Source organism: Acipenser ruthenus, chromosome 33, assembly GCF_902713425.1.
Source record: "Acipenser ruthenus chromosome 33, fAciRut3.2 maternal haplotype, whole genome shotgun sequence".
Classification (NCBI taxonomy): Eukaryota; Metazoa; Chordata; class Actinopteri; order Acipenseriformes; family Acipenseridae; genus Acipenser; species Acipenser ruthenus.
This window is the reverse complement of record NC_081221.1, coordinates 12,868,565-13,012,743: the sequence shown is the minus strand read 5'-3', so window position 1 is coordinate 13,012,743 and position 144,179 is coordinate 12,868,565. Positions and strand designations below refer to the sequence as shown.

The 144,179-nt window shown below is 39.7% G+C and overlaps 3 protein-coding genes, 2 long non-coding RNA genes and 2 gene segments (V, D, J or C); 3 read left to right on the top strand and 4 right to left on the bottom strand.

The window, feature by feature from the left end:
- Positions 1-2,155: 2,155 nt before the first annotated feature.
- Positions 2,156-47,892, top strand: LOC117433421 (uncharacterized). 3 transcript variants are annotated; one of them is made up of 5 exons: positions 2,156-2,768; positions 11,410-11,751; positions 20,641-20,714; positions 23,619-23,960; positions 47,080-47,892. That transcript is itself a non-coding variant. In a coding variant (5 exon segments), coding segments are annotated over 5 exon segments (927 nt in total).
- Positions 29,301-35,456, top strand: LOC131704978 (probable non-functional immunoglobulin lambda variable 1-50). The segment is given in 3 exon segments: positions 29,301-29,584; positions 33,161-33,502; positions 34,768-35,456. Coding segments are annotated over 3 exon segments (585 nt in total).
- Positions 47,893-59,905: 12,013 nt separating the features above from the next.
- Positions 59,906-112,758, bottom strand: LOC117433428 (hepatitis A virus cellular receptor 1-like). 3 transcript variants are annotated; one of them, XM_059006789.1, is made up of 5 exons: positions 112,620-112,758; positions 106,500-106,841; positions 61,564-61,800; positions 61,238-61,281; positions 59,906-60,274 (listed from the first exon to the last, which is right to left on the bottom strand). In XM_059006789.1, exons 1-5 carry the CDS (start codon positions 112,684-112,686, stop codon positions 60,155-60,157), a joined length of 810 nt encoding a protein of 269 aa, XP_058862772.1. In that variant the 5' UTR covers positions 112,687-112,758; the 3' UTR covers positions 59,906-60,154. The 3 variants fall into 3 exon arrangements, with proteins under 3 accessions (XP_058862772.1, XP_058862771.1, XP_058862773.1); XM_059006788.1 differs by lacking the exons at positions 106,500-106,841; positions 112,620-112,758 and adding exons at positions 63,456-63,797; positions 65,585-65,726; XM_059006790.1 differs by lacking the exons at positions 59,906-60,274; positions 61,238-61,281; positions 61,564-61,800 and adding an exon at positions 104,269-105,051.
- On the bottom strand, positions 66,226-67,313 carry LOC117964765 (uncharacterized). The gene is made up of 3 exons (XR_009310100.1): positions 67,292-67,313; positions 67,003-67,104; positions 66,226-66,751 (listed from the first exon to the last, which is right to left on the bottom strand). It is a non-coding gene; the product is annotated as an uncharacterized LOC117964765 (long non-coding RNA).
- On the bottom strand, positions 68,556-69,710 carry LOC131704985 (uncharacterized). The gene is made up of 3 exons (XR_009310104.1): positions 69,656-69,710; positions 69,143-69,238; positions 68,556-68,803 (listed from the first exon to the last, which is right to left on the bottom strand). It is a non-coding gene; the product is annotated as an uncharacterized LOC131704985 (long non-coding RNA).
- Positions 73,244-99,683, top strand: LOC117433429 (probable serine/threonine-protein kinase drkB). Of its 2 annotated transcripts, none has more exons than XM_059006800.1 (4): positions 73,244-73,575; positions 96,845-97,099; positions 97,382-97,425; positions 98,382-99,683. In XM_059006800.1, the coding sequence occupies exons 1-4, from the start codon at positions 73,512-73,514 to the stop codon at positions 98,499-98,501; spliced, it is 483 nt and encodes a 160-aa protein (XP_058862783.1). In that variant the 5' UTR covers positions 73,244-73,511; the 3' UTR covers positions 98,502-99,683. The 2 variants fall into 2 exon arrangements, 1 of the variants encoding a protein (XP_058862783.1); XR_009310095.1 differs by lacking the exon at positions 73,244-73,575 and adding an exon at positions 95,519-95,583.
- LOC117433432 (CD276 antigen homolog) lies at positions 76,290-86,433 on the bottom strand. Its single transcript, XM_059006792.1, has 5 exons — positions 86,301-86,433; positions 80,643-80,981; positions 78,443-78,607; positions 78,112-78,155; positions 76,290-77,149 (listed from the first exon to the last, which is right to left on the bottom strand). Exons 1-5 carry the CDS (start codon positions 86,365-86,367, stop codon positions 77,030-77,032), a joined length of 735 nt encoding a protein of 244 aa, XP_058862775.1. The 5' UTR covers positions 86,368-86,433; the 3' UTR covers positions 76,290-77,029.
- Positions 112,759-144,179: the final 31,421 nt, after the last annotated feature.

The window sequence follows — 144,179 nt, the reverse complement described above, 5'->3', positions numbered from 1 at the left end:
CTCAAGCAGGGGGTCACAATATATATGGAAGATTTTCAATTTGGAGCTCTCCTTACTCCCGGTATAATTAAGGGGGGTGCAGTCAAAAACAATAGCCCTTGAGAGGGGGCGCCACATTATATATACAGACGTGCTCAAATTTGTTGGTACCCCTCCACAAAAAACGAAGAATGCACAATTTTCTCTGAAATAACTTGAAACTGACAAAAGTAATTGGCATCCACCATTGTTTATTCCATATTTAATAGAAATCAGACTTTGCTTTTGATTTTTTATTCAACATAATATTGTAAATAATAAAACAAATGAAAATGGCATGGACAAAAATGATGGGACCGCTAACCTAATATTTTGTTGCACAACCTTTAGAGGCAATCACTGCAATCAAACGTTTTCTGTAGCTCTCAATGAGACTTCTGCACCTGTTAACAGGTAGTTTGGCCCACTCTTCCTGAGCAAACTGCTCCAGCTGTCTCAGGTTTGATGGGTGCCTTCTCCAGACTGCAAGTTTCAGCTCTTTCCATAGATGTTCGATAGGATTCAGATCAGGACTCATAGAAGGCCACTTCAGAATAGTCCAATGTTTTGTTCTTATCCATTCTTGGGTGCTTTTAGCTGTGTGTTTTGGGTCATTATCCTGTTGGAGGACCCATGACCTGCGACTGAGACAGAGCTTTCTGACACTGGGCAGTACGTTTCGCTCCAGAATGTCTTGATAGTCTTGAGATTTCATTGTGCCCTGCACAGATTCAAGGCACCCTGTGCCAGGCGCAGCAAAGCAGCCTCAAAACATAACCGAGCCTCCTCCATGTTTCACTGTAGGTATGGTGTTCTTTTCTTTGAAAGCTTCATTTTTTCGTCTGTGAACATAGAGCTGATGTGACTTGCCAAAAAGCTCCAGTTTTGACTCATCTGTCCAAAGGACATTCTCCCAGAAGGATTGTGGCTTGTCAATATGCATTTTAGCAAATTCCAGTCTGTCAAAAGTGGAGTCCTCCTGGGTCTTCTTCCATGGAGCCCACTTTCGCTCAAAAAGCGACGGATGGTGCGATCAGAAACTGACGTACCTTCACCTTGGAGTTCAGCTTGTATCTCTTTGGCAGTTATCCTTGGTTCTTTTTCTACCATTCGCACTATCCTTCTGTTCAATCTGGGGTCGATTTTCCTCTTGCGGCCGCGCCCAGAGAGGTTGGCTACAGTTCCATGGACCTTAAACTTCTTAATAATATTTGCAACTGTTGTCACAGGAACATCAAGCTGCTTGGAGATGGTCTTGTAGCCTTTACCTTTACCATGCTTGTCTATTATTTTCTTTCTGATCTCCTCAGACAACTCTCTCCTTTGCTTTCTCTGGTCCATGTTCAGTGTGGTGCACACAATGATACCAAACAGCACAGTGACTACTTTTCTCCATTTAAATAGGCTGAATGACTGATTACAAGATTGGAGACATGTGTGATACTAATTAAAGAAACTAATAAGTTTGAAATATCACTATAATCCAATTATTTATTATCTTTTCAAAGGGGTACCAACAACTGTGTCCAGGCCATTTTAGAATATCTTTGTAGAATAAGCAATAATTCATCTCTTTTCACAGCTTCTTTGGTTTATTCTATGACATACCAAAGGCATGCAAGTATACATGATAAAATAGCTTTTAATTTCATCACTTTTCAGGAGGAATGAAGCATTATTTCAATGAGCTGTACGGGTACCAACAAATTTGAGCACGTCTGTATATACACATATGCGTTTTTATATTATGTCAGGTTCTCAATTAAACAAATAGAATCACTGTGTTAGATACATGTTTTTTTTTCAATGTAATTTTTGCATCGTTATATTGGAAAAAAAGAAAATGTTTGGCGATGTTGAAATGTCGTTTAGTTTCTGTAGTGTTGCGTGACACAAGTCCAGTGGCAGTAATACTATCAGCAGTTGCCTCAATCAATTGCTGGGGGCCATAAAGGAAAGGAAATGAAGAAAACAAACTAAAATGCCTCCGATTGCACCATTTATTCCGGTCCGGTTTTGAAAAAATGGGAAGTTGGCAAACCGTGTGTGCGTCCTCCCTTTCCCATAGCAGCTCCTTCTGCATACACGCACAAGAGTATAAAGAGGGAAATGCACATGCATTATTATTATTATTATTATTATTATTATTATTATTATTATTATTATTATTATTATTGGTAAGCAAGTCTGAGAGGTTTTGTTACTCCAGTGTTTTTGTTTGAGTTATGAGTGGCACATGTTCTTACACTGACAACAAATAAAACAGAGACCAGGTGAAAAGTGCTGTTCAATATAAATGACAAGAAGGTCAGTCCATGGATGCTTAGAACCGACTGAAAGATAAAAGCTAAATCATGAGAGTCTGGAGAGCCGTGGGAGTCTTTTCGAACTGCGATTGCTACATGAAGGAAATGTTGCTGTGATTAACCCAATATACATTTGCAGGGAAGCAGAAGGAACCAAAGCCAAAAGCATAAGAGAGACAACCAACTGTTGAAAAAGGCAGTTAGCTACAGCAGTGACTGGAAACCTGCTGTCCAGGTGTGTAAAAATACACACAGATCATTCTGGTAAAACTAACAGTACAGGAAATATTCATTTAGAGCTGAGAGCATCAAACACAAATAGAGTTTAACCCGAGTGCTGGACTTCGTGCTGAAACTGAGAGAGAGAGGAGAGGAGAATGGCTCTGAGCACTGAGCAAGCTCTGGCACTGCTACTGATCTTAAACAGCGCTCACCTCACAGCAGGTAAGTGATTCTCTCAGAGCAGTGCTTCACAACCGCTACTAAAGTAGGGGGCACATTGCTGTTGAGAGATTTCCCTACAGAGCACTAACAGCTTTGGACAAACACAAATACTGTTATATTACAAACTATACAGGGAGCAGCATTTTACACTAACATGTTGTTTGTAACACGATTATGTATCAAACAGTACATCTAACTGTGTAAAATATGTGAAATGTCAGGGAAGACTCCACAATATTTTAAACTGCAACAAACTCTTCTCTTAGGTGAAATGGATTTGTAATTGCAAAAGGCAGCATTTAATTACATTTTAGCATTGAAAGAACAGCTGAGTCAGGTACAGTAATGAAGGCACTAGCCAAAATGCCTGTCTACTTGACTTAGTCTCTTGTAAGTTTTAACTTCTACTATAATGTACAGCTTGCAAACTAACAATTCTAATGCAGCAATCAGAGATATTTATAACAGTATGTAGATTGTATTCTTTGTCATGTCATGTTCCTTATGGGTACAAATAATTTTGGAGCAGACGTTTCAGAAATAGATACTTATGGTTTGAAATATGAGAGCAATGTGATACTGGCAGCAAAAGACAAAATCTGCCTGTTTATTCATGTTGTTCTTTCTTCATGAAGACATTTCTAAGATGTTTTGTACAGAGCCTTCAGTTATTATGCAGGGTCCATCTAGATGGTCTCATAAGGATTTTTGTCCCCAGTATAAAAGGTTCATATGTAGCAACATATTAGCAGGAAGGGGTTTGTATTAAGATTTAAAGCACACTAGCCAAACTGGGCTTATTGTTCCAATACTGAAAACAACACTAGAAATGTTTCCACGGCAATGTCATATTTCTTCATTTTAAGTCAGTTTTAGCAATATCCTGCAACCGATGAGCCAGCAAATATTGCAGAAGTAACAGTAACAGGCGGCTCCCAGGACTGCATTCTTTCCCATGTGGGTGGCATGCATTGCATTGATCACTCAATAACTATTGCAAGTGAACTGTGACGGCTTTGTAACCCAGATATAGAGATGCAGCTCTGACTACGCCACTTATTGTTTAAAGAAAATAAGGAATTCTATTTCATTGTTCTAGATTATTCTAACGTTATTAATGACTGAGAACAAGACACTAATCGATCAATTAACAGTATATCCAAACATTTTAATAAATCAATTATATAACAAGGTTAATCAATTTGATTAATAACTTAATTTAATTAATATTGAAACATACTGACAGCTTCAAATTAGTCACACAAACATGTTAAATCATAGGCATTAATTGAATTTTTGAATGAATGTTATCAAGTACAGAAGTTAGTATGAAAATGTTTCTATAAAAACACACGTCTGCTTCTCAAAACAGCCCATAGTACAAATGTATTCAATACAACTCATAAGCAAAAACGTATGGATCATAAACAGCATGTATTCATCAATATGACTATTAATGCAAAAAGTCCCCACAGTTATTCAGCATATCCATATTGAACATTGGTATAGGGACCTAATTTGATTTCATTTTCTATAAACTGAAATTCAAAAAACAAATGATGCTTTATGAAGCGCTTTGGGATGCCTTGACATGAAAGGCGCTATACAACATAAATGTGATTTATTATTATTATTATTATTATTATTATTATTAATAATAATAATAATAATAATAATAATAATAATAATAATAATAATAATAATAATAATAATAATAATAATAATAATAAGACCTTTCTTTGTAAATAATGTAAAATAATAATGCACATTTGTCGATTACGTTTCATCTGTTTTCAATGGACAGTATAGCCACTGCAGACAGTGTCTCCTGTGACATTGTTGACCACAGGTAATTCTTTATCAAAGACAGTTTAATGAAGGATCGTTCAGCACTAGCAACTTAGGATTACCTTACTTTTAATTACCACATTAATACATTGGTATTAAAATTAGGACCTAACACAGTCTTTCTCTTCAGGAACAAGAAGGCTTTCTCTCAGTCTAGTAGGTGAAAGTTAGTGACTGCCACTATTCCTCCTGCTTTGATGATGGTGATTATATTGACAGTTTGCTTGTAAACGGTCTCTGCATAAACTTGATGTGTTGTACAATTCATGCTGCAGATGTGCTCTAGACTGCCCCCTCCTGACACATCATTGTCATGTGTGTATAAAACTAGGCTGGCTCTCACTTGCAAATCAGAGGCTTTTTCAGTTGGTCCTGTTTTATATTGAAGGTGTTTAAAGGCTTGGTCCTGTCTTACCTGAGTGCTTTGGTAAAAGGACTAGCATTGGTTACAGTCTATGCTCTCAGGATTCTGTTCACTTGGCTGTTCCAAGGTTCCTACACGCTTGGGAGAATTATCATTTGCTTATCAACTCCCGAAGACATGGAATTCTTTCTATCATAGTTTGAAGGTGGAATTTGATCATTTGTCTTTCTCTGGCTATAAATATGGTATTTGGGAACTGCTTAGAACCTCTTGTCAGAGACATGTCCTACTTAATCTGTTCTAAGATCTCTGTGTGCTTGTGGCAGTGTGGAAGCCCTGCCGGTGTAATGTGTGTGTGTGTGTGTGTGTGTGTGTGTGTGTGTGTGTGTGTGTGTGTGTGTGTGTGTGTGCGTGCGTGCGTGCCTGCGTTGTGTGTGTGTGTGTGTGTGTGTGTGTGTGTGTGTGTGTGTGTGTGCATGTGTGTGTGTGTGTGTGGATGTAGAAGTCAGATGGGAGGCATATCCAGATCAGGTTAAATCTGTTCTATTAATCGCCTCAAAGACCCCCTCAGCACCCATCCCTGCGCAGTGGAGCGGCCGAGTGAAGCTGTCTGATGAAGTCTCCTCTGGAAACGCCTCTCTGCTAATCTCTGAGCTCAGACTGGAGGACACTCTGGATTACTTGTGTACAGTGCAGATCAATGGGATATGTGTCACTTACAGGAGTGTTAAACTGACCGTTCAAGGTAAATATAATAAACATGTTCTCTGGTTGGTGAGTACTTGTGTTAAAATTAAGAATATGTGCTGAACTGCTGAAACCACTCAAGGTCCTGTGTGTGACTACATGAACACCCTGCCTTGTTTTCAGCACACACAGACAATGGGGTTTGTTTAAGGGTCATTTTCCTGCTGGTCAGTTACGTTACAGCTCTCTTGTTTGTTTTTTTTTCTTGCTGAACAAAATAATAAATAATAATAATAAATTCAGATGCCTGAAAAAAAACAGCTGTATTGTATCTTTAATTTGAAACCATTTCTATGCATTTTTTTTTAAAATAGGGAATCCCTAAATCGCGGTAAACATAATGAATAACTTGGTTTTGCACATTAAGCTCTTGTCACATTGAGCAGTTCACATTACCAGGTTATTTTTAGGGCTTGACGTTATCATGTTAATGAAAACCACAACTTGTTTTAGGATAGTATTGGGAAGTGTTAAGCCTGATATTGGTGAAGTTTGTAAGCATTTGTTTTCCATTTTCGCACATTAAACCACAGTAAGCGTTTTAGGATGTCCCCATAAACATACACATGCATGGCTGGTTTCACAGACCCGGATTAGTACTAGTCCTGGACACCCAATGTTAATTTAGGGAAGGTAAACCGAGATTAGTGCTAATCTGGGTCTGTGAAACCAGCCAATAAAGTATAAATACAAACATGATGAAATCAAATATATACAGTGCCTTGCGAAAGTATTCGGCCCCCTTGAACTTTGCAACCTTTTGCCACATTTCAGGCTTCAAACATAAAGATATGAAACTGTAATTTTTTGTGAAGAATCAACAACAAGTGGGACACAATCATGAAGTGGAACGAAATTTATTGGATATTTCAAACTTTTTTAACAAATAAAAAACTGAAAAATTGGGCGTGCAAAATTATTCAGCCCCCTTAAGTTAATACTTTGTAGCGCCACCTTTTGCTGCGATTACAGCTGTAAGTCGCTTGGGGTATGTCTCTATCAGTTTTGCACATCGAGAGACTGAATTTTTGCCCATTCCTCCTTGCAAAACAGCTCGAGCTCAATGAGGTTGGATGGAGAGCATTTGTGAACAGCAGTTTTCAGTTCTTTCCACAGATTCTCGATTGGATTCAGGTCTGGACTTTGACTTGGCCATTCTAACACCTGGATATGTTTATTTGTGAACCATTCCATTGTAGATTTTGCTTTATGTTTTGGATCATTGTCTTGTTGGAAGACAAATCTCCGTCCCAGTCTCAGGTCTTTTGCAGACTCCATCAGGTTTTCTTCCAGAATGGTCCTGTATTTGGCTCCATCCATCTTCCCATCAATTTTAACCATCTTCCCTGTCCCTGCTGAAGAAAAGCAGGCCCAAACCATGATGCTGCCACCACCATGTTTGACAGTGGGGATGGTGTGTTCAAGGTGATGAGCTGTGTTGCTTTTACGCCAAACATAACGTTTTGCATTGTTGCCAAAAAGTTCGATTTTGGTTTCATCTGACCAGAGCACCTTCTTCCACATGTTTGGTGTGTCTCCCAGGTGGCTTGTGGCAAACTGTAAACGACACTTTTTATGGATATCTTTAAGAAATGGCTTTCTTCTTGCCACTCTTCCATAAAGGCCAGATTTGTGCAGTATACGACTGATTGTTGTCCTATGGACAGAGTCTCCCACCTCAGCTGTAGATCTCTGCAGTTCATCCAGAGTGATCATGGGCCTCTTGGCTGCATCTCTGATCAGTCTTCTCCTTGTATGAGCTGAAAGTTTAGAGGGACGGCCAGGTCTTGGTAGATTTGCAGTGGTCTGATACTCCTTCCATTTCAATATTATCGCTTGCACAGTGCTCCTTGGGATGTTTAAAGCTTGGGAAATCTTTTTGTATCCAAATCCGGCTTTAAACTTCTCCACAACAGTATCTCGGACCTGCCTGGTGTGTTCCTTGTTCTTCATGATGCTCTCTGCGCTTTAAACGGACCTCTGAGACTATCACAGTGCAGGTGCATTTATACGGAGACTTGATTACACACAGGTGGATTCTATTTATCATCATTAGTCATTTAGGTCAACATTGGATCATTCAGAGATCCTCACTGAACTTCTGGAGAGAGTTTGCTGCACTGAAAGTAAAGGGGCTGAATAATTTTGCACGCCCAATTTTTCAGTTTTTTATTTGTTAAAAAAGTTTGAAATATCCAATAAATTTCGTTCCACTTCATGATTGTGTCCCACTTGTTGTTGATTCTTCACAAAAAATTACAGTTTCATATCTTTATGTTTGAAGAATGAAATGTGGCAAAAGGTCGCAAAGTTCAAGGGGGCCGAATACTTTCGCAAGGCACTGTATATATATATATATATATATATATATATATATATATATATACTGTACCTGTTAAGCGGCCCTCCTTTAACGAAACTTTGGGGACCCTGTTCATTAAAAATTAAATATTAAATATTAAAATGATATTCAACAATAGATGCATTTCTCTGTTACAGGAACCTGTCTAATATCTTTATTTATATAGATTTCCTATTACACTTCAAGAATTGTCCTCTACAGTCTCTACCAGTATGTATTACAATGTGTTTTACATGACCGGATACTTTTGTTTTTAATCAATATTTTTCTCAAACCTCCTCTGATGTTTTCAGTTGCTAAAAAACCGAATGAGTCGGTAATGAAGGCACTAGCCGAAACGCCAGTCTACTTGACTTGTAAGTCTCTTGTAAATTTTAACTTCTATAATTGTAAACATTTATAACAGTATGTAGATTGTATTCTTTGTCATGTCACGTTCCTTATGGGTACAAATCATTTTAGAGCAGACGTTTCAGAAATAGATACTTATGGTTTGAAATATGAGAGCAATGTGATACTGGCAGCAAAAGACAAAAACTGTCTATTTATTCATGTTGTTCTTTCTCCAAGAAGACATTTCTAAGATGTTTTGTACAGAGCCTTCAGTTATTATGCAGGGTCCATCTAGATAGTCTCATAAGGATTTTTGTCCCAAGTATAAAAGGTTCATATTTAGCAACATATTAGCAGGAAGGGGTTTGTATTAAGATTTAAAGCACACTAGCCAAACTGGGCTTATTGTTCCAATACTGAAAACAACACTAGAAATGTATCCACAGCAATGTCATATTTCTTCATTTTAAGTCAGTTTTAGCAATATCCTGCAACGGATGAGCCAGCAAATATTGCAGAAGCAACAGTAACAGGCGGCTCCCAGGACTGCATTCTTTCCCATGTGGGTGGCATGCATTGCATTGATCACTCAATAACTATTGCAAGTGAACTGTGACGGCTTTGTAACCCAGATATAGAGATGCAGCTCCGACTACGCCACATATTGTTTAAAGAAAATAAGGAATTCTATTTCTTTGTTCTAGATTATTCTAACGTTATTAATGACTGTGAACAAGACACTAATCGATAAATTAACAGTATATCCAAACATTTTAATAAATCAATTATATAACAAGGTTAATCAATTTGATTAATAACTTAATTTAATTAATATTGAAACATACTGACAGCTTCAAATTAGTCACACAAACATGTTAAATCATAGGCATTAATTGAATTTTTGAATGAATGTTATCAAGTACAGAAGTTAGTATGAAAATGTTTCTATAAAAACACACGTCTGCTTCTCAAAACAGCCCATAGTACAAATGTATTCAATACAACTCATAAGCGAAAACGTATGGATCATAAACAGCATGTATTCATGAATGCGGTAACTATTAATGCAATAAGTCCCCACAGTTATTCAGCATATCCATACTGAACATTGGTATAGGTACCTAATTTGATTTCATTTTCTATAAACTGAAATTCAAAAAACAAATGATGCTTTATGAAACGCTTTGGGATGCCTTCGCATGAAAGGTGCTATCCAACATAAATGTGATTTATTATTATTATTATTATTATTATTATTATTATTATTATTATTATTATTATTATTATTATTATTATTATTAATAATAATAATAATAATAATAATAATAATAATAAGACCTTTCTTTGTAAATAATGTAAAATAATAATGCACATTTGTCGATTACGTTTCATCTGTTTTCAATGGACAGTATAGCCACTGCAGACAGTCTCTCCTGTGACATTGTTGACCACAGGTAATTCTTTATCAAAGACAGTTTAATGAAGGATCGTTCAGCACTAGCAACTTAGGATTACCTTACTTTTAATTACCACATTAATACATTGGTATTAAAATTAGGACCTAACACAGTCTTTCTCTTCAGGAACAAGAAGGCTTTCTCTCAGTCTAGTAGGTGAAAGTTAGTGACTGCCACTATTCCTCCTGCTTTGATGATGGTGATTATATTGACAGTTTGCTTGTAAACAGTCTCTGCATAAACTTGACGTGTTGTACAATTCATGCTGCAGATGTGCTCTAGACTGCCCCCTCCTGACACATCATTGTCATGTGTGTATAAAACTAGGCTGGCTCTCACTTGCAAATCAGAGGCTTTTTCATTGGTCCTGTTTTATATTGAAGGTGTTTAAAGGCTTGGTCCCGTCTTACCTGAGTGCTTTGGTAAAAGGACTAGCATTGGTTACAGTCTACGCTCTCAGGATTCTGTTCACTTGGCTGTTCCAAGTGTTCCTTCACGTTTGGGAGAATTATCATTTGCTTATCAACTCCTGAAGACATGGAATTCTTTCTATCATCGTTTGAAGGTGGAATTTGATCATTTGTCTTTCTGTGGATATAAATATGGTATTTGGGAACTGCTTAGAACCTCTTGCCAATGCTTTACCTCCAGTCCACATTAGAAAACAGACATGTCCTACTTACTCTGTTCTAAGATCTCTGTGTGCTTGTGGCAGAGTGGAAGCCCTGCCGGTGTAATGTGTGTGTGTGCGTGCGTGTGTGCGTGCGTGCGTGCGTGCGTTGTGTGTGTGTGTGTGTGTGTGTGTGTGTGTGTGCCTGTGTGTGTGTGTGTGTGTGTTGTGTGTGTGTGTGTGTGTGTGGTGGGGGGGTGGGGGGGGGGGGGTATATTGGGTTGGGGTGGGTGGTTAAATTCCTCCCTGCACAATGCATGTGAGAATGTGGCTGTAGCCTTAATTGAATGATTGATGGTTAATTAGGCTCCAGCCACATGTTATATAGGAGAGGAGAAATCCTTTGTCTGGTGGAGGGAGTTGGTGAGTTAAGACTGTGTTGGGTGTTTTCTGGCTATATTGATCAGTGAAGGTGAATGCCCAGCCTGACAGACCTGTTTTGTTTGAACTGTTTTTTTTTTGTGGTTTTTGTTAATAAATGCGCCACAGTGCTTAAATCACAGCTTCCTGTGTCCGAGTCTCTCTTCCTGCCGGTAACGAGTCCTGACAGTGATGCTGCCCTGTCACAATGCTGCTGACTGAGTCTGAACCACATGCTTTTATTGTGTTGCTTGTGTTGTATTTGTCCTTTATTGTTTTCCAGGACCCGCTTGTAAATGAGGCCTCGGTCTCAATGGGTAAATCTCCTGGTTAAATAAACAAACAAACACAAAATAATTAGCAGCAGAAACTTTTCATCGATAGCGTTGTCTTTGAAAGATCTGGAACGTCAAAAATACGAGGAAACAACCGAAATATCATCAACAGAAGAATGTAGGTGTTTATTCCATTGAGTTTATTGTCTCTTCTCTCTCTTATAGCAGATTGCTCTGCACAAGACCCTGTTCCTGCCTCTGGCTCAGCTGGGGGGAGAGCAGTGCTGCCCTGTTCTTACACCCCCACCCCTGGGCTGGATGTAGAAGTCAGATGGGAGGCATATCCAGATCAGGTTAAATCTGTTCTATTAATCGCCTCAAAGACCCCCTCAGCACCCATCCCTGCGCAGTGGAGCGGCCGAGTGAAGCTGTCTGATGAAGTCTCCTCTGGAAACGCCTCTCTGCTAATCTCTGAGCTCAGACTGGAGGACACTCTGGATTACTTGTGTACAGTGTGGATCAATGGGATATGTGTCACTTACAGGAGTGTTAAACTGACCGTTCAAGGTAAATATAATAAACATGTTCTCTGGTTGGTGAGTACTTGTGTTAAAATTAAGAATATGTGCTGAACTGCTGAATCCACTCAAGGTCCTGTGTGTGACTACATGAACACCCTGCCTTGTTTTCAGCACACACAGACAATGGGGTTTGTTTAAGGGTCATTTTCCTGCTGGTCAGTTACGTTACAGCTCTCTTGTTTGTTTTTTTTCTTGCTGAACAAAATAATAAATAATAATAATAAATTCAGATGCCTGAAAAAAAAACAGCTGTATTGTATCTTTAATTTGAAACCATTTCTATGCATTTTTTTAAAAAATAAGGAATCCCGATAGATGTCACTAAATCGCGGTAAACATAATGAATAACTTGGTTTTGCACATTAAGCGCTTTTCACATTGAGCAGTTCACATTACCAGGTTATTTTTAGGGCTTGACGTTATCATGTTAATGAAAACCACGACTTGTTTTAGGATAGTATTGGGAAGTGTTAAGCCTGATATTGGTGAAGTTTGTAAGCATTTGTTTTCCATTTCCGCACATTAAGCCACAGTAAGCGTTTTAGGATGTCCCCATAAACATACACATGCATGGCTGGTTTCACAGACCCGGATTAGTACTAGTCCTGGACACCCAATGTTAATTTAGGGAAGGTAAACCGAGATTAGTGCTAATCTGGGTCTGTGAAACCAGCCAATAATTTACAAATACAAACATGATGAAATCAAATATATATATATATATACAGTACTGTGCAAAAGTTTTAGGCAGGTGTGAAAAAATGCAGTAAAGTAAGAATGCTTTCAAAAATAGACATGTTAATAGATTATATTTATCAATTAACTAAATGCAAAGTGAGTGAACAGAAGAAAAATCTAAATCAAATCCATATTTGGTGTGACCACCCTTTGCCTTCAAAACAGCATCAATTCTTCTAGGTACACTTGCACAAAGTCAGGGATTTTGTAGGCATATAGTCAGGTGTATGATTAAACAATTATACCAAACAGGTGCTAATGATCATCAATTCAATATGTAGGTTGAAACACAATCATTAACTGAAACAGAAACAGCTGTGTAGGAGGAATAAAACTGGGTGAGGAACAGCCAAACTCAGCTAACAAGGTGAGGTTGCTGAAGACAGTTTACTGTCAAAAGTCATACACCATGGCAAGACTGAGCACAGCAACAAGACACAAGGTAGTTATACTGCATCAGCAAGGTCTCTCCCAGGCAGAAATTTCAAGGCAGACAGGGGTTTCCAGATGTGCTGTCCAAGCTCTTTTGAAGAAGCACAAAGAAACGGGCAACGTTGAGGACCGTAGACGCAGTGGTCGGCCAAGGAAACTTACTGCAGCAGATGAAAGACACATCATGCTTACTTCCCTTCGCAATCGGAAGATGTCCAGCAGTGCCATCAGCTCAGAATTGGCAGAAAACAGTGGGACCCTGGTACACCCATCTACTGTCCGGAGAAGTCTGGTCAGAAGTGGCCTTCATGGAAGACTTGTGGCCAAAAAGCCATACCTCCGACGTGGAAACAAGGCCAAGCGACTCAACTATGCACGAAAACACAGGAACTGAGGTGCAGAAAAATGGCAGCAGGTGCTCTGGACTGATGAGTCAAAATATGATTCGCCGAAGGGCTGGAGAGCGGTACACGAATGAGTGTCTGCAGGCAACAGTGAAGCATGGTGGAGGTTCCTTGCAAGTTTGGGGCTGCATTTCTGCAAATGGAGTTGGGGATTTGGTCAGAATTAATGGTCTCCTCAATGCTGAGAAGTACAGGCAGATACTTATCCATCATGCAATACCATCAGGGAGGCATCTGATTGGCCCCAAATTTATTCTGCAGCATGACAACGACCCCAAACATACAGCGAAAGTCATTAAGAACTATCTTCAGCGTAAAGAAGAACAAGGAGTCCTGGAAGTGATGGTATGGCCCCCACAGAGCCCTGATCTCAACATCATCGAGTCTGTCTGGGATTACATGAAGAGAGAGAAGCAACTGAAGCTGCCTAAATCCACAGAAGAACTGTGGTTAGTTCTCCAAGATGTTTGGGCCAACCTACCTGCCGAGTTCCTTCAAAAACTGTGTGCAAGTGTACCTAGAAGAATTGATGCTGTTTTGAAGGCAAAGGGTGGTCACACCAAATATTGATTTGATGTAGATTTTTCTTCTGTTCACTCACTTTGCACTTTGTTAATTGATAAATATAAACTATTAACATGTCTATTTTTGAAAGCATTCTTACTTTACAGCATTTTTTCACACCTGCCTAAAACTTTTGCACAGTACTGTGTATATATATATATATATATATATATATACACACACACACATTCATACTGTACCTGTTAAGCGGCCCTCCTTTAACAAAACTCTGGGGACCGTGCTCTAAAGAATGGGGCTTTAGAATCCTGAAACTCGCTTTTAAACAGCGACATACATTTCAAACAGCTTAAAACACATTTAAATACACACAATGTCTAGAACAGCATTAGTACCCTTTGCAGCGGCCATTACCTGTAGATAACTGACTTTGGGTCTGATTCACAGAATGTTTTTGTTGGCGTTGGTACCATTTCTGTCTTAATATCAGTGCTGATACCCTTCAGCAAATGATGTAACCCACACAGCTCAGTGTGTGTGCTTGAATTAGTGACGCAGTAATAATGTGGTGTAGTTTTCAAGACGCTTCTCATTGTTTTGGTGTCCTGTCCGGCCAGGTTTGTCCTGGTCCGGTTTCACCCACTCCCTGTTTTAATATACAGGTACAGTAGTACGACTGAAAAGGTATTAATTGTCATGTGAAATTGTAATCACTTTAACTAAATCAGGGGTTGTTTCTCTGTGCCTCATCATGTACTATGGTTAGCCACCAATCATACACAGCATCTAATAATACATTTCACATGACTGCTGCTTGAAAGTTACAGAAATACAACTTGAAAGAAAACCATTTTTTTACAAGTCACTCATGTAATAAACTTCTATTGGAACATGAATGTTAAAATGTGCTCCCTTGTTGAGCCATTTTTAGTTAAAGCAAAGGCATTTTAATACAAGCTACATTATCCTGATGTGCCTACAGCCAGCTGTGCTGGAGGGAGCGTGTGGCAATTTATTAGGAGATAATAAGGTAAGAGTCTCACTATCATGATATAAAAGGTGGTATTAACAGCAAGTAACAATTCATGAGAGCACGGAAAAAAGTGCCATAAGGACGTTGGTGAATTACAGCGGGAGCAAGGAGTGAAGTTTGAGGAGTGATAATAACACACCTCCAGTCTACACTCCAGTTTTACCACTGGGACGTGAATTGGGCCCTTTGTCTTTGGCGGTGGTCAATTGTGTAGAAGGTACTGGCTGCTGTGTCAGATATTAAGGCATCATTTGTATGTAAATTGAATTGTGTTTACAGGACCTCCAAAGAGAGTTTCAGCTACTTCAAAAACAACGACCACAACACCAACAACTAGACCATCAGCAACCCAGACAACCAGCCCGTGCCCAACCCAGCAGGGGAATGCAGCAGCACAGAGGAGATCGTACTGCATGAAACCGCTTTGATAACTGGATTATAATTGGATTGCATGTACCTGTATTTAGTGAGTGTTGTGAGTTAAGTGGAAGTTCAATTATTCCTGTGTGTTGCTGCTGCTGGTTCCCTATGCCAGTATAGTCCATTGTGAAAGAGTATTGCTGTTACTGTAACCCGCTGCATCCTGCCTGTGCCTGCATCTCTTCATTTCTATATCATTTTAATAAGAGCGTTTTAGCATTTTGATATATTTCAGGTTCTATTCATCACTGATTGCTGTTGCTTTATTTGTTAATAAAGTAGTTGGTGCTGTTTACTATAGATCATTGTTACATACAGTTCTAAATTCTTTTTAGGAATATTATGTATAAAATGCATTAGAGTAAAAGCTTCTAGTTGGTCTTGCAAATTAAAAACAATTAGTTACTAAATGTTAATTGCACATTGAAATGTGTTATTGCTTTTCCTTTTTTGCTTATGAATAATAAAATATTTAGCTGTGTCCTGTGTCTTGGCATTTCTCTGTACAATCCTCAGCCTCATTAGAGAGCCTGTGTGCTACAGAAGGTATGAATTTCCTTCTTTTAGGCTTCCAGCACCTACATAATGTGGGGTGTCAGACTATATTCCTGTTCACGGTGGAGCTGTTCTGTGGCCTCTCTGTCTAAGGAGGCCCTACAGGGCTGATAAGTTCACATTGTGAAGAAATTTAGACAGTACTGTTGTCTTTTTCCTGTGGTTACAGTCCCTATTGCATATCTATTGACAGTTTATTAACATGGAACTGGACTTCAACTAAAAGCACTGCTGCCCCCTAGTGGATATTATCAAGAGCAATACAGCAGTATAATCGGACACAGTTTGCTGTTAATGAAGTTTCACAACATTCGACTCGGATTAAACATCAGAGCTGAAGAAGCAGCAATATGTATATTGGAATTCCCTTAAGTTTATATAGAGGGCAATTGCTAGGTACTTATATTAACAGATAAAGGAAATATTTTAAAATTGAATGTGTGTTGCAGTTAATTTCTTAATATTGCGGGATCATTCTGAGGAAAGTGAAAAACCCTATAGGATACGCCATAATAGTTTATTATTTTACTTTGACACAGTTGCAATGGATCATGTATATATAGGCGACTACATGTAAGGTAAACTCATTTTATTCTCATACATGCAAGCAGTCGCTCGGTTGTCATGGCAGCGCACTCACTCACTCACTTTCCGGCAGGGAAAAGTGAGTGTTCTATAAGTCACATGACACGCCACAAGTCACATGACACACACCCTTTCCTCTTGGTAACAACTAGTAGAGCACTCAACCATGTTAGACTCAAATACATCTGTATATAAGCTTTATTCATGTATATATATATATATATATATATATATATATATATATATATATATATATATATATATATATATATATATTTGTCATGGTGTATCCAACTATTTCCTCTGCTCCATGATTGCTCCAACAGACTCTTCCCGACTCTGCGCAGCTATCTCCGCACGCTGTCTGAGTGCAACCCTTTGGGTTACAAATAGACTTGTAATGATGAGTATATATTGTGTTTGGAGTTCTGTTTTCAGCCTCCCCAGATCACACTGCCCCCTGGTGTTTGTGTGCGGTGTTGCAGTTATTTTTGATTTGGTTTTGAGCACATTATGATTTGTTGGCACTTGGTTTATTAATTCCTGTCTGGTTGTATTTTGGTTATTTGTATTGAGACACTTATTTTGTATTTGTTTCTTTTTGAGCTCTTTCCTCTCCAGGTGCTGCTGGCATATGGGAGAGGCTGTCCTGACTTCATTGTGCTTCATCAGCCCATTCTTGTTTTCTTTAGATTTGAACCCACTGTAGCATATAATAACTGCTGGTGGCAAAGAAGATACCTGCATTAAAAAGCATGCATTTCTTTTTCATTCTCTTGTCTGCATGGTTGTATTTAAATAAACGACACCTTGCCTATGTGAGGTAAGGTTTAAACCATATGCACATTTTTTTCCTTTATTCTTTATTTGGTTGCAAGGGACTCAAGCAGGGGGTCACAATATATATGGAAGATTTTCAATTTGGAGCTCTCCTTACTCCCGGTATAATTAAGGGGGGTGCAGTCAAAAACAATAGCCCTTGAGAGGGGGCGCCACATTATATATACAGACGTGCTCAAATTTGTTGGTACCCCTCCACAAAAAACGAAGAATGCACAATTTTCTCTGAAATAACTTGAAACTGACAAAAGTAATTGGCATCCACCATTGCTTATTCCATATTTAATAGAAATCAGACTTTGCTTTTGATTTTTTATTCAACATAATATTGTAAATAATAAAACAAATGAAAATGGCATGGACAAAAATGATGGGACCGCTAACCTAATATTTTGTTGCACAACCTTTAGAGGCAATCACTGCAATCAAACGTTTTCTGTAGCTCTCAATGAGACTTCTGCACCTGTTAACAGGTAGTTTGGCCCACTCTTCCTGAGCAAACTGCTCCAGCTGTCTCAGGTTTGATGGGTGCCTTCTCCAGACTGCAAGTTTCAGCTCTTTCCATAGATGTTCGATAGGATTCAGATCAGGACTCATAGAAGGCCACTTCAGAATAGTCCAATGTTTTGTTCTTATCCATTCTTGGGTGCTTTTAGCTGTGTGTTTTGGGTCATTATCCTGTTGGAGGACCCATGACCTGCGACTGAGACAGAGCTTTCTGACACTGGGCAGTACGTTTCGCTCCAGAATGTCTTGATAGTCTTGAGATTTCATTGTGCCCTGCACAGATTCAAGGCACCCTGTGCCAGGCGCAGCAAAGCAGCCTCAAAACATAACCGAGCCTCCTCCATGTTTCACTGTAGGTATGGTGTTCTTTTCTTTGAAAGCTTCATTTTTTCGTCTGTGAACATAGAGCTGATGTGACTTGCCAAAAAGCTCCAGTTTTGACTCATCTGTCCAAAGGACATTCTCCCAGAAGGATTGTGGCTTGTCAATATGCATTTTAGCAAATTCCAGTCTGTCAAAAGTGGAGTCCTCCTGGGTCTTCTTCCATGGAGCCCACTTTCGCTCAAAAAGCGACGGATGGTGCGATCAGAAACTGACGTACCTTCACCTTGGAGTTCAGCTTGTATCTCTTTGGCAGTTATCCTTGGTTCTTTTTCTACCATTCGCACTATCCTTCTGTTCAATCTGGGGTCGATTTTCCTCTTGCGGCCGCGCCCAGAGAGGTTGGCTACAGTTCCATGGACCTTAAACTTCTTAATAATATTTGCAACTGTTGTCACAGGAACATCAAGCTGCTTGGAGATGGTCTTGTAGCCTTTACCTTTACCATGCTTGTCTATTATTTTCTTTCTGATCTCCTCAGACAACTCTCTCCTTTGCTTTCTCTGGTCCATGTTCAGTGTGGTGCACACAATGATACCAAACAGCACAGTGACTACTTTTCTCCATTTAAATAGGCTGAATGACTGATTACAAGATTGGAGACATGTGTGATACTAATTAAAGAAACTAATTAGTTTGAAATATCACTATAATCCAATTATTTATTATCTTTTCAAAGGGGTACCAACAACTGTGCCCAGGCCATTTTAGAATATCTTTGTAGAATAAGCAATAATTCATCTCTTTTCACAGCTTCTTTGGTTTATTCTATGACATACCAAAGGCATGCAAGTATACATGATAAAATAGCTTTTAATTTCATCACTTTTCAGGAGGAATGAAGCATTATTTCAATGAGCTGTACGGGTACCAACAAATTTGAGCATGTCTGTATATACACTTATGCGTTTTTATATTATGTCAGGTTCTCAATTAAACAAATAGAATCACTGTGTTAGATACATGTTTTTTTTTCAATGTTATTTTTGCATCGTTATATTGGAAAAAAAGAAAATGTTTGACGATGTTGAAATGTCGTTTAGTTTCTGTAGTGTTGCGTGACACAAGTCCAGTGGCAGTAGTACTATCAGCAGTTGCCTCAATCAATTGCTGGGGGCCATAAAGGAAAGGAAATGAAGAAAACAAACTAAAATGCCTCAGATTGCACCATTTATTCCGGTCCGGTTTTGAAAAAATGGGAAGTTGGCAAACCGTGTGTGCGTCCTCCCTTTCCCATAGCAGCTCCTTCTGCATACACGCACAAGAGTATAAAGAGGGAAATGCACATGCATTATTATTATTATTATTATTATTATTATTATTATTATTATTATTATTGGTAAGCAAGTCTGAGAGGTTTTGTTACTCCAGTGTTTTTGTTTGAGTTATGAGTGGCACATGTTCTTACACTGACAACAAATAAAACAGAGACCAGGTGAAAAGTGCTGTTCAATATAAATGACAAGAAGGTCAGTCCATGGATGCTTAGAACTGACTGAAAGATAAAAGCTAAATCATGAGAGTCTGGAGAGCCGTGGGAGTCTTTTAGAACTGCGATTGCTACATGAAGGAAATGTTGCTGTGATTAACCCAATATACATTTGCAGGGAAGCAGAAGGAACCAAAGCCAAAAGCATAAGAGAGACAACCAACTGTTGAAAAAGGCAGTTAGCTACAGCAGTGACTGGAAACCTGCTGTCCAGGTGTGTAAAAATACACACAGATCATTCTGATAAAACTAACAGTACAGGAAATATTCATTTAGAGCTGAGAGCATCAAACACAAATAGAGTTTAACCAAGTGCTGGACTTTGTGCTGAAACTGAGAGAGAGAGGAGAGGAGAATGGCTCTGAGCACTGAGCAAGCTCTGGCACTGCTACTGATCTTAAACAGCACTCACCTCACAGCAGGTAAGTGATTCTCTCAGAGCAGTGCTTCACAACCTCTACTAAAGTAGGGGGCACATTGCTGTTTAGGGATTTCCCTACAGAGCACTAACAGCTTTGGACAAACACAAACACTGTTATATTACAAACTATACAGGGAGCAGCATTTTACACTAACATGTTGTTTGTAAGACGATTATGTATCTAACAGTACATCTAACAGTGTAAAATATGTGAAATGTCAGGGAAGACTCCACAATATTTTAAACTGCAACAAACTCTTCTCTTAGGTGAAATGGATTTGTAATTGCAAAAGGCAGCATTTAATTACATGTTAGCATTGGCCCTGACGCTGCCACATGTAGCATTAAATATTAAATTGATATTCAACAATAGATGCATTTCTCTGTTACAGGAACCTGTGTGTTATCTTTATTTATATAGATTTCCTATTACACTTCAATAATTGTCCTCGCCAGTCTCTACCAGTATGTATTACAATGTGTTTTTCATGACTGCATACTTTTGTTTTTAATCAATATTTTTCTCAAACCTCCTCTGATGTTTTCAGTTGCTAAAAAACCGAATGAGTCGGTAATGAAGGCACTAGCCGAAACGCCTGTCTACTTGACTTGTAAGTCTCTTGTAAGTTTTAACTTCTATAATTGTAAACATTTATAACAGTATGTAGATTGTATTCATTGTCATGTCATGTTCCTTATGGGTACAAATCATTTTGGAGCAGATGTTTCAGAAATAGATACTTCAGGTTTGAAATATGAGAGCAATGTGATACTGGCAGCAAAAGACAAAATCTGTCTGTTTATTCATGTTGTTCTTTCTCCATGAAGACATTTCTAAGATGTTTTGTACAGAGCCTTCAGTTATTATGCAGGGTCCATCTAGATAGTCTCATAAGGATTTTTGTCCCCAGTATAAAAGGTTCATATATAGCAACATATTAGCAGGAAGGGGTTTGTATTAAGATTTAAAGCACACTAGCCAAACTGGGCTTATTGTTCCAATACTGAAAACAACACTAGAAATGTATCCACGGCAATGTCATATTTCTTCATTTTAAGTCAGTTTTAGTAATATCCTGCAACCGATGAGCCAGCAAATATTGCAGAAGTAACAGTAACAGGCGGCTCCCAGGACTGCATTCTTTCCCATGTGGGTGGCATGCATTGCATTGATCACTCAATAACTATTGCAAGTGAACTGTGACAGCTTTGTAACCCAGATATAGAGATGCAGCTCCGACTACGCCACTTATTGTTTAAAGAAAATAAGGAATTATATTTCATTGTTCTAGATTATTCTAACGTTATTAATGACTGTGAACAAGACAGTAATCGATCAATTAACAGTATATCCAAATATTTTAATAAATCAATTATATAACAAGGTTAATTAATTTGATTAATAACTTGATTTAGTTAATATTGAAACATACTGACAGCTTCAAATTAGTCACACAAACATGTTAAATCATAGGCATTAATTGGATTTTTGAATGTTATCAAGTAAAGAAGTTAGTATGAAAATGTTTCCATAAAAACACACGTCTGCTTCTCAAAACAGCCCATAGTACAAATGTATTCAATACAACTCATAAGCGAAAACGTACGGATCATAAACAGCATGTATTCATCAATATGACTATTAATGCAAAAAGTCCCCACAGTTATTCAGCATATCCATATTGAACATGGGTATAGGTACCTAATTTGATTTCATGTTTTATGAACTGAAATTCATTTTTTTATAAACTAAATATAATAATAATAATAATAATAATAATAATAATAATAATAATAATAATAATAATAATAATAATAATAATAACAAGACCTTTTAGAGAAGCACACAGGAAGTGGTTAGGGATGTGATGTGGGTAACACTACTATACATGTATATGCTGATGATCCTCTTTTGTATGCGTCAGGACACTCTGCACAGGCAGTACAGAGGGAGCTGCAGGCTGCATTTAATATTGTACAGCAGAGACTTTTTCAACATAGATTAGTACTCAGTGTATCTAAGACTAAAACAATGCTGTTTGCTCTAACAGGAGGAAGGTCTGACTTGGGTTATTGCTACATTACATGGAGAATTACTAGAGAAAGATTCCTTTTAGAAATATCTGGGAATATGGATTGATGAGCACCTTATTTTTAATGACCACATTAATACATTGGTATTAAAATTAGGACCTAACACAGTCTTTCTCTTCAGGAACAAGAAGGCTTTCTCTCAGTCTAGTAGGTGAAAGTTAGTGACTGCCACTATTCCTCCTGTTTTGATGATGGTGATTATATTGACAGTTTGCTTGTAAACAGTCTCTGCATAAACTTGATGTGTTGTACAATTCATGCTGCAGATGTGCTCTAGACTGCCCCCTCCTGACACATCATTGTCATGTGTGTATAAAACTAGGCTGGCTCTCACTTGCAAATCGGAGGCTTTTTCATTGGTCCTGTTTTATATTGAAGGTGTTTAAAGGCTTGGTACCGGCTTACCTGAGTGCTTTGGTAAAAGGACTAGCATTGGTTACAATCTACGCTCTCAGGATTCTGTTCACTTGGCTGTTCCAACTGTTCCTACACGCTTGGGAGATTTATGATTTGCTTATCAACTCCCGAAGACATGGAATTCTTTCTATCATCGTTTGAAGGTGGAATTTGATCATTTGTCTTTCTCCGGCTATAAATATGGTATTTGGGAACTGCTTAGAACCTCTTGCCAATGCTTTACCTCCAGTCCACATTAGAAAACAGACATGTCCTACTTACTCTGTTCTAAGAGCTCTGTGTGCTTGTGGCAGAGTGGAAGCCCTGCCGGTGTAATGTGTGTGCGTGTGTGTGTGTGTGTGCGTGTGTGTGTGTGTGTGTTGTGTGTGTGTTTGTGTGTGGTGGTGGGGGGGGGGGTGTATATTGGGTTGGGGTTAAATTCCTCCCTGCACAATGCATGTGAGAATGTGGCTGGAGCCTTAATTGAATGATTGATGGTTGATTAGGCTCCAGCCACATGTTATATAGGAGAGGAGAAATCCTTTGTCTGGTGGAGGGAGTTGGTGAGTTAAGACTGTGTTGGGTGCTTTCTGGCTATATTGATCAGTGAAGGTGAATGCCCAGCCTGACAGTCCTGTTTTGTTTGAACTGTTTGTTTTGTGGTTTTTGTTAATAAATGCGCCACAGTGCTTTAATCAGCAGTCTCTCTTCCTGCCGGTAACGAGTCCTGACAATGCTGCTGACTGAGTCTGAACCACATGTTTTTATTGTGTTGCTTGTGTTGTATTTGTCTTTTATTGTTTTCCAGGACCCCCTTGTAAATGAGGCCTCGGTCTCAATGGGTAAATCTCCTGGTTAAATAAACAAACAAACACAAAATAATTGGGAACCAGGAAGCAGCAGAAACTTTTCATTGATAGCGTTGTCTTTGAAAGATCTGCAACGTCAAAAATACGAGGAAACAACCGAAATATCATCAACAGAAGAATGTAGGTGTTTATTCCATTGAGTTTATTGTCTCTTCTCTCTCTTATAGCTGATTGCCCTGAACCAGACCATGTTGATGTCTCTGGCTCAGCTGGGGGAAGAGCAGTGATGCCCTGTTCTTACACCCCCACCCCTGGGCAGGATGTAGAAGTCACATGGTATGCATATCCAGATCAGGGAGAAGCTGTTCTATTAATCAACTCAAAGACCCCCTCAGCACCCATCCCTGCACAGTGGAGCGGCCGAGTGAAGCTGTCTGATGAAGTCTCCTCTGGAAACGCCTCTCTGCTAATCTCTGAGCTCAGACTGGAGGACACTCGGGATTACACGTGTGACGTGTGGATCAATGGGATATGTGTCACTCACAGGGCTGTTAAACTGACAGTTCAAGGTAAATATAATAAACATGTTCTGGTTGGTGAGTACTTGTGTTAAAATTAAGAATATGTGCTGAACTGGACCTCCAAAGAGAGATTCAACTACTTCAACAACAACAACGACCACAACCCCGACAACTAGACCATCAGCAACCCAGAAAACCAGCCCATGCCCAACCCAGCAGGGGAATGCAGCAGCACAGAGGAGATCGTACTGCATGAAACCGCTTTGATAACTGGATTCTAATTGGATTGCATGTACCTGTATTTAGTGAGTGTTGTGAGTTAAGCGGAAGTTCAATTATTCCTGTGTGTTGCTGCTGCTGGTTCCCTATGCTAGTATAGTCCATTGTGAAAGAGTATTGCTGTTACTGTAACCCGCTGCATCCTGCCTGTGCCTGCATCTCTCCATTTCTATATCATTTTAATAAGAGCGTTTTAGCATTTTGATATATTTCAGGTTCTATTCATCACTGATAGCTATTAGTTTATTTTTTGTATAAGTTAGTTGTTGCTGTTTACTATAGATAATTGTTAATAACAGTTTTATATTAGTGATGTGAAGACAGTTTAGTAATTTGTATTGATTTCTTAATTTTTTATTACTGATCGACAGCAAAGTACATTTGTTAATTTTATGCTTAGTATAAATTAGATTCCTGATTACTATTAAATGTTAGTTGCACAGTACAATATCTTATTGCTTTTCCTTTTTTGCTTATGAATAATAAAATATGTAGCTGTGTCCTGTCTCTCTTGGCATTTTTCAATTTTTTACATGACAACCATAACTTCAAAATACTGGTAGACAAACGTTTCAGACTCAGGGCGCGAGGGGTTATATAGACTTAATACTGGCTTTTCAAGTTCCACTGAACAGACCTGAATTAAAAGCACTGCTGCCCCCTAGTGGATATTATCAAGAGCAATACAGCAGTATAATCTGACACAGTTTGCTGTTAATGAAGTTTCACAACATTCGACTCGGATTAAACATCAGAGCTGAAGAAGCAGCAATATGTATATTGGAATTCCCTTAAGTTTATATAGAGGGCAATTGCTAGGTAGTTACATTAACAGATAAAGGAAATATTTCAAAATTGTATCTGTGTTGCAGTTATTTACTTAATATTGCGGTATCATTCTGAGGAAAGTGATGAGTTTATGCATTGAAGCGCTGTAGAGTGTGTCAGTAGATACTCGTGGAGCCACAGATGTGCCCATAGCCTGCATGTGGGGCACAGCCCCTTTAAATAACTCCGAGGAGAAGGCATTGTGAATGATTCCCGCTGTCTCATACTGGAGATGTCCTGGATGGCTTTTGGTTATGAGATGCAGCAAACGTCTAAACCACAAAGCAAAAGAGACGGGCTCATCTGCATTCGTGGTTTCGAGCGTTTAACCTCATCTCTCATCTCACCGGCAGGAGACAGAATCCATCCCGGGAGCGGATCACACAACACTGCCCGTTACAGCAGCAGTGTGAAGGGTTTACAGCCCCAGCGCTGGGAGGATGGCTGGCACCGAGGAGCTCGTTCTGTGGGACCTGTCTAGGGTCCTAGTGCCGACTAGAGCTAATTATTACATAGAGAGGTTTAGAAAAACATTTTACACAACACGTGTATTTTTATGTTATTTGATCGTTTTTCTTAATTTATGTGTATAAGGGAGGATGTGTGGTAGGGGTGCATGGAAATAAAATATCTTAGTATCCCTTAAATATCACTAAAGGTCTATGCACACCGGACGCGAACGACGCGAGCGAGCAAATAAAAAATAATGAAAGCTATTGATTTAAATGGAGCGATGCACACCGCAGCCGTAGCGAGCGGCGCGAACGAAGCGAGCGAATTTAGAAATCAATGTGTTTTATTTCTATTCGCGACACGAGCTATTGGCGTCGCAATGCACCAATCAGAAATCAGATCAAAGGGAGCGGCTGTCAGACTGTCACTGTCTCGCTCACGCAGAGATTACCACAGAAATAAAAAAATGACATCAATGAGAATGTAATTATTAAAGTGGAAAAATATAATGCTCTTTATGATGCCAGTGTCAGTGGTTATAAAGACAATAAAAAGAAGGACGCCATATGAGAAGAAATAGCAGAACATTTGAAAATTCATGGCATGTCTATCTCTCTTTATTTCACCTCAATTTCAAAGTGACGGGGAGCGCCACACACTGGTTTCATATTTCTGTAAAATTACGCTTCCTTTTAATAATATTGACCAATAATAATAATAATCACATTCACACAATAACGGAGAAGATTTTATTAAAACTGAAAATCAATAAAAGTAGGCCTATATTATATTAAACTAATGTCTTCAGTATTTCCAAATAAATATATGCAGATGTATTCTTTTTGAATACTTTACATGTTAATCCAGATCACATATAAACACACTTACGGAAAAAACACATGTGATTCACATGGGAAACACATGTTATCACATGTGAAAATAATTATTCACATGTGTTCATATGTGACCACATTGAAATATCATTGATGATCACATGTGAATATACAATTCACATTTAAGCACGTGAATATTTGCTGATCACATGTGATTATACCATTTTACATCTGATATGTGATAAACTCTTACAGCAAATTCAACTTGTTTAATCAAATAAAAACATGTTAAGTTAAAAATTATAATAATGGATACAATAAAGAATAAAACTAAGAATACAGGTATAAATTAAAATAAGCCTAGTATTATTACAATGAGTTTACAGAACACCACGTGTTTTCGCTCTAGCCTGATCAGACCTCGAGACCCAATTTCAATAGGATACGTTCTTTGTAGTTCTAACGGTTAAAACAGTTCAAATGTCTGCAATAGAAAATAAACACCACCGGTATGTTCTCATATTCTGGGTCAAATCAAAGGAAATTAGTATCAGTGAAGAGAGATTTGTACAGGACAGAAATCTCCTCTCTGATCCTGAGAGAATTGGACTTGATTCATGGATTAAAAAAAAAAAAAGGAACCAAAAGATGAATGGAAATCGAACCCGGCCTGAGTCCGTCAGTGGTAAGTACGTTTTAACTATAAATTGTATAGATTAATAAATTAGACAGACGCATTAAGTTTGTGAATACAGGGTTTTTATAAACAAATATTATGAATAACAATTTGTGACAACAAACTCGCACTGACTCCCTCTCTTCCTTGACTTTATATTACTCCGCCAAACCCCAGGATCAACCAACCCCATTTTCTGGACGGTAACGCCTCCGAGCTCCACCCTCGACCAACCCACTTGCTGGCAGCACAAGTAGCCATCGATATATAAACACTAGATAGGACATTACGTCAGTTTGATGTGTAAATTGAGACGCTAGTTTGTGCAATGTTCTGAAGCAACTTCACAGCTACAAACACATACAGTGCTTTCGTATTTATCTATTTCTCCCCCCATATTATGTATTTTTAAAAACTTTGTTTTTAAATTTATATTTTTTTTAATAAAAAAGCACATACACTTAAAGTGCTACTATCGTTTACATATTAGTGGTTGTATGTATAATATGATGTATACACGTCTACTATCTATTATTTTCTTCCTATTGCTTCTATATAGGTCCAGTGTTAACGTATTCAGATCTCTTCAATAAAATTGTTTAATGTTTAATTTATTTTTTCTTATTACCTGCTCACAACTACTTTTTCTTATTACCTACTTAACGTGAATTCCATAAAAAAGTTACAAAATTATTTCTAAGCTAATCGATAAGACCCTTCTTATTCATTTGTCATTTTCATCCCTACAGATAACCTCAGATGCATTAAAAAAAAGAAAAGGAGTGGTTAGATGCACAAATAGATGACATTGAATATGACAGTCTGAGTGGCAAGGGGCAGAGAGCCCTAAAGCAGCCAGTAAGGTATTCACCTGAGCAGACTTCTGAAGAATCTTGCTCTGATGAGGAGATAGTGGCACAAAAAAGACCCAGGATCTGCAGTGTTCCTAAACCTAATAAGGTAGTGTTCTGGCATGCAATCACAATAAATACACATTATATTAAGTGACAAAATATATTTATAACAACCCAAAAAACTCCATACCTAAAAATATAAGCAGACCACCGATTATAGTTACAAAGATAAAACCCCATGCAATTTAACCAGGCTTTACGTTCAATACAGAAACACCTACTAATATTAAACAAAGATATGACGGAGGACATCTTGAAGTAAAACTTCCCAGTAGTGTTGCCCTGTGTCCCTGATTTCCTGGATCGTCCCGGTTTGGAGGAAGGTGTCGTGGGAATTCAATATGACTTCCCAGGACACTAAACGCCAGCACCATAAACTGAGCACAGGTTAGATACATCAGGATACAATATTACTGCAACACACACACAATATGAACTGGTTGTCATGTCAACACCAGAATAATAATAGAACCCAGATTCGAATCACCTGCTCAAGAGTGTTTCCTGCAGTGGCTCTTATAGCCAAGAGGGACAAAAAACAAAAGGTCCAAACTGACTGCCGTTTAATGACACGCCTTTCTGTCATCAAGGCAATTCAGTGTCACGCTTCCTGTTCTACATCCATACCAGTTATGTACAAAACAAATCCTATACTGTGCAGTCTCCTCTTCTAACTTGTTCTTCCTCATTTTATTTATAGCTGATATTACACACAAATACTGCTACATTGTGAAAGAGAAATAAAACAAACTGTCAGTATTACACAACTGGTACCAAACTGAACACGGAGTCCTTGAATGGGGCCTGCAGGTTAATGATTTGTTTTGTAATATTAACAGTTCAACAAAAAATAGAGCAAATTGTATTGTGTTGTAAAGCCCCTGATGCATGAGGCCAGTGTGTTTGTGGTGAGCACTGTGCTGTTACCCTGAAAGCTCCCGTGGTCAGTTTGCAGTTTCCCCATGCGTGCGTCCTCCCTTTCACATAGCTTGCAATAGCAGCTCCTTCTGCATACACTCACAAGAGTATAAAGGGTGAAATGCACATGCATTATTATTATTATTATTATTATTATTATTATTATTATTATTATTATTATTATTATTATTATTATTGGTAAGCAAGTCTGAGAGGTTTTGTTACTCCAGTGTTTTTGTTTGAGTTATGAGTGGCACATGTTCTTACACTGACAACAAATAAAACAGAGACCAGGTGAAAAGTGCTGTTCAATATAAATGACAAGAAGGTCAGTCCATGGATGCTTAGAACTAACTGAAAGATAAAAGCTAAATCATGAGAGTCTGGAGAGCTGTGGGAGTCTTTTAGAACTGTGATTGCTACATGAAGGAAATGTTGCTGTTATTAACCCAATATACATTTGCAGGGAAGCAGAAGGAACCAAAACCAAAAGCATAAGTGAGACAACCAACTGTTGAAAAAGGCAGTTAGCTACAGCAGTGACTGGAAACCTGCTGTCCGGGTGTGTAAAAATACACACAGATCATTCTGGTCAAACTAACAGTACAGGAAATATTCATTTAGAGCTGAGAGCATCAAACACAAATAGAGTTTAACCCGAGTGCTGGACTTTGTGCTGAAACTGAGAGAGAGAGGAGAGGAGAATGGCTCTGAGCACTGAGCAAGCTCTGGCACTGCTACTGATCTTAAACAGCGCTCACCTCACAGCAGGTAAGTGATTCTCTCAGAGCAGTGCTTCACAACCTCTGCTAAAGTAGGGGGCACATTGCTGTTTAGGGATTTCCCTACACAGCACTAACAGCTTTGGACAAACATAAACACTGTTATATTACAAACTACACAGGGAGCAGCATTTTACACTAACATGTTGTTTGTAAGACGATTATGTATCTAACAGTACATCTAACAGTGTAAAATATGTGAAATGTCAGGGAAGACTCCACAATATTTAAAACTTCAATAAACTCTTCTCTCAGGTGAAATGGATTTGTAATTGCAAAAGGCAGCATTTAATTACATTTTAGCATTGAAAGAACAGCTGAGTCAGGTACAGTAATGAAGGCACTAGCCAAAACATGTTACTGTTTATTGTTCAGTAAAAACATGTTTAAATCGCAGCGTGTTTGTTCTGCTATTTACGATATTAAATACACCACAGCAAGCGCGTTGTCATATATTTTAGATATTTTCATTGGTACAATCTGAGAGCTAAATTTAGTGAATGGCGTTTGTTCTTCTGCCATCGAGTAATCTGCAGTACATTTCAATTTGAATTCCCTTCATTTTTTTCTCAGCAGTACACTTCCTAATTACAGTTCCAAGTATTTCTGTGCGTTCTGCTTTCACATTTCTTAAAATGGTCCGTTTCAGAAATAAACTTTGTTTTCCCTGCAGCAGCTGACCCTGCTTTAGTACAAACCTCCCGCGGCATTACTGTTTATCATTATGGTGACGTCACCGTGCCTGCTTCATTGCTAAAGAGATATTATCAGCTCATCATCCAACTGGGGAATCTGCTGCGCAGTTAAATCATGCTTAAACTCCTGACGCGAAACAATGTAACCAAATCTATTATATCTGGGATAGCTGCGGCTGCTAAAGAAGAAGCAACAGAAGATCTGTTCGTGTATCTATAAAACTTTATTCAGGCACTCTACGATTTGACTGGCGAAAGATAACGTTGGTTCACAAAGAAAATAAACACTTTTTTTAATGTATACTGTGTTCAATTGTAGTTTCGGTTATGGAGGATATTTTATGATCTTTTGAAGCTGCGTGTTTCTGATTTGGCGTTGTTCTTTTTATAATGGGAGGGGGGGCACAATATTTCATTATGAAAATGGGGGGGGGGGGGGGGGGGGACCAATCTTCATAGCATACACTATGAAAATGAGTCTGGGGGGACCACTTTCCAAGGGGGGGCCATTTTTCGCGTGACATTTGTCTTTCGTGCAATATTTGGACACACAGAGATACTCTTCCAAACTCTCCAGTCTCTGGATCTCAGGAAATCGTTTGAACGACTCGACAGTCCCCTACATGCACTGAAGCAACTCGGGGAAGATGCCAAGTTTGAGGGATTTTATGAAGAAACTGTACAGCTCCGAGGCCATGGAGAGGAACGCAAACGAGAAAGACTCCGCCGTGGCTGGGATGATTATGAACAAGGGTTCAGCTGCTTTAATGAGGACACCGACCCAAACACTTTGGAGAGACCCCCGCGCCTGCGTGTTGAAGTCCTGGATGGAATCATTTGTCAGCTATCAGAGAGGTTTGCTGACATGAAAAAGCTCCACTTCAGGATTGTAGATCTTGGACTCTCTAAGCAGCGGCTCTCAAACCATGAGGCGTGACAAGGGAGGAGCGAGCTGTGTGTCCTTTATTGATGATTTGAAGACAATTACAAATTACTATATATTTTAAATGTATTATATTTAAAAATAACTCAAATAAAATAACGCAAAAAACGTTGGTTTAACGTGCTAATGTTCCTTTGCAACTGTGACACGTCACACGTACGTTGGGTGTCCCCCCCCAGTAAACTTGTAAACAGTCTGAGCAGCGCGCTTACAGAGAGAAAATATATAAAGGAAACAGGAAAAGAAGGGAAGTTATAATAAATAAAGATGACAGAAAAATAAAGTAAAACAAAGACAGACAAAGGACTACAGATAGAGGGCGCTAATCATCTACAATAATAGATGGAATGCGCCCTATAGATTAACCAGAAGAAGAAGAAGCAGCTTACAGAGAGAAACAGCTTTAATGAGAAACGGATCGTTTTGTGACAAACGGAGAAAAACGAACAACACAAACCGAAGAGAGGACAGCAGCAGAGGATCCAGCAAAACACAGAAGCAGAAAATATGAGGACGCATTGTTATGTTCACTAATGTTTCAATAATGAAATCTATTTGTTATTAATGAACAGCTAGCTTGTGCTAGTCCTTTATTGACATGCTTTCTTAAGTTATTTTTCGAAACTTCCTGTATCCTGGAAAACTACCTCATAACTTACTATCAAATCTAGTAGTGACACCTTGTGGTCATGATATGTAACTGCACATCATCCTGGCAAACCACAGCATGCAGCCCTGCAAGCTACACCAGCATCTGGAAACACAACAACCCTGCCTTAGCATCTAAACCCGTCATGATTTTACACAGGAAGCGCTATGAGTTTATTTCTTTATTTATTTATCGCATTTGTATAGCGCTTTTTACACAAAAGTAACGTAAAGCACTGTACAGAACATAGCAGAAAAAAATACAAACCACAATACATTTGAATAGCATGTCACACATACAACTGCCACAAGCAGACCATTTAAATAACAGAGTTAAACAACAGTATACACCTAATAATACAGAAGCAGAAATTGTGAAGTTACATTAAAACCAACTAAGATAAGAAAGTTAACAGGACCAAAAAAAAAACAAAATAAGATTTTAGCTGCTTCCATTGGTTCTGTTTTTGAATGAATACTTCTGAAACTCATACTGCTCTATATTGATCAAATCCCTTCTACTCTTTTATTCATTGTTTTGCAACATATAGGATTTTCGGTTTGTTATATTGTTTCAGTAAACTGGGGAGGCGCAGGTATTTTTTTCATAGCTCAGGGCAAAGCTCAGGGCAAAGTTTGAGAAGCACTGCTCTGAAGACTAATTTTTTTTTATCATAATCGTTCCCTTGTATTTTTTATAATAGGCACAGTAGTGTCTGATTTATTATTTATTATTATTACACGGTGTTGGTATTATCGTCTGCTTTCACGATTGCATATTCACTTATTAGCGCTTTGCTTTGTTGCTGTATCGTATAGTAAACAAACACAAGTGTTTATGTAAATGGCAGCATTTGTATTGAATAGCATCGTTTCAAATGTAAAAACAGGAGTGAAACAGTCGGACCCGCTGCTAATATTTTATGCCTCCCCAATTTCTGGGTCCCCCAGCCGCTCCCGCTGCCCTGTCACAATGCTGCTGACTGAGTCTGAACCACATGTTTTTATTGTGTTGCTTGTGTTGTATTTGTCCTTTATTGTTTTCCAGGACCCCCTTGTAAATGAGGCCTCGGTCTCAATGGGTAAATCTCCTGGTTAAATAAACAAACAAACACAAAATAATTGGAACCAGGAAGCAGCAGAAACTTTTCATCGATAGCGTTGTCTTTGAAAGATCTGCAACGTCAAAAATACGAGGAAACAACCGAAATATCATCAACAGAAGAATGTAGGTGTTTATTCCATTGAGTTTATTGTCTCTTCTCTCTCATTACTGTAGCTTGCCCTGCACCAGACCATGTTGATGTCTCTGGCTCAGCTGGGGGGAGAGCAGTGCTGCCCTGTTCTTACACCCCCACCCCTGGGCAGGATGTAGCAGTCAGATGGTATGCATATCCAGATCAGGGAGGACCTGTTTTATTAATCGAGTCAAAGAGACGATCCTCAGCACCCATCCCTGCGCAGTGGAGCGGCCGAGTGAAGCTGCCTGATGAAGTCTCCTCTGGAAACGGCTCTCTGCTAATCTCTGAGCTCAGACTGGAGGACACTGGGGATTACACGTGTGACATGTGGATCAATGGGATATGTGTCACTCACAGGAATGTTAACCTGACAGTTCAAGGTAAATATAATAAACATGTTCTCTGGTTGGTGAGTACTTGTGTTAAAATTAAGAATATGTGCTGAACTGCTGAAACCACTCAAGGTCCTGTGTGTGACTACATGAACACCCTGCCTTGTTTTCAGCACACACACACAATGGGGTTTGTTTAAGGGTCATTTTCCTGCTGGTCAGTTACGTTACAGCTCTCTTGTTTTGTTTTTTTCTTGCTGAACAAAATGTTCTTCTGCTCCACTGGCATTTGGACCTCTGCTAGGCAGATTTCAGCTGCAGTCCTTACTGACAACTTACTGACTGCTTGGGTTTAGATTTTTGATTTCTTTTGATTGGTTGTTTTGTGTAATGTATTCCCTGTGGATTAACACACAGGGGTTTCTGGTAGAATCATAACATGCTGTATAATTTCAAATAACATCCACACATTCATAACAAAAGCAAACTAGAATACAGAACCTGAGAAGGGCTGCCAACACCAAACCCTTGTGTTTACCATTGAAGCTGTGTGTTCAAAGTCCCTTCATTATCCCATATTGTAAAGCTCACAGATCTTCTCAGTCAATCACTTTCTAAGCACAGCGAGTTCAGTCATTATCCCAGATGTAAATTAAGCTAATGGGACTTTTAAAAGCTAAACGTCTAAAGTGACTGGAGCTTTAGAATCCTGAAACTCGCTTTTTAAACAGCGACATACATTTCAAACAGCTTAAAACACATTTAAATACACACAATGTCTAGAACAGCATTAGTACCCTTTGCAGCGGCCATTACCTGTAGATAACTGACTTTGGGTCCGATTCACAGAATGTTTTTGTTGGCGTTGGTACCATTTCTGTCTTAATATAAGTGCTGATACCCTTCAGCAAATGATGTAACCCACACAGCTCAGTGTGTGTGCTTGAATTAGTGATGCAGTAATAATGTGGTGTAGTTTTCAAGACGCTTCTCATTGTTTTAGTGTCCTGTCTGTAAGAGGTAAGAGTCACACTATCATGGTATAAAGGGTGGTATTAACGCTAAGTAATTATTCATGAGAGCTGATCAAACGACACAGAAAAAACACCATTAGGACGTCTGTGGATTACAGCGGGAGCAAGGAGTGAAGTTTGAGGAGTGATAATAACACACCTCCAGTCTTCACTCCAGTTTTACCACTGGGACGTGAATTGGGCCCTTTGTCTTTGGCGGTGGTCAATTGTGTAGAAGGTACTGGCTGCTGTGTCAGATATTAAGGCATAATTTGTATGTCAATTGAATTGTGCTTACAGGACCTCCAAAGAGAGATTCAACTACCTCAAGAACAACGACGAGCACAACCCCGACAACTAGACCATCAGCCACCCCGACAACTAGACCATCAGCAACCCAGAAAACCAGCCCATGCTCAACCCAGCAGGGGAATGCAGCAGCACAGAGGAGATCGTTCTGCATGAAACCGCTTTGATAACTGGATTGTAATTGGATTGCATGTACCTGTATTTAGTGAGTGTTGTGAGTTAAGCGGAAGTTCAATTATTCCTGTGTGTTGCTGCTGCTGGTTCCCTATGCCAGTATGGTCCATTGTGAAAGAGTATTGCTGTTACTGTAACCCGCTGCATCCTGCCTGTGCCTGCATCTCTTCATTTCTATATCATTTTAATAAGAGCGTTTTAGCATTTTGATATATTTCAGGTTCTATTCATCCCTGATAGCTATTAGTTTATTTTTTGTATAACTTAGTTGGTGCTGTTTACTATAGATAATTGTTAATAACAGTTTTATATTAGTGATGAGAAGACAGTTTAGTAATTTGTATTAATTTCTTAATTTTTTTTTATTACTGATTGAAAAGTACATTTGTTAATTTTTTGCTTAGTATAACTTAGTTATTCCTGATTACTATTAAATGTTAGTTGCACAGTACAATATCTTATTGCTTTTCCTTTTTTGCTTATAAATAATAAAATATTTAGCTGTGTCCTGTGTCTTGGCATTTTTCTCTACAATCCTCAGCCTCGTTAGAGAGCCTGTGTGCTACAGAAGGTATGAAATTCCTTTTTTTAAGATTCTATTGCACTTGTTAGCATAGCCAGATTTGAAGAATATTTGGCATCATAATGTCTAATTAGCATACAAACAAACCCCTGTTTCAAAGATACAATATCTAATAAAGTTCTGTCACATGGTCCCTAGTGGGCTTCCCCCAGCAACGTTAAATAAAGGAGTAAAAAGGCTTCTGAACATTGCACACTGAATCCTCCCAATTGTCCTCTGAATGGACTGCAGCCCAGAATGGATGTTTTGTGTCTCCATCATTGCTGCAGTTGTAGTAGCCATATACTGTGTGCCATTAGCCCATTGCCAATTCGGTGTGTCACGAAACAGTCCAGCACAGGCAGGAGCAGGGCAATATTTTACATGACATCCATAACTTCAAAATACTGGTAGACAAACGTTTCAGACTCAGGGCCCGAGGGGTAAGATAGACTTAATACTGGCTCTTCCAGTTCCTCTGAACAGACCTGAATAAAAGGCACTGCTGCCCCCTCGTGGATATTATCAAGAGCAATACAGCAGTATAATCGGACACAGTTTGCTGTTAATGAAGTTTCACAACATCCGACTCGGATTAAACATCAGAGCTGAAGAAGCAGCAATATGTATATTGGAATTCCCTTAAGTTTATATAGAGAGCAATGGCTAGATAGTTATATTAACAGATAAAGGAAATATTTAAAAATTGTATGAGTGTTTTCTTAATATTGCGGGATCATTCTGAGGAAAGTGATGAGTTTATGCATTGAAGCGCTGTAGAGTGTGTCAGTAGATACTCGTGGGGCCACAGATGTGCCCATAGCCTGTATGTGGGGCACAGCCCCTTTAAATAACTCCGAGGAGAAGGCATTGTGAATGATTCCCGCTGTCTCATACTGGAGATGTACTGGATGGCTTTTGGTTATGAGATGCAGCAAACGTCTAAACCACAAAGCAAAAGAGACGGGCTCATCTGCATTCGTGGTTTCGAGCGTTTAACCTCATCTCTCATCTCACCGGCAGGAGACAGAATCCATCCCGGGAGCGGATCACACAACACTGCCCGTTACAGCAGCAGTGTGAAGGGTTTACAGCCCCAGCGCTGGGAGGATGGCTGGCACCGAGGAGCTCGTTCTGTGGGACCTGTCTAGGGTCCTAGTGCCGACTAGAGCTAATTATTACATAGAGAGGTTTAGAAAAACATTTTACTCAACACGTGTATTTTTATGTTATTTGATCGTGTAGGATCATTTGTGCCAAAATAAAAAAAAATAAATAAATACATAAATAAGTAAAAAATGAAATATATTTAATAATGTATCTATCTATTTATTTATTTATTTCTTTATTTATTTCGTTTTTTATTTCGTTTTTTTATTTCTTTATTTATTTCGTCTTTTATTTATTTATTTATTTATTTCGTTTTTCAATTCTTTATTTATTTCGTCTTTTCATTTTGGCACAATCTTTTCGAGCCCCCGTCAGTCATGCTCGATGGTCGGGACAGTAAGTGACTCGCTGATCTCCTCTCGTTCCCTGGTAGTATCGCGGAGCAGTGATGGGCAGGTCGATTCCTTTTAGTGTCTCCATTCATTTGATTCAGTTCAGTTTGGTGAATCGATTCATTTCGTTCATTTGATTCACTGATTCAATGACACAAAACCAGTCAGTGTAGACCGCATTAAGATTGTTTACGTAGGTTTATTTGAACCGGAAAGAACGAGTCGTTCATGAACTGCACATCACAAAAGCGAGGGAGAATCTATATTTGGTTGACTGGGTTCATAAACATTAAATATAGTTTGACAAAAAAAAGATATCTATTTACAATCCTAGAGATAACATAACAGTTTGAACCCTTAGCATTGTTTAGCCATCAGTATCAATCTAATTTAATTTAATCTTTTTTTAAAAAAAAAATAGTCATTTGCATTTCTTATGTGTTTTTTTCTATACATTTGGAGTCACTCATTGTTTTTTTACAACAAAAAGAGAGGCTCGAGCGAGTGGTATTTGTGGAACTAATCCGTGGTATTTATTCAGCACAGAGCAAAACGCTGTTTGACCGGAGGGTCGTGGGTTCAATCCCAGGTGGGGGACACTGCTGCTGTACCCTTGAGCAAGGTACTTTACCTAGATTGCTCCAGTAAAAACCCAACTGTATAAATGGGTAATTGTATGTAAAAATAATGTGATATCTTGTAACAATTGTAAGTCGCCCTGGATAAGGGCGTCAGCTAAGAAATAAATAATAATAATAATAATATCCAGTAAACCTTTAGGGATTAGTCATGTGATCAATCACACGTTGAAGCACACCCATAACCGCAACATGTACATTTTATATAAACAAAGTTTAAACGTGTATATATTTAGTATTTTTTGTGTTTAACACAGTAAAATAACATTTAGAAAATGTATATTTAATGTGCGTGTAAAATATAATAGACGTTTAAGAACGTCATCCGTTACAATGTGCAATATCCTCCTACAAGGTCGTGGTATCGTAGCTGATACTACGTGTCACCTTGTGGACTGAATCGCCGTCATTATTAAATTATAAAATATTTAACCATAGTTGTAAATCGTCATGTAATCTTTGTAATCACAATATGTAATCACAAGTTATATAATTAAGCCTTGGGTACAATAACGTTACAATACCAGTAGATGTTTGTATTTATTTATTTTGGAAATGAGGTGTATATCTCTATTATTTTTATTATTATTATTATTATTATTATTATTATTATTATTATTATTATTATTATTAAGTTTTTTGGCTGAGTTTACTCAAGATGACTTAGAAATATTAATCATAATTTGTGCAACTACAACTAGTAGTGATTCATTTTATTATTTATTTGTTTGGCAGACTTACGCACATAGTAAACCAAGAAGAACTGTACAAAAAATAATAATTCTGGTGCACAAACTTGTAATGTGAGTTTCTGACAGCGTGAAGCAGCTCTCTAGAAAGCACACACCGTCTGGATCAGAGATACATAGCTGTGGTCTGGAGGATGTAACTGACGTCATTTTGGCTCACACAGAGTTCTTATCATGCACTAAGTAAGCGGGAATTTGGATCCAACATGGCACATACGGTCTTCAGTTTCATAACACTCAACGAGTTGAGAGACAACCCGGTTTCCTTGTTACAACGAACAAATCAGCCAGACTCGAGAGGTAAGGAATCACTTCATGAGTTTTGATAGGCTGGTAACTCGAGTCCTGTGCGCCACGCAGCCTGTTCATGGTGTGAATCGAAAGAACCGATTCAATGGGGGCTCTGATCCGATTCCCATCGTTCACCTGAGTGAGTCCTTCAAAAAGAAGGATTCATTCACGAACTGCACATCACTAGTGCGGAGAGGACTCCCTGAGTAAAAATATCTTGGGACGTCCAGATTTTCCCGTCCCAGTTTGGCCTAACGCTGCGGACTCTTCTGCTATACTGTCGTCACAGGTACTGCGTAGAATTTGATGGCGAATTATCTGCAAGTTAGTTCTGGCACCTTCATCAATATTTTCATCAGTACATGCCAATATCTGCCCTATTCTTTCCAACAGCCAATCTACTCGACACAAAATAAAGTCGTCATTTACCGACCCACATTCAACTTGAATTAAAAGCTCCCTAATCTTTTCCAGGATAAGACTCCTATAAGTCATGTTGCACACATTTGTAACGTATGGAATATTCACAGCATTGAAACTGCAGCCCTGACTGCACACCTCTCCGCACTACTACACCAGGCAGAGTTAGGAGAGCACCGAGTCACTTACTGACCCGCCCATCGAGCATGATTGACGGGAGCTCGAAAAGATTGTGCCAAAATGAAAAGACGAAATAAATACAGAAATAAAAAACGAAATAAATACGTAAATAAATAACGAAATAAATAAATAAATAGATAAATTATTAAATATATTTCACTTTTTACTTATTTATGTATTTATTTCGTTATGTATTTATTTATTAATTTTGGCACAAATTATCCTCCATAGATGTGTGGTAGGGGCGCAGCGAAATAAAATATTTTAGTATCCCTTAAATATCACTAAAGGTCTATGCACACCGGACGCGAACGACGCGAGCGAGCAAATACAAAATAATGAAAGCTATTGATTTAAATGGAGCGATGCACAGCGCAGCCGTAGCGAGCGGCGCGAACGAAGCGAGCGAATTTAGAAATCAATGTGTTTTATTTCTATTCGCGACACGAGCTATTGGCGTCGCAATGCACCAATCAGAAATCAGATCAAAGGGAGCGGCTGTCAGACTGTCACTGTCTCGCTCACGCAGAGATTACCACAGAAATAAAAAAATGACATCAATGAGAATGTAATTATTAAAGACGAAAAATATAATGCTCTTTATGATGCCAGTGTCAGTGGTTATAAAGACAATAAAAAGAAGGACGCCATATGAGAAGAAATAGCAGAACATTTGAAAATTCATGGATGTCTATCTCTCTTTATTTCACCTCAATTTCAGTCAAAGTGACGGGGAGCGCCACACACTGGTTTCGTATTTCTGTAAAATTACGCGTCTTTTTAATAATATTGACCAATAATAATAATAATAATAATAATAATAATAATAATAATAATAATAATAATAATAATAATAATAATCACTTTCACACAATAACTGAGAAGATTTTATTAAAACTGAAAATCAATAAAAGTATATTATATTAAACTAATGTCTTCAGTATTTCCAAATAAATATATGTAGATTTTAGGGTTCCACCTGTCCTGGTTTGACCGGGACAGTCCGGGAATTGGCCTCTGTGTTCGGGTGGCAGGAATTAACAAACCCGGACGCCCTGATGTCCGGTTTGAAGTGAAACGCATAAGAGACACCAGCCTGCCTTTAATATTTTCTTTGACGTGCCGCAGAAAGGGACATTTTGGAGTGGAATTGATTTTGGCTTTATTGGTGGTTTGGATTGGCTCGCCAATAATCCTTCCACCAATCAGAAGGCGGCACACAGTGTGCGATCCCGCCCTCGCACAGACTCGTGGTTTGCAGCACAGGTTAAAGAAGCGCTGGCCATGGGGAAGAATGTTTCGGATGTCAAAGTGAATATGAGAATGGCAGCGAGTGATACTGGAATGACAATGTGCTTCAAAAAATTAAAAGCAGACCGGACATTTCCATCCATGGATTTAGGAAATCTGGAATCATGATGCGATCAGAAACTCTGAGGCAGTGTAACTGCGCTGCTACTATGGTGCAGAACCTGCAGACTGTTCTTTTTTAGGTCAAGCAGTTTTGTGTTTTTTTTTTTTGTTTCTTATAGTGAAGTTAATTAAACAGTTCAGCAAATCTGTTCTTTTTGTGATACATACAAAGTAGACGACAACGTTAGCAGTTGAATGGTCTCGTTACAGACTCGATTACATTTGTAAAGTACACAGTACCAATTTCCCCCCAATCTATTTAACATGAATATATAAAACAGCTGCGCGCACCCAAGAATAAAATAAAATCTAACAAATGAAACCGAGGATTCCTTGCTGCAGGAGCGGGACAGCTATCAAATAAACCACACAACGTTAACAGTAAACTAACAGGCTCCCTGACCGGGGAACCCCAACACGCTGCACCCCGTGTTGGAAATGATCCCCTCCCGGTCAGACACAGGCTTACTGGTGTGCGACACGAAGTTATAAAGTCTCTCCACGGTGCACGGTGCAGCTCGGACTCTCCTTTTCAAGCCCGGCTCTATTTCACAATATTCCTCTGCATTTATAAAGGCACTAGATGATTGGCAGGGCGGGGAGATCAAGCAGCGAGCCGCTGGCAAGCAGAGCCGTGGAACGGGAGACGCGGTTGCTAAGCAACAGGGGGGCGGTGGGTGGGTGCATTGGGCAGACAGTCCTTCAGCCAATCGGAGTTTCGCTCGTATACTTCCATAGAGGAAACAGAGAAAGTAGTTTAGGGGGGTCCAGTGAAGCAAATACATCAAACCACACTCGTGATGAAAAATAATAATAAAGAGCTGAAGAAGAAAACACACATTTATATAAATAAAAATCAACACACTCAATACCCATTTATCAAATAATATGAGAAACACAATGGAGGCTGTGTGGTCCAGTGGTTAAAGAAAAGGGGTTTGTAACCAGGAGATCCCCGGTTCAAATCCCATCACAGCCACTGACTCATTGTGTGTGACCTTGAGCAAGTCACTTCACCTCCTTGTGCTCCATCTTTCAGGTGAGATGTTGTTGTAAGTGACTCTGCAGCTGATGCATAGTTCACACACCCTAGTCTCTGTAAGCCTTGGATAAAGGCGTCTGCTAAAAAAAAAAAAAAATCCACACGTGAATTATAATATTATTAATAATAATACACTAACTATAACTTAATAACTAACAAAACGACTAAAACACACACACACAGTATTTGAGGTGCAAGTGCTTATTTGGTGCTGCGGACGGTAAGAATGTATCCGAATTTTTTTATTAAACTCTATTAAATAAGTACGATTTTTAATATATGCAGGACTCTGATAAAAATCACGTTTTCAGAACGTTCTCTCGACGTTGTGTAAAACACAACCAAACCAGAACCTTGCAGCATCGTTGTGTGTTGGTTGAGATCCATCACGTACAGAACGTTCCCCTTTCACGCAGCTAGAACGTTCCTAGAACATTACGCCTGAACAGAAACGTTCTAAGAACGTTGTAGCGACGTTGTGTTCGTCACAACCGAACGGGAACCTTCCAGGAACGCTAGGAACACGTTTTGTGTTAGCGGGGCTATTGTTTTGAGCCGCGGCTGCTCCAGCGCAGTACCTCTTGAGAAGCTGCGCGGCTGTGCAGACTTTTAAACCCGTGGATGCGTGACCTGGTGACGTCTTTTCCGGTTGAGTTCACGCAGACGATGGATTTGGACAAGTTTCCCGCAGAAATCCACGTGTTCATTACCTCGCACCCCAGAATGGCTTGGTGCCCGTGCTAATATAATATCTGTGTCTCTGACTGCACCTTCATTGAATGCTATTAGAATATCATGTATAATATCTTTCCTGACTCCAGTCCCTGTCTCAATAGCATTCAGTGAACTCAGAGCACCAGTAAACAGGACTGCGCTGGCTGCTTTTATTAACATCACTTTATGTATCGCACCTACCTGCTGGCCATGCTGCTTCCGGCTGAACACTGATGACGATGCAAGCGTGACGACACGGCTATGCGTCGAATCTGCGCCGCGGTGTTCTGTGGGAACTGTAGTTTGTTTAATATTTTTGCAGATGTAGTAAAACACATTCCTTTTAGAAAAACGTGAACAAATATAATAATGTGAACCATCCAACCCCAGCTGCTCCACCCCTTTCTTAAGCTGAAGGAACACGAAAACACTTTTTCAGGACCAGTGGTTTGAAACCTGGTTCCAGGAGACCGGGAGGCCTAGTTTGAGGTTGCTGTATCAAACCCCAAGCCTCCCCTGGTGTGCCCTGCAGTGGCCTGAAACCAACTTCCATGGCAGGAAGTGGCTTCGTGTTCCCTCCGCTTTACTCGCGATTCTGTCAGATTTCTGCGGCACCGCGGCGATGGTTAATGTTGCTGATACCAGCAGCAGGACAAGAGCACTGGCGGCTCTGCGACAGCAGGTGGTGCTGTTTCCCTAGATTCCACAGGCACCAGTAAAGGCTGCCTGAGTCACAGGTCCCGAAAACACCCATAGGGTTGTATTGTGATCTCTTAAACTAATGGAGAGGATACTGTTACATTAGTAACTATATTATTCCCACTGCTCTGGTGTGTTCTCCGAGTCAGGGTGATTTATAATAAATCCCTTTTCAATGTCACTCAATGCTGTGAATACACCGTGAAACAATATCCTAGTTTTATGGTTGTTGGTATTAAACCTGCCACCATTTAGATAATTTAGTTCATTACAATCTTAAGCGCAGCGCAGAAACCAGGACCAGAGGACACAGCTTCATTAAGTGCAGTGACTCAGGACAGAGGGTAGCTGACACTTCTTTACACAGAGAGTGGTGAGGGTGTGAAATGAGTTACCAAGTGTTACAAAGGGTTACCTAACCATGTTGCTGATGCTGAATCACTGGGATCCTTGAAGAAACAACTTGACAACGCTTTGAGATCAATCAGCTACTAGGATGGCTGAATGGTGTCCTCTCTTTCATACACTAGTACAGTCTTTCATGTGCTCTTTAATGGTGAAAGATAACAGCGTTCAGGAGACGGATGCAGAGATACAGAGAGTTGAAGCGGAGCTCCTCTAGAGGGCGCAGTGTGGTTTACAGAGCACAGCACTCCTAACCGGGGGAATGGGGTCAACCCCAGCTCTGCGCCACAGCACACGACAAATCAAATGCAGTCAAAACCACACGGAACACCAGCCACGCTTATCAAAGCTGCTGTAAGGGACTGCTGGGAAGGATGGTCTGCATCCTGAATCGGCTGCTAACCAAGGCTTTGCAATGATTCTCAGATCTCATGAGCTCTAGGAACTGCTCCACCTACTTCCTCTGCTGAAGACAGCGCTAGAGATCCAAAGTTGTTCCTGCTTCCTGGAACGCGGTGATGTCATGTGTTGGAATTCTTACTCCAGTGTTCCAACTGCAATCACTGTGCAGATCTGTTATTATTATTATTATTATTATTATTATTATTATTATTATTATTATTATTATTAATAATAATAATAATAATAATAATAATAATAATAATAATAATAATAATAATAATTAGTCATTTAGCAGACGCTTTTGTCCAAAGCGACTTACACAGACTAGGGGGGTGAACTCTGCATCACAACTGCTGCTGCAGAGTCCCTTCCAATAGGACCTTGCTGGTTTTGCGTCTCATCCGAAGGACGGAGCACAAGCAGGTTAAGTGACTTGCTCAGGGGCGCACACAGTGAGTCAGTGGCTGAGGCAAGATTTACTGTGGGAAACTCTTACAACAGGATATCCGAAATGTAAAACAAAAATATATAATAAAACAAAAGATTCTCAGCACAGAAAAGCGGACGAGGCATATTAATAAAGCCAGTAAGAAGCACGAGGGATGATTCTAAATCAACAGTTAATATTCCTTATAAACACAAGCACCCTTATCACTGGGCAACGCTGTGCTGTGGGGTACAGTTCACTAGAGGATGATGCATGGGTTTGGCCTACACAAAGTGTTACACAAATATTAATACCCCATCATAGCATAACAAGAGCATTGTTTTTATCAATGGCATGCATGTTTCTGAAATCCAGCCCTTGAAATCATGTGGATCTAAATCTCACTATCATCCAGTTGCTGAGTTCCTACCAAATGATAGCACATCCAGGAATAGCGTAAGGACCAGCAGTGGTGAAAATCCAGATGGAAAACAGCAAAGAACAACTTGCAATTGATTTTATATTTCATATGTTATTGTTATATTTCATACATTATTTTTTGGGCGATACAATTCTGCTTAATCTTTTTTCCCCCCATATGCTCTCCCTTTGTAACAGTGTTCACAATCAGATTGCTCTGTGCTGCTCTGAACAAAACAGACACTTCTGGATAGACTTCCTGTGTCAGAAACAGCAACGGAAAGCTTTATCACATGACGTGTGTCCTAAACGTTTAAAGCAGATGACGTGAGGCTTAAGCTGACCACACTGTGGCTGAGGCGTACTGCAGAGTGTGTGAAGCTTGAGATAAAGAACTTGTTTCACACCTTGTATGGAGTTAGAGCAGAGACAGCTAATATAATATCTCATGTTAATCACACTCCCTTCACCTCTTAATGCTTAACAGCACACAAGAAAAGCTTCATGGATTACCAACGCACCAATTTATTGTGTGTGTGTAGTTTGTTTTAAATACTAATAATTGACACGGTCAGCACTCAGATGTACGAAAGTATAGTACTGTACCAACAAAACCAACTACAGTACATCTAAATGAAAACCTACGTATTTAAAAACACAGTCCTGTCAGCGTTTGTATTTTTGACTTTGTATCTTTTTTTGTGTTCTCTGAAAAACATCCAGTAATTCTCAAAAACAAAGAAGGAAGTCTTTAAATACAGAGCTGAGATAATCAACACAAATAGAGTTTAACCCGAGTGCTGGACTTTGTGCTGAAACTGAGAGAGAGAGGAGAGGAGAATGGCTCTGAGCACTGAGCAAGCTCTGGCACTGCTACTGATCTTAAACAGCACTCACCTCACAGCAGGTAAGTGATTCTCTCAGAACAGTGCCACTTTGCTGTTTAGTGACTTTCCCACCAAACAGCTTTGGACCAAAAACACATTTTTATACCACAAGCTATACAGGGGCTGGTTCTTTACAATGTATATGTTCCTGCTCATATATACAGTGGTCTGGTTAATTCGGATCAGAATACCACCACTGTTTACATTATTGATGTAGGGCTCTTTTGTATTAAGGTTCTGAAGAATGAAGGAGTTACTCCATTGAGTTTATTGTCTCTTATAGCAGATTGCCCTCCACTATACCGTGTTGCTGTCTCTGGCTCAGCTGGGGGGAGAGCAGTGCTGCCCTGTTCTTACACCCCCACCCCTGGGCAGCATGTAGAAGTCAGATGGTATGCATATTCAGATCAGGAGGATCACATTCTATTAATCGACTCAAACACACCTTCAGTATTCATCCCTGCGCAGTGGAGCGGCCGAGTGAAGCTGTCTGATGAAGTCTCCTCTGGAAACGCCTCTCTGCTAATCTCTGAGCTCAGACTGGAGGACACTCGGGATTACATGTGTATAGTGGGGCTCAATGTGGAATGTGTCACTTTCATGGAGATTAAACTGACAGTTCAAGGTAAATATAATAAACATGTTCTGATTTTTTTGTGTTAAAATTAAGAATATGTGCTGAACTGCTGAAACCACTCAAAGTCCTGTGTGTGACTACATGAACACCCTGCCTTGTTTTCAGCACACACAGACAATGGGGTTTGTTTCATTTTCCTGCTGGTCAGTTACGTTACAGCTCTTTTGTTTAGTTTTTTTCTTGCTGAACAAAATGTTCTTCTGCTCCACTGGCATTTGGACCTCTACTAGGCAGATTTCAGCTGCAGTCCTTACTGACAACTTACTGACTGCTTGGGTTTAGATTGTTGATGTCTTTAGAATCAGAACATGCCGTCTCATTTAAAGTAACAGCCACACATTGCTGACAATAGCATAAAAGAAAGAGAGAGACGCTGACAAGAGGTGTTTCCCATTCATCTCCGAGCTTCACTGTGGCTAACCAGGGCTTTTACAATGCGTGATCACAGATATGTCTCATTCCTCATGCTTGCCTGTGGTTTACCATGTGCTTCACTGTGCTTTACTCTGCCTCCCACACTATGCTTTTCTCATGGTATACCACAGTAACCTTTCACAAGGGCTCCCCTGCAGCTTGTGTTTACCATGGAAGCTGTGTGTTCAATTCCCTCAATGTTATAAATATCCCATCATATATACACCTCACAAATCGTCTCAGCCAATGAGTTTAGTAGCATGGTCATTATCCCGCTATGTCTGGCATTAATGCTTCATTTCTATGTAAATTCAATTGTGCTTTCAGGACCTCCAAAGAGAGATTCAACTACTGCAACAACCCAGGAAACCAGCCCATGCCCAACCCAGCAGGGGAATGCAGCAGCACAGAGGAGATCGTACTGCATGAAACCGCTTTGATAACTGGATTCTAATCGGATTGCATGTACCTGTATTTAGTGAGTGTTGTGAGTTAAGCGGAAGTTCAATTATTCCTGTGTGTTGCTGCTGCTGGTTCCCTATGCCAGTATAGTCCATTGTGAAAGAGTATTGCTGTTACTGTAACCCGCTGCATCCTGCCTGTGCCGACATCTCTTCATTTCTATATCATTTTAATAAGAGCGTTTTAGCATTTTGATATATTTCAGGTTCTATTCATCCCTGATTGCTGTTGCTTTATTTGTTAATAAAGTCGTTGTTGCTGTTTACTATAGATCATTGTTAATAACATGTTTTATATTAGTGATGTGAAGGCAGTTTAGTAATTTGTCTCTGTTTCCATGCCAGTTAGGATCCCTTAGTGTGCATTCAGGTGAAAGACTCCACTCTTATCTCATCATCACAAGTTTGTTCTTTGTAGAAGAGGGTTCCGATTCCTCACTTAATGTCCATTTACTGATATTTATCCATCTAATCTGTGCCCATTCACTGCAATAAGAGATCGCTTCTAATTTGTATTTCTCAACCTGTTTCTGGGAAGCACATAATTGAATACCCATCAAAGACTGGATCTTGCTAATTAAAGAAAAAACAATTACTAAATGCAAACTGAACAGTGATATTTTTTATTGTTTTCCTGTATTGCTTTTGTAAAATAAAATCTAGACATTTTTATTCTTCACTCCTGTTGGGTCTTTTTTTTTATTTTATTTATTTTCTTAGTGAGATTTCACTGTGTAGATTGTGAGATTTTACTGTGTAGTGTATGAGATTTCACTGTGTAGATTGTGAGATTTCACTGTGTAGAGTGTGAGATTTCACTGTGTAGAGTGTGAGATTTCACTGTGTAGAGTGTGAGATTTCACTGTGTAGTGTATGTGATTTCACTGTGTAGAGTGTGAGATTTGCTTCATGTGGTTCAGATGCTTGCTGTGGTCGCTGGTTCACACCCAGCCTCCTTCCTGTTACACATGTTATATACAGAAGCCATGTCATGCTTTGACCAGCATGACTTGAGCAAAGCTATTCAAAGAGAGCATTGCCCAATTGAGGAAGCAGCAGCAAAGCATGTAGCAGCACAGCTTGCAGAAGTCAAACTATCCTTTGTACTAAATGCAGGACAGGCCTTTTACAGGTTCAAATACTAGAAGCACAGAGCTTCTAAAAGATGAAGTGTGGCTCTGGGGCACCAACATCAAAGAACACAAGGAATGTAGTGAATAGAGCTCAAGAAAGACTAGAGGTGAACTGTACTGCTTCTACACATGGCATGCTAATGCAGGACACCACAGAGATAGGGACACCAGATTTACCATCTCCTTTTGGAGCGTTCTAAAATGATGTCATGCTAATGGCCTGTTGCCATGGCATCTTCACAGAGCTGAAGTGTAACTATGGAAACCATGGCATTCTATTATTACCATGTGATGCAGGTTTAAACTGACCACACTGTGGTTGAGGCCTACTGCAGAATGTGTGAAGCTTGAGAAAAACAACTAGTTTAAGAAGCAGAGCCCCTAAACAAGGAGTGACGCAGGGAAATGGGTTTCCACACCTTGTATGGAGGTACAGCAGAGACAGCTAACACAAACTTTAATCAATTACCAGACTAGATTTGCAAAGTGCTGCATTGAGCATTCTCTGTCCCAAACAGCATCATGAATGAGGATAAACAGGCAGTAATTGGGCCAGTTTACAACGAGATAGCGTGCTGCGCTTTGTCAAAATGTGCAACGCAAGTATTTTTAAAGCATGGCACTGGTTTATAACAAACTGGAAAATGTTGCTCCACTAAGTCTCATTTTATTGTAATAAAGTGTGTAACGTTACGGTCGTCGTTTTCACTGAAGCGTTTGTTTTTAAAAGTGGGTAAAGGCTTTAACGCTAAGCGAATTGTTCTGCTGCCAGCTTCCGATGTCCCAGTTAGGTTACATTTGAAAAATGTCAGTTCCATACTGTAACTACTGCTACATTAAACAAATAGAGGAACAACGCCATTATTTAAAATGGTTTCAGAGCAGCAGCCAGGGACATTAGACTGACGCCTTGAAGAGACTCTGAGCGCGTTCATAAACTCAACGATGAGTAGCAACACTTCCAAAAATCATTCCTAATTTCAATGATGAGGGCTAGTGACGTGTTCCATTGGCTCAGCGCTGACTCAACAAACTCCCCGACTCTAAGGGCTGTGTCTGTGTGCGTCTTACTCTGCTTCTGATGTGTTGTTGTGTCAATCATGGCAGAGATCCTCTGTTTATCTGACAAAACAGTGTTTATGTAAAATAAAAAATAAAAAAACAGCGCTTTGCTAAAACCACCCGAAAATAGACAACCCGTGTACCATCATTCTCTCCCTCAGAACGGAATGAAAAGCCGCCCAATAGGCAGCTCTGCTCACCGCCGCTTCCCCGCCTCCTGCCTCCTCTATGTATAGAATGCCTGCGTCAAATGCTTAACTGGGCGGGGACTCATTTGCATGTTAGCTTCAGATTAAGCTGCAAACCAGTCTGGGTGGGCAACTGCCCCCCCTCCCCCTGCCCCATAGCAAATGACGCTCCTGGTTTGTTTATTGTTAAAAAGGGTTCATATTGTATTTGCTGATGGCATGGTTACTAAAATACAGAAAAAAACATAATTCTCAAATTTAAAAAAAGTAGTAATTGCTAAGTTTGTGAAAGGTACTTATTGTGACGACCTTCCAAACTGCGACAGAATAACAATGTGCTCTCCTTCTAGGAAAATAGTCACTTCTATAACCTGACTATGAGCATGGACGTTTATGATGCGACCACAGCTATAAGTTATAATATCACAGATCTATAATGGACGCACCATCTTTATTATCAGCAGGAAATGATTTGTAGTTTTTTTTCTACACCCATTTTGACCACAGAGAGCCACAGAGAGCTGGGGTGGATGTGAAATACTGCTACTGATCTTAAACAGCGCTCACCTCACAGCAGGTAAGTGATTCTCTCAGAGCAGTGCTTCACAACCTCTACTAAAGTAGGGGGCACATTGCTGTTTAGGGATTTCCCTACAGAGCACTAACAGCTTTGGACAAACACAAACACTGTTATATTACAAACTATACAGGGAGCTTGTAAACAGTCTGAGCAGCGCGCTTACAGAGAGAAAATATATAAAGGAAACAGGAAAAGAAGGGAAGTTATAATAAATAAAGATGACAGAAAAATAAAGGAAAACAAAGACAGACAAAGGACTACAGATAGAGGGCGCTAATCATCTACAATAATAGATGGAATGCGCCCTATAGATTAACCAGAAGAAGAAGCAGCAGTTTACAGAGAGAAACAGCTTGAATGAGAAACGGATCGTTTTGTGACAAAGGGAGAAAAACGAACAACACAAACCGAAGAGAGGACAGCAGCGGAGGATCCAGCAAAACACAGAAGCAGAAAATATGAGGAAGCACTGTTATGTTCACTAATGTTTCAATAATGAAATCTATTTGTTATTAATGAACAGCTAGCTTGTGCTAGTCCTTTATTGACATGCTTTCTAAAGTTATTTTTCGAAACTTCCTGTATGATGGAAAACTACCTCATAACTTACTATCAAATCTAGTAGTGACACCTTGTGGTCATGATATGTAACTGCACATCATTACAAGCATATTTAAAACTGGGCTTTACATGGAGCGGGTCCAGCGATGCACCGAGGAATCAAATGTGCGCGAAATCCTGGCAAACCACAGCATGCAGCCCTGCAAGCTACACCAGCATCTCGAAACACGACAACCCTGCCTTAGCATCTAAACCCGTCATGATTTTACACAGGAAGCGCTATGAGTTTATTTCTTTATTTATTTATCGCATTTATATAGCGCTTTTTATACAAAAGTATCGTAAAGCACTGTACAGAACATAGCAGAAAAAAATACAAACCACAATACATTTGAATAGCATGTCACACATACAACTGCCACAAGCAGACCATTTAAATAACAGAGTTAAACAACAGTATACACCTAATAACACAGAAGCAGAAACTGTGAAGTTACATTAAAACCAACTAAGATAAGAAAGTTAACAGGACCAAAAAAACAAAATAAGATTTTAGCTGCTTCCATTTGTTCTGTTTTTGAATGAATACTTCTGAAACTCATACTGCTCTATATTGATCAAATCCCTGCTACTCTTTTATTCATTTTTTGCAACATATAGGATTTTCAGTTATATTGTTTTAGTAAACTGGGGAGGCGCAGATATTTTTTTCATAGCTCAGGGAGGCTCACTATGGCAAAGTTTGAGAAGCACTGCTCTGAAGACTTCTCAAAAGAAAAGGGGTTCCCTGTTGATGAGACAAAGATGCTGTTTCACACAAAGGTTGAAGAATGAACTGCACGCTATGTACGAGGATGCAGCTTTCCATAAACCACAGGAGCGCTATTGCAATTCATCACGGAGAACGACCTTTCACAAACCGCACCACAAGTGTGGAAGCTGCTGAAGTTCATGCCAACCATTCCAGTGACTAGCGTGGCAGCAGAACCTTCATTTTCATGCTTGAAGAGAATGAAAACCTACCTGCGGAATACAATGGGGCAAAACACACTGTCTGCATTGAACTGTATGTCAATGGAATCAACCTGACTTCCGGAGCTCAAGAGCAAAGGCTGTTTCCATGGCAGCGTGATTGACAGTTTAGCGAGGATGAAAGATGGACGAATGGGATTGTTATGAAAGTAATCGAGATAAGGAAACGCTGTTGTTGTTATTGTTCAGTTACCAGCAATAATATTGTGATACTGACACACAGTTAAACTGCATTTCATGTTGTTTCTAATTCTTTATTAATATTTGGGTTTACATACACACAGGGAAAGGCACAGGGGCTGCAGTCATTGCTTCTATTTAGTATATTCCTCTCTGTGGAAACAATTGCTGCACTAAATGTAAACATTTCGGGTATTCTGGGGGGATCAAACATACATGTGTGTAAAGTGCTTTATTTCAAATGTGCAACACTTGGGTTTCCGTCATAATTTAAAGTCTGATAATGCCGCGGCGTTATTGAAGTAAGCTTGTTGGTTGACACTGAATTAGACTGATGTTTTTTTTTTTTATCATAATCGTTCCCTTGGATTTTTTATAATAGGCACAGTAGTGTCTGATTTATTATTTATTATTATTACACGGTGTTGGTATTATCGTCTGCTTTCACGATTGCATATTCACTTATTAGCGCTTTGCTTTGTTGCTGTATCGTATAGTAAACAAACACAAGTGTTTATGTAAATGGCAGCATTTGTATTGAATAGCATCGTTTCAAATGTAAAAACAGGAGTGAAACAGTCGGACCCGCTGCTAATATTTTATGCCTCCCCAATTTCTGGGTCCCCCAGCCGCTCCCGCTGCCCTGTCACAATGCTGCTGACTGAGTCTGAACCACATGTTTTTATTGGGTTGCTTGTGTTGTATTTGTCCTTTATTGTTTTCCAGGACCCCCTTGTAAATGAGGCCTCGGTCTCAATGGGTAAATCTCCTGGTTAAATAAACAAACAAACACAAAATAATTGGGAACCAGGAAGCAGCAGAAACTTTTCATCGATAGCGTTGTCTTTGAAAGATCTGCAACGTCAAAAATACGAGGAAACAAGCGAAATATCATCAACAGAAGAATGTAGGTGTTTATTCCATTGAGTTTATTGTCTCTTCTCTCTCTTATAGCAGATTGCCCTTCACAAGACAGTGTTGCTGTCTCTGGCTCAGCTGGGGGGAGAGCAGTGCTGCCCTGTTCTTACACCCCTACCCCTAGGCAGCATGAAGCAGTCAGATGGCATATATATCCAGATCAGGCAGAAGCTGTTCTATTAATTGACTCAAACACCCCCTCAGCACCCATCCCTGCGCAGTGGAGCGGCCGAGTGAAGCTGTCTGATGAAGTCTCCTCTGGAAACGCCTCTCTGCTAATCTCTGAGCTCAGACTGGAGGACACTCGGGATTACACGTGTGACGTGTGGATCAATGGGATATGTGTCACTTACAGGAATGTTAAACTGACAGTTCAAGGTAAATATAATAAACATGTTCTGGTTGGTGAGTACTTGTGTTAAAATTAAGAATATGTGCTGAACTGCTGAAACCACTCAAGGTCCTGTGTGTGACTACATGAACACCCTGCCTTGTTTTCAGCACACACAGACAATGGGGTTTGTTTAAGGGTCATTTTCCTGCTGGTCAGTTACGTTACAGCTCTCTTGTTTTGTTTTTTTTCATGCTGAACAAAATGTTCTTCTGCTCCACTGGCATTTGGACCTCTGCTAGGCAGATTTCAGCTGCAGTCCTTACTGACAACTTACTGACTGCTTGGGTTTAGATTTTTGATTTCTTTTGATTGGTTGTTTTGTGTAATGTATTCCCTGTGGATGAACACACAGGGGTTTCTGGTAGAATCATAACATGCAGTAGAATTTCAAATAACATCCACACATTGATAACAAAAGCAAACTAGAATACAGAACCTGAGAAGGGCTGCCAACACCAAACCCTTGTGTTTACCATTGAAGCTGTGTGTTCAAAGTCCCTTCATTATCCCATATTGTAAAGCTCACAGATCTTCTCAGTCAATCAGTTTCTAAGCACAGCGAGTTCAGTCATTATCCCAGATGTAAATTAAGCTAATGGGACTTTTAAAAGCTAAACCTCTAAAGTGACTGGAGCTTTAGAATCCTGAAACTCACTTTTAAACAGTGACATACATTTCAAACAGTTTAAAACACATTTAAATACACACAATGTCTAGAACAGCATTAGTACCCTTTGCAGCGGCCATTACCTGTAGATAACTGACTTTGGGTCTGATTCACAGAATGTTTTTGTTGGCGTTGGTACCATTTCTGTCTTAATATTAGTGCTGATACCCTTCAGCAAATGATGTAACCCACACAGCTTAGTGTGTGTGCTTGAATTAGTGACACAGTAATAATGTGGTGTAGTTTTCAAGACGCTTCTCATTGTTTTAGTGTCCTGTCCGGCCAGGTTTGTCCTGGTCCGGTTTCACCCACTCCCTGTTTTAATATACAGGTACAGTAGTACGACTGAAAAGGTATTAATTGTCATGTGAAATTGTAATCACTTTAACTAAATCAGGGGTTGTTTCTCTGTGCCTCAATATGTAAGGAGAAAATCTTTCACTATGGTTAGCCACCAGTCATACACAGCATCTAATAATACATTTCACACGACTGCTGCTTGAAAGTAACAGAAATACAACTTGAAAGAAAACCATTTTTTTACAAGTCACTCATGTAATAAACTTCTATTGGAACATGAATGTTAAAATGTGCTCCCTTGTTGAGCCATTTTTAGTTAAAGCAAAGGCATTTTAATACAAGCTACATTATCCTGATGTGCCTACAGCCAGCTGTGCTGGAGGGAGCGTGTGGCAATTTATTAGGAGATAATAAGGTAAGAGTCTCACTATCATGATATAAAAGGTGGTATTAACAGCAAGTAACAATTCATGAGAGCACGGAACAAAGTGCCATGAGGACGTTGGTGAATTACAGCGGGAGCAAGGAGTGAAGTTTGAGGAGTGATAATAACACACCTCCAGTCTTCACTCCAGTTTTACCACTGGGACGTGAATTGGGCCCTTTGTCTTTGGCGGTGGTCAATTGTGTAGAAGGTACTGGCTGCTGTGTCAGATATTAAGGCATCATTTGTATGTAAATTGAATTGTGCTTACAGGACCTCCAAAGAGAGATTCAACTACTGCAACAACCCAGAAAACCAGCCCATGCCCAACCCAGCAGGGGAATGAAGCAGCACAGAGGAGATCGTACTGCATGAAACCGCTTTGATAACTGGATTCTAATTGGATTGCATGTACCTGTATTTAGTGAGTGTTGTGAGTTAAGCGGAAGTTCAATTATTCCTGTGTGTTGCTGCTGCTGGTTTTCTATGCCAGTATAGTACATTGTGAAAGAGTATTGCTGTTACTGTAACCCGCTGCATCCTGCCTGTGCCTGCATCTCTTCATTTCTATATCATTTTAATAAGAGCGTTTTAGCATTTTGATATATTTCAGGTTCTATTCATCACTGATAGCTATTAGTTTATTTTTTGTATAAGTTAGTTGTTGCTGTTTACTATAGATAATTGTTAATAACAGTTTTATATTAGTGATGTGAAGACAGTTTAGTAATTTGTATTGATTTCTTAATTTTTTATTACTGATCGACAGCAATTTTTTACATGACAACCATAACTTCAAAATACTGGTAGATAAACGTTTCAGACTCAGGGCACGAGGGGTTATATAGACTTAATACTGGCTCTTCAAGTTCCACTGAACAGACCTGAATTAAAAGCACTGCTGCCCCCTAGTGGATATTATCAAGAGCAATACAGCAGTATAATCGGACACAGTTTGCTGTTAATGAAGTTTCACAACATTCGACTCGGATTAAACATCAGAGCTGAAGAAGCAGCAATATGTATATTGAAATTCCCTTAAATTTATATAGAGGGCAATGGCTAGGTAGTTATATTAACAGATAAAGGAAATATTTCAAAATTATATGTGTGTTGCAGTTATTTTCTTAATATTGCGGTATCATTCTGAGGAAAGTGATGAGTTTATGCATTGAAGCGCTGTAGAGTGTGTCAGTAGATACTCGTGGGGCCACAGATGTGCCCATAGCCTGCATGTGGGGCACAGCCCCTTTAAATAACTCCGAGGAGAAGGCATTGTGAATGATTCCCGCTGTCTCATACTGGAGATGTACTGGATGGCTTTTGGTTATGAGATGCAGCAAACGTCTAAACCACAAAGCAAAAGAGACGGGCTCATCTGCATTCGTGGTTTCGAGCGTTTAACCTCATCTCTCATCTCACCGGCAGGAGACAGAATCCATCCCGGGAGCGGATCACACAACACTGCCCGTTACAGCAGCAGTTTGAAGGGTTTACAGCCCCAGCGCTGGGAGGATGGCTGGCACCGAGGAGCTCGTTCTGTGGGACCTGTCTAGGGTCCTAGTGCCGACTAGAGCTAATTATTACATAGAGAGGTTTAGAAAAACATTTTACACAACACGTGTATTTTTATGTTATTTGATCGTTTTTATTAATTTATGTGTATAAGGGAGGATGTGTGGTAGGGGTGCATGGAAATAAAATATCTTAGTATCCCTTAAATATCACTAAAGGTCTATGCACACCGGACGCGAACGACGCGAGCGAGCAAATAAAAAATAATGAAAGCTATTGATTTAAATGGAGCAATGCACACCGCAGCCGTAGCGAGCGGCGCGAACGAAGCGAGCGAATTTAGAAATCAATGTGTTTTATTTCTATTTGCGACACGAGCTATTGGCGTCGCAATGCACCAATCAGAAATCAGATCAAAGGGAGCGGCTGTCAGACTGTCACTGTCTCGCTCACGCAGAGATTACCACAGAAATAAAAAAATGACATCAATGAGAATGTAATTATTAAAGACGAAAAATATAATGCTCTTTATGATGCCAGTGTCAGTGGTTATAAAGACAATAAAAAGAAGGACGCCATATGAGAAGAAATAGCAGAACATTTGAAAATTCATGGCATGTCTATCTCTCTTTATTTCACCTCAATTTCAGTCAAAGAGACGGGGAGCGCCACACACTGGTTTCGCATTTCTGTAAAATTACGCTTCTTTGTTTTAATAATATTGACCAATAATAATAATAATCACAGTCACACAATAACTGAGAAGATTTTATTAAAACTGAAAATCAATAAAAGTAGGCCTATATTATATTAAACTAATGTCTTCAGTATTTCCAAATAAATATATGTAGATTTTAGGGTTCCACCTGTCCGGGTTTGACCGGGACAGTCCGGGAATTGGCCTCTGTGTTCGGGTGGCAGGAATTAACAAACCCGGACGCCCTGATGTCCGGTTTGAAGTGAAACGCATAAGAGACACCAGCCTGCCTTTAATATTTTCTTTGACATGCCGCAGAACGGGACATTTTGGAGAGGAATTGATTTTGGCTTTATTGGTGGTTTGGATTGGCTCGCCAATAATCCTTCCACCAATCAGAAGGCGGCACACAGTGTGCGATCCCGCCCTCGCACAGACTCGTGGTTTGCAGCACAGGTTAAAGAAGCGCTGGCCATGGGGAAGAATGTTTCGGATGTCAAAGTGAATATGAGAATGGCAGCGAGTGATACTGGAATGACAATGTGCTTCAAAAAATTAAAAGCAGACCGGACATTTCCATCCATGGATTTAGGAAATCTGGAATCATGATGCGATCAGAAACTCTGAGGCAGTGTAACTGCGCTGCTACTATGGTGCAGAACCTGCAGGACTGTTCTTTTTTAGGTTAAGCAGTTTTGTGTTGTTTGTTTGTTTGTTTGTTTATATACAGGGGTTAATTAAGTAGCAGCCATTTGTTTATGCGAGACTTGTTAGAAAGTCTGTCACAATGGTGGACATTTCCTTTGGACTGTTACTGTCGATATGTGTCCATACTAATATTAAGACACCCACCGTGCAGGTATCACAAACCAATATGTCGTCCCTAACCAGTATGTTCAAATAAATTACTTATGCACCGTATAAAAAAACGATTTTGCCAATGCTTGCTAGTCTATTAACCAGTTTTAAATTTAAAGCGTTTTCATTTCAGCTTTATTGTTAAAGTTTTCACTCGTGGCAATACTGTCCTGCAATCACTTCATGATACTGTGATCATCCCACCGTGTTATGTTAGTGAACCAGAGCTACGTTTTTAAAACTGAGAGTTAGCAAATGCCTGTCGTTCAAGTGTACTGCAGTTAGTAATCCTTTCCAAGTACTGATGTCTTCAAATTGAAGCGCCATATAAGAACGAGAAATATAGCAAATCATTTTGAGAAGGTCTTTGACGCTCTCCATTTTGAGACAGTTACACTGTAGATGCTATAACGAGTTACTGTAAATGAGATACTGTTTTAGCAGACACATTTCATTAAGTAAACATGTGTTTGAATCTTTTTAAATTAAAAGTACAAATACAACACTGTGTGGCATTCTTCTTTGTGAACGTGCTCAGTGATAAACGCCAATTCAAAAACCGTCCAAATCTACCAACGTAGCAAATCCGCGAATCTTAATAGGAATGTGCTGTTTAGTGCTGATCTCTACTGTGCCCCCAGCATTTGAATAATGCGAGATTTGCTCTGACACAATGGCTGTGAAATAATTCTGACCGTCACAAACAGGCTTTTCAGGCTCACAAGTCCAGTGACTATATGGAAAAATGATGAATCCCAGGTAGACAGGATCGTGGCTTCAGAAATGCATTGATTTGCCGCGGCGTTACTCATCACCACAGCTACTTCTCTCAGGTAAGATTAGCCTAACGTACCATGATAAAGCTACTATTTACAATTGCTAGAAATATCAAGAGCACAATACTGTGTATACTGCATGATTATTGATTTGTACCGCGATCTGGTGGTGTTGTGAGACACTATTACACTATAATGCAGTTTTGATAGAGCTAGGCTGACAGAAATATGCCCGGGTTTGGTCTGTGGAACAGGTGGCGACCCAACATATTCTTTTTGAATAGGCTACTTTACATGTTAAACCAGATCTCATATAAACAGTCGCTGTTAAATCTCCTTTTTGTAGTGTGTTGTGTCCCCAGACTCTCCTTCATTGTTTTATTTATTTGATTTCGTCTCACAAAAGGAGACAGTATTTTCTTTTCATGGCGCTGCAGTCTCGTCTTTTTTATGAGCTCGCGCTGTATTCGAGTCGTTCGCTTGGCTCGCGCGCTGCAGACTTTATTCGACTCGAATTCGATCGCTCGCGTCGTTCACTTCCGGTGTGCATAGCCCTTAAATATCAATGCATATCTTAGGAGCCCTGAGCAGAGAATCGTCTTTTAATAAATGTGTGCACCTGCTATCTACAGCCTCGATCTGGTGAATAATACAAGGTTACAGCACAGTGAAGCAATACTCATAGTGTTATAGTTCTAAAGTCTTTGAAACAGTACTAGAAATGGGAAAGGCTACATTTAAGTTACCATTGAAATCCTAACTGAGCAAAAACAGACTTAAACGTCCTGGAAAACCTGGGTTAACGTCGTGCTTGTTTTTAAACAAGACATTCCCGCAGCTTGCTCAGCTACCAGCCCCCTTTGGCTTAAATAAAAACCCTGTACTTTTTCTTTAAAGAAGAACAGCAACGTAACCCCAGTTCAAAGCAGTGATGGCGATGTTTATTAATATTCCACATGGTCTGATGAGATAAGCATTAAAGGTACATCACAGCTGCCACAAGGATGAGAGAAGACAGCTAGCAAACCTTAGCAAGCACAAGTGTTTGTTCAAAGTGAAATAGATGAACACAGGCCTATACAATCTAATCAAATGAGTTTGAATGTGGAAGTATTGCTTTACTCCCCAATCCAGCAGAGCGGTCAAGTTTTACACACAGCAGCCTGTCTCAGAGCAGGTGCAAAAGGAAGGGAGGCTCGGGACCTGAATTCAACTGCTTACCTAACCCCCCCCTACTCCCTCCCTGCTACATGCGCATGCATTCAAGGGCTTGCAGTCATGAAACAGAGCCCCTGGGGCCTCTTTCATGACGCATCTCTGTGCTGGTGAGCAATCTCCTGCTGTAAAGGCTCTCGTTAACAATGTGGATGAACACTGCAATGAGGACTGGCTTCTCTTCTGTGAGGCTGGGATCACACCACCTTCAGGAGCTCAGCTTGGGACTGGTGTGGACTATTAGCAGTGGCAGTGAAATGGTTCAGATCGAATTAAGAATGTCAGGTGGTTGCTTGTTAGTGGCTCGCTGTGTTTATTGTTCTCATCAGAGTTGGTATGATTCATTGAAGCGCTGCAGTAAATCAATGTTAGTCAAGTCCTTGGTTCATCTTGTTGTTGAAGCTCTCTTGTATCCCTGGTGGCTGGGTGAGACGTGTCCTATCAGTGGATCCGGACAGTTGAGTACTCCGTATTGTCCACAGCACTGACCCCTGACCGGACTGGGGCTCCTCCCGGCTGTCTCGTGTGATCGATTACAGTGTAGGTAAGCAAGTCTGAGCTCTGTGTGGAAGACACATTGATAAGATCCCATCATGCTCATTAATAAGAGAGCACATTAATAAGACAGCATCATACAGCCAGTTCAACACAGCTTGAAATGAGAGATGCGCAATACTATAGACCGGCCACAAGGGAGACTGGTTTCCATGGCCAATCCATTATTTTGCATTTAAAGTATGATGTCACCTGTATTGCTGATAATGTTGTAGTGTAAGTATTGTCCACCAGGAGGGGCTCTGACTCACATTTCCAGTCATACGTTGAACAGCTTCACTTTTATTAAGTTAGTTAACATTGTGAAATGGCCGTGTTCAATTAAAAGGATTTGTTTTTATTTCACCAAACAGTAATTCCAAGCTAATAAAAAGCTTTTCTTTAATATCTGCCATTCATTAAATACCACAATAAAGCAATATGTTGGTTTGTATATCCCATTATTTTCTCATATTTGTATTACATTCAAAGACACAACCTGCACAAACAGGTTTCCTCAGTACAGTTTCAATACATACATCAGAAACAGAAAACATTATCTCTGTACCAGAAAACTGTTCAGAAATATTGTAACCCCTCCTCTCAAGCTTCCCATCTTTAGGACTGTATTCCAGCAAGTTAAGAGAGTGCCCCCTGGTACAATCACAGCTTCCTGTGCTTTCCACATGCATTTCCAGAGCTTAGCCATGTTTCAGGATGCTTCACCATGTTATTCCTGTCATTTACTATGCTTGCTTGTATTTTACTGTCCCATGCTTTCACAGTGTTTTACTACACTGTGCTGTGCACAGACCCTGCTATACCACAGTACATTCTAGAAGGGTCCCTGTGGTTTTGCATTCCCAAATGTTCTCATGTTTTTCTGTGCAATTTACATGGCAAACATCTCAAAGCCATTGCATTCTATAGCAAGTCCTACTCCCTACAGTAAACAGGAAGACTGTCCATGAAAGGGTGTCATGTACCTACCGCATTGTGATCTCCAGCATTCTGGTTATTCCCATTAGCATTCGCTGAAAATGGAAAGGAAAACAAAACAAGAGTCAATAATCTTTACAAGCAGGGGGAGGTGTTGTGGAAATAGAGTCCAGTTAGACAAGGGCCGAGAAACCAAGGGCAGGGTTTGAACTGCTTTAAACTGCCCCCTACAGGTGAGACTGTGCCTTTACAAGCAGGGTGGAGGAGGTGTTGTCTCAATAGAGTCCAGTTAGACCGGAGCTGAGAGATCCAGGGCAGGGTTTAAACAGCTCCCATTGTAGGTTGTGGTAAAACAAATTAAAAGCTTAATCTGTTACCTGCTCTCCTTTTGTACTTTAAAATGACAAAGACTGTAGCACCTATGATGCCGATGACAACAGAGACGGCTACTGCAGAGAGGATAGCGGGAGTTGCTGATGGTCTAGTTGTCTGGGTTGCTGATGGTCTAGTTGTCAGGGTTGCTGATGGTCTAGTTGTCGGGGTTGCTGATGGTCTAGTTTTCTTGTTTATGGTCTTTGTTTTTCTTGAAGTAGCTGAAACTCTCTTTGCAGGTCCTGTAAGCACAATTCAATTTACATACAAATGATGCCTTAATATCTGACACAGCAGCCAGTACCTTCTGGGAAATTGACCACCACCAAAGACAAAGGGCCCAATTCACGTCCCAGTGGTAAAACTGGGGTGAATTGGGGTAAGACTGGAGGTGTGTTATTATCACTCCTCAAACTTTACTCCTTGCTCCCGCTGTAATCCACAGACGTCCTAATGGTGTTTTTTCTGTGTCGTTTGTTCAGCTCTCATGAATAATTACTTAGCGTTAATACCACCCTTTATACCATGATAGTGGGACTCTTACCTCTTACAGACAGGACACTAAAACAATGAGAAGCGTCTTGAAAACTACACCACATTATTACTGCATCACTAATTCAAGCACGCACACTGAGCTGTGTGGGTTACATCATTTACTGAAGGGTATCAGCACTGATATTAAGACAGAAATGGTACCAACGCCAACAAAAACATTCTGTGAATCGGACCCAAAGTCAGTTATCTACAGGTAATGGCCGCTGCAAAGGGTACTAATGCTGTTCTAGACATTGTGTGTATTTAAATGTGTTTTATGCTGTTTGAAAGATATGTCGCTGTTTAAAAGTGAGTTTCGGGATTCTAAAGCCCCAGTCGCTTTAGAGGTTTAGCTTTTAAAAGTCCCATTAGCTTACATCTGGGATAATGACTGAACTCGCTGTGCTTAGAAACTGATTGACTGAGATCTGTGAGCTTTACAATATGGGATAATGAAGGGACAGCTTCAATGGTAAACACAAGGGTTTGGTGTTGGCAGCCTGTGGCCCCTTTGTTTGTTACTTATTTATATTATGATTCATGTTTTATATTACGGCGACAGCCGATTGTTATTTGTTATTGTTTTGCATTTAAAACCTTGTGAGGATGTGTGGCTGATCAGCTACTGATTATTTAACTAGCTGACAGTCACGCATCCTTACTAAACTCCTCCTCGCAGCACGGACAGCTGCAGGTTCTTATACTCTGGCCGAGGGGTTAACTAGCTGTTAATTATCTTATTACCCCTCGGTCACAGTCTGCAGGAGTTTAGTAAGGATGCGTGACTGTCAGCTAGTTAAATAATCAGTAGCTGATCAGCCACACATCCTCACAAGGTTTTAAAACATAAATCATAATATAAATAAATAACAAACAAAGGGGCGGGACACTCCACCACACAGGTTCTCAGGTTCTGTATTCTAGTTTGCTTTTGTTATGAATGTGTGGATGTTATTTGAAATTATACTGCATGTTATGATTCTACCAGAAACCCCTGTGTGTTCATCCACAGGGAATACATTACAGAAAACAACCAATGAAAAGAAATCAAAAATCTAAACCCAAGCAGTCAGTAAGTTGACAGTAAGGACTGCAGCTGAAATCTGCCTAGCAGAGGTCCAAATGCCAGTGGAGCAGAAGAACATTTTGTTCAGCAAGAAAAAAACAAAACAAGAGAGCTGTAACGTAACTGACCAGCAGGAAAATGACCCTTAAACAAACCCCATTGTGTGTGTGTGCTGAAAACAAGGCAGGGTGTTCATGTAGTCACACACAGGACCTTGAGTGGTTTCAGCAGTTCAGCACATATTCTTAATTTTAACACAAGTCCTCACCAACCAGAGAACATGTTTATTATATTTACCTTGAACTGTTAGTTTAACATTCCTGTGAGTGACACATATCCCATTGATCCCCACTGTACACATGTAATCCCGAGTGTCCTGCAGTCTGAGCTCAGAGATTAGCAGAGAGGCGTTTCCTGAGGAGACTTCATCAGACAGCTTCACTCGGCCGCTCCACTGCGCAGGGATGGGTGCTGAGGGGGTTTTTGACTTGTAGGTTAATAGAATAGATTTTCCCTTATCTGGATATGTATGCCATGTGACTGCTGCATCCTGCCCAGGGGTGGGGGTGTAAGAACAGGGCAGCACTGCTCTCCCTCCAGCTGAGCCAGAGACCACAACACGGTCTAGTGGAGGGCAAGCTACAGGAATGAGAAGGAAGAGACAATAAACTCAATGGAATAAACACCTACATTCTTCTGTTGATGATATTTCGGTTGTTTCCTCGTGTTTTTGACGTTGCCGATCTTTCAAAGACAACGCTATCGATGAAAAGTTTCTGCTGCTTCCTGGTACTAATCACTTCCTGTGTGGTTCTCTAACTTTCTCCAATGGTCTAGCGGCAATCTGACCATGTGACCTGCAGCAAAGGTACCAGGATGCAGTAGTCAAAGGGCTAAGCGCAATAAAGGGTGTAAAAATGGACTGAAGCATTGGTCAGCACTTCTAGAAGTAACAACATGAGTAAGAAGAACAGAGATGCTCAGGTTGTTCATGAGGTATGATGTGGGGTGTGATGCAGCATGTGGAGCAGCTGATTCAGCTGCAAACCTGTATCCTGTATTCAGCAAAACTACCCCAACGAATACAAAACCAGCTTTCCCGTTGAATACATTTATGTTGTAAAAAGTGGGGAGGCAAAACGCACCCCACCCCCCCCGAATCCCACCTATGGGTGCAGCAGATCAAGGCTGCTGTACAAATGTGTTCAGAGGGTACAATTGTGTTACTCGATGGCAGAAGAACAAACGCCATTCACTAAATTTAGCGCTCAGATTGTACTAATGAAAATATCTAAAATATATGACAACGCGCTTGCTGTGGTGTATTTAATATCGTAAATAGCAGAACAAACACGCTGCGATTTAAACTTGTTTTTACAGAACAATAAACAGTAACATGTAATCATAAGAGCTGTCTGTGTTACATGCTGTCAGATCAGGACTTCACTAACACTGAGCATGGGAGCTGCTGTTTCCCATTACAACTGTGCACAATTAAAGGCGCGATCACCAATTCCATACACAACACCTGCAAAATATATCAAATATAAACATGCTGAGCTCATTACAGTCATCAGCTGCATAGATGAACCATTCAGCAGAATGAGGCAACAAACAAGTGAGTACAGACTCAACACACCTGGCTGTAAGATTGCACACAGTTTAAGATTGCACACAGTTACTGGTACACCTGGTGTTGGAAACACTGGTACTGGAGATGAAAAGGTTGAAAACCACTGGTCTAGATGGACCCTGCATAATAACTGAAGGCTCTGTACAAAACACCTTAGAAATGTCTTCATGGAGAAAGAACAACATGAATAAACAGACAGATTTTCTCTTTTGCTGCCAGTATCACATTGCTCTCATATTTCAAACCATAAGTATCTATTTCTGAAACGTCTACTCCAAAATGATTTGTACCCATAAGGAACATGACATGACAAAGAATACAATCTACATACTGTTATAAATATCTCAGCTTTCTGCATTAGAATTGTTAGTTTGCAAGCTGTGAATTATAGTAGAAGTTAAAACTTACAAGAGACTAAGTCAAGTAGACAGGCGTTTTTGCTCGTGCCTTCATTACTGTACCTGCCTCAGTTGTTCTTTTAATGCTAAAATGTAATTAAATGCTGCCTTTTGCAATTACAAATCCATTTCACTTAAGAGTTTGTTGCAGTTTAAAATATTGTGGAGTCTTCCCTGACATTTCACATATTTTACAGTGTTAGATGTACTGTTAGATCCATAATCATCTTCCAAACAACATGTTAGTGTAAAATGCTGCTCCTTGTATAGTTTGTAATATAACAGTGTTTGTGTTTGTCCAAAGCTGTTAGTGCTGTGTAGGGAAATCCCTAAACAGCAATGTGCCCCCTACTTTAGTAGAGGTTGTGAAGCACTGCTCTGAGAGAATCACTTACCTGCTGTGAGGTGAGCGCTGTTTAAGATCAGTAGCAGTGCCAGAGCTTGCTCAGTACTCAGAGCCATTCTCCTCTCCTCTCTCTCTCAGTTTCAGCACAAACTGTACTTTGTGACACTTCTGCAGTATTTCACATCCACCCCAGCTCTCTGTGGCTCTCTGTGGTCAAAATGGGTGTAGAAAAAAACACTACAAATCATTTCCTGCTGATAATAAAGATGTTGCTTCTATTATAGATCTGTGATATTACACTCTAAAACCATGTGTTTAAGTTTGGAACAGTTATAAACACTTATCTGTAACACTTTTTAAACGCGTCAAGGCGTTTACTTTATAAACATGTTTAGAATATAAACGCGTTAAGGTGTTTAAGTAATAAACACGTGAACATGTTTATTCCCTGTAACACTTTATAAACACCTGAACACGTTTACAAATCTACAGGTGTTTAAGATCTAAACACATAAATGCTCTCTTATTTTTACAATACAAAAAGACACAACTTAAACAACTTACTTTTATTTATTGCATATTTCAAAGTTAAGCCAAAAACTTTTTTTTTTCACAAAAAATCTTTTGCAGTAGTAACAAGTATTTGAATTGTAATAAATATTTAAAATGTGTAGAATAAAATCTGTTACACCTATATACATATATATGATTGTATTAAAAACATCTAAAACATCAAATAGAATACTGTATATGACCACTCCCTCAAATAAATTATTTAAATACACAATAAAAACATACTACCTTATCATGAAATCCAGATTTAACAAATAATTTACAATTATTTAATTTCTTTACAGATATTTACAATTATGTAAGAACGTTATTGTTGTAATTCATTCATTTAATCGTTAAACCCTTTTGCAAATAAATCTGTATTGATGGGATTTGCATCCAGTAAATGGGTCTCCCAATATATATTGCTGCAGGAATCCAAGCACCTGCGAATAAACTTTGGGGTACTGCAGGTGGAAGGCATAGTACGTTCCCAGGAGAACAAGCACAGCATCCAATACAGGTTTTGCTTGGCAAAATATCGCAACAGTATCCCTACTATTACAGCTTCCTGGAGGGTGTTCTTTGCAACACAAAGAACAAGATGCGGTGGTTCTTCTTGTGTGGTTTTCAGGTACTTGTCAAGTTCACTTGTAGATATATCCTGAAAAATATAACATAATGAAATGATGACAAAATAATATAAATATATAAAATATAACATTTTTATTGTACTTTGCTAGATAAAAGAAAGGTGATTTTAAATGTACTGTGTCAATAGTTAGCATTCTATAAGTCAATATAATTATGCTTGAATGACAATAAGAGGACATCTTGTTTGAAGCTGAGTCAATGGGTGCCCCCCCCCCCCCCCCACTCCCAAACATTTTGATTAATGTTATTTGGTATAATTACCTTGTATACAGTGATGACCGAAACTGACTTTTTCCCCTTTCCTTGATCAAATTTCGTTTTTTCTTCAAGGAGCTGAATTACAGGTAGCATTCTGAGATCTCCCTGAAATGATAATGGGGCGGGGGTAATGACCTTTGTATAAGTAATTGCTTTGTACAGTGGCGGGGTGTGAAGGGGGAGAGGGAGGGGGTTTGTTCTTTTTGTTTGTTACCTTCGTGCGTTTCCAGCTGGCAAAGCCACAAGTCATTCACAAGAATACAATGTGTTTTGTGATTGTTTATTTCCTCACCTCTTTCTTGGATCCAATCAGTAAAAATAAAAAAAAATAAAAAATACCTCCAAAGCAGGAATGTTGAACTAGAATTTATAAACCCAGGACCTCTGCTGTCAGATAACAGTTTTAGAAAATGGTTGACATTACATTAAAAATAAATATTTACTTAAAATGAATAAAAAATAAAGTAAAATAAATGTCACAAAATGAGTTTCTGTATATCATCATCATCATCATAACTGTACTTGAATTGGATTAAAGCAAATCGCAACCTTTAAACCAACATTCACAACCACAATTTGAATTTTATTTTAGTGATCAGTAATATTGACTGTTTGATGAAACTGTAGAAGGAAAATAATAATGCAGTTAACTGTAAGCAGATGAATTGTAGTATGCCCTCTATAACTTTACAATAACATGAGTAAATAAACAAATACTTACACATTTTCCCCATTCAAAACAAGGGTAAACTTCAACAACTGGTTTAATTCTTCCAGCTGGAAGAGTGGTCAGCCACAATCGACGATTGCCAAAGGTTTCTTTAAGAAGAATGTCTATGTGATTGTCATTAGGCTTTAGTCAAATTCTTTTCTTAATTCTTCGACATGGCGGACGTATTCTTCATCGGGCCGTTCTTCAGGCCTCTGTATGGTAGGTACCTGGGCTTTCTTTGCCATAATTGGTGCCGAACTGGAGTCAATGGGCAGGTTTTTCCTTTTTAAAGACCACCTCATGTGCCTCATCTTCTGACTGAGGCACTTAGAAAATAAGGACTACAAAAGAACAAGAGGTGAAAACAAGAATTGTGAATAAATACATCAAGTTTCAGAAAGAAATGGCAAGCTTCATTTCCCAATGTATTGTTTTGCATACTTGAATTCCATCTTACCCATGGTTCATTCCCTTCATGCTTAATGCATGGGTATTTGCTATACAGCTTTTTTTCCAATGGCCTTGTATTCAGAACTGTCACTTAGGCTGGGATAATTAGCCAGGTAATAATTAGATACTTCATCAACCATTTTATGCCATATCCCTCTTGAATTGCCAGCCAGAAGACTTCTATGCACCAGGGCAGAAAATGGAGGCAGAGGGGTTCTATCATCCACTGTTGTTCATCCTGTAGAGTATAATAACAAATAATAATACAAAACCAAAAGAAATAAGACTGAGGCTGATATTCATTGATAAAGAGTGCAATCTTAATAATGTGCAACAAAACTAAATTCATGAACAAGATAAAAATAAACATAAACAGGTACTGACTCATATTTGCAAAAGATTCCATGTACGCTGCGGAGTCAAGGGATAGGATTTCATTTATTTTTTCGGAATCAGACTTCTGCTCAATTGATGTTATGCTCGCTTGTTCTTCTGTGGGTATCTGTGGGATCTCTCCTTCCATCAGTATTATTAAAGTTTCTGATTGCATCTCCAATAAGATTTCGTCGTCATCAATCTCAGTTCCGTCAGTTTCCAGGACCAGTATATGCCCTTTTTTTGGAAGGCCAAGTTTTTGTGAACCTGAAAAGGTTATCAATAATTGATCATTTAGATTCATACATAACAAAATAAGAAATGGCAGAACAACAGACAGCCATTCAGCCCATTTGACTTTTTCATTCTATTTTGAATCTGTTCAGCTGTTGTTAGATCCGTGCTCCATTTTGTGCCACTAGCCAATTCAACTACAGAATAATGAATCATCCCAACACTGCCTTAACCTGTATATAACAGACTGTAAAATACAAGTGGAATGTAGTTAATTGCACCACCCGTCCACCCATTGCAACCTTACAGAAAGATTATAAAAGATTATTTGGAATTATAGAAAGTTATATCAGTAACGTTTTATCTACTCACCTTTTTCAAGAAGTTCTTTGAAGGATGTTCCGCTGACCATTTTGTTTTGTTTAGGCTGCCGATCCCACACTTTGGAGACACCCATGGCTTTTATCACTGTGCAGTAAAGATTATAGAATCAGGGGACGGGGTTGGGTGAGTTACACTGTTGCGTAGCTTCACAGGAGCTATTCAATACTGTATCACTTTCACAGCATAATATTATGTGCATCTTCTATATACACATTTTGGAGTTACATACTTCAATAACGTTAGATTAGGTAACATTTTATAATTTATAAGCATTCAGCAATGTCAGACTTAGCTAATGTTTGAAAAATAAACTACGAAAAAATCCTAGGAAATGTTACTAGTAATAATAATAATAGGAAAGTGGTATACTACAAGTGAAAAATGTACGACCTGACCGGTATTTATTGACAATTCACCACATTTTATTAACTTATGTATCCCTAATGGGAACTGTAATTTAATTCCGGCGAGGCCATGCTGTTGATTTAGTTTTGGGCTCACAGTTGAGGCTCTTGAGGCTGTGCAGACTTTTAAACCCGTGGATGCGTGACCTGGTGACGTCTTTTCCGGCTGAGTTCACGCAGACGATGGATTTGGACAAGTTTCCCGCAGAAATCCGCCTGTTCATTACCTCGCACCCCAGAATGGCTTGGTGCCCGAGCTAATATAATATCTGTGTCTCTGACTGCACCTTCATTGAATGCTATTAGAATATCATCTATAATATCTTTCCTGACTCCAGTCCCTGTCTCAATAGCATTCAGTGAACTCAGAGCACCAGTAAACAGGACTGCGCTGGCTGCTTTTATTAACATCACTTTCTGTATCGCACCTACCTGCTGGCCATGCTGCTTCCGGCTGAACACTGATGACGATGCAAGCGTGACGACACGGCTATGCGTCGTATCTGCGCCGCGGTGTTCTGTGGGAACTGTAGTTTGTTTAATATTTTTGCAGATGTAGTAAAACACATTCGTTTTAGAAAACCGTGAACAAATATAATAATGTGATCCATCCAACCCCAGCTGCTCAACCCCTTTCTTAAGCTGAAGGAACACGAAAACACTTTTTCAGGACCAGTGGTTTGAAACCTGGTTCCAGGAGACCGGGAGGCCTAGTTTGAGGTTGCTGTATCAAACCCCAAGCCTCCCCTGGTGTGCCCTGCAGTGGCCTGAAACCAACTTCCATGGCAGGAAGTGGCTTCATGTTCCCTCCGCTTTACTCGCGATTCTGTCAGATTTCTGCGGCACCGCGGCGATGGTTAATGTTGCTGATACCAGCAGCAGGACAAGAGCACTGGCGGCTCTGCGACAGCAGGTGGTGCTGTTTCCTTAGATTCCACAGGCACCAGTAAAGGCTGCCTGAGTCACAAGTCCCGAAAACACCCATAGGGTTGTATTGTGATCTCTTAAACTAATGGAGAGGATACTGTTACATTAGTAACTATATTATTCCCACTGCTCTGGTGTTTTCCCCAAGTCAGGGTGATTTATAATAAATCCCTTTTCAAAGTCACTCAATGCTGTGAATACACCGTGAAACAATATCCTAGTTTTATGGTTGTGGTATTAAACCTGCCACCATTTAGTTCATTACAATCTTAAGCGCAGCGCAGAAACCAGGACCAGAGGACACAGCTTCATTAAGTGCAGTGACTCAGGACAGAGGGTAGGTGACACTTCTTTACACAGAGAGTGGTGAGGGTGTGGAATGAGTTACCAAGTGTTACAAAGGGTTACCTAACCATGTTGTGGATGCTGAATCACTGGGATCCTTGATGAAACAACTTGACAAAGCTTTGAGATCAATCAATCAGCTACTAGGATGACTGAATGGTGTCCTCTCGTTCATACACTAGTACAGTCTTTCATGTGCTCTTTAATCGTGAAAGATAACAGTGTTCTGGAGACGGATGCAGAAATACAGAGAGTTGAAGCGGAGCTCCTCTAGAGGGCGCAGTGTGATTTACAGAGCACAGCACTCCTAACCGGGGGAATGGGGTCAATCCCAGCTCTGCACCACAGCACACGACAAATCAAATGCAGTCAAAACCACAAGGAACACCAGCCACGCTTATCAAAGCTGCTGTAAGGGACTGCTGGGAAGGATGGTCTGCATCCTGAATCGGCTGCTAACCAAGGCTTAGCAATGATTCTCAGATCTCATGAGCTCTAGGAACTGCTCCACCTACTTCCTCTGCTGAAGACAGCGCTAGAGATCCAAAGTTGTTCCTGCTTCCTGGAACGCAGTGATGTCATGTGTTGGAATTCTTACTCCAGTGTTCCAACTGCAATCACTGTGCAGATCTGTTATTTATTATTATTATTATTATTATTATTAATTAGTCATTTAGCAGATGCTTTTGTCCAAAGCGACTTACAGAGACTAGGGGGGTGAACTCTGCATCACAACTGCTGCTGCAGAGTCCCTTCCAATAGGACCTTGCTGGTTTTGCGTCTCATCCGAAGGACGGAGCACAAGCAGGTTAAGTGACTTGCTCAGGGGCGCACACATTGAGTCAGTGACTGAGTCAAGATTTACTGTGGGAAACTCTTACAACAGGATATCTGAAATGTAAAACAAAAATATATAATAAACCAAACAATTCTCAGCACAGAAAAGGGGACTAGGCATATTAATAAAGCCAATAAGAAACACAAGGGATGATTCTAAATCAACAGTTAATATTCCTTATAAACACAAGCACCCTTATCACTGGGCAACGCTGTGCTGTGGGATACAGTTCACTAGAGGATGATGCCTGGGTTTGGCCTACACACAGTTTTACACAAATATTAATACCCCATCATAGCATAACAAGAGCATTGTTTTTATCAATGGCATGCATGTTTCTGAAATCCAGCCCTTGAAATCATGTGGATCTAAATCTTACTATCATCCAGTTGCTGAGTTCCTACCAAATGATAGCGCATCCAGGAATAGTGTAAGGAGCAGCAGTGGTGAAAATCCAGATGGAAAACAGCAAAGAACAACTTGCAATTGGTTTTATATTTCATATGTTATTGTTATATTTCATACATTATTTTTTGGGCGATACAATTCTGCTTAATCTTTTTTCCCCCCATATGCTCTCCCTTTGTAACCGTGTTCACAATCAGATTGCTCTGTGCTGCTCTGAACAAAACAGACACTTCTGGATAGACTTCCTGTGTCAGAAACAGCAACGGAGAGCTTTATCACATGACGTGTGTCCTAAACGTTTAAAGCAGATGACGTGAGGCTTAAGCTGACCACACTGTGGCTGAGGCGTACTGCAGAATGTGTGAAGCTTGAGATAAAGAACTTGTTTCACACCTTGTATGGAGATAGAGCAGAGACAGCTAATATAATATCTCATGTTAATCACACCCCCTTCACCTCTTAATGCTTAACAGCACACAAGAAAAGCTTCATGAATTACCAACGCACCAATTTATTGTGTGTGTGTAGTTTGTTTTAAATACTAATAATTGACACGGTCAGCACTCAGATGTACGAAAGTATAGTACTGTACCAACAAAACCAACTACAGTACATCTAAATGAAAGCCTATGTATTTAAAAACACAGTCCTGTCAGCGTTTGTATTTTTGACTTTGTACCTTTTTTTGTGTTCTCTGAAAAACATCCAGTAATTCTCAAAAATAAAGAAGGAAGTCTTTAAATACAGAGCTGAGATCATCAAACACAAATAGAGTTTAACCCGAGTGCTGGACTTTGTGCTGAAACTGAGAGAGAGAGGAGAGGAGAATGGCTCTGAGCACTGAGCAAGCTCTGGCACTGCTACTGATCTTAAACAGCGCTCACCTCACAGCAGGTAAGTGATTCTCTCAGAAAAGTGCCACTTTGCTGTTTAGTGACTTTCCCACCAAACAGCTTTGGACCAAAAACACATTTTTATACCACAAGCTATACAGGGGCTGGTTCTTTACAATGTATATGTTCCTGCTCATATGTACAGTGGTCTGGTTAATTCGGATCAGAATACCACCACTGTTTACATTATTGATGTAGGGCTCTTTTGTATTAAGGTTCTGAAGAATGAAGGAGTTACTCCATTGAGTTTATTGTCTCTTATAGCAGATTGCCCTCCACTAGACCGTGTTGCTGTCTCTGGCTCAGCTGGGGGGAGAGCAGTGCTGCCCTGTTCTTACACCCCCACCCCTGGGCAGCATGTAGAAGTCAGATGGTATGCTTATTCAGATCAGGGGGATCACATTCTATTAGTCGACTCAAACACACCTTCAGTATTCATCCCTGCGCAGTGGAGTGGCCGAGTGAAGCTGTCTGATGAAGTCTCCTCTGGAAACGCCTCTCTGCTAATCTCTGAGCTCAGACTGGAGGACACTCGGGATTACATGTGTATAGTGGGGCTCAATGTGGAATGTGTCACTTTCATGGAGATTAAACTGACAGTTCAAGGTAAATATAATAAACATGTTCTGATTTTTTGTGTTAAAATTAAGAATATGTGCTGAACTGCTGAAACCACTCAAGGTCCTGTGTGTGACTACATGAACACCCTGCCTTGTTTTCAGCACACACACACAATGGGGTTTGTTTAAGGGTCATTTTCCTGCTGGTCAGTTGCGTTACAGCTCTCTTGTTTTGTTTTTTTCTTGCTAAACAAAATGTTCTTCTGCTCCACTGGCATTTGGACCTCTGCTAGGCAGATTTCAGCTGCAGTCCTTACTGACAACTTACTGACTGCTTGGGTTTAGATTGTTGATGTCTTTAGAATCAGAACATGCCGTCTCATTTAAAGTAACAGCCACACATTGCTGACAATAGCATAAAAGAGAGAGAGACGCTGACAAGAGGTGTTTCCCATTCATCTCTGAGCTTCACTGTGGCTAACCAGGGCTTTTACAATGCGTGATCACAGAGATGCCTCATTCCTCATGCTTGCCTGTGGTTTACCATGTGCTTCACTGTGCTTTACTCTGCTTCCCACACTATGCTTTTCTCATGGTATACCACAGTAACCTTTCACAAGGGCTCCCCTGCAGCTTGTGTTTACCATGGAAGCTGTGTGTTCAATTCCCTCAATGTTATAAATATCCCATCATATATACACCTCACAAATCGTCTCAGCCAATAAGTTTACCAGCATGGTCATTATCCCACTATGTCTGGCATTAATGCTTCATTTGTATGTAAATTGAATTGTGCTTTCAGGACCTCCAAAGAGAGATTCAACTACTGCAACAACCCAGAAAACCAGCCCATGCCCAACCCAGCAGGGGAATGCAGCAGCACAGAGGAGATCGTACTGCATGAAACCGCTTTGATAACTGGATTCTAATTGGATTGCATGTACCTGTATTTAGTGAGTGTTGTGAGTTAAGCGGAAGTTCAATTATTCCTGTGTGTTGCTGCTGCTGCTGGTTCCCTATGCCAGTATAGTCCATTGTGAAAGAGTATTGCTGTAGCTGTAACCCGCTGCATCCTGCCTGTGCCTGCATCTCTTCATTTCTATATCATTTTAATAAGAGCGTTTTAGCATTTTGATATATTTCAGGTTCTATTCATCACTGATTGCTGTTGCTTTATTTGTTAATAAAGTAGTTGGTGCTGTTTACTATAGATCATTGTTACATACAGTTCTAAATTCTTTTAAGGAATATTATGTATAAAATGCATTAGAGTAAAAGCTTCTACTTGGTCTTGCAAATTAAAAACAATTAATTACTAAATGTTAATTGCACATTGAAATGTGTTATTGCTTTTCCTTTTTTGCTTATGAATAATAAAATATTTAGCTGTGTCCTGTGTCTTGGCATTTCTCTGTACAATCCTCAGCCTCATTAGAGAGCCTGTGTGCTACAGAAGGTATGAAATTCCTTTTTTTCGGCTTCCAGCACCTACATAATGTGGGGTGTCAGACTATATTCCTGTTCATGGTGGAGCTGTTCTGTGGCCGCTCTGTCTAAGGAGGCCCTACAGGGCTGATAAGTTCACATCGTGAAGAAATTCAGCCACTACTGTTGTCTTTTTCCTGTGGTTACAGTCCCTATTGCATATCTATTGACAGTTTATTAACATGGAACTGGATTTCAACTAAAAGCACTGCTGCCCCCTAGTGGATATTATCAAGAGCAATACAGCAGTATAATCGGACACAGTTTGCTGTTAATGAAGTTTCACAACATTCGACTCGGATTAAACATCAGAGCTGAAGAAGCAGCAATATGTATATTGGAATTCCCTTAAGTTTATATAGAGGGCAATGGCTAGGTAGTTATATTAACAGATAAAGGAAATATTTCAAAATTGTACGTGTGTTGCAGTCAAAGTGACGGGGAGCGCCACACACTGGTTTCGTATTTCTGTAAAATTACGCTTCTTTGTTTTAATAATTTTGACCAATAATAATAATAATCACATTCACAGAATAACTGAGAAGATTTTATTAAAACTGAAAATCAATAAAAGTATATTATATTAAACTAATGTCTTCAGTATTTCCAGATAAATATATGCAGATGTATTCTTTTTGAATACTTTACATGTTAATCCAGATCTCATATAAACAGTCGCTGTTACATTTCCTTTTTGTAGTGTGTTGTGTCCCCATACTCTCCTTCATTGTTTTATTTATTTGATTTCGTCTCACAAAAGGAGACAGTATTTTCTTTTCATGGCGCTGCAGTCTCGTCTTTTTTATGAGCTCGCGCTGTATTCGAGTCGTTCGCTTGGCTCGCGCGCTGCAGACTTTATTCGACTCGAATTCGATCGCTCGCGTCGTTCACTTCCGGTGTGCATAGCCCTTAAATATCAATGCATATCTTAGGAGCCCTGAGCAGAGAATCGTCTTTTAATAAATGTGTGCACCTGCTATCTACAGCCTCAATCTGGTGAATAATACAAGGATACAGCACAGTGAAGCAATACTCATAGTGTTATAGTTCTAAAGTCTTTGAAACAGTACTAGAAATGGGAAAGGCTACATTTAAGTTACCATTGAAATCGTAACTTTAGCAAAAACAGACTTAAACGTCCTGGAAAACCTGGGTTAACGTAGTGCTTGTTTTTAAACAAGACATTCCCGCAGCTTGCTCAGCCATTCAGCCCCCTTTGGCTTAAATAAAAACCTGTACTTTTTCTTTTAAAGAAGAACAGCAACGTAACCCCAGTTCAAAGCAGCGATGGCGATGTTTATTAATATTCCACATGGTCTGAGGAGATAAGCATTAAAGGTACATCACAGCTGCCACAAGGATGAGAGAAGACAGCTAGCAAACCTTAGCAAGCACAAGTGTTTGTTCAAAGTGAAATAGATGAACACAGGCCTATACAATCTAATCAAATGAGTTTGAATGTGGAAGTATTGCTTTACTCCCCAATCTAGCAGAGCGGTCAAGTTTTACACACAGCAGCCTGTCTCAGAGCAGGTGCAAAAGGATGTGAGGCACGGGACCTGAATTCAACTGCTTACCTAACCCCCCCCTACTCCCTCCCTGCTACACGCGCATGCATTCAAGGGCTTGCAGTCATGAAGCAGAGCCCCTGGGGCCTCTTTCATGATGCATCTCTGTGCTGGTGAGCGATCTCCTGCTGTAAAGGCTCTCGTTAACAATGTGGATGAACACTGCAATGAGGAGGACTGGCTTCTCTTCTTTGAGGCTGGGATCACACCACCTGCAGGAGCTCAGCTTGGGACTGGTGTGGACTATTAGCAGTGGCAGTGAAATGGTTCAGATCGAATTAAGAATGTCAGGTGGTTGCTTGTTAGTGGCTCGCTGTGTTTATTGTTCTCATCAGAGTTGGTATGATTCATTGAAGCGCTGCAGTAAATCAATGTTAGTCAAGTCCTTGGTTCATCTTGTTGTTGAAGCTCTCTTGTATCCCTGGTGGCTGGGTGAGACGTGTCCTATCAGTGGATCCGGACAGTGGAGTACTCCGTATTGTCCACAGCACTGACCCCTGACCGGACTGGGGCTCCTCCCGGCTGTCTCGTGTGATCAATTACAGCGTAGGTAAGCAAGTCTGAGCTCTGTGTGGAAGACAAATTGATAAGGTCCCATCATGCTCATTCATAAGAGAGCACATTAATAAGACAGCATCATACAGCCTGTTCAACACAGCTTGAAATGAGATATGCGCACTACTATTGACCGGCCACAAGGGGGACTGGTTTCCATGGCAATCCATTATTTTGCATTTAAAGTATGATGTCACCTGTATTGCTGATAATATTGTAGTGTAAGTATTGTCCACCAGGAGGGGCTCTGCCTCACATTTCCAGTTAACAGTTGAACAGCTTCACTTTTATTAAGTTAGTTAACATTGTGAAATGGCCGTGTTCAATTAAAAGGATTTGTTTTTATTTCATCAAACAGTAATTCCAAGCTAATAAAAAGCTTTACTTTAATATCTGCCATTCATTAAATACCACAATAAAGCAATATGTTGGTTTGTATATCCCATTATTATCTCATATTTGTATTACATTCAAAGACACAACCTGCACAAACAGGTTTCCTCAGTACAGTTTCAATACATACATCAGAAACAGAAAACATTATCTCTGCACCAGAAAACTGTTCAGAAACATTGTAACCCCTCCTCTCAAGCTTCCCATATTTAGGACTGTATTCCAGCAAGTTAAGAGAGTGCCCCCTGGTACAATCACAGCTTCCTGTGCTTTCCACATGCATTTCCAGAGCTTAGCCATGTTTCAGGATGCTTCACCATGTTATTCCTGTCATTTACTGTGCTTGCTTGTATTTTACTGTCCCATGCTTTCACAGTGTTTTACTACACTGTGCTGTGCACAGACCCTGCTATACCACAGTACATTCTAGAAGGGTCCCTGTGGTTTTGCATTCCCAAATGTTCTCATGTTTTTCTGTGCTATTTACTTGGCAAACATCTCAAAGCCATTGCATTCTATAGCAAGTCCTACTCCCTACAGTAAACAGGAAGACTGTCCATGAAAGCGTGTCATGTACCTACCTCATTGTGATCTCCAGCATTCTGGTTATTCCCATTAGCATTCGCTGAAAATGGAAAGGAAAACAAAACAAAACAAGAGTCAATAATCTTTACAAGCAGGGGGAGGTGTTGTGGAAATAGAGTCCAGTTAGACAAGGGCCAAGAGACCAAAGGCAGGGTTTGAACTGCTTTAAACTGCCCTCTACAGGTGAGACTGTGCCTTTACAAGCAGGGTGGAGGAGGTGTTGTCTCAATAGAGTCCAGTTAGACCGGAGCTGAGAGATCCAGGGCAGGGTTTAAACAGCTCCCATTGTAGGTTGTGGTAAAACAAATGAAAAGCTTAATCTGTTACCTGCTCTCCTTTTGTACTTTAAAATGACAAAGACTGCAGCACCTATGATGCCGAAGACAGCAGAGACGGCTACTGCAGAGAGGATAGCGGGAGCTGCTGATGGTCTCGTTGTCGGGGTTCTGGTCGTTGTTGTTCTTGAAGTAGTTGAATCTCTCTTTGGAGGTCCTGTAAGCACAGTTCAATTTACATACAAATGATGCCTTAATATCTGACACAGCAGCCAGTACCTTCTACACAATTGACCACCGCCAAAGACAAAGGGCCCAATTCACGTCCCAGTGGTAAAACTGGAGTGAAGACTGGAGGTGTGTTATTATCACTCCTCAAACTTTACTCTTTGCTCCCGCTGTAATTCACCAACGTCCTCATGGCACTTTGTTCCGTGCTCTCATGAATTGTTACTTGCTGTTAATACCACCTTTTATATAATGATAGTGAGACTCTTACCTTATTATCTCCCAATAAATTGCCACACGCTCCCTCCAGCACAGCTGGCTGTAGGCACATCAGGATAATGTAGCTTGTATTAAAATGCCTTTGGTTTAACTAAAAATGGCTCAACAAGGGAACACATTTTAACTTTCATGTTCCAATAGAAGTTTATTACATGAGAGACTTGTAAAAATATGGTTTTCTTTCAAGTTGTATTTCTGTTACTTTCAAGCAACAGTCGTGTGAAATGTATTATTAGATGCTGTGTATGATTGGTGGCTAACCATAGTCAATGATTTTTTCCTTACATGATGAGGCACAGAGAAACAACCCCTGATTTAGTTAAAGTGATTACAATTTCACACGACAATTTATACTTTTTCAGTTGTACTACTGTACCTGTATATTAAAACAGGGAGTGTGTGAAACCGGACCAGGACAAACCTGGCCGGACAGGACACTAAAACAATGAGAAGCGTCTTGAAAACTACACCACATTATTACTGCGTCACTAATTCAAGCACACACACTGAGCTGTGTGGGTTACATCATTTGCTGAAGGGTATCAGCACTGATATTAAGACAGAAATGGTGCCAACACCAACAAAAACATTTAGTATATTGTGTTGCATTAATTAATATTAAATAGATATGCAATTGCATATTAAATTCATGTTAAATTAATATTAAATTGATATGCAATTGCATATTAAATTAATATTTAATAAATATGCAATAGCTGGTTTCTTGGTAAATGTTAACCAAATGTCGATTGAAAATGTAACTGCATATCACAGCCATTTATTTTACGTTTTGTTACCATTGAAAATATGTAATAATTTCCCAATGTTTACATGTTTTTAATTGAAAATACAGTTAATCTGACTTAAGAGTTAATAGAAAGTAACAAGGAATAATTGAATGTAAATTTAATATTAATTGCATATTTAATATTAATTTAACATGAATTTCATATGCAATTGCATATCTATTAAATAACAAAAACAATCTGTGAATCAGACCCAAAGTCAGTTATCTACAGGTAATGGCCGCTGCAAAGGGTACTAATGCTGTTCTAGACATTGTGTGTATTTAAATGTGTTTTAAGCTGTTTGAAATGTATGTCGCAGTTTAAAAGCGAGTTTCAGGATTCTAAAGCTCCAGTCACTTTAGACGTTTAGCTTTTAAAAGTCCCATTAGCTTAATTTACATCTGGGATAATGACTGAACTCGCTGTGCTTAGAAACTGATTGACTGAGAAGATCTGTGAGCTTTACAATATGGGATAATGAAGGGACTTTGAACACACAGCTTCAATGGTAAACACAAGGGTTTGGTGTTGGCAGCCCTTCTCAGGTTCTGTATTCTAGTTTGCTTTTGTTATGAATGTGTGGATGTTATTTGAAATTATACTGCATGTTATGATTCTACCAGAAACAACCAATCAAAATAAATCAACAATCTAAACCCAAGCAGTCAGTAAGTTGTCAGTAAGGACTGCAGCTGAAATTTGCCTAGCAGAGGTCCAAATGCCAGTGGAGCAGAAGAACATTTTGTTCAGCAAGAAAAAAACAAAACAAGAGAGCTGTAATGTAACTGACCAGCAGGAAAATGACCCTTAAACAAACCCCATTGTGTGTGTGTGCTGAAAACAAGGCAGGGTGTTCATGTAGTCACACACAGGACCTTGAGTGGTTTCAGCAGTTCAGCACATATTCTTAATTTTAACACAAGTACTCACCAACCAGAACATGTTTATTATATTTACCTTGAACTGTCAGTGTAACAGCCCTGTTAGTGACACATATCCCATTGATCACCACTATACACGTGTAATCCAGAGTGTCCTCCAGTCTGAGCTCAGAGATTAGCAGAGAGGCGTTTCCAGAGGAGACTTCATCAGACAGCTTCACTCGGCCGCTCCACTGCGCAGGGATGGGTGCTGAGGGGGTCTTTGAGTAGATTAATAGAACAACTCCTTGATGTGGATATGCATACCATGCGACTGCTACATCCTGCCCAGGGGTGGGGGTGTAAGAACAGGGCAGCACTGCTCTCCCCCCAGCTGAGCCAGAGACAACAACACGGTCTGGTGCAGAGCAATCTGCTATAAGCGAGAGAAGAGACAATAAACTCAATGGAATAAACACCTACATTCTTCTGTTGATGATATTTCGGTTGTTTCCTCGTATTTTTGACGTTGCAGATCTTTCAAAGACAACGCTATCGATGAAAAGTTTCTGCTGCTTCCTGGTTCCCAGTTATTTTGTGTTTGTTTGTTTATTTAACCAGGAGATTTACCCATTGAGACCGAGGCCTCATTTACAAGGGGGTCCTGGAAAACAATAAAGGACAAATACAACACAAGCAACACAATAAAAACATGTGGTTCAGACTCAGTCAGCAGCATTGTGACAGGGCAGCGGGAGCGGCTGGGGGACCCAGAAATTGGGGAGGCATAAAATATTAGCAGCGGGTCCGACTGTTTCACTCCTGTTTTTACATTTGAAACGATGCTATTCAATACAAATGCTGCCATTTACATAAACACGTGTGTTTGTTTACTATACGATACAGCAACAAAGCAAAGCGCTAATAAGTGAATATGCAATCGTGAAACCAGACGATAACACCAACACCGTGTAATAATAATAAATAATAAATCAGACACTACTGTGCCTATTATAAAAAATACAAGGGAACGATTATGATAAAAAAAAAAAAAAAAAAAAAACATCAGTCTAAGATTCCTCGGTGCATCGCTGGACCCGCTCCATGTAAAGCCCAGTTTTAAATATGCTTGTAATGATGTGCAGTTACATATCATGACCACAAGGTGTCACTACTAGATTTGATAGTAAGTTATGAGGTAGTTTTCCAGGCTATAGGAAGTTTCGAAAAATAACTTTAGAAAGCATGTCAATAAAGGACAAGCAGAAGCTAGCTGTTCATAAATAACAAATAGATTTCATTATTGAAACATTAGTGAACATAACAATGCGTCCTCATATTTTCTGCTTCTGTGTTGTGCTGGATCCTCCGCTGCTGTCCTCTCTTCGGTTTGTGTTGTTCGTTTTTCTCCGTTTGTCACAAAACGATCCGTTTCTCATTAAAGCTGTTTCTCTCTGTAAGCTGCTGCTTCTTCTTCTGGTTAATCTATAGGGCGCATTCCATCTATTATTGTAGATGATTAGCGCCCTCTATCTGTAGTCCTTTGTCTGTCTTTGTTTTACTTTATTTTTCTGTCATCTTTATTTATTATAACTTCCCTTCTTTTCCTGTTTTCTTTATATATTTTCTCTCTGTAAGCGCGCTGCTCAGACTGTTTAAAAGTTTACTGGGGGGGGGGGGGGGGGGGACCACGCAACGTACGTGTGACGTGTCACAGTTGCTAAGGAACATTAGCACGTTAAACAAACGTTTATTGCGTTATTTTATTTTAGTTATTTCTAAATATAATACATTTAAAATATATAATAATTTGTAATTTTCTTCAAATCATCCAACGTCTCAATACATACATACATACATACATAAATAAAGGACACGCAGCTCGCTCCTCCCTTGTCACCATGGCTGCGTTCAGTAAGTGCGCCGCTCAGAGAGGGAACGCTCACAATAATTAATAATGATTTGCTTGTTTGTGTTTCTGAGGGGATGGTCGATGAAATGGACCCGTGTGAAGTTACTGTCCCCTGCTGGACCTCGCTGAGTTCGGCGCTCTGTTTGGACTTAACCTCATATCTGGCTGTGTCTAATACCGACAATATCGACATTAATAATGTAAATTATGAATAATATTAATACTACAAGCCTTATAATAATTCATTAGTAACTATAAAATAGCTCTACATTTTTAAAAAATGAAATTAAATGATACAAATTTGAAAACAACCATTTTTACCATCTTATTTAGCCAATGAATACATAACTTCATAAATCGAAACCAGTTCATCGTTCTTGACAGACGTATTTGTCAATCCTGCCTGTCATCTCCACTTGTTTCCTGCAGGTGTCCATTCCGTCCGCTCCCTCTGATCCCTGATGAGAAATGCTCAGGATCGGCTCTGAGCGGCTCAGCGGGAGCGGAACCGAGCGAGTCGTGAAGCTGATTCTTTACTGAGCCGCTCTGAGCCGCGCACGCACTTAACGCACCCCTTGCCAAGCCCCATAGCTTCAGAACCGCTGCTTAGAAAGTGTCATCATTAAAGCAGCTGAGCCCTTGTTCATAATCATCCCAGCCACGGCGGAGTCTTTCTCGTTTGCGTTCCTCTCCATGGCCTCGGAGCTGTACAGTTTCTTCATAAAATCCCTCAAACTTGGCATCTTCCCCGAGTTGCTTCAGTGCATGTAGGGGACTGTCGAGTCGATGAAACGATTTCCTGAGATCCAGAGACTGGAGAGTTTGGAAGAGTATCTCTGTGTGTCCAAATATTGCACGAAAGACAAATGTCACGCGAAAAATGGTCCCACTTGGAAAGTGGTCGCCCCAGACACACGCGACTTCAAAAAACCACAGCTAAGTTTACAGAATAAACATATTTATTATTTTAAAAAATAGAGTTTTAATGTCAAAATCGGTGCGATATTACTGTCAGTTGTCCCGTGAAAGAAAACGGTAATAAATAAATAAATAAATACACACAATAGTGGCTGTACAATCCTACTAATATTATTACTCACATTAGTGCAAGCTTGTGTAACTATAGGTTGTTCAGGGAGGCATTCATATTAACACACACTAATAGCACTGTCTACTGGCACAATTTCACTTTACCGTTCAGCAGTGGAAAGAAAACCGCGTCACAGTCAAAATAATATAAAGGATTATACAGTACATGAATATCTCTGCAAACCTATTCACAATTTAGCGTTATAGTGCAGTTTAAATATACTGTTTATGTGTAGGGTAGGGTCTGGCATTTAAACATCTACGTATTTTCAAATAAAACACACATCTTTCTGTCTTGCTGTAACAGTATGTTTATAGCTTGTTTAGTATTTTTAAGTGGCCTCAGTTTTTTCCAGTGTGGCTGAAAATTAAGTTCGTTACTTTAGCCACAGTGCCTAACTAAATAAAAGCCTTAGAGGGAACGTAATATCTATGTATGCATGTATTTATTTCATTTTGGTATAAAATATCCTCCAGAACCGAAACTATAATTGAATACAGTATACATTAAGAAACTAGTGTATGTTAAAATGATCTCTCTAACTTTCTATCTTCTCTCCTTTCTCCGTGTCTCATGAAACACGCGCCTGTTTTGTTTTCTCCGGCTTTACTGCATTTCAACCCCACCTGTCCATTGAGACAGAAAAGTGTTTCATTGCTTTCCTTGTGTTTGTGTTTCCCGTTATATATCACATGGAAAGGGTTTCTGCTCCTCTTGGTCTTTGTGTGGAATGCAGAGCTTTTCATTATTATTATTATTATTATTATTATTATTATTATTATTATTATTATTATTATTATTATTATTATTATCATCATCATCATCATCTTATTGTATGTTATGCATATGCTTTTTTATATCCTTTGTATTAATAAAATCCAATAAAAATCTGAATTAAAAAGAAAAGTGTTTCATTTTATGATGGAAACAGCTTTAGTGATACGCTTAAAGTTTGTGTGTTGCACGCGTGCCGTTATCAAAATGTCCTGGAAACTTAACATGAAGAAAATCATTTTAATGAAGGGCTGTAAACAGCAAAAAAACTGAACAATTTAAACATAAAACACAGTGAAAAGGTTACCGTTCCAAGCTAAAAAATGTTTTCTTTGTGAACCAACGTTATCTTTCGCCAGTCAAATCGTAGAGTGCCTGAATAAAGTTTTATAGATACACGAACAGATCTTCTGTTGCTTCTTTAGCAGCCGCAGCTATCCCAGATATAATAGATTTGGTTACATTGTTTCGCGTCAGGAGTTTAAGCATGATTTAACTGCGCAGCAGATTCCCCAGTTGGATGATGAGCTGATAATATCTCTTTAGCAATGAAGCAGGCACGGTGACGTCACCATAATGATAAACAGTAATGCCGCGGGAGTTTTGTACTAAAGCAGGGTCAGCTGCTGCAGGGAAAACAAAGTTTATTTCTGAAACTGACCATTTTAAGAAATGTGAAAGCAGAACGCACAGAAATACTTGGGACTGTAATTAGGAAGTGTACTGCTGAGAAAAAAAATGAAGGGAATTCAAATTGAAATGTACTACAGATTACTCGATGGCAGAAGAACAAACGATATTCACTAAATTTAGCTCTCAGATTGTACCAATGAAAATATCTAAAACATATGACAACGCGCTTGCTGTGGTGTATTTAATATAGTAAATAGCAGAACAAACACGCTGCGATTTAAACTTGTTTTTACTGAACAATAAACAGTAACATGTAATCATAAGCGCTGTCTGTGTTACATGCTGTCAGATCAGGACTTCACTAACACTGAGCATGGGAGCTGCTGTTTCCCATTACAACTGTACACACTTAAAGGCGCGATCACCAATTCCATACACAACACCTGCAAAATATATCAAATACAAACATGCTGAGTTCATTGCAGTCATCAGCTGCATAGATGAACCATTCAGCAGAATGAGGCAACAAACAAGTGAGTACAGACTCAACACACCTGGCTGTAAGATTGCACACAGTTTAAGATTGCACACAGTTACTGGTACACCTGGTGTTGGGAACACTGGTACTTGAGATAAAAAGGTTGAAAACCACTGGTCTAGATGGACCCTGCATAATAACTGAAGGCTCTGTACAAAACACCTTAGAAATGTCTTCATGGAGAAAGAACAACATGAATAAACAGACAGATTTTCTCTTTTGCTGCCAGTATCACATTGCTCTCATATCTCAAACCATAAGTATCTATTTCTGAAACATCTGCTCCAAAATGATTTGTACCCATAAGGAACATGACATGACAAAGAATACAATCTACATACTGTTATAAATATCTCCGCTTTCTGCATTAGAATTGTTAGTTTGCAAGCTGTAAATTATAGTAGAAGTTAAAACTTGCAAGAGACTAAGTCAAGTAGACAGGCGTTTTGGTTAGTGCCTTCATTACTGTACCTGACTCAGTTGTTCTTTCACTGCTAAAATGTAATTAAATGCTGCCTTTTGCAATTACAAATCCATTTCACCTGAGAGAAGAGTTTGTTGCAGTTTAAAATATTGTGGAGTCTTCCCTGACATTTCACATATTTTACACTGTTAGATGTACTGTTAGATCCATAATCGTCTTACAAACAACATGTTAGTGTAAAATGCTGCTCCCTGTATAGTTTGTAATATAACAGTGTTTGTGTTTGTCCAAAGCTGTTAGTGCTCTGCCGGGAAATCCCTAAACAGCAATGTGCCCCCTACTTTAGTAGAGGTTGTGAAGCACTGTTCTGAGAGAATCACTTACCTGCTGTGAGGTGAGCGCTGTTTAAGATCAGTAGCAGTGCCAGAGCTTGCTCAGTGCTCAGAGCCATTCTCCTCTCCTCTCTCTCTCAGTTTCAGCACAAAGTCCAGCACTCGGGTTAAACTCTATTTGTGTTTGATGCTCTCAGCTCTGTGACCGCACTAAATGAATATTTCCTGTACTGTTAGTTTTACCAGAATGATCTATATGTGTATTTTTACACATCTGCATATTTTACTGACCACCTCCAGTTCTCAGTGTTGTCTGTGGTTTCAGTAGGACACAAACAGCATGGGTTTCAAAATGGATGGAAGTATTAAAAATCTACATTTAATCTAAGTCTTTTAATTTGCTTTGGTTTAGTTCTGGACTGGATTTAGAAAGTATATTTTCCAAGAAGGATTTAACGGTTTTAATCTGTTCCAGTTTCGATAGTCTTTCATGATCTCATGAATTCACTCTTTTGTTCTGTTAAGGTACTTTTTCACTGTCTGTGTCGTTTTCACAAACCTTGTTAGTTATTTAAAGACTTACTTCTTTGTTTTTGAGAATTCCTGGATGTCTTTCAGAGAACACAAAAAGATACAAATGTTAAAAATACAAAAGCTGAAAGGACTGTTTTAAAATAAGTGGGCTTCCATTTAGATGTTCTGTAGGTGGTCTTGTTGGTTCAGTACTATATTTACAACAGAAGTATTTTAATTCAGATCGATATGATTCTGAAAATATCAGTTGCCAAAAGAGACGACTGTGGACACGTGGACTGTAATACAGTACATACTTTTAAATCCGGTAGGTATTGTACCAGTATGTAAAATGACCTGTTGACGACCCAACAGCAAAATGAAATCAAAATGTTACCTATGCACAGAACTGCGTACAACGTAAAAGGCAATGCAATTAGCAAAAAAACTGTTTCCACAATTAAAACCGTATCCAAAGTCAGTATTGCAAGTTGCAGAATATAGTGCTTGATAAGGCCCTAATGTCACAGTTCACTTGCAAATGAAAATGCACAAAAGCAACTAAAGATCACAGCTTAAAAATATACCTCATGGTATCTAATGTACAATAAAGACAGACTGATTTGCGCATGTTAAAAAAAAGCAGGCTGTGTCAGAAAACTGGTGAAGGAGTCAGAAATCGCGTGTGACGGGTAAGTGCATTCATTTGTTACACACACACACACACATATACACATATATAAATAATGGGAATTGATTTGTTTCTTAATACAAGGACGGTAAAACGCGACTGACGTGTATCTGAGTGTCGTATATCCCAGTGCTGACCATGTCAAGTTTGTTTTAAACACTAATAATTAACACACACAATAAATTGGTGCGTTGGTAATTCATGAAGCTTTTCTTGTGTGCTGTTAAGCATTAAGAGGTGAAGGGAGTGTGATTAACATGAGATATTATATTAGCTGTCTCGGCTCTATCTCCATACAAGGTGTGAAACAAGTTCTTTATCTCAAGCTTCACACATTCTGCAGTACGCCTCAGCCACAGTGTGGTCAGCTTAAGCCTCACGTCATCTGCTTTAAATGTTTAGGACACACGTCATGTGATAATATTAGAATCAACCATCAGTTCCATGTGAAAGTATATTTAAACTTGAATTCATCAACTTCGTGAAAGTGAGTTTGCAATGAATTGTTATGGAATAAACCCAGCATGATCCCTCTCCGTCTACCTGCCCATATGAAAGCTCAGCAAAGTTCAAGAACAGTTTTGTGTGGTAAATGAGAGGCAAAGAAGGATTAAAAAGCATGATGAAGCACAGTAAACTGCAGCAGTACTGTGCAAATTCACCACGGTTAAACATTTTCAGATTCTAATCATCTGTGCAGTGTGTGTGTGTGCAGTGTGTGTGTGTGTGTGTGTGTGTGTGTGTGTGTGTGTGTGTGTGTGTGTGTGTGCTGCACTGTCCTTACGTATTCTGAGCCCTGGCGGTGAGATGAGGTTCAGAGCTCTGTAAGCACATCATGCAACATATTCACACCACGCATGTGTTGCTCTTTTGCATATTGGTTGCTCTTTTGCATAGCGGCGATAGGGAGCCAGTGCAGAGCGGAGCAGCGGTGTAGCGTGGACTAACACTTTAATGAAACTTACCCAAATACCTGTAATGGGAAGTAGAGCTGCTGTTTTTAAAGCTCTGATTAACAATATAATGCAAGTTATATTATAAATAATGTAGGCTAGGTTATCCACATGTCCAAAAGCGCATTGCTGTTCAAAAAACCCGTATAGCATCCACATAGCGTATAGTCTCCATATTATCTTTAAATGTACACTTCAGAATTGAAATAATACACATTTAAATATATTGTAGCAATACTTTAACAAGGATTACAGAATTGCACAATGTAACTCTCTCAAAACAATACAAACCAATACACTGAAATAAAAACATTCAAATGAACACAGTTGTAAAGTGCATGCAATCACAATAAATACACATTATATTAAGTGACAGAATATATTTATAACAACCCAAAAAACTCCATACCTAAAAATATAAGCAGACCACCGATTATAGTTACAAAGATAAAACCCCATGCAATTTAACCAAGCTTTACGTTCTATACAGAAACACCTACTAATATTAAACAAAGATATGACGGAGGACATCTTGAAGCAACACTTCCCAGTAGTGTTGCCCTGTGTCCCTGATTTCCTGGATCGTCCCGGTTTGGAGGAAGGTGTCGCGGGAATTCAATATGACTTCCCAGGACACTAAACGCCAGCACCATAAACTGAGCACAGGTTAGATACATCAGGATACAATATTACTGCAACACACACACAATATGAACTGGTTGTCATGTCAACACTAGAATAATAATAGAACCCAGATTCGAATCACCTGCTCAAGAGTGTTTCCTGCACTGGCTCTTATAGCCAAGAGGGACAAAAAACAAAAGGTCCAAACTGACTGCCGTTTAATGACACGCCTTTCTGTCATCAAGGCAATTCAGTGTCACGCTTCCTGTTCTACATCCATACCAGTTATGTACAAAACAAATCCTATACTGTGCAGTTTACTCTTCTAACTTGTTCTTCCTCATTTTATTTATAGCTAATATTACACACAAATACTGCTACATTGTGAAAGAGAAATAAAACAAACTGTCAGAATTACACAACTGGTACCAAACTGAACACTTGAGTCCTTGAATGGAGCCTGCAGGTTAATGATTTGTTTTGTAATATTAACAGTTCAACAAAAAATAGAGCAAATTGTATTGTGTTGTAAAGCCCCTGATGCATGAGGCCAGTGTGTTTGTGGTGAGCACTGTGCTGTTACCCTGAAAGCTCCCGTGGTCAGTTTGCAGTTTCCCCATGCGTGCGTCCTCCCTTTCCCATAGCTTGCAATAGCAGCTCCTTCTGCATACACTCACAAGAGTATAAAGGGTGAAATGCACATGCATTATTATTATTATTATTATTATTATTATTATTAATATTATTATTATTATTATTATTGGTAAGCAAGTCTGAGAGGTTTTGTTACTCCAGTGTTTTTGTTTGAGTTATGAGTGGCACATGTTCTTACACTGACAACAAATAAAACAGAGACCAGGTGAAAAGTGCTGTTCAATATAAATGATCAGTCCATGGATGCTTAGAACTGACTGAAAGATAAAAGCTAAATCATGAGGGTCTGGAGAGCCGTGGGAGTCTTTTAGAACTGCGATTGCCATAAACAAGACAAGTAATTTTTCTTATGTGAAAAAGGCAGTTAGCTACAACAGTGACTGGAAAAGTGTGAATTCAGGTGGTCAGTACGCTATGCAGGTGTGTAAAAATACACACATAGACCATTCAGGTAAAACTAACAGTACAGGAAATATTCATTTAGTGCGGTCACAGAGCTGAGAGCATCAAACACAAATAGAGTTTAACCCGAGTGCTGGACTTTGTGCTGAAACTGAGAGAGAGAGGAGAGGAGAATGGCTCTGAGCACTGAGCAAGCTCTGGCACTGCTACTGATCTTAAACAGCGCTCACCTCACAGCAGGTAAGTGATTCTCTCAGAACAGTGCTTCACAACCTCTACTAAAGTAGGGGGCACATTGCTGTTTAGGGATTTCCCTACAGAGCACTAACAGCTTTGGACAAACACAAACACTGTTATATTACAAACTATACAGGGAGCACCATTTTACACTAACAGGTTGTTTGTAAGACGATTATGGATCTAACTGTACATCTAACAGTGTAAAATATGTGAAATGTCAGGGAAGACTCCACAATATTTTAAACTGCAACAAACTCTTCTCTTAGGTGAAATGGATTTGTAATTGCAAAAAGCAGCATTTAATTACATTTTAGCATTGAAAGAGCAACTGAGTCAGGTACAGTAATGAAGGCACTAGCCAAACGCCTGTCTACTTGACTTAGTCTCTTGTAAGTTTTAACTTCTACTATAATTCACAGCTTGCAAACTAACAATTCTAATGCAGAAAGCGGAGATATTTATAACAGTATGTAGATTGTATTCTTTGTCATGTCATGTTCCTTATGGCTACAAATCATTTTGGAGCATACGTTTCAGAAATAGTTACTTCAGGTTTGAAATATGAGAGCAATGTGATACTGGCAGCAAAAGACAACATCTGTCTGTTTATTCATGTTGTTCTTTCTCCATGAAGACATTTCTAAGGTGTTTTGTACAGAGCCTTCAGTTATTATGCAGGGTTCATCTAGACCAGTGGTTTTCAACCTTTTCATGTCAAGTACCAGTGTTCCCAACACCAGGTGTACCAGTAACTGTGTGCAATCTTACAGCCAGGTGTGTTGAGTCTGTACTCACTTGTTTGTTGCCTCATTCTGCTGAATGGTTCATCTATGCAGCTGATGACTGCAATGAACTCAGCATGTTTGTATTTGATATATTTTGCAGGTGTTGTGTATGGAATTGGTGATCGCGCCTTTAATTGTGTACAGTTGTAATGGGAAACAGCAGCTCCCATGCTCAGTGTTAGTGAAGTCCTGATCTGACAGCATGTAATCTCCCGCGGCATTACTGTTTATCATTATGGTGACGTCACCGTGCCTGCTTCATTGGCTAAAGAGATATTATCAGCTCTTCATCCAACTGGGGAATCTGCTGTGCAGTTAAATCATGCTTAAACTCCTGACGCTAAACAATGTAACCAAATCTATTATATCTGGGATAGCTGCGGCTGCTAAACAAGATGCAACAGAATATAAAACATCTGTTTGTGTATCTATAAAACTTTATTCAGGCACTCTACGATTTGACTAGCGAAAGATAACGTTGGTTCACAAAGAAAACATTTTTCAGCTTTGAACGGTAACCTTTTCACTGTCTTATGTTTAAATTAAGTTTTTTTGCTGCTTACAGCCCTTCATGCTGATATATTGCCAAATATGTGTTTTAAAGCAACAATTTATATCATTGTGTAATCACCTGGCTGCACTGTGTTAGGTGTACAGCACATTTGATCCACTGTAAAGAGATGGCCACTGTTAACTAATGACGTTTGCCTAGTCTTTGTTGTTTACATTATCTTTTAAAAAAATCTCAGTTGTGCTTTGTTGAAACTCAAACTGGCTTTCAGATCTGGTATTTGTTTCTGTGTGGCTCTGCTGTGCGGCGGGTTCACGTCCTTGTATTCTGGATGGTTTGTGTGATTTCAATTGTAGCTTTTATTAGGGAGGACTTTCAGACAGATTATACACATACAGCTTTGTGCACCTTCACTCGCAATTGCAGCACAGTCATGTTCCCACTGTGGTGAAAAGGTGTGCTTGCCTGCTGGGTAAATGCAGCTGTATGTGTTTTCTGTGGTGCTGAGTGCTGTTGCGTGAGCACCAGGCTTGATCCTGTGGCTGTCCCCGCGCTTGAACCCGTGTCCAATGTTCCTCTTGTAGATGGCCACGTTTATTTCGTTTCTCTGAACCTGGGTGAGTTTTACCTTTATTGTCATCAGTCATGTTTAATTTTGTCATTTGAATCAGTCAGTTATCCATTTAAATTGTTTTCAATAACACGCTGTTCCTTATGCTGTAATACAATTTCAACATGAATACAAATCTCGGTTATTATGTGATTACAATATAAAAATACATAAATAAGATTATGATAGATTAGCCCTTCAAAACAAACGAATGTATTCCCCACCTAAAACATGAATGTAGTCCATATACAGGTAGTGGACAAAAAAATGGAAACCCCAATGTAAAGTCACTTAATAGGGCGTTGGGCCTCTATGGTATCCCGCTCTGTGGAGTTCTCGATGGACCGTTTTTGATTAAACTGGCTGCTCGCTCCCCAGGTTGAAATTTGCAGTCAATTGATCTGCAGTTGCTCGTCTGTTTTGCCTTGCACTTGGAATTAATGCACGGATATCACGATCCTGGAGTATGCGCTTCCGCCCGCTGTTGCCCTTTGCTGATGATGTCTTTCCCTCGGAGTTCCATGCTGACATCACCTTAGACACCGTTGCTCGTGAAACATCAGCAAGTTGAGCTGTCTTGCTCACTGAAGCTCCTGCCAAACGCACCCCAACAATCACCCCTCTTTCAAAGTCACTGAGGTCTCCCCTTGCAGCCATGCTAGCCATAATTTTTATACATGATCCTAAGCATGCTGGGATGTTATTTGCTTAATTAACTCATGAGCCACACCTGTTTGGAAGCCCTTGCTTTCAATATACTTGACATTGGCCCTCATTTACCCAGGTGTTAACATTTTTTTGTTCACCACTTGTGTGTGTGTGTGTGTGTGTGTGTGTGTGTGTATATATATATATATCGGTAGTTTGTTTGCTGTACTGTATTGCTGTGTGTTGATAATATTTTATGTTGTTATGTATTTCTAAAGTTTAAATGGACTGTTAAATGATTTAATCAATACGCTTCTTTAGAGCGATGTTTCTGCGCATGCGCCAACGAACGGGACCGTGCTCAGAAAATAGTATTTTTCATAATAACTACGCATTGTCATAATTTGCTAATGTTGCCGTTTTCTACAAAAGGCCTTGGGCAAATGTGAAATCTACTTCAAAATTTGTGTGCATTTTTTTAACATGGTGAAAACCAGCAACATTTCGTACGCCTGCATTGACTCCATAGAATTGTTTTGCCTAACTCTCCATATACCACAATTATTATTATTATTATTATTATTATTATTATTATTATTATTATTATTATTATTATTTATTGCTTAGCAGACGCCCTTATCCAGGGCGACTTACAATTGTTACAAGATATCACATTATTTTTAACATACAATTACCCATTTATACAGTTGGGTTTTTACTGGAGCAATCTGGGTAAAGTACCTTGCTCAAGGGTACAGCAGCAGTGTCCCCCAGAAGGGATTGAACCTACGACCCTCCGGTCAGGAGTCCAGAGCCCTAACCACTACTCCACAATGCTTTGCACGCAGTGAGACGGAAGTCTCCATTGAAAATCAGCGAAGGCGAGTGTCTTGTTAAATAGAATATCTCTTGAAACGCCCTTCTAAATATTATTGGCTGAAGCAGTTTTGAGTGAGGCTGGATTTTCGTTGATTAAAGTATTAGTGTGTGCTCCCATTGGCTAGAACGGTTGCAGTGTTTTCAGCACAGTGTTAGATTGACAGTTGGAAGTTTGTCTGGTTGTTGGGAAGTTTTCCTGGTTAATTGGAAATTTGCAGGTCCCTACAGCCTTTCGTATTAATGAATTGACAAATTAATTAATTATTAGATGTTTTAACAAATACATTTATGAATTACTGTATGAATTGACAAATTGACAAATTGACAAACAAATTGACAAACTAACGGACGGACAAACTAACGGACACAAATGGCGCTCCATACAAGGGTACCAAACAATGCCATTTCAAAACACAATTGTACCCTCTGAACACATTTGTACAGCAGCCTTGATCTGCTGCTCCCATAGGTGGGATTGGGGGGGGGGGGGGGGGGGCGTCTTGCCTCCCCACTTTTTACAACATAAATGTATTCAACGGGAAAGCTGGTTTTGTATTCGTTGGGGGAGTTTTGCTGAATACAGGATACCGGCTTGCAGCTGAATCAACGGCTTTGCGCTCCAGATTGATTCTACACACTATGCATTCTTCTAGGTACTGCAGCTTCACTGTGTTAATGCTCATGCATTTGATTGATACAATGAGTCTGTTGTTTCATGTGCTTGAACTATGAATCAAAATTGAAGGCAGTAATATAATAATTGAGCTTCATTTATTAAGAGTTTTGTATGTTCTCAAGCCACAGCCCCTCATCAGTTTTGCTCCCAAAGTAGTAAAATGATTGAGTCCAAATACAGCATTTTCTATGCAGCTCCCTAATGAAATAGTGAGACTCTTGTTGGTATTAATGCTAGCAGGCCTGTCACTGTTGATCAGTTAATACAGTACTTGGTGGCAGTGGGTGCAGAGGAAACGTTTCGAACAATGTATTGATGATTGTGTGATTGAAAGCTAGAGAGATAACAATACTAGTGTATCTTAGCTTCCCAATACTGAATGAAGCTGATAATAATAAGTACAAGTCTTACAAGAGCTGCTCCACATGCTGCATCACACCCCACATCATACCTCATGAACAACCTGAGCATCTCTGTTCTTCTTACTCATGTTGTAACTTCTAGAAGTGCTGACCAATGCTTCAGTCCATTTTTACACCCTTTATTGTGCTTAGCCCTTTGACTACTGCATCCTGGTACCTTTGCTGCAGGTCACATGGTCAGATTGCTACTAGACCATTGGAGAAAGTTAGAGAACCACACAGGAAGTGATTAGTACCAGGAAGCAGCAGAAACTTTTCATCGATAGCGTTGTCTTTGAAAGATCTGCAACGTCAAAAATACGAGGAAACAACCGAAATATCATCAACAGAAGAATGTAGGTGTTTATTCCATTGAGTTTATAGTCTCTTCTCTCTCTTATAGCAGATTGCCCTCCACTAGACCATGTTGCTGTCTCTGGCTCAGCTGGGGGGAGAGCAGTGCTGCCCTGTTCATACACCCCCACCCCAGGGCAGGATGTAGAAGTCACATGGCATACATATCCATATCAGGGAGGACCTGTTCTATTAATCTATAAGTCAAAGACCCCCTCAGCACCCATCCCTGCGCAGTGGAGTGGCCGAGTGAAACTGTCTGATGAAGTCTCCTCTGGAAACGCCTCTCTGCTAATCTCAGAGCTCACACTGGAGGACACTCGGTATTACACGTGTACAGTGGGGCTCAATGGGACATGCGTCACTATCAGGGCTGTTAAACTGACAGTTCAAGGTAAATATAATAAACATGTTGTGGTTGGTGAGTACTTGTGTTAAAATTAAGAATATGTGCTGAACTGCTGAAACCACTCAAGGTCCTGTGTGTGACTACATGAACACCCTGCCTTGTTTTCAGCACACACACACAATGGAGTTTGTTTAAGGGTCATTTTCCTGCTGGTCAGTTACGTTACAGCTCTCTTGTTTTGTTTTTTCTTGCTTAACAAAATGTTCTTTTGCTCCACTGGCATTTGGACCTCTGCTAGGCAGATTTCAGCTGCAGTCCTCACTGACAACTTACTGACTGCTTGGGTTTAGATTTTTGATTTATTTTCATTGGTTGTTTTGTGTAATGTATTCCCTGTGGATTAACACACAGGGGTTTCTGGTAGAATCATAACATGCAGTATAATTTCAAATAACATCCACACATTCATAACAAAAGCAAACTAGAATACAGAACCTGAGAAGGGCTGCCAACACCAAACCCTTGTGTTTACCATTGAAGCTGTGTGTTCAAAGTCCCTTCATTATCCCATATTGTAATGCTCACAGATCTTCTCAGTCAATCAGTTTCTAAGCACAGCGAGTTCAGTCATTATCCCAGATGTAAATTAAGCTAATGGGACTTTTAAAAGCTAAACGTCTAAAGTGACTGGGGCTTTAGAATCCTGAAACTCGCTTTTAAACAGCAACATACATTTCAAACAGCTTAAAACACATTTAAATACACACAATGTCTAGAACAGCATTAGTACCCTTTGCAGCGGCCATTACCTGTAGATAACTGACTTTGGGTCCGATTCACAGAATGTTTTTGTTGGCGTTGGTACCATTTCTGTCTTAATATCAGTGCTGATACCCTTCAGTAAATGATGTAACCCACACAGCTCAGTGTGTGTGCTTGAATTAGTGACGCAGTAATAATGTGGTGTAGTTTTCAAGACGCTTCTCATTGTTTTAGTGTCCTGTCTGTAAGAGGTAAGAGTCCCACTATCATGGTATAAAGGGTGGTATTAACGCTAAGTAATTATTCATGAGAGCAGATCAAATGACATGGAAAAAACACCATTAGGACTTCTGTGGATTACAGCGGGAGCAAGGAGTAAAGTTTGAGGAGTGATAATAGCACACCTCTAGTCTTCACTCCAGTTTTACCACTGGGACGTGAATTGGGCCCTTTGTCTTTGGCAGTGGTCAATTGTGTAGAAGGTACTGGCTGCTGTGTCAGATATTAAGGCATCATTTGTATGTAAATTGAATTGTGCTTACAGGACCTCCAAAGAGAGATTCAACTACTTCAGGAACAACAACGACCACAACCCCGACAACTAGACCATCAGCAACCCCGACAACTAGATCATCAGCAACCCCGACAACTAGACCATCAGCAACTCCAAAGAGAGATTCAGCTATTCCAGGAACTACAATGACAACTCCCGCTATCCTCTCTGCAGTAGCCGTCTCTGCTGTCATCGCCATCATAGGTGCTGCAGTCTTTGTCATTTTAAAGTACAAAAGGAGAGCAGGTAACAGATTAAGCTTTTCATTTGTTTTACCACAACCTACAATGGGAGCTGTTTAAACCCTGTCCTGGATCTCTCAGCTCCGGTCTATCTGGACTCTGTTGAGACAACACCTCCTCCACCCTGCTTGTAAAGGCACAGTCTCACCTGTAAGGGGCAGTTTAAAGCAGTTTATACCCTGCCTTTGGTCTCTTGGCCCTTGTCTAACTGGACTCTATTTCCACAACACCTCCCCCTGCTTGTAAAGATTATTGACTCTTGTTTTGTTTTCCTTTCCATTTTCAGCGAATGCTAATGGGAATAACCAGAATGCTGGAGATCACAATGCGGTAGGTACATGACACGCTTTCATGGACAGTCTTCCTGTTTACTGTAGGGAGTAGGACTTGCTATAGAATGCAATGGCTTTGAGATGTTTGCCATGTAAATAGCACAGAAAAACATGAGAACATTTGGGAAACCACAGGGACCCTTCTAGAATGTACTGTGGTATAGCAGGGTCTGTGCACAGCACAGTGTAGTAAAACACTGTGAAAGCATGGGACAGTAAAATACAAGCAAGCATAATAAATGACAGGAATAACATGGTGAAGCATCCTGAAACATGGCTAAGCTCTGGAAATGCATATGGAAAGCACAGGAAGCTGTGATTGTACCAGGGGGCACTCTCTTAACTTGCTGGAATACAGTCCTAAAGATGGGAAGCTTGAGAGGAGGGGTTACAATGTTTCTGAACAGTTTTCTGGTACAGAGATAATGTTTTCTGTTTCTGATGTATGTATTGAAACTGTACTGAGGAAACCTGTTTGTGCAGGTTGTGTCTTTGAATGTAATACAAATATGAGAAAATAATGGGATATACAAACCAACATATTGCTTTATTGTGGTATTTATTGAATAGCAGATATTAAAGTAAAGCTTTTTATTAGCTTGGAATTACTGTTTGGTGAAATAAAAACAAATCCTTTTAATTGAACACGCCCATTTCACAATGTTAACTAACTTAATAAAAGTGAAGCTGTTCAACGAATGACTGGAAATGTGAGTCACAACCCCTCCTGGTGGACAATACTTGTACTACAACATTATCAGCAATACAGGTGACATCATACTTTAAAGGCAGAATAATGGATTGCCATGGAAACCAGTCCCCCTTGTGGCCGGTCTGTAGTAGTGAGCATCTCTCATTTCAAGCTGTGTTGAACTGGCTGTATGATGCTGTCTTATTAATGTGCTCTCTTATTAATGAGCATGATGGGATCTTATCAATTTGTCTTCCACACAGAGCTCAGACTTGCTTACCTACGCTGTAATCGATCACACGAGACAGCCGGGAGGAACCCCAGTCCGGTCAGGGGTCACTGCTGTGGACAATACGGAGTACTCCACTGTCCGGATCCACTGATAGGACACGTCTCACCCAGCCACCAGGGATACAAGAGAGCTTCAACAACAAGATGAACCAAGGACTTGACTAACATTGATTTACTGCAGCGCTTCAATGAATCATACCAACTCTGATGAGAACAATAAACACAGCGAGCCACTAACAAGCAACCACCTGACATTCTTAATTTGATCTGAACTATTTCACTGCCACTGTAGGTTTGCTAGCTGTCTTCTCTCATCCTTGTGGCAGCTGTGATATACCTTTAATGCTTATCTCCTCAGACCATGTGGAATATTAATAAACATCGCCATCGCTGCTTTGAACTGGGGTTACGTTGCTGTTCTTCTTTAAAGAAAAAGTACATGGTTTTTATTTAAGCCAAAGGAGGCTGAATGGCTGAGCAAGCTGCGGGAATGTCTTGTTTAAAAACAAGCACTACGTTAAGCCAGGTTTTCCAGGACGTTTAAGTCTGTTTTTGCTCAGTTATATTTCAATGGTAACTTAAATGTAGCCTTTCCCATTTCTAGTACTGTTTCAAAGACTTTAGAACTATAACACTATGAGTATTGCTTCACTGTGCTGTATCCTTGTATTATTCACCAGATTGAGGCTGTAGATAGCAGGTGCACACATTTATTAAAAGACGATTCTCTGCTCAGGGCTCCTAAGATATGCATTGATATTTAAGGGCTATGCACACCGGAAGTGAACGACGCGAGCGATCGAATTCGAGTCGAATAAAGTCTGCAGCGCGCGAGCCAAGCGAACGACTCGAATACAGCGCGAGCTCATAAAAAAGACGAGACTGCAGCGCCATGAAAAGAAAATACTGTCTCCTTTTGTGAGACGAAATCAAATAAATAAAACAATGAAGGAGAGTCTGGGGACACAACACACTACAAAAAGGAAATGTAACAGCGACTGTTTATATGAGATCTGGATTAACATGTAAAGTATTCAAAAAGAATACATCTGCATATATTTATTTGGAAATACTGAAGACATTAGTTTAATATAATATACTTTTATTGATTTTCAGTTTGAATAAAATCTTTTCAGTTATTGTGTGAATGTGATTATTATTATTATTGGTCAATATTATTAAAAAGAAGCGTAATTTTACAGAAATACGAAACCAGTGTGTGGCGCTCCCCGTCACTTTGAAATTGAGTTGAAATAAAGAGAGAGAGACATGCCATGAATTTTCAGATGTTCTGCTATTTCTTCTCATATGGCGTCCTTCTTTTTATTGTCTTTATAACCACTGACACTGGCATCATAAAGAGCATTATATTTTTCCACTTTAATAATTACATTCTCATTGATGTCATTTTTTTATTTCTGTGGTAATCTCTGCGTGAGCGAGACAGTGACAGTCTGACAGCCGCTCCCTTTGATCTGATTTCTGATTGGTGCATTGCGACGCCAATAGCTCGTGTCGCGAATAGAAATAAAACACATTGATTTCTAAATTCGCTCGCTTCGTTCGCGCCGCTCGCTACGGCTGCGCTGTGCATCGCTCCATTTAAATCAATAGCTTTCATTATATAGACCTTTAGTGATATTTAAGGGATGCTCAGATATTTTATTTCCATGCACCCCGCCACACATCTATGGAGGATAATTTGTGCCAAAATTAATAAATAAATAATTAACGAAATAAATACATAAATAAGTAAAAAGTGAAATATATTTAATAATTTATCTATTTATTTATTTATTTCGTTATTTATTTACGTATTTATTTCGTTTTTTATTTCTGTATTTATTTCGTCTTTTCATTTTGGCACAATCTTTTCGAGCTCCCGTCAATCATGCTCGATGGGCGGGTCAGTAAGTGACTCGGTGATCTCCTAACTCTGCCTGGTGTAGTATTGCGGAGAGGCGTGCAGGCAGGGCTGCAGTTTCAATGCAGTGAATATTCCATACGTTACAAATGTGTGCAACATGACTTATAGGAGTCTTATCCTGGGAAAGATTAGGGAGCTTTTAATTCAAGTTGAATGTGACAATGACGACTTTATTTTGTGTCGAGTAGATTGGCTGTTGGAAAGAATAGGGCAGATATTGGCATGTACTGATGAAAATATTGATGAAGGTGCCAGAACTAACTTGCAGATAATTCGCCATCAAATTCTACGCAGTACCAGTGACGACAGTACAGCAGAAGAGTCCGCAGCGTTACGCCAAACTGGGACGGGAAAATCTGGACGTCCCAAGAAATTTTTACTCAGGGAGTCCTCTCCGCACTAGTGATGTGCAGTTCGCGAATGAATCCTTCTTTTTGAACGACTCACTCAGGTGAACGATGGGAATCGGATCAGAGCCCCCATTGAATCGGTTCTTTTGATTCACCCCATGAACAGGCTGCGTGGCGCACAGGAGTCGAGTTACCAGCCTATCAAAACTCATGAAGTGATTCCTTACCTCTCGAGTCTGGCTGATTTGTTCGTTGTAACAAGGAAACCGTGTTGTCTCTCAACTCGTTGAGTGTTATGAAACTGAAGACCGTATGTGCCATGTTGGATCCAAATTCCCGCTTACTTAGTGCATGATAAGAACTCTGTGTGAGCCAAAATGACGTCAGTTACATCCTCCAGACCACAGCTATGTATCTCTGATCCAGACGGTGTGTGCTTTCTAGAGAGCTGCTTCACGCTGTCAGAAACTCACATTACAAGTTTGTGCACCAGAATTATTATTTTTTGTACAGTTCTTCTTGGTTTACTATGTGCGTAAGTCTGCCAAACAAATAAATAATAAAATGAATCCTTACTAGTTGTAGCCTCTGTGTGTTTGTTATTTCTTATACACATACAACATTAATCATATCTATAGTTAACTATGTTGCACAAATTATGATTAATACTTCTAAGTCATCTTGAGTAAAGTCAGCCAAATAACTTATTAATAATAATAATAATAATAATAATAATAATAATAATAATAATAATAATAATAATAATAATAATAATAATAGAGATATACACCTCATTTCCAAAATAAATAAATACAAACATCTACTGGTATTGTGACGTTATTGTACCCAAGGCTTAATTATATAACTTGTGATTACATATTGTGATTACAAAGATTACATGACGATTTACGACTACGGTTAAATATTTTATAATTTAATAATGACGGCGATTCAGTCCACAAGGTGACACGTAGTATCAGCTACGATACCACGACCTTGTAGGAGGATATTGCACATTGTAACGGATGACGTTCTTAAACGTCTATTATATTTTACACGGACATTAAATATACATTTTCTAAATGTTATTTTACTGTGTTAAACACAAAAAATACTAAATATATACACGTTTAAACTTTGTTTATATAAAATGTACATGTTGCGGTTATGGGTGTGCTTCAACGTGTGATTGATCACATGACTAATTCCTAAAGGTTTACTGGATATTATTATTATTATTATTATTTATTTCTTAGCTGACGCCCTTATCCAGGGCGACTTACAATTGTTACAAGATATCACATTATTTTTACATACAATTCCCCATTTATACAGTTGGGTTTTTACTAGAGCAATCTAGGTAAAGTACCTTGCTCAAGGGTACAGCAGCAATGTCCCCCACCTGGGATTGAACCCACGACCCTCCGGTCAAACAGCGTTTTGCTCTGTGCTGAATAAATACCACGGATTAGTTCCACAAATACCACTCGCTCGAGCCTCTCTTTTTTGTTGTAAAAAAACAATGAGTGACTCCAAATGTATAGAAAAAAAACACATAAGAAATGCAAATGACTATTTTTTTTAAAAAAAGATTAAATTAAATTAGATTGATACTGATGGCTAAACAATGCTAACGGTTCAAACTGTTATGTTATCTCTAGGATTGTAAATAGATATCTTTTTTTTGTCAAACTATATTTAATGTTTATGAACCCAGTCAACCAAATATAGATTCTCCCTCGCTTTTATGATGTGCAGTTCATGAACGACTCGTTCTTTCCGGTTCAAATAAACCTTCGTAAACAATCTTCATGCGGTCTACATTGATTGGTTTTGTGTCATTGAATCAGTGAATCAAATGAACGAAATGAATCGATTCACCAAACTGAACTGAATCAAATGAATCGAGACACTAAAAGGAATCGACCTGCCCATCACTGCTCCGCGCTACTACCAGGGAAAGAGAGGAGATCAGCGAGTCACTTACTGTCCCGACCATCGAGCATGACTGACGGGGGCTCGAAAAGATTGTGCCAAAATGAAAACACCAAATAAATAAAGAATTGAAAAACGAAATAAATAAATAAATAAATAAATAAATAACGAAATAAATAAAGAAATAAATAAATACATTATTAAATATATTAGATTTTTTTTTACTTATTTATGTATTTATTTCGTTTTTTATTTATTTGTTTATTTAATTATTTATTTAGAATTGTATTTATTTATTTATCTATTTATTTATTTTTAATTTTGGCACAAATGATCCTACACGATCAAATAACATAAAAATACACGTGTTGTGTAAAATGTTTTTCTAAACCTCTCTATGTAATAATTAGCTCTAGTCGGCACTAGGACCCTAGACAGGTCCCACAGAACGAGCTCCTCGGTGCCAGCCATCCTCCCAGCGCTGGGGCTGTAAACCCTTCACACTGCTGCTGTAACGGGCAGTGTTGTGTGATCCGCTCCCGGGATGGATTCTGTCTCCTGCCGGTGAGATGAGAGATGAGGTTAAACGCTCTAAACCACGAATGCAGATGAGCCCGTCTCTTCTGCTTTGTGGTTTAGACGTTTGCTGCATCTCATAACCAAAAGCCATCCAGGACATCTCCAGTATGAGACAGCGGGAATCATTCACAATGCCTTCTCCTCGGAGTTATTTAAAGGGGCTGTGCCCCACATACAGGCTATGGGCACATCTGTGGCTCCACGAGTATCTACTGACACACTCTACATCGCTTCACTGCATAAACTCATCACTTTCCTCAGAATGATCCCGCAATATTAAGAAAATAACTGTAACACACATAGAATTTTGAAATATTTCCTTTATCTGTTAATATAACTACCTAGCCATTGCCCTCTATATAAACTTAAGGGAATTCCAATATACATATTGATGCTTCTTCAGCTCTGATGTTTAATCCGAGTCGAATGTTGTGAAACTTCATTAACAGCAAACTGTGTCCGATTATACTGCTGTATTGCTCTTGATAATATCCACTAGGGGGCAGCAGTGCTTTTAATTAAGGTCTGTTCAGTGGAACTTGAAGAGCCAGTATTAAGTCTATACAACCCCTCGGGCCCTGAGTCTGAAACGTTTGTCTAACAGTATTTTGAAGTTATGGGTGTCATGTAAAATATTGCACTGCTCCTGTCTGTGCTGGGCTGTTTTGTGACACACCGAATAGGCAATGGGCTAATGGCACACAGTATATGGCTACTACAACTGCAGCAATGATGGAGACACAAAACATCCATTCTGGGCTGCAGTCCATTCAGAGGACAATTGGGAGGATTCAGTGTGCAATGTTCAGAAGCCTTTTTACTCCTTTATTTAACGTTGCTGGGGGAAGCCCACTAGGGACCACGTGACAGAACTTTATTAGATATTGTATCTTTGAAACAGGGGTTTGATTGTATGCTAATTAGGCATTATGATGCCAAATATTCTTCAAATCTGGCTATGGTAACAAGTGCAATAGAATCTTAAAAAAAGGAATTTCATACCTTCTGTAGCACACAGGCTCTCTCAATGAGGCTGAGGATTGTAGAGAAAAATGCCAAGACACAGGACACAGCTAAATACTTTATTATTCATAAGCAAAAAAGGAAAAGCAATAAGATATTGTACTGTGCAACTAACATTTAATAGTAATCAGGAATAACTAAGTTATACTAAGCAAATAATTAACAAATGTACTTTTCAATCAGTAATAAAAAAAATTAAGAAATTAATACAAATTTCTAAACTGTCTTCACATCACTAATATAAAACTGTTATTAACAATTATCTATAGTAAACAGCAACAACTACTTTATTAACAAATAAAGCAACAGCAATCAGTGATGAATAGAACCTGAAATATATCAAAATGCTAAAACGCTCTTATTAAAATGATATAGAAATGAAGAGATGCAGGCACAGGCAGGATGCAGCGGGTTACAGTAACAGCAATACTCTTTCACAATGGACTATACTGGCATAGGGAACCAGCAGCAGCAACACACAGGAATAATTGAACTTCCGCTTAACTCACAACACTCACTAAATACAGGAACATGCAATCCAATTGGAATCCAGTTATCAAAGCGGTTTCATGCAGTACGATCTCCTCTGTGCTGCTGCATTCCCCTGCTGGGTTGGGCATGTGCTGGTTTTCTGGGTTGCTGATGGTCTAGTTGTCGGGGTGGCTGATGGTCTAGTTGTCTGGGTTGCTGATGGTCTAGTTGTCGGGGTTGCTGATGGTCTAGTTGTCGGAGTTGCTGATGCTCTAGTTGTCGGGGTTGCTGGTGGGCTAGTTTTCTTGGTTGTGGTCGTTGTTGTTCTTGAAGTAGTTGAATCTCTCTTTGGAGGTCCTGTAAGCACAATTCAATTTACATACAAATGATGCCTTAATATCTGACACAGCAGCCAGTACCTTCTACACAACTGACCACCGCCAAAGACAAAGGGCCCAATTCACGTCCCAGTGGTACAACTGGAGTGAAGACTGGAGGTGTGTTATTATCACTCCTCAAACTTCACTCCTTGCTCCCGCTGTAATTCACCAATGTCCTCATGGCACTTTGTTCCGTGGTGTTTGACCCGCCCTCATGAATAATTAATTTGCGTTAATACCACCCTTTATACCATGACAGTGAGATCATGTTTAGGGAGATTAAAAATGTCAACTATTCTTTTTTTCCTTCATGATGAGGAATTCAAACAGCATTCAAACAATCCCTGTTATAGTTAAAGTGATTACAATTTCACACGACAATTAATACTATTTCAGTCGTACTACTGTACCTGTATATTAAAACAGGGAGTGGGTGAAACCGGACCAGGACAAACCTGGCCGGACAGGACACTAAAACAATGAGAAGCGTCTTGAAAACTACACCACATTATTACTGCGTCACTAATTCAAGCACACACACTGAGCTGTGTGGGTTACATCATTTGCTGAAGGGTATCAGCACTGATATTAAGACAGAAATGGTACCAACGCCAACAAAAACATTCTGTGAATCAGACCCAAAGTCAGTTATCTACAGGTAATGGCCGCTGCAAAGGGTACTAATGCTGTTCTAGACATTGTGTGTATTTAAATGTGTTTTAAGCTGTTTGAAATGTATGTTGCTGTTTAAAAGCGAGTTTCAGGATTCTAAAGCCCCAGTCACTTTAGACGTTTAGCTTTTAAAAGTCCCATTAGCTTAATTTACATCTGGGATAATGACTGAACTCGCTGTGCTTAGAAACTGATTGACTGAGAAGATCTGTGAGCTTTACAATATGGGATAATGAAGGGACTTTGAACACACAGCTTCAATGGTAAACACAAGGGTTTGGTGTTGGCAGCCCTTCTCAGGTTCTGTATTCTAGTTTGCTTTTGTTATGAATGTGTGGATGTTATTTGAAATTATACTGCATGTTATGATTCTACCAGAAACCCCTGTGTGTTCATCCACAGTGAATACATTACACAAAACAACCAATCAAAAGAAATCAAAAATCTAAATCCAAGCAGTCAGTAAGTTGTCAGTAAGGACTGCAGCTGAAATCTGCCTAGCAGAGGTCCAAATGCCAGTGGAGCAGAAGAACATTTTGTTCAGCAAGAAAAAAACAAAACAAGAGAGCTGTAACGTAACTGACCAGCAGGAAAATGACCCTTAAACAAACCCCATTGTCTGTGTGTGTGCTGAAAACAAGGCAGGGTGTTCATGTAGTCACACACAGGACCTTGAGTGGTTTCAGCAGTTCAGCACATATTCTTAATTTTAACACAAGTACTCACCAACCAGAACATGTTTATTATATTTACCTTGAACTGTCAGTTTAACATTCCTGTGAGTGACACATATCCCATTGATCCACACGTCACACGTGTAATCCCGAGTGTCCTCCAGTCTGAGCTCAGAGATTAGCAGAGAGGCGTTTCCAGAGGAGACTTCATCAGACAGCTTCACTCGGCCGCTCCACTGCGCAGGGATGGGTGCTGAGGGGGTCTTTGAGTCGATTAATAGAACAGCTTCTCCCTGATCTGGATATGCATGCCATCTGACTTCTACATCCTGCCTAGGAGTGGGGGTGTAAGAACAGGGCAGCACTGCTCTCCCCCCAGCTGTGCCAGAGACAGCAACACGGTCTTGTGCAGAGCAACCTGCTATAAGAGAGAGAAGAGACAATAAACTCAATGGAATAAACACCTACATTCTTCTGTTGATGATATTTCGGTTGTTTCCTCGTATTTTTGACGTTGCAGATCTTTCAAAGAAAACGCTATCGATGAAAAGTTTCTGCTGCTTCCTGGTTCCCAATTATTTTGTGTTTGTTTGTTTATTTAACCAGGAGATTTACCCATTGAGACCGAGGCCTCATTTACAAGGGGGTCCTGGAAAACAATAAAGGACAAATACAACACAAGCAACCCAATAAAAACATGTGGTTCAGACTCAGTCAGCAGCATTGTGACAGGGCAGCGGGAGCGGCTGGGGGACCCAGAAATTGGGGAGGCATAAAATATTAGCAGCGGGTCCGACTGTTTCACTCCTGTTTTTACATTTGAAACGATGCTATTCAATACAAATGCTGCCATTTACATAAACACTTGTGTTTGTTTACTATATGATACAGCAACAAAGCAAAGCGCTAATAAGTGAATATGCAATCGTGAAACCAGACGATAATACCAACACCGTGTAATAATAATAAATAATAAATCAGACACTACTGTACCTATTATAAAAAAAAAACAAGGGAACGACTATGATAAAAAAAAATAAAAAAACATCAGTCTAATTCAGTGTCAACCAACAAGCTTACTTCAATAACGCCGCGGCATTATCAGACTTTAAATTATGACGGGAACCCAAGTGTTGCACATTTGAAATAAAGCACTTTACACACATGTATGTTTGATCCCCCAGAATACCCGAAATGTTTACATTTAGTGCAGCAATTGTTTCCACAGAGAGGAATATACTAAATAGAAGCAATGACTGCAGCCCCTGTGCCTTTCCCTGTGTGTATGTAAACCCAAATATTAATAAAGAATTAGAAACAACATGAAATGCAGTTTAACTGTGTGTCAGGATCACAATATTATTGCTGGTAACTGAACAATAACAACAACAGCGTTTCCTTATCTCGATTACTTTCATAACAATCCCATTCGTCCATCTTTCATCCTCGCTAAACTGTCAATCACGCTGCCATGGAAACAGCCTTTGCTCTTGAGCTCCGGAAGTCAGGTTGATTCCATTGACATACAGTTCAATGCAGACAGTGTGTTTTGCCCCATTGTATTCCGCAGGTAGGTTTTCATTCTCTTCAAGCATGAAAATGAAGGTTCTGCTGCCACGCTAGTCACTGGAATGGTTGGCATGAACTTCAGCAGCTTCCACACTTGTGGTGCGGTTTGTGAAAGGTCGTTCTCCGTGATGAATTGCAATAGCGCTCCTGTGGTTTATGGAAAGCTGCATCCTCGTAGATAGCGTGCAGTTCATTCTTCAACCTTTGTGTGAAACAGCATCTTTGTCTCATCAACAGGGAACCCCTTTGCTTTTGAGAAGTCTTCAGAGCAGTGCTTCTCAAACTTTGCCATAGTGAGCCTCCCTGAGCTATGAAAAAATACCTGCGCCTCCCCAGTTTACTAAAACAATATAACAAACTGAAAATCCTATATGTTGCAAAACAATGAATAAAAGAGTAGAAGGGATTTGATCAATATAGAGCAGTATGAGTTTCAGAAGTATTCATTCATAAACAGAACAAATGGAAGCAGCTAAAATCTTATTTTTTTTGGGTCCTGTTAACGTTCTTATCTTAGTTGGTTTTAATGTAACTTCACAATTGCTGCTTCTGTGTTATTAGGTGTATACTGTTGTTTAACTCTGTTATTTAAATGGTCTGCTTGTGGCAGTTGTATGTGTGACATGCTATTCAAATGTATTGTGGTTTGTATTTTTTTCTGCTATGTTCTGTACAGTGCTTTACGATACTTTTGTATAAAAAGCGCTATATAAATGCAATCAATAAATAAAGAAATAAACTCATAGCGCTTCCTGTGTAAAATCATGACGGGTTTAGATGCTAAGGCAGGGCTGTCGTGTTTCGAGATGCTGGTGTAGCTTGCAGGGCTGCATGCTGTGGTTTGCCAGGATTTCGCCGCACATTTGATTCCTCGGTGCATCGCTGGACCCGCTCCATGTAAAGCCCAGATTTCATTATTGAAACATTAGTGAGCATAGCAATGCTTCCTCATATTTTCTGCTTCTGTGTTTTTCTGGATCCTCCGCTGCTGTCCTCTCTTCGGTTTGTGTTGTTCGTTTTTCTCCCTTTGTCACAAAACGATCCGTTTCTCATTAAAGCTGTTTCTCTCTGTAAACTGCTGCTTCTTCTTCTGGTTAATCTATAGGGCGCATTCCATCTATTATTGTAGATGATTAGCGCCCTCTATCTGTAGTCCTTTGTCTGTCTTTGTTTTCCTTTATTTTTCTGTCATCTTTATTTATTATAACTTCCCTTCTTTTCCTGTTTTCTTTATATATTTTCTCTCTGTAAGCGCGCTGCTCAGACTGTTTACAAGCTTACTTGGGGGGGGGGGGGGGGGGGCGTTATTTTATTTGAGTTATTTTTATATATAATACAATACATTTAAAATATATAATAATTTGTAATTTTCTTCAAATCATCCAACGTCTCTAAATAAATAAATAAATAAATAAATAAATAAAAGGACACACAGCTCGCTCCTCCCTTGGCACGCCCCATGGTTTGAGAGCCACTGCTTTGAGAGTCCAAGATCTACAATCCTGAAGTGGAGCTTTTTCATGTCAGCAAACCTCTCTGATAGCTGACAAATGATTCCATCCAGGACTTCAACACGCAGGCGCGGGGGTCTCTCCAAAGTGTTTGGGTCGGTGTCCTCATTAAAGCAGCTGAGCCCCTGTTCATAATCATCCCAGCCACGGCGGAGTCTTTCTCGTTTGCGTTCCTCTCCATGGCCTCGGAGCTGTACAGTTTCTTCATAAAATCCCTCAAACTTGGCATCTTCCCCGAGTTCTTTCAGTGCATGTAGGGGACTGTCGAGTCGTTCAAACGATTTCCTGAGATCCAGAGACTGGAGAGTTTGGAAGAGTATCTCTGTGTGTCCAAATATTGCACGAAAGACAAATGTCACGCGAAAAATGGTCCCCCTTGGAAAGTGGTCGCCCCAGACACACGCGACTTCACAAAACCACAGCTAAGTTTACAGAATAAACACATTTATTATTTTAAAAAATAGAGTTTTAATGTCAAAATCGGTGCAATATTACTGAAAGTTGTCCCCGTGAAAGAACACAAATGGGATTAAATGGGAATCGGAGTTATAGTGCAGTTTAAATATACTGTTTATGTGTAGGGTAGGGTCTGACATTTAAACATCTACGTGTTTTCAAATAAAATAGACATCTTTTTGTCTTGTTGAAACAGTATGTTTATAGCTTGTTTAGTATTGTTAAGTGGCCTCAGTTTTTTCTAGTGTGGCTAAAAATGAAGTTCGTTACTTTAGCCACAGTGTCTAACTAAATAAAAGCCTTAGAGGGAACGTAATATCTATGTATGCATGTATTTATTTATTTCGACATTTATGTAAGTATGTATTTGTTTATTTATTTATTTATTTATATATTTATCTAGTTGTTTATTTATGTATGTATGCATGTATTTATTTCATTTTGGCATAAAATATCCTCCATAACTGAAACTATAATTGAATACAGTATACATTAAGAAACTAGTGTATGTTAAAATGATCTCTCTAACTTTCTATCTTCTCTCCTTTCTCCGTGTCTCATGAAACACACGCCTGTTTTTTTTCTTCAACAGCAGAAAAGTGTTTCATTGCTTTCCTTGTGTTTGTGTTTCCCATTATATATCACATGGAAAGGGTTTCTGCTCCTCTTGGTCTTTGTGTGGAATGCAGTTGTTGTTGTTGTTGTTGTTGTTGTTAATAATAATAATAATAATAATATCATCATCATCTTATTGTATTTTATGTATATGCTTTTTATTTTTATATCCTTATGTATTAATACAATCAAATACAAATCTGTTCCATTTTATGATGGAAACAGCTTTAGTGATACGCTTAAGGTTTGTGTGTTGCACGCGTGCCGTTAACAAAATGCCCCGGAAACTTAAGATGAAGAAAAGCATTTTAATGAAGGGCTGTAAACAGCAAAAAAAAATAAAAACAGAACAATTTAAACAAAAGACAGTGAAAAGGTTACCGTTCCAAGCTGAAAAATGTTTTCTTTGTGAACCAACGTTATCTTTCGCCAGTCAAATCGTAGAGTGCCTGAATAAAGTTTTATAGATACACGAACAGATCTTCTGTTGCATCTTGTTTAGCAGCCGCAGCTATCCCAGATATAATAGATTTGGTTACATTGTTTAGCGTCAGGAGTTTAAGCATGATTTAACTGCGCAGCAGATTCCCCAGTTGGATGATGAGCTGATAATATCTCTTTAGCCAATGAAGCAGGCACGGTGACGTCACCATAATGATAAACAGTAATGCCGCGGGAGTTTTGTACTAAAGCAGGGTCAGCTGCTGCAGGGAAAACAAAGTTTATTTCTCAAACTGACCATTTTAAGAAATGTGAAAGCAGAACGCACAGAAATACTTGGGACTGTAATTAGGAAGTGTACTGCTGAGAAAAAAAATGACGGGATTCAAATTGAAATGTACTGCAGATTACTCGATGGCAGAACAAACGCCATTCACTAAATTTAGCTCTCAGATTGTACCAATGAAAATATCTCAAACATATGACAACACGCTTGCTGTGGTGTATTTAATATCGTAAATAGCAGAACAAACACGCTGCGATTAAAACTTGTTTTTACTGAACAATAAACAGTAACATGTCATCATAAGCGCTGTCTGTGTTACATGCTGTCAGATCAGGACTTCACTAACACTGAGCATGGGAGCTGCTGTTTCCTATTACAACTGTACACAATTACAGGCGCGATCACCAATTCCATACACAACACCTGCAAAATATATCAAATACAAACATGCTGAGTTCATTGCAGTCATCAGCTGCATAGATGAACCATTCAGCAGAATGAGGCAACAAACAAGTGAGTACAGACTCAACACACCTGGCTGTAAGATTGCACACAGTTTAAGATTGCACACAGTTACTGGTACACCTGGTGTTGGAAACACTGGTACTGGAGATGAAAAGGTTGAAAACCACTGGTCTAGATGGACCCTGCATAATAACTGGAGGCTCTGTACAAAACATCTTAGAAATGTCTTCATGGAGAAAGAACAACATGAATAAACAGACAGATTTTGTCTTTTGCTGCCAGTATCACATTGCTCTCATATTTCAAACCATAAGTATCTATTTCTGAAACGTCTGCTCCAAAATGATTTGTGCCCATAAGGAACATGACAAAGAATACAATCTACATACTGTTATAAATATCTCCGCTTTCTGCATTAGAATTGTTAGTTTGCAAGCTGTACATTATAGTAGAAGTTAAAACTTACAAGAGACTAAGTCAAGTAGACAGGCGTTTTGGCTAGTGCCTTCATTACTGTACCTGACTCAGTTGTTCTTTCAATGCTAAAATGTAATTAAATGCTGCCTTTTGCAATTACAAATCCATTTCACCTAAGAGAAGTGTTTGTTGCAGTTTAAAATATTGTGGAGTCTTCCCTGACATTTCACATATTTTACACTGTTAGATGTACTGTTAGATCCATAATCGTCTTACAAACAACATGTTAGTGTAAAATGCGGCTCCCTGTATAGTTTGTAATATAACAGTGTTTGTGTTTGTCCAAAGCTGTTAGTGCTCTGTAGGGAAGTCCCTAAACAGCAATGTGCCCCCTACTTTAGTAGAGGTTGTGAAGCACTGCTCTGAGAGAATCACTTACCTGCTGTGAGGTGAGCGCTGTTTAAGATCAGTAGCAGTGCCAGAGCTTGCTCAGTGCTCAGAGCCATTCTCCTCTCCTCTCTCTCTCAGTTTCAGCACAAAGTCCAGCACTCGGGTTAAACTCTATTTGTGTTTGATGCTCTCAGCTCTGTGACCGCACTAAATGCATATTTCCTGTACTGTTAGTTTTACCAGAATGATCTATATGTGTATTTTTACACACCTGCATAGCATACTGACCATCTTCCAGTTTTCAGTGTTGTCTGTGGTTTCAGTAGGACACAAACAGCATGGGTTTCAAAATGGATGGAATTATTAAAAATTTACATTTAATCTAAGTCTTTAATTTGCTTTGGTTTAGTTCTGGACTGTTTTAGAAAGTAAGTTTTCCAAGAAGAATTAGTTATTTAACAAATTACTTCTTTCTTTTTGAGAATCACTGGATGTTTATTTATTTCCAGATCAATACCATGAACAAACCCTATACAGTCAGCACTCACATATCCCACCCTATAACATTTTGCCTTCAGTGACGGTTAAACGCGTGTGACGCATATCTCATTAATGTATTTCATTTTGTCCCATTCCAACCCTTGTCTGTTTTTCAGGGAATACAATGTCAAAAATACAAAAGCTGAAAGGACTGTGTTTTAAAATAAGTGGGCTTCCATTTAGATGTACTGTAGGTGGTCTTGTTGGTACAGTACTATATTTTCAACAGAAGTAGTATTTTAATTCAGAGCGATATGATTCTAAAAATATCCTACTTGCCAAAAGAGACGACTGTGGACACGTGGACTGTAATACAGAACATACTTTTAAATCCGGTAGGTATTGTACCAGTATGTAAAATGACCTGTTGACGACCCAACAGCAAAATGAAATCAAAATGTTACCCATGCACAGAACTGCGTACAACGCAAAAGGAAATGTAATTAGCAAAAAAAAAAAACGGTTTCCAGATTTAAAACCGTATCCAAAGTCAGTATTGAAAGCTGCAGAATATAGAATTCGATAAGGCCCTAATGTCACAGTTCACTTGCAAATGAAAATGCACAAAAGCTAAAGATCACAGCTTAAAAATATACCTCAGAGTATCTAACACTGTTCAATGATCAACTGTTTGACATTACAGTAGCTGGTCTCGTTCACTTTGCTGTTACTAATAATTTACACACACAATAAATTGGTGCGTTGGTAATTCATGAAGCTTTTCTTGTGTGCTGTTAAGCATTAAGAGGTGAAGGGGGTGTTAAGCATTAAGAGGTGAAGGGGGTGTGATTAACATGAGATATTATATTAGCTGTCTCTGCTCTATCTCCATACAAGGTGTGAAACAAGTTCTTTATCTCAAGCTTCACACATTCTGCAGTACACCTCAGCCACAGTGTGGTCAGCTTAAGCCTCACGTCATCTGCTTTAAACGTTTAGGACACACGTCATGTGATAAAGCTTTCCGTTGCTGTTTCTGACACAGGAAGTCTATCCAGAAGTGTCTGTTTTGTTCAGAGCAGCACAGAGCAATCTGATTGTGAACACTGTTACAAAGGGAGAGCATATGGGGGGGAAAAAAGATTAAGCAGAATTGTATCACCCAAAAAATAATGTATGAAATATAACAATAACATCTGAAATATAAAATCAATTGCAAGTTGTTCTTTGCTGTTTTTCATCTGGATTTTCACCACTGCTGTACATGACCTGTGTGATCCCACATTCTACTGAGATAGCTGCTAATTATGCCTCAGGATCAGAACCTGTGCTTGTATTTATTTCTGCATACAAACCATGAGCGTCTTATATCAGGTTAGAAGTGGCTGAAGACTCCATAGAAACATCATCAGTCCCTGTTTACCAATGAAAGGGCTCTGCCCATCATCAATAGTTCTGTGCAGTGTGTGTGTGTGTGTGTGCTGTGTGTATGTGTCCTGTGCAGTGTGCTGTGCAGGTGTGTGTGTGTGCAGTGTCTGTGTGCAGTGTGTGTGTGATGTTTGTGTGTGTGTGCTGTTTGTGTGTGTGTGCAGTGTCTGTGTGTCTGCAGTGTGTGTTTGTGCAGTGTGTGTGTGTGCAATGTATATGCTACGCAGTGTGTGTGTGCAGGGTGTATGCTGCGCAGTGTGTGTGTGTGTGCAGGGTGTATGCTGTGCAGTGTGTGTGTGTGCAGTGTGTGTGTGTGCAGTGTGTGTGTGTGCAGTGTGTATGGTGTGTAGTGTGCAGTGTGTGTGTGCTGTGCAGTGTGTGTGCAGTGTGTGTGCTGCACCGTCCTTTCGTATTCTGAGCCCTGGCGGTGAGATGAGGTTCAGAGCTCTGTAAGCACATCATGCAACATGTTCACACCACGCATGTGTTGCTCTTTTGCATAGTGGTTGAAACGCTCGCTTGTGGTGTGTGTGGTTACTGGTTTACACCCAGCCTCTGTCATGTTGTTTAATGTTGTGAATCGGATTCAATGATGAAAGGAAATATTAATTATTAAAATATTAATATTTGTGAGCAGCCATGTTCTTACTGTCAGCGCTGCACTCTAGGGACTGTCTACCAATTACAACACTGTTAGTACTAGGGACTGTCCATCAATTACAACACTGTTAGTACTAGGGACTGTCTATCAATTACAACACTGTTAGTACTAGGGACTGTCTACCAAATACAACACTGTTAGTACTAGGGACTGTCCATCAATTACAACACTGTTAGTACTAGGGACTGTCTATCAATTACAACACTGTTTGTACTAGGGACTGTCTACCAATTACAACACTGTTAGTACTAGGGGCTATCAATTACAACACTGTTAGTACAAGGGACTGTCTACCAATTACAACACTGTTAGTACTAGGGACTGTCCACCAATTACAACACTGTTAGTACTAGGGACTGTCTACCAATTACAACACTGTTAGTACTAGGGACTGTCTACCAATTACAACACTGTTAGTACTAGGGACTGTCTACCAAATACAACACTGTTAGTACTAGGGACTGTCTACCAAATACAACACTGTTAGTACGGGACTGCCTACCAATTACAACACTGTTAGTACTAGGGACTGTCTACCAAATACAACACTGTTAGTACTAGGGACTGTCTACCAATTACAACACTGTTAGTACTAGGGACTGTCTACCAATTACAACACTGTTAGTACTAGGGACTGTCTACCAATTACAACACTGTTAGTACTAGGGACTGTCTACCAATTACAACACTGTTAGTACTAGGGACTGTCTACCAATTACAACACTGTTAGTACTAGGGGCTACCAATTACAACACTGTTAGTACTAGGGACTTTCCATCAATTATGACACTGTTTGTACTAGGGACTGTCTACCAATTACAACACTTAGTACTAGGTACTGTCTATCAATTACAACGCTGTTAGTACTAGGGACTGTCCATCATTTATAACACTGTTTGTACTAGGGACTGTCTACCAATTACAACACTGTTAGTACTACGGACTGTCCACCAATTACAACACTGTTAGTACTAGGGACTGTCTACCAATTACAACACTATTAGTACTAGGGACTGTCTATCAATTACAACACTGTTAGTACTAGGGACTGTCTACCAATTACAACACTGTTAGTACTAGGGACTGTCTACCAATTACAACACTGTTAGTACTAGGGACTGTCTATCAATTACAACACTGTTAGTACTAGGGACTGTCTACCAATTACAACACTGTTAGTACTAGGGACTGTCTATCAATTACAACACTGTTAGTACTAGGGACTGTCTATCAATTACAACACTGTTAGTACTAGGGACTGTCTACCAAATACAACACTGTTAGTACTAGGGACTGTCTACCAATTACAACGCTGTTAGTACTAGGGGCTGTCTACTAATTACAACACTGTTAGTACAAGGGACTGTCCATCAATTACAACACTGTTAGTACTAGGGACTGTCTACCAATTACAACACTATTAGTACTAGGGACTGTCTACTAATTACAACACTGTTAGTACAAGGGACTGTCCATCAATTACAACACTGTTAGTACTAGGGACTGTCTACCAATTACAACACTGTTAGTACTAGGGACTGTCTACCAATTACAACACTGTTAGTACTAGGTACTGTCTATTAATTACAACACTGTTAGTAGTAGGTACTGTCTATTAATTACAACACTGTTAGTACTAGGGACTGTCTACCAATTACAACACTGTTAGTACTACGGACTGTCCATCAATTACACTGTTAGTACTAAGGACTGTCTACCAATTACAACACTGTTAGTACTAGGTACTGTCTATCAATTACAACACTGTTTGTACTAGGGACTGTCCATCAACTACAACACTTAGTACTTGGGGCTGTCTACCAATTACAACACTGTTAGTACTAGGGACTGTCCATCAATTATAACACTGTTAGTACTACGGACTGTCCACCAATTACAACACTGTTAGTACTAGGGACTGTCTACCAATTACAACACTATTAGTACTAGGGACTGTCTATCAATTACAACACTGTTAGTACTAGGGACTGTCTACCAATTACAACACTGTTAGTACTAGGGACTGTCTACCAATTACAACACTGTTAGTACTAGGGACTGTCTATCAATTACAACACTGTTAGTACTAGGGACTGTCTACCAATTACAACACTGTTAGTACTAGGGACTGTCTATCAATTACAACACTGTTAGTACTAGGGACTGTCTATCAATTACAGCACTGTTAGTACTAGGGACTGTCTATCAATTACAACACTGTTAGTACTATGGACTGTCTACCAATTACAACACTGTTAGTACTAGGGGCTGTCTATCAATTACAACACTGTTAGTACTAGGGACTGTCTACCAAATACAACACTGTTAGTACTAGGGACTGTCTACCAATTACAACACTGTTAGGAGAAGGGACTGTCTATCAATTACAACACTGTTAGTACTAGGGACTACCAATTATATCACTTAGTACAAGGGACTGTCCATCAATTACAACACTGTTAGTAGTAGGGACTGTCTATCAATTACAACACTGTCAGTACTAGGGACTCTCTATCAATTACAGCACTGCCAGTACTAGGGACTGTCCATCAATTACAACACTGTTAGTACTAGCGACTGTCTACCAATTACAACACTGTTAGTACAAGGGACTGTCCATCAATTACAACACTGTCAGTACTAGGGACTCTCTATCAATTACAACACTGTCAATACTAGGGAGTGTCTACCAATTACAACACTGTTAGTACTAGGGACTGTCCATCAATTTCAACACTTTGTACAATGTACACACAACAGCTCATTGACAGATGACCATGTATTCAATGTCATATCATTGCAGCCTCTACACTGTTATATACATCAGATCCAGACTGATTGTGGAGCTGCTGCAGAGTTGTAGGCTGTCCTGCCCCTATCGCCTCAGTCCATTGGTTCCAGGCTCTCCCCCCTGATCCCTATCACAGACAGCCCCTGCTGGGCTACAGTACATGATGCAGCAATGTCCACTGATCAGAGCTCCTTACACTATTCCTGGATGCACTATCATTTAGTAGGAACTCAGCAACTGGATGATAGTGAGGTTTAGATCCACATGATTTCAAGGGCTGGATTTCAGAAACATGCATGCCATTGATAAAAACAATGCTCTTGTTATGCTATGATGGGGTATTAATATTTGTGTAACACTTTGTGTAGGCCAAACCCATGCATCATCCTCTAGTGAACTGTACCCCACAGCACAGCGTTGCATAGTGATAAGGGTGCTTGTGTTTATAAGGAATAGTAACTATTGATTTAGAATCATCCCTCGTGTTTCTTACTGGCATTATTAATATGCCTCGTCCCCTTTTCTGTGCTGAGAATCATTTGTTTTATTATATATTTTTGTTTTACATTTCGTATATCCTGTTGTAAGAGTTTCCCACAGTAAATCTTGCCTCAGCCACTGACTCACTGTGTGCGCCCCTGAGCAAGTCACTTAACCTGCTTGTGCTCCGTCCTTCGGATGAGACGCAAAACCAGCAAGGTCCTATTGGAAGGGACTCTGCAGCAGCAGTTGTGATGCAGAGTTCACCCCCCTAGTCTCTGTAAGTCACTTTGGACAAACGCGTCTGCTAAATGACTAATTATTATTATTATTATTATTATTATTATTATTATTATTATTATTATTATTATTATTAATAACAGATCTGCACAGTGATTGCAGTTGGAACACTGGAGTAAGAATTCCAACACATGACATCACCGCGTTCCAGGAAGCAGGAACAGCTTTGCATCTCTAGCGCTGTCTTCAGCAGAGGAAGTAGGTGGAGCAGTTCCTAGAGCTCATGAGATCTGAGAATCATTGCAAAGCCTTGGTTAGCAGCCGATTCAGGATGCAGACCATCCTTCCCAGCAGTCCCTTACAGCAGCTTTGATAAGCGTGGCTGGTGTTCCGTGTGGTTTTGACTGCATTTGATTTGTCATGTGCTGTGGCGCAGAGCTGGGGTTCACCCCATTCCCCCGGTTAGGAGTGCTGTGCTCTGTAAACCACACTGCGCCCTCTAGAGGAGCTCTGCTTCAACTCTCTGTATCTCTGCATCCGTCTCCTGAACGCTGTTATCTTTCACCATTAAAGAGCACATGAAAGACTGTACTAGTGTATGAACGAGAGGACACCATTCAGCCATCCTAGTAGCTGATTGATCTCAAAGCTTTGTCAAGTTGTTTCTTCAAGGATCCCAGTGATTCAGCATCAGCAACATGGTTAGGTAACCCTTTGTAACACTTGGTAACTCATTCCACACCCTCACCACTCTCTGTGTAAAGAAGTGTCAGCTACCCTCTGTCCTGAGTCACTGCACTTAATGAAGCTGTGTCCTGTGGTCCTGGTTTCTGCGCTGTGCTTAAGATTGTAATGAACTCAATGATCTAAATGGTGGCAGGTTTAATACCAACAACCATAAAACTAGGATATTGTTTCACGATGTATTCGCATTGAGTGACATTGAAAAGGGATTTATTATAAATCACCCTGACTCGGGGAAAACACCAGAGTAGTGTGAATAATATAGTTACTAATGTAACAGTATCCTCTCCATTAGTTTAAGAGATCACAATACAACCCTAGGGGTGTTTTCAGGACCTGTGACTCAGACAGCCTTTACTGGTGCCTGTGGAATCTAGGGAAACAGCACCACCTGCTGTCGCGGAGCCGCCAGTGCTCTTGTCCTGCTGCTGGTATCAGCAACATTAACCATCGCCGCGGTGCCGCAGAAATCTGACAGAATCGCGAGTAAAGCGGAGGGAACACGAAGCCACTTCCTGCCATGGAAGTTGGTTTCAGGCCACTGCAGGGCACACCAGGGGAGGCTCGGGGTTTGATACAGAAACCTCAAACTAGGCCTCCCGGTCTCCTGGAACCAGGTTTCAAACCACTGGTCCTGAAAAAGTGTTTTCGTGTTCCTTCAGCTTAAGAAAGGGGTTGAGCAGCTGGGGTTGGATGGATCACATTATTATATTTGTTCACGTTTTTCTAAAACGAATGTGTTTTACTACATCTGCAAAAATATTAAACAAACTACAGTTCCCAGAGAACACCGCGGCGCAGATTCGACGCATAGCCGTGTCGTCACGCTTGCATCGTCATCAGTGTTCAGCCGGAAGCAGCATGGCCAGCAGGTAGGTGCGATACATAAAGTGATGTTAATAAAAGCAGCCAGCGCAGTCCTGTTTACTGGTGCTCTGAGTTCACTGAATGCTATTGAGACAGGGACTGGAGTCAGGAAAGATATTATAGATGATATTCTAATAGCATTCAATGAAGGTGCAGTCAGAGACACAGATATTATATTAGCACGGGCACCAAGCCATTCTGGGGTGCGAGGTAATGAACAGGCGGATTTGATGGCAAACAGATTGAGAACTGGACATACGGCATTGAGTCAGCATCTGTTTAGAACAGGGAAACATGCAAATGGATTATGTGGAGAATGTCAAAGGTTAGAGACTGTACAGCATTATATATTGGAATGGAATTAATTCAAGCAACAAAGAGAGGTATTAATAAATCAGTTGAAGGCATTAGAGGCGGATAATTTATCAATACACAGAATATTGAAGGAGGGGAAGGGAAAACAAAAAGGAAAAAAAAAACATTCATTACAATGCATACTGAGGGCTGGAAAATGGGGATGTATCTAGACGAAGACATCGTGGAAGGGCGTTAGGGGGCGCTCGTCATCTGTTATTAGATGACATGCGCCAACTCCCTCCAATCAGAAGCAGCAGCAGCAGCAGGACGGAGAGCCAGTGAGAAATAGACCCTGTTGCTTTAATTGTAGAGTTCAAGGGATTTTTTTTTCGACCCGAACCGAGTCAGAATCCGGGAGACGGTATCCTATCACGTAGCGCTTACGGTAAGCAAATACAATGTTGTCCTAACATGCCTAACTGTTGCTATAGCTACAGGAGCGACGTCACACCTGTGACCACGTGACTGGGGCTGCTGCAGATATGTAGGGGTCTACCTAATTCGCAGAAATCTGGAAATTGAGGGGTCACATCGCAGTTCACCTCGTAGGGGTCATGCATACCGGACTAGTACAGAGAGAAAACAATGATCTGCTTTAAATTAACTACTCGCCGCAAGCGACGCAAACTACGTATCTTAATTATGTAGTTAGGATTTTTTTTCCCTTCCTGTGTGCATTACACTTAGGATTAAAAAATACCTTCGACAAATAACATAAAAAAAACAAACTCCAAAGCGGTTAACTTTCTTGTTTGCTGTTCACATGACAACAGAGTTGTAATCAGCCTATCAGTGCGTCTGCACTGGCTTTTCTGTGATCCTGTACAGAAGGTGGGACTAAGGCACTGTTGCATTGCTGTTTTGATTCAGGTTGATAAAATCTGCTAGTTTTCAGCTGTGGAGGTAAAGTACAAAAAAATGGATGACAAAGCAAAAAAAAGCAAAGTGTATTTCGGCCGAGGATCGTGTCGAGACATTCCCCAAAGAAACTGTGCATGCAGATGGAGCTGCCTTCCTGACGTCACACGCAGCGTGTCGGGACGCGCTTGAAAAGGCGGGACCGCATTCCCGAACAACACTGCCGCGCATTATCACTTCAGAGTTATGAGTCGACTGTAAAGCTGTCACATTATGCATTGATTTTATTTGATGTTATTATTTCTCTCATCACCAATTGCCACGACAACACACTCATTTATTTATTTATTTATTCATTCATTCATTTATTTATTTATGTATGTATGTATGTATGTATGTATGTATGTATGTATGTATGTATGTATGTATGTATGTATGTATGTATGTATGTATGTATTTATTTGTGTATTTATGTATGTAATTATTTTAAGGTAATAAACAAATTATAATTATTTCATTATTATTTTGCATCTCATTAAGTTGTGTGTGTGTGTGTCTCTTCTCATTATCAGTGACACTGTGTGTGTGTGTGTGTGTCTCCTCTCTCATTCAGTGACACTGTGTGTGTGTGTGTGTGTGTGTGTGTGTGTGTGTGTGTGTGTGTGTGTCTCCTCTCATTATCAGTGACACTGTGTGTGTGTGTGTGTGTGTGTGTCTCCTCTCATTATCAGTGACACTGTGTGTGTGTGTGTGTGTGTGTGTGTGTGTGTGTGTGTCTCCTCTCTCATTATCAGTGACACTGTGTGTGTGTGTGTGTGTGTGTGTGTGTGTGTCTCCTCTCATTATCAGTGACACTGTGTGTGTGTGTGTGTGTGTGTGTGTGTGTGTCTCCTCTCATTATCAGTGACACTGTGTGTGTGTGTGTGTGTGTGTGTGTCTCCTCTCTCATTCAGTGACACTGTGTGTGTGTGTGTGTGTGTCTCCTCTCTCATTATCAGTGACACTGTGTGTGTGTGTGTGTGTGTGTGTGTCTCCTCTCTCATTATCAGTGACACTGTGTGTGTGTGTGTGTGTGTGTGTGTGTGTGTGTGTGTGTGTGTGTCTCCTCTCATTATCAGTGACACTGTGTGTGTGTGTGTGTGTGTGTGTGTGTGTGTGTGTGTCCTCTCTCATTATCAGTGACACTGTGTGTGTGTGTGTGTGTGTGTGTGTGTCTCCTCTCTCATTCAGTGACACTGTGTGTGTGTGTGTGTGTGTCTCCTCTCTCATTCAGTGACACTGTGTGTGTGTGTGTGTGTGTGTCCTCTCTCATTATCAGTGACACTGTGTGTGTGTGTGTGTGTGTGTGTGTCTCCTCTCTCATTATCAGTGACACAGTGTGTGTGTGTGTGTGTGTGTGTGTGTGTCTCCTCTCTCATTATCAGTGACACTGTGTGTGTGTGTGTGTGTGTGTGTGTGTGTCTCCTCTCTCATTATCAGTGACACAGTGTGTGTGTGTGTGTGTGTGTGTGTGTGTCTCCTCTCATTATCAGTGACACTGTGTGTGTGTCTCCTCTCTCATTATCAGTGACACTGTGTGTGTGTGTGTGTGTGTGTGTCTCCTCTCATTATCAGTGACACTGTGTGTGTGTGTGTGTGTGTGTGTCTCCTCTCATTATCAGAGAGTGTGTGTGTGTGTGTCTCCTCTCATTATCAGTGACACTGTGTGTGTGTGTGTGTGTGTGTGTGTGTCTCCTCTCTCATTATCAGTGACACTGTGTGTGTGTGTGTGTGTGTGTGTGTGTGTGTGTGTGTGTCCTCTCTCATTATCAGTGACACTGTGTGTGTGTGTGTGTGTGTGTGTGTGTCTCCTCTCTCATTCAGTGACACTGTGTGTGTGTGTGTGTGTGTCTCCTCTCTCATTCAGTGACACTGTGTGTGTGTGTGTGTGTGTGTCCTCTCTCATTATCAGTGACACTGTGTGTGTGTGTGTGTGTGTGTGTGTCTCCTCTCTCATTATCAGTGACACAGTGTGTGTGTGTGTGTGTGTGTGTGTGTGTCTCCTCTCTCATTATCAGTGACACTGTGTGTGTGTGTGTGTGTGTGTGTGTGTGTCTCCTCTCTCATTATCAGTGACACAGTGTGTGTGTGTGTGTGTGTGTGTGTGTGTCTCCTCTCATTATCAGTGACACTGTGTGTGTGTCTCCTCTCTCATTATCAGTGACACTGTGTGTGTGTGTGTGTGTGTCTCCTCTCTCATTATCAGTGACACAGTGTGTGTGTGTGTGTGTGTGTGTGTGTCTCCTCTCATTATCAGTGACACTGTGTGTGTGTGTGTGTGTGTGTGTCTCCTCTCATTATCAGAGAGTGTGTGTGTGTGTGTCTCCTCTCATTATCAGTGACACTGTGTGTGTGTGTGTGTGTGTGTGTGTGTCTCCTCTCTCATTATCAGTGACACTGTGTGTGTGTGTGTGTGTGTGTGTGTGTGTGTGTGTGTCTCCTCTCTCATTATCAGTGACACTGTGTGTGTGTGTTGGCGGGGGGGGGGGGGGGGGGGGTGAATCATTTTCACATCAAATGAACCATTAAGAGTAAACACCAATATAAAATATTCAGTGTATTAATGATGGCTGATCGTTTTTGAACGTCTTGTATTTACATTTCTCTGGATGATCTGCCTGTAGAGTCAGTTTGATGTAATTGATTGATATTAACTTTATTGTAACATTATACTCACTTTATCATGGATTTAGTGCATTACGTTTGTTTAAATAATTGATTTATTTCTTGATAGTGTTGTATAGTCGTTGTATAATACGATGCCGTTCGCCTAGGCTAACAGAGGCAGCAGTAGTTTAGTGGTTATCTGCATCACGATTAGCAGCTCACTCGCTCGCAGTAACTTTTCAAAGCTGCGCTGCGCTGTGCAGAATCTGCACAGATTTCTGCGGGTGGGGTTGAGTGACAAATCTTCTTTAACTCATTATTTTTTTATTATCTATTTTGATTAGTCAAGTACAGTTCTGTAGGCATGAAACCAACCACAATTTAGAACATTTTACTGAATCCATCTAAACTTGACAGATGTCTTTAAATGATTCCTGATTCAAGCTTTGTGACTTGGGCCCTTTTCATTGACTGATGTAGCGTAGAGTGTTTACTGACTGACTCTCCCTCCCAGGTCACTCCTCTACCCCGCTGTGCTGTCTCCTCGAAGGATCCAGGCCCCGCCACTGCTGCCCCCTGCTGGAGAGACATTGCTGTGAGAGTCTGGAGTCCAGGATAGACCACTTTGTGAAGAGAGTGAGACTGCAGAGGGGAGAGCGAGTCATGCAAAATAAAGAAGTTTGTTTTGCTCATTTGCATTTGGAAATATTTATTTTGCATAGGGAGCAGCACAATATAGGTTTGTACTTTCATTTATGTCTTCATAACTACCTTCCTCCATTTGATGAAACTTTGTAATGTCATTTTTTACAAGAATGTATCCCCCGTACTGTGTGTGGCTTTTCTCTCCATACTGGTTGAGTTTTACTGGTTTGGATTTAGTAGATGCTGTATTTGATATGCAATGTTGTTGTGCATGCTGTGGGTGTGGTGACACAGTGTCAGTTCAGGACAGTGAGTTGAATGTTTGTTTAGTGATCTCAGCCTCTTCCCCATTAATCCACAAGTGAATCCCAGCACACTACTTCATCCCTGCTTGAGAGAGACCCAGGACTGGACGCCAGACTGGAAACCTGTTTGAATTGCTTTACTCTGCTCCCCATGTCTCCCCTCTCCTGTCTCCTCTCTCTCTACTTAACTATCTCCTGGCAATCAGCCAAGAATGCACATATAAATAGTTCAAATGTATATAAAACCTTATACTTCCCTATTTTCAGATGAAGCCCAGAACAATATAACTTGCATCAAGCTTATGGTAATTCCCAGTCAACTCAAACTGGCAGTTTTTTATGATGGTGTATAATTTGTGGAAGCGCCTGTCCCTCAAATCGAGACACAGCCTCCTATTGTTTAGCTGTTCCTTATCATCACTTCCTTATTTTCAGATGAAGCCCAGAACAATATAACTCACATCACGCCTCTGGAGGTGTTGGGGCCCCACAGAGGTGTGGATGTTGTAGGATCGGTCCTGTTGGCTCAACCCAGATTGAAAATAGAAACAAGTACTTTAGCAGTGTTACTGGCAGTGCAGGCGTTTGAAATGGGTTGTGTTTCTGTAAATACCCTTGTTCCTCTCTCTTTCTCTCTCTCTCTCCCCCTCTCTCTCTCTCTCTGGTGTTAATGTCAGTACAGTTTCAATGATGTCATAGCAATACAGGTGTAAACACTTCAGTAGAAAAATCCCTTTTATCCATGTAAGAATTAAACAAAAAAATACATGTAGCAAAAGGTTTCAAGACTTGTGTGTGTTTAATAATCTGACAAGATGTTTCTAGCAGCTTTCTGTTGAAATGTGTAAATTAACTCAACAGTAAAAAAAAATGCACATGTCTTTAAAAATAAAAGTATTGTAACCCAGTGGCTAGAAGGGTAAGCTAGAATCAGAATAAAAGCGCTTGGAGGCTGAAAGTGGTCTTCAAAGCAGGACTGGCAGTTTATTACTTACAGGTTTGAAATAAACAAGAAAACAAAAACAACCACAGCACCTCACAGGGCACAAAAGAAAAGGCCTAGCTCTGCACAGAGCACTAACTAAACACAGGCTTTCCTAAACTACGGTTGGAACGGATAAGCCGCTTATCCAACAAACAAAAAAAGCAGTTACCAAACCGTAACTAAACACAGGGTTAATTTCTGTACTAAGGGATTATATTCCTTTTCACAGACCATGTAAAATTAACTTGCCTTTAGTCTTCCACACTCTCTCACTCACAATCACCAAGCACTGACAAAGAGACAGCTTATATCTCTGCCTGATTTAGCTTAATTGGAGACAGCTTGACTTCAGCTGCTCCTACTAATCAGCTAGTTAAGCATGAGAGAGAACTGGCTCCTGATCCCCTAGTGGACATTCTGCACATAACTCTTTTCTTTAAAAAGTTTTAAGATTAGGAGCTTTCTGGGAACAGTGCCCTCTTCATTCTCAAGCTGATATATCTATTTTCCAACACAATACCACACACCCTATTACTGTATGATGAAACATTATGGGATAGAAGTCAGCTGAGATGTCTCCCTGTTCAGTAACATCCATGGGCTCCTGGAAGACAAAAGCATTAACATTGAGCTGGTTTTGAGCAATGCTCTATAGACGATCACATTTCTAATGGAATATTATTTACTTGATTACAGTAAACCTGTCCATACAGCCTCCTGAATGGAGCAGTGAGCCGCAGTTGCCTCTTGTTGGAGTAACTTTGCAAAGCCTCTGTCAGATCCTCATAGACTATTGGAGGTACTTGCCTCGTGTTTGTTTTATTAACACTGCTGGCTCTTGTTTTTGGTACCATGACATTGACCTATGACCTGGTATGGATGCGCTATTGAAGTCCTGTGGATTTTTTGGTTTCTGCTTTTTAGAGGCTTGGAGTTCTTATCGTCCCAATCGGAGGTTCAAATCCTGACTAGCAAGTCACTTAACCCCCTTGGGCTCCTTCCTTCGGATGACACGTAAAACCAAGGTCCTATTGGAAGTGATTCTGCAGCAGCAGTTGTTGATGCATAGTTCACCCCCTAGCCTCTGTAAGTCACTTTGTATAAAAGCATCTGCTAAATGACTAATTCATCATCATCATAATAATAATAATAATAATAATAATAATAATAATAATAATAATAATAATAATAATAATAAAGTTAGTTGCTGGCAGGGCAAACTGATTCCTTTTGTATCCTAGCAGGTATTGTATATCTGAGTGTTACTGAGTTGCAAAGCTAAGCTTTGTGGTTCCTGATTCACTTTTCAGACAGCAGATTATGTAAGTGTTAACAAAGTGTGCAAGGTTCATGCATGTTTAATAATCCAGCAAGATGTACATCTGTGGCGGAGTGTCCCGCCCCTATTTATTATTATTTGTATTTTTGTTTGCGGCGCGGGTAAAAGCGCTGCGTCTTTTATTATTATTTAAAAACCCCGTGAGGATGCATGGCTGATCAGCTACTGATTATTTAAATAGCTGACAGTCATGCATCCTTACCAAACGCGTGCAGACTCTGGCCGGGGGATAATAAGATAATTACCAACTAGTTAAAATCCCTCGGCCAGAGTATATAAACCAGCAGCTCTCTGCACTTGATGTTGGGGTGTTGGAGTAGAGAGTACGGGGAGCGGAGAGAGGAGAGAAGGTATAACATTTAAAAAACAATTGCTAATACGTGCTGGATTATCCAGCACGGCACTTACTTGTTTGTTTATTTATTCGTTTGGCCCTCGTGCCCTTTTGTTTGTATTTTGTTTAAATATTTTGTTTGTTTATTATTAAATACGCTGAGTGCTTTTGCACTCAGTTTCACCCGCCCATCCACTGTTTTGGAGTCAGTTACTTCCTGGTCCGTGACGTCATCCACCACACCACTGCGAGCCAGACTGTCACAACATCTCTTTAAAAGTAAAAGTTTGATGAAACCTTACAGAATAGGTGCCAGCTGAGTTGTCTCCCTGTTCAGTAACATCCATGGGCTCCTGGAAGACAAAAGCATTAACATTGAGCTGGTTTTGAGCAATGCTCTATAGACGATCACATTTCTATTGGAATATTATTTACTTGATTACAGTAAACTTGTCCATACAGCCTCCTGAATGAAGCAGTGAGCCGCAGTTGCCTCTTGTTGGAGTAACTTTGCAAAGCCTCTGTCAGATCCTCATAGACTATTGGAGGTACTTGCCTCGTGTTTGTTTTATTAACACTGCTGGCTCTTGTTTTTGGTACCATGACATTGACCTATGACCTGGTATGGATGCGCTATTGAAGTCCTGTGGATTTTTTGGTTTCTGCTTTTTAGAGGATTGGAGTTCTTATCGTCCCAATCAGAGGTTCAAATCCTGACTAGCAAGTCACTTAACCCCCTTGTGCTCCTTCCTTCGGATGACAAGTAAAACCGAGGTCCTATTGGAAGTGATTCTGCAGCAGCAGTTGTTGATGCATAGTTCACCCCCTAGCCTCTGTAAGTCACTTTGTATAAAAGCATCTGCTAAATGACTAATTCATCATCATCATAATAATAATAATAATAATAATAATAATAATAATAATAATAATAATAATAATAATAATAATAATAATAATAAAGTTAGTTGCTGGCAGGGCAAACTGATTCCTTTTGTATCCTAGCAGGTATTGTATATCTGAGTGTTACTAAGTTGCAAAGCTAAGCTTTGTGGTTCCTGATTCACTTTTCAGACAGCAGATTATGTAAGTGTTAACAAAGTGTGCAAGGTTCATGCATGTTTAATAATCCAGCAAGATGTACATCTCTTTAAAAGTAAAAGTTTGATGAAACCTTACAGAATAGGTGCCAGCTGAGTTGTATCCCTGTTCAGTAACATCCATGGGCTCCTGGAAGACAAAAGCATTAACATTGAGCTGGTTTTGAGCAATGCTCTATAGACGATCACATTTCTAATGGAATATTATTTACTTGATTACAGTAAACCTGTCCATACAGCCTCCTGAATGGAGCAGTGAGCCGCAGTTGCCTCTTGTTGGAGTAACTTTGCAAAGCTTCTGTCAGATCCTCATAGACTATTGGAGGTACTTGCCTCGTGTTTGTTTTATTAACACTGCCGGCTCTTGTTTGTGGTACCATGACATTGACCTATGACCTGGTATGGCTGCGCTATTGAAGTCCTGTGGATTTTTTGGTTTCTGCTTTTTAGAGGATTGGAGTTCTTATCATCCCAATCGGAACTTCAAATCCTGACTAGCAAGTCTGTGAACCTCCTTGTGCTCCGCATGTTTTATTTGGGCTGTGATAGGAGGTTGACTCCCATGTGGGTGGGATAAGGCACTGATCAGCACAGGTTCACAGGGGCAGAGTTAGCTAGTTGTGAGTTTGGGCTGCTGCGCTATTAGAAAAGGCCAGTGTGTAAAATAGTTTTACCTGCCATGCTCTCGTTGGAGTCCTCACTCCCGAGAACCCGGGGCGACGTCTTCGTGATTGAATGTACTTGCACTGCAATGAAAAAAAGATCTGGTCACTAACTTATCATATCATAAAAATCACTTGTGGAAATGTAGCCACAAAATAGTTTTTATCTCACTGGAAATACAAATAGCAAGAAGTCATTGTGCTGAAGAACTATGTGTAGGTTGCTTATGTACTGAATACAATTCGTAATTCTGCTGTAGGAGTCATACACTAAAATATATTCATCCACAATGTGGAGAAATCCAGCACTTAACGAAACTAAATAATGTAATGTAACGTTTCGACTAGGAGTCTTTCTCAGTGTCGTTTGTCTTTTAAATTATTACGTTTATTTTAGTAACTTTCAGCACTATTGAGAGTTGAAACCTCGGATGATGGGTTGCAATTATCTTGACAACGATCCCTCAAGTAATATTACCTAGTCTGAGATCACAGCTAATCCCGAAGGTAATATTACCTAGTCTGAGATCACAGCTAATCCCGAAGGTAATATTACCTAGTCTGAGATCACAGCTAATCCCTAAGGTAATATTACCTAGTCTGAGATCACAGCTAATCCCGAAGGTAATATTACCTAGTCTGAGATCACAGCTAATCCCGAAGGTAATATTACCTAGTCTGAGATCACAGCTAATCCCGAAGGTAATATTACCTAGTCTGAGATCACAGCTAATCCCGAAGGTAATATTACCTAGCCTGAGATCACAGCTAATCCCGAAGGTAATATTACCTAGTCTGAGATCACAGCTAATCCCGAAGGTAATATTACCTAGTCTGAGATCACAGCTAATCCCGAAGGTAATATTACCTAGTCTGAGATCACAGCTAATCCCGAAGGTAATATTACCTAGTCTGAGATCACAGCTAATCCCGAAGGTAATATTACCTAGTCTGAGATCACAGCTAATCCCGAAGGTAATATTACCTAGTCTGAGATCACAGCTAATCCCGAAGGTAATATTACCTAGTCTGAGATCACAGCTAATCCCGAAGGTAATATTACCTAGTCTGTGATCACAGCTAATCCCGAAGGTAATATTACCTAGTCTGAGATCACAGCTAATCCCGAAGGTAATATTACCTTGTCTGAGATCACAGCTAATCCCGAAGGTAATATTACCTAGTCTGTGATCACAGCTAATCCCGAAGGTAATATTACCTAGTCTGAGATCACAGCTAATCCCGAAGGTAATATTACCTAGTCTGAGATCACAGCTAATCCCGAAGGTAATATTACCTTGTCTGAGATCACAGCTAATCCTGATGTAATATTACCTAGTCTGAGATCACAGCTAATCCCGAAGGTAATATTACGCACTCCATTCTGCACTTCCATTAGCTACAGAGGTCCCAGATGTGCAGTTTTATAAGAAACACATGTTACAGCAAACATGTCATTTCAATTGCTGTGCCTTTTAATAATAATAATAATAATAATAATAATAATAATAATAATAATAATAATAATAATAATAATAATAATAATAATAAACTGCACATTTGAGACCTGTGTTAGGTACACTTTAAAGTCAGTAAACCTGCCGGGTGACTCTGCTGTGTGTAGGCAGGAAAGGGTTCTGCCCATTAATGACAGGCTGCGCTGGGTTTTTTTTTTTCAAGAACATGTTTTTGATCTGGCTTTCAATCATGAATGTTTGGGCTACATGTGTTAAAAGTGCCCTCATAAAAGCCTCCCATAGTAAAAGCATGGCAGTGTGATAAAGCACAGTGAAAGCATTGAAGAATTTGAATATTTGATGGGAGATTCACTGATACATCTAATCAGGGGCAGATCAGACCAGCTAAACCAGGTAAACCTGCCAGGTGGGAAGTGGCAGCTGTGCGTAGGCGAGAAAGAGAAGCTGCCCATTATTAATGACTGTTTAAAATAAAGTATATGGGCAAGCTTCTGATAATAATGGATTCCAGGTCTAATAGTCAAAGAATGTGTGTTTACACTGGCAGAGAATTGGGGTCTCATGGCATTGTAACACTGGCAGAGGATTGGGGTCTCATGCCATTGTAACACTGGCAGAGGATTGGGGTCTCATGCCATTGCAACACTGGCAGAGGATTGGGGTCTCACTCCATTGTAACACTGGCAGAGAATTGGGGTCTCATGGCATTGTAACACTGGCAGAGGATTGGGGTCTCATGCCATTGTAACACTGGCAGAGGATTGGGGTCTCATGCCATTGCAACACTGGCAGAGGATTGGGGTCTCACTCCATTGTAACACTGGCAGAGGATTGGGGTCTCACTCCATTGTAACACTGGCAGAGGATTGGGGTCTCATGGCATTGTAACACTGGCAGAGGATTGGGGTCTCACTCCATTGTAACACTGGCAGAGGATTGGGGTCTCATGCCATTGTAACACTGGCAGAGGATTGGGGTCTCATGCCATTGTAACACTGGCAGAGGATTGGGGTCTCATGCCATTGTAACACTGGGCTTGGGTAAAACAAAACCCAGAAGTGTCTGTGGCACTCCAGGACCAGGGTTGCCTACCCCTGGTCTAAACAATGCAAACTGTCAGTCAGACTGGTCTTTCTCTTTAATGAAGTTGAATACAGGGCTTTTTTTAAATGACAGGCCTCTTTCGTACTGGTTTAATAACATGTTTGTGCTAAATGTGTTAGAAGTGCCCTGATAAAGGTTTCCCATAGTAAAAAAAGCATGGCAAAGTGTAATAAAGCATATCCATAGCATAGACCAGAGAGGTGTGGTAAATGCATGGCAAAGTGTAATAAAGCATATCCATAGCATAGACCAGAGAGGTGTGGTAAATGCATGGCAAAGTGTAATAAAGCATATCCATAGCATAGACCAGAGAGGTGTGGTAAATGCATGGCAAAGTGTAATAAAGCATATCCATAGCATAGACCAGAGAGGTGTGGTAAATGCATGGCAAAGTGTAATAAAGCATATCCATAGCATAGACCAGAGAGGTGTGGTAAATGCTTTTGTATAACCATGGGAAAAGCAACGTGAAGTGAACTGGCGGGCGAGGACAAGAAAGAAGCGTGTATCTGTTTAGCACAGTGTATATACTGTGTGTATATATATATATACAGTACTGTGCAAAAGTTTTAGGCAGGTGTGAAAAAATGCTGTAAAGTAAGAATGCTTTCAAAAATAGACATGTTAATAGATTATATTTATCAATTAACTAAATGCAAAGTGAGTGAACAGAAGAAAAATCTAAATCAAATCCATATTTGGTGTGACCACCCATTGCCTTCAAAACAGCATCAATTCTTCTAGGTACACTTGCACAAAGTCAGGGATTTTGTAGGCATATAGTCAGGTGTATGATTAAACAATTATACCAAACATGTGCTAATGATCATCAATTCAATATGTAGGTTGAAACACAATCATTAACTGAAACAGAAACAGCTGTGTAGGAGGAATAAAACTGGGTGAGGAACAGCCAAATTCAGCTAACAAGGTGAGGTTGCTGAAGACAGTTTACTGTCAAAAGTTATACACCATGGCAAGACTGAGCACAGCAACAAGACACACGGTAGTTATACTGCATCAGCAAGGTCTCTCCCAGGTAGAAATTTCAAGGCAGACAGGGGTTTCCAGATGTGCTGTCCAAGCTCTTTTGAAGAAGCACAAAGAAACGGGCAACGTTGAGGACCGTAGACGCAGTGGTCGGCCAAGGAAACTTACTGCAGCAGATGAAAAACACATCATGCTTACTTCCCTTCGCAATCGGAAGATGTCCAGCAGTGCCATTAGCTCAGAATTGGCAGAAAACAGTGGGACCCTGGTACACCCATCTACTGTCCGGAGAAGTCTGGTCAGAAGTGGCCTTCATGGAAGACTTGCGGCCAAAAAGCCATACCTCCGACGTGGAAACAAGGCCAAGCGACTCAACTATGCACGAAAACACAGGAACTGGGGTGCAGAAAAATGGCAGCAGATGATGAGTCAAAATTTGAAATATTTGGCTGTAGCAGAAGGCAGTTTGTTCGCCGAAGGGCTGGAGAGCGGTACACGAATGAGTGTCTGCAGGCAACAGTGAAGCATGGTGGAGGTATGGTGGAGTAGAACTATCTTCAGCGTAAAGAAGAACAAGGAGTCCTGGAAGTGATTGTATGGCCCCCACAGAGCCCTGATCTCAACATCATCGAGTCTGTCTGGGATTACATGAAGAGAGAGTAGCAACTGAGGCTGCCTAAATCCACAGAAGAACTGTGGTTAGTTCTCCAAGATGTTTGGGCCAACCTACCTGCCGAGTTCCTTCAAAAACTGTGTGCAAGTGTACCTAGAAGAATTGATGCTGTTTTGAAGGCAAAGGGTGGTCACACCAAATATGGATTTGATGTAGATTTTTCTTCTGTTCACTCACTTTGCATTTTGTTAATTGATAAATATAAACTATTAACATGTCTATTTTTGAAAGCATTCTTTACAGCATTTTTTCACACCTGCCTAAAACTTTTGCACAGTACTGTATATATATATATATATATATATATATATATATATATATATATATATATATATACACACACACACACACACCTTACAGTACTCACCTGGGAAATGTCGCGGTGAGGAGCTGGGTAAGGTGTCACACGTCTGCGGTGACGTCTCTCTCTTCTAAATCTGTGGATATGGGAATAACAGATGAAGACAGTTAGTGTAATATATAGGCTATATATATATATATATATATTGCAGCTAAGCTCTGGTTTTTCAGTCGTTTGTTTGAAAAGGAGAATCACACCAAATTCCTGTGTAAAGCGTTTGATCAATGTGTTGAGGATTATTTGATTTTTATTTTCTTGTGCTCATGAGAAAGGTGTTTTATTCATTCTATAATTCATCTGACTCGTGCCTTTATTTTCCATTCGTTTGTCTCAGTGATTGGTTTATTACACTGTGTGAAAATGGTTTGAGGAACACAAAACAAAAGTCCTAGATCCGAATCTCTAGTCATCTGAAACGGTTTTATTTTGATGTATAATTGTGGAAAGACCTGCAGTATCAGTCACATTTACTGTTAAGAGTGAAGGGGAAGTTCTGTGGCTGTAGAAGATGTGAAACCCCCACTGCTGATGTTATATTACTCACCTGCTGCTACAGCTCAGGCTTTGTGCACGTTTGCAAAACATTTGATGGGAAATTCACTGACAATTTAGGCTCTTTTTTTAACAATCTAAACAGTGGCTTCACTATATATCTTTGATCGGTTTATATTATTATTATTATTATTATTATTATTATTATTTATTTCTTAGCAGACGCCCTTATCCAGGGCGACTTACAATTGTTACAAGATATCACATTATACATTATTTCACATTATACAATATATGTTTTCATTGTTCAATGGGTTGGCTTTCGTGATCGGTCTGTCTTGGTCCACTTGTTCAGATCAGCTCAAATGCATTTCCTGCACCTTCTGATTAGTAAGTGACTGAGTGCCATTGTGTTCTGTTGCTGCTGTCTAATCAGGTGCAAACCGAATGTCTTTTCATCCTTAACGTTAAGCCCATGCTGCTTCAATGCAGACTTGTGCTTTGTTTATTATTTCAGTTTTATTTTGCAGTACCGTAAGCTGGGCTCTGTCTCCTCTGATGTAGCTGAAACCAAGTTTGGGGTATATTACTGTAAAATGACCATTTTAAAATTAAAATGGTCAGTGTTGCCTGTAAAAAGCCTAAAGGGTTAAACAGAGGCGAGGTTTGACAGTTGATATGTTGAAACAATGCAGGAGTCATCATAGAAACTGAAATGAGGAAGTATCTCTCATTTGAATAAGGAACAAACTCTTGAAATATCAGTTTGACAACTATAGACAGAGCTGGAAGGTAAGTTGAATTTTTTGTCCTGTGTATTTTTCATGTATAATAAAATATTTGAATAATTTAAACACGACAACATTGTCAGCCTACTGGAATATGAATTCAGTATATATTTTATATAGAATATGAAAACATATTATACTTAAGGGCAGTTTGTGTTGAAACCCTGTAGTTTGAGAAACTCAGTCAGTATATATAGCTTTCTGAATGTGTTTACAACAGTTAATTAAATACTTCAGTAACCTGCAATGATGTGAATTTTAAAAAATAATTATTACAAAACATAAATGGACATGTTTGCTAAAGACGAGTCTTTAAGCATTGCAGTTTCTTATTTTTTAACATTAGGTGTGACCCTCTTTGGATCCTAATAGCAACACTTGAAGGAATAGTTTAGAAATGTTTTTTTAATTATTTTGTAAAGGTTCTCTGAGGTTAAACAGTGCTTTAAAAATCAAGATTAAACTCTCAAAAGCAGTTGCAAATGTGATTTCATGAAATGCAAACTTGATTGAATTAGTCAAAATATTTTGTTTTTTAAAACACCTTTACGAAACATTTCTTAAAACATTTCTTTGAAGTTTGTGAATGGGACTCGGCAGGTGCAAGGTTTTTGCAGTTGAAACAGATCAGTTGAGAAGTGTGTTGGAAGTGGTGAAATTGGTAAAAATGTTTTTTCAAAGTGTTTGTTTTAAAGAATGAATCGCACCAAATTTCCTTAAACAGCTTTAAATCAGGGTTTTGAAGTATTTGGTTTCCTTGTTAGATTGTTCGGTAACCTAGCCCCAATGGAATGGTGTTTTTCAGGGCACAAGGCATCTGACTTGTGGATTTAATAGTTTTTAATTTGGTTTAATCCATCAAGGTGTTCTGTGTGTCTCTCTCCGACCACTAGGGTTCAGTATTGTTCTGGGCTGGTGGTAAAAAGAAACCGAGAGGGGAGGAGGGGAGGAGGGAGGAGGGGAGGAGGGAGGAGCGAAGGAGGGAGGAGGGAGGAGGGAAGGAGGGAGGAGGGAAGGAGGGAGGAGCGAAGGAGGGAGGAGGGAGGAGGGAAGGAGGGAGGAGGGAGGTGACGAGGGCCCTTTTGTTATAGCGTGGCCATTTTGAATCAGACTTTTCTATACCGTTGTATGTGGTTGAATACAATAAAATTACAGGTGTTATTAGAGATGTATGTTTTTTTATATGTTATTCATATTACAAAAATATTGTGATTTTTGTTGTATTTAAATGAACTCTTTATTATTACATTTCTTATCTGAAATGCCGGCTGCAATAACCCTGCCACGTGCTCTCCCCATACATATGATATGTGTGTTCATTCCCAGTATAATGTTGTCTGTTTTACCCTACTGAAACAACGTGCTAACTAAATATCTTTGCATCCCAGATAACTTAATTATCATCTATTATTATTATTATTATTATTATTATGATTATTATGATTATTATGATTATTATTATTATTATTATTATTATTATTATTATGATTATTATTATTATTATTATTATTATTATGATTATTATTATTATTATTATTATTATTATTGTTATGATGATGATGATGATTATTATTATTAATATTATTATTAATATTATTGTTTATTTATTTATTTATTTATTTATTTTATTTTTTATTTTTTAGCAGACGCCCTTATCTAGGGCGACTTACAGTTGTTACAAGATATCACTTTATACACATTATACATTATTTCACATTATACAGATATCACATTATATATATTTTTTAATTTTATTAAATATATTCCATAGATTTCTACCAATGCAGTATTACCCGCTAGCTGTTAAGATGGCCGGCTAGCTTAAGCGATTAAACAATAGAAGCTATTATACAGACCTGTTTTACCGAACACTAACTCCGGTGCAAAAAATGCCTGTTTCATCAAAAATTGTTGTTTCTAATTTGTAATTCAAAGACTGAATGTCCAGTACGTAAAAATAAAAGCATGTTACCTTGTCATCCTTGCGCGCGCGAATTCCTTACAGTCCACAGCGTATTTATGTGCAATCCGGAACTGAGCCGGATATATATGACCTGACCTTGTGACCTATCCTCCGGTTAAGCTTTTAAAGAATATCTTTTAATATATTTTATTTTACTATTTTAAATACATATAAAAACACCTGTATTTATTATATATATATATATATATATATATATATATATATATATATATATATATATATATATATTGTGGCAGACGCGGGAGGGAGCGAAACAGAACTACATCCCCCAGAATGCCACGGAAGAGGTTTAACAGTTAAACAGCTTAGCCGTCCGATGTTAGTTAGTACTGAAATAAAAAGTTTAGTTACTACTCCATGTGGGAGTTTTTGTGTTTTGTTTATTTTTGTAAATAATAAAAGTGTGCAATGACGCTAAACTTTACGTTCTGTGTCTGGGTCTGCTGTGTGAAAATAAACCAGAGCCGTAGGGCTCCGTTACAGTATACATCTGCATCTTGTGAAGCGCGTTGTGATGGTGGTCCACTATGAAAGGCGCTATATAAAATAAAGATTGATTGATTGATTTTGGGATGCATTAAATAGGCAGTGCACCAACATTTTTTCCCCTGAAAATAATACAATTAATTATGAATTTAAATACAATAATCTTTTTTTTTTTTTTTTTTTTTTTTTTTTATGAATAATATATTTATAATATACAGCTGTAATAACTAAGGCTGGGATCAAGTCACGATGGTCATGGGAGTCATGGATTCTTTGATTTTTGTTGAATTTCTGGAGCATCACTTATCCAGTTGTCATCAAACTTGGTATTACAATTATTGACCTAGAGTTGAAGATGTGTTAATTAAGGTTATAATCAACTCCTGCCGGTATATTGTTCACATTGTTTTCTGTGTTAAGATGTTGTTCAAATTTGGAGGTACAGAAATGTACAATGCGGGTTTGAAATAATTCACTAGCCCTGCTACACTAGTATTGATTCCCTTGCTATTCTTTGTTGTTGTTATTAGTATGATGGGTAAAGCCAGGTTTAAAATGATTGATTTGTTATTTTTAGCTCTCTTAAGATATTGCAGTTATATTAAGTGATTAAGCTTAACTCATGAAGGCGCAGGGCAGTTAGTGTAAGCTGTTGAATTCTGATGTGATTTATTGCTAAATTCATATTCATTTCCAAGCCAAGTACAATGTAAGCCTGTCGGGTGATAAAGGGACATTGCTGGTTAGAATTCAAATGTGAGCAATGGAACAAATGCTTTGTCTGTCTGTCTCCACTCCAGAGAGACTGTCTCTGTCTGTCTCCGCTCCAGGGAGGCTGTCTCTGTCTGTCTCCGCTCCAGGGAGGCTGTCTCTATCTCTAACTCCGCTCCAGGGAGACTGTCTCTGTCTGTATCCACTCCAGGGAGGCTGTCTCTGTCTGTATCCACTCCAGGGAGGCTGTCTCTGTCTCTGTCTCCGCTCCAGAGAGACTGTCTCTGTCTGTATCCACTCCAGGGAGGCTGACTCTGTCTCTGTCTCCGCTCCAGAGAGACTGTCTCTGTCTGTATCCACTCCAGGGAGGCTGTCTCTGTCTCTGTCTCCGCTCCAGAGAGACTGTCTCTGTCTGTATCCACTCCAGGGAGGCTGACTCTGTCTCTGTCTCCGCTCCAGAGAGACTGTCTCTGTCTGTCTCCGCTCCAGGGAGGCTGTCTCTGTCTGTCTCCGCTCCAGGAAGGCTGTCTCTATCTCTAACTCCGCTCCAGGGAGGCTGTCTCTGTCTGTCTCCGCTCCAGGGAGACTGTCTCTATCTCTAACTCCGCTCCAGGGAGGCTGTCTCTGTCTGTCTCCGCTCCAGGGAGGCTGTCTCTATCTCTAACTCCGCTCCAGGGAGGCTGTCTCTGTCTGTCTCCGCTCCAGGGAGGCTGTCTCTATCTCTAACTCCACTCCAGGGAGGCTGTCTCTGTCTGTCTCCACTCCAGGGAGGCTGTCTCTGTCTCTGTCTCTGTCTCCGCTCCAGAGAGGCTGTCTCTGTCTGCCTGGCTGTCTGTCTCTGTCTGCCTGGCTGTCTGTCTCCGCTCTTTGTCTTTATTTGCAGTCAAGTGAAGCAAGATGCTGGCAGCATACAGACACGCTTCTTTAGGTCTGTCCTTCACACGCAGCTCACACACAAGGTGTAACACACGGATTGTCACCCAGGTAAACAAGGTGCTGTACAATGATTTTGGAAACACTTTGACCTTCAACCTCCAGGTCTTGCCACTGAACACCAGAACAATCACATGTTCTTGAAGCTCTCACAAGAGAAGTAGAGCCGATGATTGGATATGGATAAACTCTTGTACACTTAAAGTTGGGTTCAGCTTTGGGTGCTATTGAGCACATTCATGTGCGGAATGAAAATCAATAATGACAGACATCAGAAACAGGCCAACAGTGTGCTTTGCTTTTCTCTAAATAGGAGCAGAACTGATGATCCAATTTCAATACAATTTTGCACAAATACACAGTAAAGTACACATGTGTTTCCTATTAAATATGAACAGTGGTGATTTTACTAAAACATCTTTAGTATGCTTCTCCTTATAACAGGGCGCCCCGTAATTAATACCAGGAGAGCTTCAAGAGCCAGACCACACCCTGCCTCAAAATCTTCAAGTCAATATCAAGGGAAGTGTTTTCTATATTATTTTTGACAATACTGTATTATTTTACTGCTGTTTACTGAGAAATAAAATGTAAAAAAAGAAGAGTTTTTGTTGCGAGTGTGTTTTGTGTGCCTGGTATTAATGTTGCAGGGGTAGGGGCTCCAGGACTGAAGAGACATTGTGCTTTATAGTGAGATTGTTTGGGGGTCAATCACATTGATTAGTGATTCATGGTAAAGATGAGGTTTCTGTGTTGATGCTCTGTTCAGAGACAACGTGCAAATAATGTTGCTGCTTCTCCCACACCTCCAACACATTCATCTGCTGCTCAACACAGCACTGAACCCCAAAAACACAACCTGGACCTGCTAACGATGTCCTATCACCCCCCTCTCTATCCATCCAGTACCGGTGTCAGAAAATATATGTCCGTCTGTCCGCTAGTATTTCTACACCATGTATGTTTTTTTTTTGCATGTAAGTCTACATCCAGGCACTTTCAACTGAAACCTTAATTTTAAGTTCACTTTCTCAAACCCCAACCCTAAACGTGTACCCTGCAGTCCCCTCTGACAGGTCCAGTCTCAGCTACAATAATACATGAGAACAGCCTGCAAACATTGCTCCTGTTTACCAGCATCGAGAGGAACGGTAGTTCCTCACGCAAGTTACAGAGAAGCGTGAGAACTGCCAGTGACTCTCTCTATACAGCACGGATAGTTTACGTGTGGTCAGGGTACTGGAACAGCAGAAGTAAATCAGCCAGAAGCACCATTTCACTTTTAATTTGTAGTTCCCAACACTCTTAGGTGAAATGTAGAATAAAAGTCAATACCTGTCATACAGTAAGAGAAATGAGTCGCCAAAGGAAGGTATAAATGTCCATCTCCTCCTTTTTCTCCCAATGTATTTTTTGCAGACCCCCAGGCACTTTTATCCATGTATATGTATATCTGAAACAAAAACACATTGGAAATGTGAAAAAATGGCAAGTTAACAAAACTACCCAGCCATTTAAATAGAGATATCAAAAACTCAAGTCAAGTTTCAAGAAACCATAGGCACAGCTGTAAAACCGATGGGGGACAAGGTTGTCCCAATTGTTTCTACGAACTTGGCTTGTTTTTCTCATGCATTTGATCTGCTTTTACTGTGCCTGAAAAACACAAGCCAAGTTAGTAGAAACAATTGGGGCAACCTTGGCCCCCATCGGTTTTACAGTTGTGCCTATTTGCTTGGTGCTGGGCAAGGTTGCCCCAGAGGTTTTTGGCAACTTGGCTTGTGTTTTTGATATCTCTACTTTAAATGGTTGGGCACTTTTGATAACTTGATGTTTTTTCACATTTCCAAATTGTTTTTGTTTCAGATTACATATACACTGCCCACCTAGCAAGGTATTACACAGGTAAGAGATTACAGATACAGAACCCACCTAGCAGGGTATTACACAGGTAAGAGATTTCAGATACAGAACCCACCTAGCAGGGTATTATTGCACAGGTAAGAGATTACATATACAGAGCCCACCTAGCAGGGTATTACACAGGTAAGAGATTACAGATACAGAGCCCACCTAGCAGGGTATTACACAGGTAAGAGATTACAGATACAGAACCCACCTAGCAGGGTATTACACAGGTAAGAGATTACAGATACAGAACCCACCTAGCAGGGTATTACACAGGTAAGAGATTACAGATACAGAACCCACCTAGCAGGGTATTACACAGGTAAGAGATTACAGATACAGAACCCACCTAGCAGGGTATTACACAGGTAAGAGATTACAGATACAGAACCCACCTAGCAGGGTATTACACAGGTAAGAGATTACAGATACAGAACCCACCTAGCAGGGTATTACACAGGTAAGAGATTACAGATACAGAACCCACCTAGCAGGGTATTACACAGGTAAGAGATTACAGATACAGAGCCAACCTAGCAGGGTATTACACAGGTAAGAGATTACAGATACAGAGCCCATCTAGCAGGGTATTACACAGGTAAGAGATTATATATCAAACAAGTTGATGATATACAAGTACCTACAATGTTCTCAACATGCTTTACAATACAGCCTTTCGGAGCATCTGTGGCCTTCAGAAAGATCACGCAGTCATTGAAATACAACAACAATTCACTTTCTATAGCGCTTCACACACGCACACGCGCACCCACACACGCACACACAGTCCCTGTTTTTCACTCTGGAAATCTGGTAATCTTATTATTAGTGCAGGTCTAATGAGGGCCTTCTATTAGCTCTGTACCAAAGCCTGTTACCAAAGTTGTGTCTGGCCCATAATGATTTAAACTAACGTGCAGCTTTTATATAGTACAGAATATATGCCAGGGATGTCAAGCATGTGTATAACAAATACCTGTCATGTGAAGGGCAGCTCATTTATGGGAGGGAAAAAAGTGTGCTACACATCACAGGTGTTTATAATTGTATTTCAAACTCAACCTGTATATACAGTAATAGACTAAAGCAGACTAAATGGACCACCTTAGTCCACAGTTTAACTTTCCAAAGCCATATTGATTTTTTAAATTATTATTATTATTATTATTATTATTATTATTATTATTATTAAAACTTTATGGAACACATAACATGTGTAAAGTAAATCCAATACACATCATGACATTACATTAATAACTTATAAGCTTTGAGAAATTCTAATTATTGTAAATAATGGGAAATAATAATAATCACATACTGTAATGGACATTTTGAAAGTCGACGTCATACTTGGAAGTGGTCTATACTTTACACTGAGGAGCTTGAGCAGTGACGTATGCCACCTGCCCTCCTATCTGAAGCCGCTGTCTTGTCTCCGGGCCGCCGCTGGCCAATAAGGACGCGGCGAACGTGGTGCCAGGGCGAGAGAGTGAGAGCGTCGCGCGGAACAGAACCGCTCGAGAGAGCCCCCTTCCAAATGTAACGGCCGCGCTCGAGCTCGGCCATCCTTCGACGAAGAAGACGAGAGAGCAGGAGGAGAGAGTGAATCATGGTACTCAAAACTGATTAATGATCATCAATAACAGCACAAGCGACGTAAAATCCGACCAAAATTAAGAACCCGTATTATAATTCCAATAATTCATGGAGGTAAGTCATTTCGGAGGCTGTGTGTAGAGTTTAGACTTGGTTACCAAAGCTTCTCTCAAAAAATGTGGCCTCGGAATTTTTATTTATTTATTTTTTTAAATGAGAAAGTAAATGGCAAATATTTGTTATGTAATGTACACAAGTAAATAAGTGAATTTGAATGAATATATTTAGTTCATGCTGACGTATTTTCATATCTGCAGTTCAAAGACAGTACATTTCTCTCGAGAATTGTATTTTTTTTATATTGGAGTATTGCAAATACTGTATAAGTAACGGTATAGGATATGATAACACAGTCATTCACAGATTAAAGTAGAAACGCTTTGTGATTTTAGATATTTAAATACCAGCGTATGAGTCGAGCGTTGTCACAGTTTTGCTCTGGTCAGATATAGTGTAGCACGCGTGGCCTACCAGTAGCAACTACCAGTCACAAGAGTGGAGGAGTACTTGGAAAAGTCAGCGGTGGGTTACTGCAACTCTACATGCATGCTGATTTTTTTTGCAAGGTATAAACAGTGATTGATAGTTTAATGTTTGTATTGTTAACATTTTTTATTTGGTCTTTTACTAGCCTAAAAGTGTGCTGAAAAGCACAAACCGTTATTACACTGGTCCAAGCAGTGGAAGCATGTCTCTCGATGTATTTAACAATGCAATGGCAAGCTCGGATTCTTTCTTCACGCCCTATAAACTACAGGTAAGATGACTTTTTCATTATTGCGCAGTTCAATAAACAGGGCTATTGTAAACATATTGGGTCAACTGCAGCGTACCAGTGCTTTAGTTCACATCAAGTGGACTAGTAATGCGGACTAGAAAATCCTGCAAATCTGTAATAACTTGATTGCAGCGTACCAAGCAGATGGACAAAAGTTTTGCATCACACTAAACCATTTTGCTTCATAACGTTGAATGAAACCTGCTCAGTCATGTTACGTTAATATATTAAATTGCATAGTGCTTAGTATTTTTTCTATATACTTTGAAATTGAAAAATGTGACATTTCAAAATCTAACATGAAATACCGACTTCCGGTAGACTTTTGCGACATCATTTTGTAGTTTC

What these genes read in the sequence shown, in the direction of transcription:
- LOC117433428 (XM_059006789.1), bottom strand. Translation starts at nt 112,686, where the DNA reads ATGGCTCTGAGCACTGAGCAAGCTCTGGCACTGCTACTGATCTTAAAC. An exon ending in TGTTAAACTGACAGTTCAAG is followed by an intron (nt 61,801 to 106,499) that starts GTAAATATAATA and finishes TTGTGCTTACAG; the next exon opens with GACCTGCAAAGAGAGTTTCA. An exon ending in ATGCTGGAGATCACAATGCG is followed by an intron (nt 60,275 to 61,237) that starts GTAGGTACATGA and finishes TCTTCCACACAG; the next exon opens with AGCTCAGACTTGCTTACCTA.
- LOC117433429 (XM_059006800.1), top strand. Translation starts at nt 73,512, where the DNA reads ATGTGTATAGTGGGGCTCAATGTGGAATGTGTCACTTTCATGGAGATT. An exon ending in AAAGTACAAAAGGAGAGCAG is followed by an intron (nt 97,100 to 97,381) that starts GTAACAGATTAA and finishes TTCCATTTTCAG; the next exon opens with CGAATGCTAATGGGAATAAC. An exon ending in ATGCTGGAGATCACAATGCG is followed by an intron (nt 97,426 to 98,381) that starts GTAGGTACATGA and finishes TCTTCCACACAG; the next exon opens with AGCTCAGACTTGCTTACCTA.
- LOC117433432 (XM_059006792.1), bottom strand. Translation starts at nt 86,367, where the DNA reads ATGGCTCTGAGCACTGAGCAAGCTCTGGCACTGCTACTGATCTTAAAC. An exon ending in TGTTACACTGACAGTTCAAG is followed by an intron (nt 78,608 to 80,642) that starts GTAAATATAATA and finishes CTGTGCTTACAG; the next exon opens with GACCTCCAAAGAGAGATTCA. An exon ending in AAAGTACAAAAGGAGAGCAG is followed by an intron (nt 78,156 to 78,442) that starts GTAACAGATTAA and finishes TTCCATTTTCAG; the next exon opens with CGAATGCTAATGGGAATAAC.